This window comes from Magnolia sinica, chromosome 2 (genome assembly GCF_029962835.1).
Source record: "Magnolia sinica isolate HGM2019 chromosome 2, MsV1, whole genome shotgun sequence".
Taxonomy (NCBI): domain Eukaryota; kingdom Viridiplantae; phylum Streptophyta; class Magnoliopsida; order Magnoliales; family Magnoliaceae; genus Magnolia; species Magnolia sinica.
The window spans coordinates 61,867,728-62,011,906 of record NC_080574.1 but is presented as its reverse complement, the minus strand read 5'-3'; the positions used below and the strand labels follow the sequence as shown (position 1 = coordinate 62,011,906).

Sequence of the window (144,179 nt, the reverse complement as noted above, 5' to 3'; positions counted from 1 at the left end):
AATATATCAAGATGTCATCGATAAAGACAATGACGAATCGGAACAATAATGGCGAAAACACTCTGTTCATCAGATCCATGAACACGGCCGGTGCGTTCGTAAGACCGAACGACATCACAAAGAATTCATAGTGACCGAAGCTAGTCCTGAAAGCGGTCTTCTGCACGTCCTCATTCTTGACGCGCAACTGGTGATACCCTGACTGCAGATCAACCTTTGAAAAGTACCGTGCCCCCTTCAATTGATCAAACAGATCATCAATCCTAGGCAAAGGGTACTTATTCTTCACAGTTACCAGATTCAACCTACGATAATCAATACATAATCGCAATGAACCATCTTTCTTCTTCATAAACAAGACAGGTGCTCCCCAAGGAGACACACTAGGCCGAATAAAGCCCAATTCCAACAAACCATCTATCTACTTCCTCAATTCCTCCATTTCACTCGGAGGCATACTATAGGTGGGTAAAGAAATGGGCACCGCACTAGGCATGAGATCGATAGTAAAGTCAATCTTACGCTGAGGAGGTAATCAAGAAATTGACTCAAACATATCTTCAAACTCCCGAACTAAAAGCGTGCTTTCAAACGCTGAAACAGCCATACTCTCCAACAGAGAAGTATAATAATCAAGACGAAAAGGGTAACTGACCTGAACTGAAAAAGTAACTGTCTCGCCCTCAGGTCTATGGATGGTCACCGACCTTACTTCACAATCAATCTCTGCTCGCATCCTCGTGAGCCAATCCATACCTATAATAACATCGTAATGATAAAGAGGTGTGACAAAGAAATCAACACGGATCGATCCACTGCCAAGATCAATCCACATACTCCACCCACACAGCAATCACAGCACAACTTCAAAGATAAACAACATGCATTCCATTTAACAAAATTGTCACAATACAAGTAGTGCAGCATTACATGAATCACGACAGGGAAAGCATGTGAACTACAACATCTAAGACTTCAAACAACAACAAACAACTTCCAACTACAAAAGCCAACAACGGCTACACACAAAAAGAAACAACAAACAAAGCAAAGGACGACCACAACGATAACTACTTGTCGGAATTAGGAGATGGAGGCGAGGCACCCTTATCCTACAAATAACACAGGATAGACTTCAGAGTTCGAGTCACCTTCTTAAACTTATGCTTCACAAGGCCTCGAAGATCCATAATATCCTAGCGTAGAACAGCCTGCCCTTCCTCAAGCCGAGCAATACGGGCATCCCTGGCAGCCTGATCTGTGCCCTGCTCTGGTGCCACAGAAGGAGAGCTCTCACTCGTATCTTGTGCCTCAACATCTTCCTCATCCTGCTCTGTTTCTTCTTCAATCCCAGCTCCACCTTCAGCATAACTCTCATTCTCATCACTCTCTGACTCATCCTCACTCTCTGAGGCTTGTCGACAAGAACTAATTTCCATCTACTTAAGGGTCATCTGATTAATATGACAAACAGGAACCGGCTTCTCTGCTCTAAGCCTATAGCCAAACTCATGCGCAAGCTTACAGATAAGTCAGCCAAAAGGAAGAAATTCGGTCCTCCTAGTCGAACAAGCGATAAGCATAATCTGACGCAAGATGTACGTCGACACACATAACTTCGCTCCTTGACCCACCTGATAAAGAAAATCTACCATCAGGCGCGTACACTCGCTGCGATTGCTCCACCTTGGATATTCATTGAACGTACACATGTGGTGAAGCAAGCGAAAGTCGTCCGTCATGTTGGTAGCTAGAAGACTTCTATTCGGCTGCCATTCGACCAGACGACCACACAAGAGCCGGGTGCGACGATCCCTCTCGCGCATACTGTTCAAATTCTTCTCACTGGCATGCACCTCACCAAGTGGCACATTCAGGAGTTGGGATATCAAAGCAACGTTGACCGTGGCCTCCCGACCGCTACCACAAGGAATCTTGAGCTGCAGAGGCTCCAGCGAAGGATCACGATTGCTGGTATAAAAAGCTCGAACAGTACTTGCATTCGCGTAATACTCACCTTCAAACAAGGGACACAAACCAGCCTCTTCAGGTGCTCCAACAACAGAAATTCACCATACAGCCGCGGATCAACATGAGCCTCAAAAAGGACCCTACGGCCTTCATAGACTCCATGCGATAGCTCCGCCAACAAGGTTCTACCAATTGGAGCTTGAGGATCAAGGTCCCGCTTGGTCTGGAATTCACGGACGGCGGTCGTGCTCACGGCGGCACCTCTCGGCCTCCGTGCACGGGTTGTGCAGCTAGGCCCAACTTCATCCACGAGCGCTCTCTTCTTCCCCATCAAAGAAAGAATGGTAGAGATGGAAAAAATGGCCGTGATAAACTCAAAGAGGGCCATGAGAAATGAGAGAAAGAGAGAAATAGGAAGGATGGTGAAGCTTCCACACACTTGAGATCCCAAAAGAGGATTTGAGAGCCCAAATGAGAAGAAAAGGAGATGTAAATAGTAGAGGGAGGTGAGGTTTTGAGATGGGTTGGTTGGGTGTGCACGAAAATGAAAGAAGAAGAAGATTTGGAAGAGATTTGGAGTTTGGAGAAGAACTTGAAGGAAAGGAGAGCTAGGGAGGCAATATACTCATACTCTAGAGGTTGTGAAGCACGTATATACTTTATATATCTATCTCAGTCTTCCACTTGCTTAATTATATTAACTCTGGAGTATGATATGCTGATTTAGTATAATCCCTCTCATGTTTAATGCACTAATATGGACAACATTTAAACATCATTATCTATGTTGTATAAGTGATGCGTTGGATCTCGGGAGTTGAGTTTTGCTCGACCCTCAAAATTTGGAGCGTTACAAGTTGGTATCAGAGCATGATTTGGATTAAACTGGACTTGGGTTATAGGTAATAGGATGCACTTTGACGCACTTTGACTTAGGTGGGGTTGATAAAATGTAGAAATGATCGTAGGATCCCAAGATTTTACCGACGAGCGAAATTGACCATTGTAATGTAGCCCGTACATGTCTGAGATCATGTGAAATAATCTCAGTCCCTTTTAGGTCATCAATCAATGGGTTTAAGCTATAAGTCGGTGAATCCCAAACTTGAAACACGCTAAAAGGTGTGAATATGCACTTGTTGAACCGAGAAAATGCATCTCACAGGTATAAGAGCCCAAACCATAAAATATAGTGGGACACAATCGGTCCCTCGCATGTGTACGGCACCCCGGGAGGGGGTGGCCACCGCCCCAGGGCGAAGCCACAACCGGCATCCCCAAGGGGGCGTGGCGGCACCGCTCAGACGGTGGCCCACTGCTGGCCTCCCCAGTAGACCACGATGGCCCCGTTGTAGCGGTGGTGCGCCGCCCACCGCCTGGCCATGTGGGCCCTAATTCACGTGTGGGACCACCCCTCTAAAGCCCCTTTTGGGATGTTTAAACCCATTCCACACCCCTCAAACTCTATTGTTACTCCCAAAGCCTCCAAAACTTCCTTTCCTTCTCAGTTCCCTTCTTCCATACATTCAAAACCTTCAAATCTTCTATCTCATTCATCCTTACCTCACTATTCCTCATTTTCATCTCTCCACCTTCCCTATTTCCATCTATTTAAGTACTAAAGCCCTCTTTTGTGTCTCATAACCTTCCAAACCCACAAGCCCATCTCACCCTCATGATTTTTCAACCTAATGGCTCTTTTTGAGCTAGTCACCGCTACTTGTCCCTCTCCATACTCCTTTCCCTTATGAGAAAGAAGAGGGCGGACTCGAATGAAGCTGGGCCTAGACGCCCAACCCGTTCAAGGAAGAAGACGAGCACCGAGGCTAGCACAAGTATCGAGCAAGAGAGAAGATCAAAAAGGATCCCCATCGAAAGATCCCTAGCGCTGGGCGCCAAACTTGGTAAGTTTCGTGACCACAAAGTTATATTTGAGGCTCATGTTGATGAAAAGCTCTTCGGGTTGTATCCAGTAATTGACATGCTCCTGGAAAATGGTTGGGGTCTCATGTTTGAGGAAAATACTCATGCTAATGAAGGCACCATACAAGCCTTCTATGCCTATATACGGAACCCACTATTGGAGCCTCTTCAGTTTACTATCCCTTTGGGGAGGCGGGAAGCCATAGTCAATATGGATGTTATACCTGGTATCATGGGAGTTGAACGTGGACTTGTACACGCCAGCAAGAATAACCTTACTAATGAACGAGAAAGAAAACGCCGCACACGTTTCCTTTGCAGCCAGCTTGAGCGGTGGAGGTGAGAAAATAGCCTTGCATCGACCAAAATGAAAAATGATTTCCGTCTGCTCCACCACATATGTACGTATAACGTATATCCCAGATGGAGTAACCGCACAGAATGTACTCGATTCATGGTTGATTTCTTGTATAGAGCTGGTCAGGGAGACAAGCTGTACCTACTTACTCTCGTCTTGTCTTAGATTATCGGTACTGTACGATCAAACAGGGAGATACCTCAGTTCCGTTTGGTCGACTTATTTGTAAGATCATCCAAAATTTCAGCTTCCGACTCCATATGGATAACCATGCCCCGATCCATATCATTAGTGACATGACACTCAACAACATGGGCATAGGCCCTAGGCAACGACATTGGATGGAAACCTTGAAAGACTTCAAGTTTGAGGTCTCCTACCATCCTAGTAAGGCCAACCTTGTGGCCGATGCATTGAACCGCAAGAAGATAATAGAATTTACAGCTCTGCTGATGATAGAAGAGTGGAATATGGTAGAGTTTATGTGAGACTTCGAACAGAAGCTTACAGTAGATGAGCTGTTCAAGAGCATCGCACATATCAATGTACAACCACTTATTGATGATCAAATCATTGTGGCTCAGAAAGAAGATGAACTGTTGGTAAAGATGAGAGAACGAGCGAGTGACAGTGAGGAATTTGAATGGAGGATTGGCTTAGATGGATGTTTGAGATAGCGTGGCAGTCTATGCGTCCCAAATCTCCATGACTTGAGAAGGAAAGTCCTAGAAGCCGCTCACAATTCAAAGATGGCAATGCATCCTGGTAGTACAAAGATGTATCGAGACACAAAGCATTCATATTGGTGGGACAACATGAAGGCCCACATAACAGATTATGTATCCCGTTGTCTCACATGCTAGCAGGTTAAGGCTGAATATCACCGACCTCCTGGTTTACTTCAGCTGATGCCCATAGCTGAATGGAAATGGAATTTCATATATATGAATTTCATTTCTGGGTTACCGAAGACGAGAAAGGGGCATGACTCCATTTGGGTGATTGTGGACCGATTGACGAAATCAACCCATTTCCTCCCGATCAGAATTTCTAACTCTGTAGATGACTTAACCAAACTATACATCAAGGAGATTGTAAGGCTGCATGGAGTGCCTATGGAGATTGTGTCGGATCTAGACATGTGATTCACGTCCATTTTCTAGACTCGAATCCAGGAAGCAATGGGAGTGAAACTGAAGTTCAGTACTGCGTTCCACCCGCAGACCGATGGGCAGATGGAACGGAACGGGTAAATCAGGTATTAGAAGATATGTTCGAGTGTGTGTGCTTGATTTCAAGGACAGTTGGGATGACTGTCTCCTCTATGTCGAGTTTGCTTATAATAATGGCTTCTAAGCGAGAATTGGCATAGCTCCCTACGAAGCCTTGTACGGGCGCCCATGTTGAGCATCGCATTGTTGGGCAGAAGTTGGCAAGAAGAGTTTGATTGGCCCAGATTAAGTACAGTTGACCTCAGAGAAGATTCATATTATTAGACGTCGACTTCTTACAGCACAGAGTAGATATAAGAGTTACGCCGATATAAGACGGTGACAGCTAGAATTTGAAGTCGGTGACCATGTATTCCTTAAGGTTTCCCCAATGAAGGGAGTCCTTCGATTTAGCAAGAAAGGGAAACTCACGCTGAGATTCATTGGTCCATTCCAGATTCTAGACTGAGTGGGTGTGGTGGCATACCGCCTCGCTTTTCCCACACCACTCGCAGGCGTGCACAACGTATTCCACGTATCAATGTCGAAGAAATATGTTCCTGACTCTTCCCATATTATCAAATGGGAGCAAGTATAGTTGAGTGAAGATGCTACCTATGTACTGCGACCAACACGTATTCTTGATAAGAAGGAACAAGTGCTACGTAGCAAGGTTATCCCGCTTATGAAGGTACAATAGACACACCATACTGAGGAAGAGGCTACTTGGGAAACAGAAACCGAAGTCCGTAAGAACTACCCTCAGATCCTCGAGGAGTATGAAAAGGTCTAATTTCCAGGATGAAATTTTTTTTAAGGGGGGTAGATTGTAACGTCTCGAAAAAATCCATACAAAGGCCCGAGTACCACCTCAGGCAGAAATCCTTAAGGACCGTATTTTATAAAAATTAGATAAAAATTAATTAAGTACTAAATTGAATTAATCGGTGGATTAGCTTGAACCACTATCTATACAAATGGTAAGACCTAAACCCGTCAAAATCATTAACTCAATATACTTAAAAACCTAAGAGAAATCTCAAAAACCGGTTGCTCTCGGGAGCGCGTTGAAACTCTGTATCGGACCTGGACCGCACGTCGAAAGTCAGATGAGCGTGAAACTATAAGGTTATGATCATCTTATTGGGCCTGACAACCATCGTGGGAATCGAGCCCAGATATTATCCAGAAATGCACAACTTGAGCCCTGAGCAAAGTGTGTGAGAAACGTGAATACCTTTGGAAAATGCATTGAAACTTAAGTGAATTGAGCCATTGGCTTGTGGGCGAAATTGAAGATTTTAGATAGTCAGTTTCTGACCGAACTTCACCCATTGATTAAGGAAATTTCCCTGCACATATCTGTATTCTTGTTGCCCTGATCGAGTGACAACGACGATTGATCTGACATGGGTCCTTCATGGTTGATCCGCTAATATGATCATACCAGCATCATAACCTAGCTTAGATCCATTGTAATGTCTCGGAAGAATCCATACAAAGACCCAATTACCACCTCAGGCAGAAATCGCTAAGGATCCACTTATGTGGAAATTAGACGGAAACTAATTAAGTGCTAAACTAAATTAATCGATAGATTACCTTGAATCACTTTCTATATGAACTACAAGACCTAAAACTAGCAGAATCACTAACTCTACATTACCTAAAAACCTAGGGTCAATCTCAAAACCTAGTTGCTCTTGGGAGCATCTTAAAACTCTGTATCAGACCTGGACCGCACGTCAAAAGTTTAATTAATATGAAACTATATAGTTATGACCGCCTTACTAGGCTTAACAACCATCTCAGAAATCAAGTCCAAATGATATCTAGAAACGTACAACTTGAGCCTGGAGCGAAGTGTTTGAGAAACGCAAATATCTTTAGAAAATGAACTCAAACTTAAGTAAATTGGGCCGTTCACTTGCAGGCCAAATATAAGGTTTCAGACTGTCAGATTCTGACCCAACTACACCCTTGGATTAGGAAAATTTCTCTATGGATGTCACTGTACTTGTGGCCCTAATCGAGTAACAATGATTGAATCTAAGTTACCAACTTACCAGTGAAAAAACTATTTAACCTTGGTACCACGATCCATTAAGTCTCATGAGCTGGGCATGGTGGTATGGGACATCGTTGTCGAGCTGTCGGCCCACGCTAGGGTGATGATCCTCCCCGTAGTGACCAATGAGCAAACTAAACTCGTGAACCGAATACGGTAGTATGAGACACTGTATTCAAGCTGTCAGCCTACGATCAGGTGACGAACCACTCGTAGTGACCTCGAGTATACACTAGGACTACGCTAAGGTGACAAGCCTTTCCGTAGTAACCTCGAGTATAAACTAGGCTTGCACTGAGGTGATGAGCCTCTCCATAGTGACCTGGAACTGCCTTTGTATGTGATTAACTATGATTAACAACCCTAGATGGATCATTATTTGGGTCAATGATATAAAGGGAGGTACCTTAGCTTCCCAAACCTGCTGTATGAATAGGTCTAATTAAGAACTTGGCTAATCACGTACATGCACCACATTGCATGTGCTTTTCGCATTAGAGTTGAGCATAGCGGGAGTGTTGTATGCCCAACCGTGAGATGATGTCGCAAAGGGAGTGCAGGCGAGGGCATACATCATTAATACATATCATCCTTACATTAACCAGAGTATTTAGGAATGCTTATTGTATTGCTTTATCATTACTGCTTGACTGAATTGATAACATGTTAACCTTTGCCTTATAGCTCCATTGAGTTGATCACTCACTCTTACTCTGGGATGGTGTTTCAAAACACCAACCAGACTTTGCTGTAGTTCCAGGTGATGTCGAGACTTACGAGGCGGAGCCTGACTTCTATGACGACTAGGAGAAATTCTCTTACTTGCAACTGTCTGGTGGGTCTATGTAGACCTGGAGTTGCGTCACTAGGGCTACAGGGATATGGATTTGATGACATTACACAATCATTTTGTATATTTTGAAACTAAATATGTAATTATATAACCTGGTATTATGTTTATACTCTGGGGACTTACAATCACTTATATGCTCTATATATTTATCAGTCTTCCACTTGCGTAATTTAATCATCTCTAGAGTATGATATGCTATTTTGGTATAATCCCACACATGTTTATTGTACTAATATGGACAACATTTAATCATCATTATCTATGTTGCATAAGTGATGTGTTGGAACTTGGGAGTTGAGCTTTTGCTCGACCCCCAATTTTCAGGGTGTTACAAGTTGGTATCAGAGCATGATTTAGATTAAACTAGACCTAGGTTATGGTCACATGACGCACACTGACGTACTTTGACTTAGGAGGGAGCGTCAAAACATAGAAACAATCGTAGGATTCCCAATTTCACCGACAGGTGAAATTGACCGTTGAAATCGGACCTGTAGGCATCTATAATCATGCGGGATGGCCCTAATCCTTTTCCAGACCTTTAATTGATGGGTTTAAACCATAATTTGATGTTTTACACACTCAAATAACCCGAAGAGCATGAATATGCGTGAGATTGGACCCGAAACGCCTCAAACGGACTTGGGGGCCTAAACGGTGCAAATCGAGGGATCCAAAGTGGACCCAGCACACATACGACACCTCGGGGGGAGGGGGGGGATGCCCTCACCCCTGGGGTGAGCCATCGCCCCCCCGTCCAGTGGATGATGATGCCATCGCCCCATCGGCGAGGCCTCGCGGTCCACAGACAGTGGGCCTGTCGGGCCGACAAGTGTACCCATTAGTGGGGCCCACGAAATCGTGTGAGACCCCTTATATCCATCCCATTTGCTTCATTTACTTCTCTTACTATCACGCCCTAAACTCGAAAACCGGGCTTACAAAATTTTCGATCGCCGAATCCGGTGTTGACAGCCTCCGTAGTACCCCATTCTCAGCTCCCAGCGTGCATGCGCCAGATTTTAATCCTGGGATCCTATAAGGAGGATTTTCAGTATGATTTTTTTTGTATGGAGCGCAACCACAAGTTTACCCAAATCACAAAGGTAACATTATCATCACATATCCACTAATATAATCATTTGAGCACAATGCTGAAAGGGAAATACATAAATCGAAAATCAAGCTCCAGAAGATTGCTGCACGCCTCAAGCTCAACGCTGCTGCAACCTAACGCCACCTGTACGCATCTATCATGCATAAGCTTACAAAAGCTTAGAGGGTGGTGAAAGTGTGCTCAAGATAAGTGCTAAGTATACCATAAAGCCCATAAATCATACATCATCGGAATAAGCGAAAATACTGACAAGACATGAATCATACGATATCAGAGTAAGCAGAAATATACTGGTAAGTCCATGAGTGCTATCAGCCATACCAAGGCTATGAGATGCAAAACATAATAAGATAATAACAGATGCTGAGGATGCAATGCAATATGCAAATCCTGAAGAGCCACGAATAACATCAACTTCATCTAGGCCATATAAGTGCAAAAACATAGTAATCCAAAATATTAAGTACTGCAGATGCAATGTGATATGCGGTGCGAATGAAATAACCATGCTGAATGTGAAGCCAGGATGATAGTACGAAGTATCACAGGTTATGGGGTCCATCACAAGGGACTTCTATCCAAAGCAGTCCCATACCAGTTAGACACAATGTGGTAAACTCCTGATCTCAGGTTAGTCGCGCGCCCAACCGAAATTCTAGCCATGCGATGGTATACGTAACAAATAGTTACGCACCACTAGCCCAAGTGGATAGTGAATGAATGAATGAATGAATATGCAATTCCTACTCAATAAGTCCACATATCAGTACGGTTGCTCTCTAGGAAAATCACCGGGGTCTATTACACTCGACACCGACTACCTCCTCCCTAGCTACACAGCCCAGCGAGCAGAATAGACCTCACTATCCGCCTGACCAGTAGTCTGCCAATAGCTACCCGGGTCGTCGATAGTGGACCCATTTATGAGCTAGTCATACTCAGCCTAGCTTATAGCCCCCTCACTTGGGCGGATAAGGCCACACCCCCTCCCAACCGACCATGACAGTGGGAGACGTGGCCTACTAGTATTCGGCACTCGGGCGCTCATGTTCCACTCGGTCTAGACGTTGGGGCTACACCTAGCCTCGAAGGTTCTGGGATTTTCACCCAAGGACATCCTAAGCGCCCATAGTGCTAGAACCAAATATTTTCGGTGTCCCATCTAGCCATCCACGATGTGCCTGTGGAGGCCACGACCCTGATGTCGCTAGGGCATACAATGATCAAGTCACATATATGCGAGATGTATAAGTCACATCGTACAATCATGTAATAATCCTACACGTACCACGCAATCATGTGGGGCACTCTGCCTCATAAGGAGTCCCATAAATGTTTCAGCCCAATGGCTTATGCTATGATTAACCATTCCTCATATCAAGCATACATATGATGCGTATGGGCATGAATCATGGAGCTATACTAAGCATGTTATAAAGTGATGAATTATCAACAAGTATTAGCCTATCAATGGGCCCTAAGGAGAGTTACAATGTGAACATTTAACCAACATTGCACTTACAATGTGGACGTCAAACCATCATTGTTCCCTAGGCATGGCCTACCATAAATATTATTACCTGCATTATATTGAAATCACACATTTCATCGGGTGCACATTCCTCGCATTGAGCCACATGTACACGACATCGGGCCTAGCCATGTGGGCCACAATACATCAAGATGGGCCTCATCACATGGGCTAAAAATATATCATAATAGGCCACAATATATGAGCTAGAATCACATCATAATGGGCCTTGCCCAATGGGTCGGAAATACATCAATGGACCTCAACCCACGGGCCCTAATACATCACAATGGGCCTCAACCTATGGGCCCCAAATACATCACAATGGGCCTCAACCCATGGGCCCTAAATACATCACAATGGGCCTCAACCCATGGGCCCTAGAATACATCAAAATGGGCCTAATCACATGGTCCTCATATATGTCAAGGTGGCCTCAACAACGCGCCTCATACACATGATGGTGGGCCTCGCTAACGGGCCCTCATACACATCAAGGTGGGCCTCAATAACGGGCCCTCATACACATCAAGGTGGGTCTCAATAACGAGCCCTCGTACACATCAAGGTGGGCCTCAACAACGGGCCATAAACATATCAAAGGTGGGCCTCACAGATGGGCCCTGCACATTCCAAATGAGCCCCATTAGATGGACAATGTGCTTGATATACACATCATGGTGGGGCCTAAGACTTAAAAAATCAAGTCAATCTGTGACTTGTGTGGGCCACACCAGGTACACAGTTAAGAGGTTTAGCCTCCATTAAAACATTCACAAGCATCAGTTGGGCCCACCAAGCTATGGTTCACAAATCCAACCCATTCATAAGTTAACATATTGATAGATAAGGTGACGATAATTATCAGCTTACTGGAAACTACTGTGACCCTTAAAAGTTTTGAATGGTGGACGTCACTGTCCACACTATTTTCAAGGGTGGGGTCTACTTGAACTATAGACCGGTCCCATTCTTTTCTCATGCCATAAAAATGATCTCTCAAAATGATGGACGGATTTGGATGCAACACTTGCATCATGGTGGGTTCCACCAGAGAGGTGGATCTGACTCATTTTAACTCATGCCATGAAATGAACTCTCAAATGGATGGAAGGTTTTAGATGCAACACTTGCATCATGGTGGGTCACATACCTCATGGTAGGGTCCACATGTGTGGCCCACCAGATGGAAGGACGGTTGGATATAACACAGATATGGTGGGGCCTACTGGCCGTCCAGGGACTGCCTGGATGGTATTGATAAAACACATACATGTGGTGTCCACCACCCACTGCCATGGACCGTGCAAATAAAACACTTACATCATTGTGAGTCCCATGTGGGGCTCACCATAATGTTTATATGCCATCCAATCTGTTGGTAAGGTCGCACGAACCCTAATGAATAGGAAAAATAAATTTCATATGATCCAAGACTTCTGTAACCACAAAAAGAAGGTTTCAATGGCAGCCATTCAATCCCACTGTTTCCTATGACGAGGGCCACCTGGGTTCTTAAAACGGCTGATTTTTGGGGTGGGGCCCGCTGTCATAAGGGGCTATCAAATGTATGGTGTTGATGTTCAACACACATCACGTGGGGCCCACGGCTTGGACCATGTCCCTGGCCAGTCCGACCGCAGTGCAGCAACGCCTGTTGCTGCTCTGGACGTCAGCAGCGGCAGGTGGTTGCTGCTTTTTTTTTATGTTTTTGGTAAAAATGAGTTTTTTGATGGTTTTTCACAGGTGGGGCCTGCATCAGGGAAATCCGACCCCGCCATTGGTCTCTACAGACCATAACAAATCCAACAAGTCCAATATTGGGCATCTTTCGGTGTATAGAAAATCCTGAGTGAATTTAAACGGTGAAAATCACTATTTGCTAAGGTACGACCCACCAGTTAGTCGGATCAGTTTCATTTTTCGACTCAACGCCTAATACGGGGTTGGGAATGGAATAGACGGCATGGATTAAACTTATACAACAAGGTGGGGTTTACATGAGTGACCCACTCCAAGGGTTGAACCAAGCCAATATTTTGGTTTTCATTTCACGTCCAGCGTCTCTGGACACTGGACGGCTTGGCCACGACACATGCATTTAAGGTGGGCCCTGCTCAGGTGGGCTTCCAAATGCATGGATGATGTGGATACAACATAAATATAAAGTAGGCCCCACCTACAAATGGCTTGGACCAAACTTTCGCCGATAGAAACTACGGAGCACAAACACAAAGCGATGATAGACCCGTACCCAATTACACTATAGTGGCGACAACGTGCGGTGTGTGACCATAACCCAGGTCCGGTTTAATCCAGATCATGCTCTGATACCAACTTGTAACGCCCTGAAATTCGGGGGTCGAGCATAACTCAGCTCCCGAGTTCCAAAACATCACTTATGCAACATAATTAATGAATGATGTATGTTGACTGTATTAGCACATAAACATGGGATAGATTAAGCCAAAACGCAGATATGATTCAGGGATAAGTGAATAAAGCAAGCGGAAGACTTATAGTAAAATATGTGTACAAGTGTAAGTCCCTGAATTACATATACAACCAGATCGTGTAAAAGTGTTATTTATCAAAATTATAAGTACAAGTTACATCATTTCAGTTCCCAAAATAGTAATCCCATAGATCCGCGCAACGCACGAGGCTCGCTAGAACCCGTCGAAAATTGCATATAGGAGAAGGCGGCCTCGTCGTCATCCAGCTCCTGCTCTGCCTCGGGCGTCGCATCCACATCTGCAACATCGGGGCCTAAGACGAGTCCGGTGGGTGTGTAACACCGCCCCAAAGCGTGGGAGTGAGTGATCAACTCGGTGGAACAATAAGGCACTGGTTAACATGTTATCGATTCAATCAAACAGTAATGATAAAGCAGAACACTTAAATAAAGCCTAAGTACTCTTATTAATGCAGGTATGAATGCAATATGATGCGTGCCCTCACACGTACACCCTCAGCGTCTTCATCTTACGTTACGCATGACATCGCCTCAAAGTGCGCCACATCTACAAAGCACATGCAAATGCGGTGCATGGATATGATTACCAAGTTGTTATTAGTCCAATTCATACAGCAGGATTGGGAAGCTAAGATACCTTCCTCATATCACCATCCAAACAGTGATCCATACTAGGGTCGTCAATCCTAGACATCTCATACGATTTTATATTTAAGGTCGTAGCAAAGGGCTCGTCACCAATCAATGCACGCCTTTCATACCCTTACTACCATAGATCAGCTCGTCACCTCCTTGCGGTATCCAGGTATGCTCGAGGTCACTACAAAGGGCTCGTCACCAATCAATGTAAGCCGACAGCACGAATATAGTGTCCCATACCACCATAATAGGCTCACGAGTTAAGTTGCTCACTGGTCACTACGGGGAGGCTCGTCACCCCAGCGTAGGCCGACAGCTCGACCACGGTGTCCCATACCACCATGTCCGGCTCATGAGTCTTAGCGGATCAGGTACCATGGTTATTAGGATTTCACTGGTAAGTTCGGTACCCTAGATTCAAGCAGTAGCGTCCATACATGGTTAACATACACTGGACAATCGGGTTAGTTGACGAACTCGACTAGCACGAGCGCACGTTGAATTGAACGACATAGAGTGCGCAAACACTCCGCGTGGCCAAACCACTGCCGCCAACTCTAATACGGCTCGGGTTCGTCTAATACGTCCTACGTGGCGAAAGCAATCTCAACCACGATTCATAGGGTCGATTTCCGATTTCCTGGACTAAGGCATAGTCCCAAACATCCTACACTACGACAGATATTCATATGGAATGTAAAACAGTAATGGAACAACCACTCAAATCATGGTGCATACACATCTGAAGAATATCAACTTAACATAAATGTAAGCATAGGAATGCTTGAATTTAAATAACTTGGAATGTAAATGCATAAAGGAAATCATGCGCATCCATAGAAGTATTGAGAACCACTTCTCAATGCCTGCATTTAGTGTAATCAGTTACACTTAGGTCATTCATGCATTTCTACAAACACTTAGCATACATGGAACAACATACATGACGCATGTTGAAATACATGCACTTAGACAATTCCTTTTATCAAGGAGTTGTCATACATGCATCTAGCATACATACATGACCAATAATCATGGCAAGCACAAGTGCGTATTTTATACGTATACGGTACTTTATAAATACACTTAGAATACACAAATCTCAATATAGCACATGCATATCAGAAAGCAATGCAAACATAACATTTGACATGTGAAATCTCATCCATAACAAGAATAAATCACTAACCGGGATTGAAAGCCTTGAAAACCATAACCTATACACTTAAAGTCCGCACCTTAAGCAAAGAAAGAACCGCCGAACTGATTTAGACGAGTTGTCTTCGTCAACGGCGCTAGAATACCCTAAAATAAGGATAGAAATGAGATACAACAACACCAAGTCTAATCTAAGCTCTAACACAGGTTAGGGTTAGGTTAACTTACCCCAAAAGAACTCAGAATCGTCAGAGGAACGATTCAAAGTGAAGGTTCAAAGGTGAAGAAGAACAAGGAAGAATCAAGATGATTCACCAACCAATCTCTCTCACTAACTCTCTCTTTTCCACTCTCTCTCCAAGCTAGGGTTAGAGAAAATTCGTATGGAAATGAGAGCTAGGGTTTAAGGACTATATATAGACCTTAAAATGATGGAAATAACCCCAGGGTCAAGGTATACTTAGGTTATAACCAAAGCACGCCTTTCTCGATCCAACGAAGCACTTCTGGTGGGCCTATAACCACGAAAGGTCGGACTTAAGCTCACTGACCATGGATCTAGGTCGGTGAGTTTACCGACCGGCTCTTCAAATCAACCGTGGCGGACCACACTCAATTCAACGGTCACGAAATCTCGATCGAGTCCACAAGCACTAGGATATGCAGGCCAACCATCCTGATCGGAGGGTGAAATTGGGAGAATCCAACGGTCGAATGCTTAAAATCGTCGCAGCGACACGACTCAGATTTCATAAAAAGCTTATTAAATTCCAACCGTTCTCACACTCTTCACTCCGAACTCAACCAAATCGACCCAGAACATCAGATCGACTTGATTTTTGAGGTGAAGACCAAGCCCAACTCAGTGACCGCAACAGCCTAAGATCATCGCCATCGGACTTTCGACGCGCGGTCTAGGTCCGATCCAGATCTTCCAAAAAATCCCCAGAACAACTGGATTTAGCGATGGATCCCAGATTTCAGAGTAACATAGCGCTCACTAATCTACACGTTTAGAGCCATGCAGATACAATTTAAAGTGATTGATGCGAATTTCACAAGCAATCAAGTAAAGCGCTAATTACCCCAAAAACAACTACTTAAGGAAAGATTAGCACAAAAATTCCAAGGTCGTTACAGAGAGATAGAAAGAGAGAGGGACACGTGTGATGGAGGGCTCCGCCACTATGAGCCCTCCCTTGCAAGAAATCATACATCAAGTGAGTCCCATTACACGTGGGCCCATCAAATCAAGGATCAACGGTGGAGATCCCTTCTCCACCCAAAATGGATGGTCTAGATGACCTCTTTTTATGCAAGGAAAATAAACATCATGATGGGGTCCATGGAGAATGGCCCGATCATGGAATGATCATAAGCATCAAGGTGAGCCATCGGCCACACCTAGGGTCTAAAGTGAGATCCATACCATCAATCGGTAGGCCTCAGTTGGCCCATCATCAAAATATGAAAAATGTAGCCTAATGAGCACCCACCGTTCAATCTTCTCGGTCCGTTGGAACGCCGGTCACCTTATGCTTCACTTTGATGGAGAGGATGAGAAATGAAGGGCTAGGATGATGGATTTTGGGATGGAAAAGTGGGCCATACACATGCACTTTCTCTCTCTTAGAAAACCATGGACGTCCACTCTTTTGCTTGAGATTTTTGTTGCTTGGAATTTGTGTTGAGAAAGAGAGAGAGAATGGGTGGTTGAAAGAGAAGTGATGGGAGATGGGTGATGGATGTGAGTGATGGGTGAGGTGATGGATTGGTTGACTTTGGGTTTGCTTGACTTGTGGAGAAAGAAAGCATGGGTTTCTTTGTACTTGACATGAGGTGATTGATGGGATTGATTTGACATGTTGTAGAGATTCTCTTGGGATTGTAAACGTGCGGCGTTTCTTCCAAATAAACGCCGGCCCGCATCCTCATGCCAGGGTATCGGATCGGTGCATAAGACACGGTGTTGGAACCGTGGCAACGGTGCGGTCGCAATGGTACAAGTTTTAAGTCGAGCCGACTCTGATATACATATAATGACCCAAAAAATTTTATGCCAAGACCCGAGTACTACCTCTATTTTCCTTAGAAGCTTATTACGGTAATTAGCGCTAAACTTGATTGCTTGTGAAATTTACATCAAGCATTTTAAATTGGATCTGCATGACTCAAAATCTGTAGAATAGTTAGCGCTAGGTTACTCTAAAATCTGGGATTCATCGCTAAATCTAGTTGCTCTTAGAAATTTTTGGAAGTTCTGGATCGGACCTGGACCGCACGTCGAAAGTCCGATAGTGATGATCTTAGGCTGTTGCAGTCGCCATGTTGGACTTGACCATCACCTCAAAAATCAAGTCCAGATGATGTTCTGGGTCGATTTCATTGAGTTCAGAGTGAAGAGTGTGAGAACGGTTGGAAATTAAATAAGATTTTATGAAATCTAAGTCGTGTCACTTGCGCGATGATTTTAAGCAATCTGATCGTTGGATTCTGACCTAATTTCACCTTTTGATCAGGGAAGGTGGCCCAGGCATGTCCTTGTGCTTGTGAACCTGATCGAGATTCAGTGACCATTGTTTTGAGTGTGGTCCGCCACGGCTGATTTGAAGATCCGATCGGTACCAAAACTCAGCTTGACCTAGATCCATGGTCAGTGAGCTTAAGTCTAACCTTTCGTGGTATTAGGCCCACCGGAAGTGCTCCGTTGGATCGAGAGAGGCCTGTTTTGGTTATAACCTAAATATACCTTGGCCCTGGGGTTATTTTCATCAATGTTAGGCCTATATATAGACCTTAAAACCCTAGCTCTCTTTTCCATACGAATTTCCTAACCCTAGCTAAGAAAGAGAGAGGAAAAGAGACAAAGTGAGAGAGAAGTTGGTGAATCATCTTAGATTCTTTCCCGTTCTTCTTCATCCTTAAACCTTCACTTTTGAATCGTTATTCCGGCGATTCTGAGTTCATCCTTGGGTAAGTTAACCTAACCCTAATTTGTGTTAGAGCTTAGAATAGTCTTTGTGTTGTTGTAGCTCATTTCTATTCTTGCTTTAGGTTATCTTGTTGCCGTTGACGAAGACATATCGTTTGAAATCAGTTCAGTGTTCTTTTCTGGTTAAGGTGCGGACTTTAATTGTATTGGTTATGGTTTTCAAGGCTTTCAATGCCAGTGAATGGTTTATTCTTGCTATGGATGAGATTTCACATGCCAAATACTATGTTTATTTTGCGTTCCTAATATGCATGTGTTATATTGAGATTTGTGTATTCTATGTATATGTAGGAAGTACCGTATACGCATAAAATATGAATATGTGATTGCCATGATTATTTGTCATGTACTTATGCTAACTGTATGTGCAGCAACTCCTTGGTAAAAGGAATTGTCCAAATGCGTGTATTTCAACATACGTCATGTATGTTGTATTATGTATTCTAAGTGTTTGTAGAAATGCCTGAATGATCTAAAGTGTAATATATTATACTATTTACGGGTGTTGAGAAACGATTCTCAACACTCCTACTGATGTGTAGAATTTACCTCATGCAAGTCATATCCTTGTTGTTTAATTTCAAGTCTTACTTATGTGTAAATTCATGTTAAGTTGATATTCTTCAAATGCTTACACACCATATGATTTGAGTTGTTGTTCCATTACTATTCTGAACTGTTGATATTAATATCTGTCAAAGTGGAATGTGTTTGGGACTAAGAATAGTCCAGGAAATTGGTAATCGGCCTTAAGTTCGTGGCTGAGGTTGCTTTCACCACGTAGGATATGATTAGACGAAACCGAGTCGTATTAGAGTTGTCGGCAGTGGTTTAGCCACGCGGAGTGTTTGCGCACTCTATGTCGTTCAACCCAATGTGTGCTCGTGCTAGTCAAGTTCGTCAAGTAACCCGATTGTCCGATGTATGTTCACCATGTATGGACGCTACTGTTTGAATCTAGGGTACCAAACTTACCGATGAAATCCTATTAACCATTGTACCTTGATCCGCTAAGACTCATGAGCCGAACATGGTGGTATGGGACACCGTGGTCAAGCTGTCGGCCTACGATGGGGTGACGAGCCTCCCCGTAGTGACCAGTGAGCAACCAAACTCATGAGCCGATTATGGTGGTATGGGACACTATATTCGTGCTGTCGACCTGCATTGATTGGTGACGAGCCCTTTGTAGTGACCTCGAGCATGCCTGGATGCCGCATTGAGGTGATGAGCCTTAGTGTAGTAACGAAGGTGTGATAGGCATGCATTGATTGGTGACGAGCCCTTTGCAACGGCCTACAACCATATGATCGTATGAGATGTCTAGGACTGACGACCCTAGAATGGATCACTGTTTGGATGGTGATATGAGAAAGGTACCTTAGCTTCCCAATCCTGCTGTATGAAAAGGACTAATAACAACTTGGTAATCATGTTCATGCACCGCATTTGCATGTGCTTTATAGACGTGGCGCACTTTGAGGCGATGTCATGCGTATCGTAAGATGAAGACGCTGAGGGTGTACGCGCGAGGGCACGCATCATTCTTCATACATCATTGCATTAACAAGAGTACTTAGGACATGTTTGATTGTTCTACTTTATCATTACTGCTTGACTGAACTGATAACATGTTAACCTGTGCTTTATTGTTCCACTGAGTTGATCACTAACTCCCACGTTCTGTGGTGGTGTTAAACACCCACCAGACTCTGTCTTAGTTGCTGATGTTGCAGATGTTGATGCAACCTTTGAGGCAGAGCCGGAGATCGAGGATGATGGGGCTGCATTTTCTTTCATGCAGTTTTCAGACGGGTTCTAGTGAGCCTTGTTCTGTTGCACGGGATGCTGGGATTTCTTTTGGGAATTAAATAATGTAATTTGATACTTGTAATTTTGGTAGTAACACTTGTCAGTACGACCGGTTATGTATATGTACTTCAGGGATTTACACATGTATACATATATTTCTTTAAAGTCTTCCGCTTGCGTTCTTCACTTATCCTTGAATTATATTTACAATTTAGCTTAATCTATTCCATGTTTTATGCACTCATACAGACAACATACATCCACCATTCAATATGTTGCATAAGTGATGTTTTGAAACTCGGGAGCTGAGTTATGCTCGACCCCCAAATTTCAGGGCGTTACAAGTTGGTATCAGAGCATGAATTGGATTAAACCGGACTTGGGTTATGGTCACACACTGCACGCTGTCCCCACTTTTGTGTATTTGGGTGCGAGTTTATCATAGATTGTGTGTTTGTGTTCCGTTGCTTCTATCGGCGAAAGTTTACTGAAAATGATCGCCGAGATCGAGTCTGTGCTCTCTCCTGATCACACACAGCGACCCGAAATCTCTTCTAGACCATCTATTAATGAGTCTAGATGGTTTATAATCCCATTTCAACCCTTCAATCTTTAAGAAATCTCTGTTTGTATTAGATTTCTACCCGAATGGCCCGATAGGCATTGAACCAAGCAAAGGGGCCGATCGGGGCATTTTCAGGGGGACCCAGGGAGGGACCCACCTCATTTAGTGCTTAGGGCCAGGAGGACCTCGTCTAATTGGCGAGCCATCGCCGGACGGTCCAGAGACCGGTGATGTCCTCGCCGATTCGGCGAGCCCTTGCCGATTAGCGGGCCAGGATGGGCGGGTCAGCTCGGGCCGATGAGTATTTGGCCTAGTGTGGCCCACCCTTCCATGGTTTGTTAATTAAAACCCCTCCTAAGCCCTACTTCCTACATAATCCTCGGCTGAATATATACACGTTTTGTTCCAACATATACAAAATGTCAAAATATAAGTGTCTGACTAATCCATATAACCCTATGATCCCATCAAATCAGTACAAGGTCTACATAGACCCGCCTGACAGCTGAACGTAGGAGAATTCCTCCTCCTCGTCTATGAAATCCAAATCAGCGGCATAGACTCTGTCGACACCTGCATTTACAATAGAGTTTGGTTGGTGTTTTAAAACACCGTCCTAGAGTGGGAATGAGTGATCAACTCAGTGGTACTATAAGGCAAAGGTTAACATGTTATCAATTCAGTCAAGCAATAATGATAAAGCAGTACAACAATCATATCCTAAGTACTCTTGTTAATTCAGGGATGGTATGCTATAATGATGCATGCCCTCGCACGAAGCTCCCTCACAAGTGACTCTGTCAACCATTCGCGCATGACAAACTCCCTAAACGTCCCCTTCCACACCAAACTACATGCAATGCGGTGCATGGTCGTGTTAGCCAAGTACTTAATTAGGCTTATTCATACAGCAGATTCGGGAAGCTAAGGTACCTCCCTTTTCATCATTGACCCAAACGGGGATCCATCTAAGGTCATCAATCCTAGTTAATCACATATGATAGGCAAGTTCTAGGGCATCACCCCTGATGAAAGCTGTAGATAGGCAAATTTGAGAGCTTATATTCTAAGTCACTACGGGAGGCTTGTCACCTCAGCGTAGGCCGACAGCTCAAATACAGTGTCTCATACCACCATATTCGGCTCACGAGTCTGGGTTGCTCACTGGTCACTATGGGGAGGCTCGGCACCCCAGCGTAGGCTAACAGTTCAACCACGGTGTCCCATACCACCATGCCCAGCTCATGAGTCTTAGTAGATCATGGTATCATGGTTGAAACGGGTCTTTACATTGGTAAGTGGTACCTTAGATTCAAGTAGTAGTGTCCATACATTGTAAACACACAATAGGCCAATCGGTTCATTAGAAAATTTTGATTGGTACGAGCGCACACTAAATTAATTGATATAGAGCGCATAAGCACTCTACGTGGCCTAAACACTGTCAACAATCATTGTATAACCCGGATTCACGGAACGTGTCCAATGTAGCGAGACTAATTCGGCCACCCAAACCGGAATTGTTACCGCAAGCATATTTGTATTTATCAAACATTCTAAATACAACTCTCATTTGAGCATTTCGTCGAACACATTGAACCTGTTACCAAATATTTGCATTTCATCCATCAATTACATAGTCAAAATTAAGATTTCATCAAGAAAACTGTATATATAGATGAGGTAATTGAGAATCTCATCTCAATACTCTTATTACATACAATTCATCAACAATTTCACATTCAGACTTATTATCAAACACTTAGACTACACATTACTAAATACAAAGACTAGGTTAGTTACGACATGAACTATCGCAATCCATCACACGAAGAGATCCTAATACATGCTACAAACATGATTCCTAGATTTTATAGTCATGACAGGCACAAATCTCAATTTCATATTCATTCAAACATTTAAACAAACACATGGAATGCATCTCATATTCAATATAGTTCACACATGTATGATTTATCAAAAACATCGTAACTAAGATCATATAGCAGCAATCAACTCAGACATAAATCATTACTGACATTGAAAGCCTTAAAAACCATAACCTAAACATTTATAGTCCACACCTTTCGTCGGAACACTCCTTTCAGATACGGTTCGAATCTTACGTTCCCGAATACAGAACAACGGTTACCTAAATATTGAAATAAGTTAGTTATTTCGTCGAGTACTCTATTTGGATTCCTAAATCAAGATTAAGGTTAGGATTTCTTACCTAAATCATAGTTGAAAATGATGGTGCAGCGAAATGGGAGAGGTGATTCAGCCTGTGGAGTAGTGGGAGTGAATCCCAGCAATGATCTCCCTATCTCTCTCTCTTCTCCTCTCTTTTCTCCTCTTTTCTCTCTTCTCTCTCCTAGGGTTAGAGAAATTCGTAGGAAATCAGAATGGGGTGGTTTAACAGCATTATATAGGCCCATAACTGGTGTAAATGGCCCCTAGCCATAGTATACTTAGGTTATAGTCAAAGGGTGCCTGTTTCGGGCAAATGGGACTCATCTGGAGGTCTATTACTCACCTACGGCATGGAACAAGTACTTTGACCATGGATCTAAGCCAGGTTATGATTTTAGTACAATCAGATTAGTAGATCGACCGTGGAAGACCCGTGTCAGATCAACGGTCGTTGTCGCTCGATCAGGGCCACAATAATACAGATATATGTAAGGAAATTTTCCTGATCCATGGGTGAAGTTCAGTCAGAAACTGATGGTCTGAAATCTTCAATTTCGTCCACAAGCCAATAGCCTAATTCATTTAAGTTTCAATGCATTTTCTAAAGGTATTCACGTTTCTCACACACTTTTCTCAGGGCTCAAGTTGTGCGTTTTTGGATACTATCTGGGTTCGATTCCCGCGATGGTTGTCAAGCCCAATAAGACGGTCATAACCTTATAGTTTCACACTCATCAAACTTTTGACGGTCCAAGTCCGATACGGAGTTTCAACGCGCTCCTAGGAGCAACCGACTTTTGAGATTTCTCGTAGGTTTTTAAGTAGCGTTGAGTTAGTGATTTTGACGAGTTTGGGTCTTGCCATTTGTATAGATAGTGGTTCAAGCTAATCCACCGATTAATTCAATTTAGTAATTACTTAATTTTTGTCTAATTTCTACATAATACAGTCCTTAGGGATTTTTTCCTGAGGTGGTACTCGGGCCTTTATACAAATTTTTCTGAGATGTTACACCTATGCCATTACGACTATGTCATCACCACGGTTCCGACGTCGCGTCTTGTGCGCCAATGCGACGCTTAGATTGTGAGATGCGGCCCGCGCTCTATTTTAGCCATGGACCACACATTACAGGACCCACCTATCCCAGATATCATTTTTCCCCAGAGAATCCCATCATTAGGATGATGTCACCCTAGGGGTGACATCACCCTACCCTAGCACCTGCCCAAGCATTTTTGCTAGCATGCCTAACCATTATGAGAGCATGTCACTCTCTTCCCAACAAGTAATGATTGCCCCTAAGCTACTTAGCCCTCTCTCTCTCTCTTATCTCTCTCCCTCTCTCTTTCCTTCCTCATTTCTCCCATTACTAGAGCTTGGACATCCCAAGCTACCCTCCAAGTCCAACCACTCCAAACTCTATTTCCCCCAAATCCAACCCTTTAGATCTCATCTCAACCATAGAAATCTCTCTCTTGGAGCTCTAAGACGCTAAGGTGGAAGGAGGAAGAAATTTGAGGTGGATGCTTCCTAACACTTGTTTCTTTCACTTTATTAGTTAGATCTCATTGTTTTCATGGGGCAAGTGGGACCTACCAATCAATGGTGGGGACCCATCTTGGTCCCTAGGTGTGGCTAATGGCCCACCATATCTTGCATGTATGTATCCATGGTGAGACCATTCTCCATGGATCCCACCATGAAGTTTCTATGTCATGCAACTTGTTATGACCACTTAGGCCCTAATTTATGTGGTGGAAATGGAATTTCCCCACCAGAATTTCTCCCACCAAATCCCCACCAGAATCTCTCTCTCTCTCTCTCTCTCTCTCTCTCTCTCTCTCTCTCTCTCCCTTTCTTTTAATGGTGATGTGTGGCCCACCTGATTATGCATGTATTCCATCCATGGGACATCCACCGTCCAGAATTTTCTAGACATCTAGCAAGTTCCAAATGGGTTAGACGTCTAGATAGTAGAGCCCACCTTGCTGTCCATTTTGAGCCAGCCTGGATGAGGGAAAACACAAATGATGGCCCAAGGCCATGTGGCCCACCCTGATGGACCCTACTGTTATGTATGTATTCTATATCCATGTCATCCGCTTGTGGGCCCACCTTGCTACACTGTCTAGCAAGTGGGCTTGTTACCTGTCCATTTGGACAGGCGTAGATGAAGGAAACCACAAATATCAGATTGATCCAAACTTTGGTGGGCCACCACGTGGACCCACCTTGATGTATATGATGTACATCCACACCGTCCAGCATTCTGAACGGTGGGACCCACCTGTGCATGTATTGTCCACATCGTCTAGTCTAGCATGGGGCGATGCTGGATGCACCATGATGTAAGTGTTTTATCCATGTTGTCTGGATGTGGGACCCCACGTTAATGTTTATATTTTATCCAGCCATCCAGCCCTTGGACGTGAGACCCACCTGCTGTACGTGTGGGGGTCCACCATGATGTATTGATCCAAGTCGTCCAATGGCTGTGGACCCCACTATGATGTATTTAATCCACACCATCCAACAACCTGGGATGGTGGATCCACCATAATGTATGCATTATATATCCCCGCTGGCCATTAGTTGGTGGGGCCCATTGGTGTTGTGTGAGGCCCACCATATGTATGTGTCTCATCCAGACCGTCCATCCGTTTAATGTGTAACAGGGCCAGCAGCAGTGGACTGACCATTCAGCAAGATGGCCCACGTTGTTGTCCTCCCTGTCCAGATTATGGGTCTTATTTTATGATGCATAAGGCCCACCTTGATGTGTGTGTTGTAAGCACACTGTCCAACTATTTTTTTTGGACCATAGGGCTAACCTGTGAGGCCCACCTTGCTGTATATGTTACACACGTTGACTATCTATTTTGCTGGATCATGGGCTACCCTATTAGGCCCACTATGATATATGTGTTGCACACACCATCCTCCCATTGTGCCTAGATCATGGGCTGTTTCATAAGGCCCTTATGTAAGGCCCAATGTGATGTATATGAGGTCCTTGTGTGAGGCCCAATGTGATGTATGAGAGGCCCATTATGATGTATATGAGGCCCATGGTGATGTATATGAGGCCCTTGTGTGAGGCCCATTGTGATGTACATGAGGCCCTTATGTGAGGCCCATTGTGATGTACATGAGGCCCTTGTGTGAGGCCCAATGTGATGTATGTGAGGCCCTTGTATGAGGCCCAATGTGATGTATGTGAGGCCCTTGTATGAGGCCCATTGTGATGTATGTGAGGCCCTTGTGTTATACCCATTGTGATGTACATGAGGCCCTTGTGTGAGGCCCATTGTGATGTGTATAAGGCCCTTGTGATGAGGCTCATTGTGGTGCCTATGAGGCCTATGTGATGAGGCCCAATTGTGATGTGTGATTCCACCATGATGTATGTGATGATGTTTATGATGCCCATCATTTTCCTAGTTAGTATAAAGACCATGGACCCCATTATAGGGTAGGTTCTAAATGGGCCACACCTTGGGGGCAATGGTGGTTAAATTTCCATATTGTAATCCTCCTTAGAGCCCGTTGTTAGGTCCATTCTCATCTCCTCTCAGTGGGCTAACCCCAAATCGTTGGGGCCCCACTGTTATTAGTATGACCCATCTCACTTTATTGGGCTAACCCAAACTGTTGGGCCCCCATTATGGATTATGCTTCCTCCGTGCATTGTAGGGCCCACCTTGTGCTTATCAGGCCCTTTAAGAAACCCAGTTTATTACGGGATGGAGCATGTGAGGAAGCCCATCCCTTGTTGTTAGGCCCATACTTGATATGAGTAGGCCATCTAGGCCCATCCTTGTTTTGAGGAGAGTACATCATCACCATAGATCATGCTTAGTATGACTTCATGATTCATGCCCATGTGCATCATATGTATACTTAATATGAGTGGTTGATCAAAGCATATTTCATGGGGTGGATTATTATGGGACTCCTTGAGAGACGGAGTTGCCCCATATGAGCTTGTGGTATGCGCAGGATTGCTACATGACTGATAGTGTGACTCATGTATCTCACATTTGGTGACATGATTATTGTATGCCCTAATGACATCAGGGTCGTAGCCTCCACAGGCATAGCGTGGATGGCAGGATTAGATACCGAAAATACTTGTTCTAGCACGGGGGTGTCATAGATGTCCTAGGGTGAAATTTCTCAAACCCTTATGGTATCAGAGGATGTGCTAATGTCTAGACCGAGTGGATACATGAGTGCATGAGGGCTGAATACCAGTTGGCCACATCTCCCATTGTGTCGTGGTCAGTTTGAAGGGGGTGTGGCCTTACCCACCCGAGTGAGGGGGAAATGACTAGGCTGAGTTTAACCCAGCTTGAGGAATGGGTCCACTATCGACGATCCGGGCTCGATATTGGTAGGCGGATAGTGAGGTCTCTTCCATTTACCCAGTTGTGAGCTTAGATGGAGCGGCAAGCTGGTGTTGAGTGTAATGTACCCCGGTGATTGTCCAGAGATGAACTGTATTAATATGTGGATTCAGATGAGGACTAGCATGCTTGCGTTGCATCTTGTATTTGATATTTAGCCAGGTAGGCCTTGCATCGCATAGCCTTGGTATGGCTGGTAGCATTCATGGACTTACCAGCATTGTCACATAGCATTCATGGACTTGCCAATATTTTTACATAGCATTCATGGATTTATCAGCATGTTTTCACATTACTTTGATATTGCATTCTTAGCACGCTTATATTGCGCACACACTTACACCACCCTCTAAACTTTCTATAAGCTTATGCACAATAGATGCATGCAGGTGATGCTAGGTCGTAGTTGAGCTAAGGCAGGAGTGTGCAGCTGAGCTTTTGGAGCTTTTGATATCTCTATATTGCATTTCCCTCTATGCCTTGTACTCAAAATTTTGATTATAGTGGATACGGGGTGATGTTATTAGTTGTTGTTTGTGGGTTATGCATATGGTTATGCCTCTTATGAAACAAATTTATGTTGAAAATCCTCCTTGTAGGATCTCAGGATCAGAACCTAGTATATGGGTACCAGGAGCCGAGAATGGGGTAGTATGGAGGCTGTTGGCACCGGATTCAACGATCCAAAATTTCGTGAGCCCGGTTTCCGATTTTAGGGCGTGACACAATGGTCCACCATGGTTTGCGTGTACGTATCCATGATGGGGCCATTTTCCATGGATCCCACCATGATGTTCTTTATTGTGTAACTTGTTATGGCCATCTAGGCCTGAAATTTCATGGTAGGGATAGGGTTTTCGACCTGTTTTCCTGATGTATGGCCTACCTATTTAAGACCCATTTAATGTATATGTGGTATATCCATGAGAGGAGCTCATAGTGGTGGATCTCCTCCCACCACCAACTGTTCTCTCTCCCTCTCCCTCTCTTTTCATTTTTTTATGGCCCACCTTGCTACCCTGGGATAAACACAAATCTCAGCTTGATTCTAAGTTGGTGGGTCACACACGTGGACCCCACCCTGATGAACACTAGACCCACACCCTTTATAAGTAATCCTATTTTTGTACCTGGATAGCAACTTCTAAAAATTGTATAAAATCAATCATGCAAAGATCGGAGTTAAAACTTGGGAATGATATGAACCACAATATGAGCTAACTCTGGACCAAATTTCGTAGCCATCCAACGGTCTAATCATCCAAAGTATCAAGTTTACTTGGCTGTTGTCCAACAGCACGTGTGGGATTTCGATTTACCTAAAATGACCCATTTTTAACTCTTTTAATGAATGTATTAAAAATATATGTTCCATTGGATTCATAGAAATTTGAACTAGCTTTCCAATAGTATATAATAAGCCTCAATCGGAGTTCGAACGGCTGGAATCTTGGCCTTATACAAAAGATGTATTTGGGAGCTTATTATGACCATTCTTGTTTGGGCCATATCCGTGATTCCAACAGTCAAATGTATTTGATATTTGTTCTTAGCTTACTTGAGATAGTTAATAATCATATGTATGGTCCTTATGGTTAAATTCTTTCATAATAAAATTTAAAAAATTCTAGACCGATAAATACTTTTATAAGGATAAATCTTGTATTCTATGTGTGGTCCAGATGGATCCAAGGATCTGTATGGTTGGAAACCTATGAAAGGCCTGAATGACTTGTTCCCAAACCATCTATTGGATCAGATCTTCCAACAGAGAATCTGATCATAGAGATTTCATCAATATATTTCATGTGCTACTTGATGAATATGTTGGATCTATGTTATACATAACAATTATCCTCTCATTGACCCACTTAGGTGTGGGATCACTTGTTATTTATACATTTTAAAATGGACACCCATATATATTGTTATGTGTTCCTTATCTATGCTTCGCTAGCGTGTGAGCCCCACTTGCCATTGGATCTATTTCATTCCCTTTACACTTTCTGTTTGCTGAAAATTTTCTAAGTACTTAACTATATTGCATGTAGGCCTCTTTGACACCTTGGAGGGGACCCCACACTCTGTAGTTAAGGGTCCTACTTTGGGGATGTTTAATTATTATATAAGTGAACTGGGATGTCCCACCCTTTTTGTCAAGATTGATCCCTAAGTGTTTGGAAATTGGGCCCTAAGTTATGACAGACCCCATTGCTGAAAATTATCTAATTATTTGTGTTTTGTACCAATTTTGGGCCTCTGTAGTGGACCACACGCTGGAGATTTGAGTAGGCCACAACTTGGAACATCTAACCTACACTAATGAATAGATAAATAATATTTTAATTGGGCCAAATTAGGCCTCACATGATCAGGGAGTAGATCCCAAAATGGGGCTAGGTATGGTTGTGCAGAAAATTGTGCAGAAAATTAAAGTGCCTATGTTTGGCCCTATACCAAATATTACGTGTGCACAACCAGTTGGTCCCAACTTATAATTTTTAAAGTGCATATATAGTACAACCAAGGGCACCTTACGACACACTGAAATGTGGTCCCTTATGATCATGAGATATACTCAAAATTGGGCCAAAACTAATTTTGTACTATATTTCTTGCATAATTTCTCCAAGTACCATGTTTAGGCCATCACCGTAAATTGTACTCACCTAATCAATGAGGTCTGCCTATAATTTGTAAAGCCCATACATAAAGATACCAGGTGGTTATTTTCTTTCACCATATGTAGGCCCCACGTGATCATGAATCTGACTCTAAAACGACCCAGAACCAACCCTGCGCCAAAAGTCTGTTTTACATAGAATTTATGTGGGGCCACGTCAATAGGGTCTGCCACCTTCCCAAAGCATTTAATGCAACATATAACCTCTGAAAAACAACTTTCAAGTGTTGTTGGGCTAAAAACCTTAAGTGGGCCATCTAGCATAGGCTATCTTGTATGGGCCTTATCTTTCATGTAATGAGGCCCACCCTGATTTATGAATCCTATGCCCAGCCATGGGCTGCCTGAAATTGCGGTAATGACCACTCTAGTAGAAGTAGGAATAGGTCAAAGTGTCCTAGAGGGAGGTGAATAGGACTTTATAAAATTTTATGACAATTTAAAATCCTATTACCATTATCTGGATCTAATATAACAATTATCAAGATATCTTTAATTTAACCCCAATGGCTTCCAAGCCAAATAGAGGATCCAATCACAAGACTATTCAATATCCAAATATGACGGATGCACTGAGTGACTGTGTGTGAGATGTAATACTTATCAGTTCTAAATAATCATGTATCATATAATCATTCAGAGTAAACATAATAAGAGAATATGCAAATAACAATCTCAAACATAGTCATTTTATAGTGGTTCGGCTATATGCCTACTCCACTCCCGGTGGACGCACTCAACCCTTGAGTGTATCGGATTTCACTAACGGAGGTTTTAAATTAGGTTTACCTCAAACTAGTATAACCTACACAAGGCTGACTCTAGGACCTACACAAGGTACCTAACATGCCTACGTAGAGGCACAAATTTATGCCCTACACAAGAGCAAAGGTCAACATAAAGTACTTAGGTTTTATGCCCTACACAAGAGCAAAGGATCCACTCAAGGAACCTACCTTTTAAACCACTCAGGACAAAGATCCACACAAGGAACCTAACTTTTAGACCACATAGGTCAAGGACCTACACAAGGACCTAAGTTTATACCCTAAACAAGAGAAAGGATCAATACAAAGCACCCACACGTACTCTCCCATCAGAGGCCTACTATGAGGGCTTGAAAGGGGTGAGAATCACCTGTGACCTAATCCTACAAAAGGAATGATCAATAGGGTCTCTGGACTCTAATGACTTACAGATAAGTAGGTGAGCCCCATTATGCACGTTGATGAAGATCTCCTCCGTAATGATGAAGATTCTTCAGCTCCCTTTATCCACAACACTTGATGATGGTTCAATAAAGGTGATGGGTTGGGTCAAGGTTATGTTGGAATCCTACACTATTAGATGTTTTCCTATTTTAGAGGAGTGATTCCAAGCATTCAAGCATTCAAGGTATCCTAACTCAATGATTTGCCATTAAGATAGTAGTTGGAGGATCATTGAATGGGGAAGTTCATTCCTCAATCCACTCTATTGAATATCAATGATAATGGTGGATTGAAGGATGAACTTCCATGAGAAAATGAGTTTAAAGTAGGTAGGTAGTATACAAAACTCTCTCAAAACTCTCTCTATTTTTCTCACATTGTAACCAAGAGCAAGCTTCCTATATATAGGCAAAAAGTCCCAACGGTAATAAATAGGTCAAGTCTGACTGAGTTCGATCTCATCGGTCCTGACTTAATGTCATCGAACATATACTTTCAATTCCATTGAGTCAGGGTTTGATGATGCGAACTCAACTGAAGCATATACCCAGAAATTTTTGACTGACGATCGATGACATTGAACATGCATTGATGTTATTAAATTTTGAATTCCAATATCATCGACAATGTTTTCGATTCATTAATCTTTTCAATGAATATTTTAAGAAAGCTTGCAAGACATTTTTTGACCTAATTCGATGATATTGATCACATATCGATTTCATCGATTTTTGAATTACGATCATATCGAGACGATATCGATTCCTCAATCATTCACATAAGATTTTCCTTGTCAAGTTTACTAGAATAGTTTTGTCCTGATTCAATCGTATCAAGTTTATATCGATATCATCGTGATTTAAATTTCAACGATATCTATGTGGGTTTCGACTCCTCGAACATAGATGTTTTTCTTTCAAAAACTTGCTAGACACAACTTCTCCCATTTCGATGTCATCGATATTGTGTTGATATTATCGAGATTTCAATTTCTATGATATCGATTGTCCTTCGATTCCTCGAGCAATATCAAGAATATTTTCCAAGATTTTGTTGGATAAAGCTCTGAGACTTTTTGATATCATCGATTGTCCTTCGATATCATTAATATTTGAAATTCGATGTTACCAAAGGTACTTTCGATTTATCAAATATTTTTTCCAAAATACTTTGTGGTTGCTGGACATAAAGAGGACTCAATTCGATGTTATTGATACCAGTTCAATATCATCGAGACTGAGTGTTCAATTGTATCGACTAAGAATCGATGATATCGAACTTAGCTAAAAACTTAGAGAATTTTCCATTTTGAAACTAGATTTTCAGACTTTCAACACCTATGTTGTTCTAAGTTTTTCTTAATGTTTTTCTTAACCTGGGTGTTTTGGGATTTGGGATGTGAGGCTAAGTTTACCTATGATGAGCTCTGAACACACACCCGATTAAGGCAATGTCTTGAACAATCTTTATATGGGGCCCACTTGACTCATTAACTCAACACTCATGCTAATTGACAAACCAGGGCACTTTCACAACCTTATGAGGCCCATCATCATGTATGCTTTACTTATACGTTGCCTATCCTTTTCCTCAAATAGTATAAGGGCCGTGGGCCCCGTTGTGGTTCAGATTTTAAACCCAAGTAGACCACACACTAGGAGGCAATGGTGGTTAAATGTCCACGTTGTAAACCTCCCTAAGGCCCATAGATAAACCCGTTACCACCCTTACCTTATTGGGCTATCTCAAACTGTTGGGCCCCCATTGATGTTAGTGTACTTAGTCTAGTAAGACACAACAAAAACATACTTAGTATTACATCATGATACATACCCATACGCATCATTGGTATGCCTGTTATGAGGGATGATTAATCATAGCATATGCCATTGGGCTAAAATGTTTATGGGACTCCTTATGAGACGGAGTTACCCCCACATGATCGTGCAATATGCACAGGTTTGATACATGACTAGATGGTATGACTCATGCATCTCACATTTTGTGTGACATAATCGACATATTGAGAACATGCTTAGTACAACATCATGATACATGCTCATACGCATCATTAGTATGCTTGTTATGATGGATGATTGATCATAGCATATGCCATTGGACTGAGATGTTTATGAAACTCCTTATGAGATGGAGTTGCCCCCACATGATCGCGTGATACGCACAAGTTTGATGCATGACTAGATGATATAATTCATACATCTCGCATTTTGTGTGATATGATAGACATACTGAGAACATACCTAATATAATATCATGATACATGCTCATACGCATCATTGGTATGCTTGTTATGAGGGATGATTGATTATAGCATATGTCATTAGGCTGAGATGTTTATGGGACTCCTTGTGAGATGGAGTTGCCCCACATGATCGCGCAATACATGCAAGTTTGATGCATAACTGGATGGTATGACTCATATTTTGTATGACATGATCACTTTGCGCCTTAGCGACATCAGGGTTGCGGCTTCCACAGGTATATCGTGAATAGTTATATGGGACACCGAAAATGTTTGGTTTTCTCACTTGGGCACATGGGAAGTTGTTGGGTGAAAGTCCTTAAACCCCCATGGCCAAGGGATGCTCCAACGTCTAGATCGAGTGAATACATGAGGGCCTGAGTGCCGAATATCAGTAGGTTGCGTCTTCTACTATGTCGAGGTCGGTTGGAAGGGGATGTGACCATATCCTCCCAGTAGGAGGCAAAGCTAAGCTAAGTTTAACCAGCTCAGGGAATGGGTCCGCTATCGATAAGTCGGGTAGATATTAGCAGACTACTAGTCAGGCGGGTAGTGAGGTCTTTTCCACTCGCTGGACTGCACAGACGGGAGGGGCGGTAGCCAATTTGGAGTGTACTAAACTCCAGTGATGATCCCAGATATGTATGTTACTAATATGTGGACTTACTGAGCAAGAGTTACGTACTCAGTATTTGACTCATTCATTCATTCATTCACTATCCACTTGGGCTGATGGTGCGCAACCAAATCATTATGTGTACCTTCACAGTGGCCTAAATTTTGGTTGGGCGGGCGACCAACATGAGATCAGGAGTTTACCACATTGAGTCTAACTATCCAAATTTAGGTATGGGACTAGTTTGGATAAAAGTCCCTTGTGATGAACCCCACAGCTTGCGATACCATGTACTATCATCCCAACTACACACTCCAGCTTTGTCATTTCTTTTGTATTACATACTGCATTACATCCTCTACATATGAGATATTGTGATGCCCCGTCACTACGGTCACATGTGGGCGGAAGCTGATGTGGGCAGGGCCTAACGGGCCTGGGCAAGCTACCAATGGTTGGCAGGCTACTGTGTTGGTAAGTTACTGTGTACACAGTGATAGCAGAACCTTGTCCCACATATTTGTGGACTCGTCAGGATTTACTTATTGCATTACATCCTCAGTATATTACATTTGGCTTACTATGTCTCCACATTGCATAGCCGATCTACATTGCTTCCTTAATATATGACATTGGCTTATTATGTCTTTGCATCGCATAGCCTGGATAAGGCTGATGGTATTTATGGACTTGCCAGTATTTCTACTTACTATGATATTTATATACTTGGCACATGCATTGCACACACATACACCGCTCTCTAAGCTTCTTGTAAGCTTATGCATGACTGTTGCGTGCAGGTGACGTTAGGTTGCAGTAGCATTGAGCCAGGAGCATGTGCTAGAGCTTTGGAGTTTTGTTTCATATACGTATTTCCCTTTTAGCATTGTACTCGAATGATTTTATTAGTGGATATGTGGTGATGATGTTTTTGTGACTTGGTTATGCTGTGGTTATGCTCCTTTATAAAAACAACTGTGCTGAAAATCCTCCTTGTAGGATCCTAGGATCAAAATCCGACTTATGAGTGCCGGGAACCAAGAATGGGGTACTACGAAGGCTGTCGGCACCGGATTCAACGATCAAAAATTTTATGAGCCCGGTTTCCAAGTTTGGGGCGTGACAATGCTTGACACCATGCTGGTACTTGAAGTTAACCGGTGGAGGCCACCATTTGAAGAATTGCCTCAAACTGATGTAGTGCCTCTACCGTTTAACCTCAAGGCACTGAAGCTTGACCTAAAACCTTTGCCCTCTGATTTAAAATATGTCTATTTACGTCAAGATGAGACATACCCGGTGGTGATTTCTTCTCACCTCGAGCAAGAACAAGAGAGTATGCTTGTCTCTGCTCTCATTAAGCACAAGGGAGCCCTTGGATGGTCGATTGCAGACCTCAAGGGAATTGACCCTTCGATTTGTACTCACCATATTTGTCTAGATGATAATACGAAGACCTCTTGGCAACCACAACACAGACTAAATCCAAACATGAAGAAGTGGTTAAGGCCAAAGTTCTAAAGCTATTAGATGTGAGTATCATATACCCTATATCGGATATCCAATGGGTGAGTCCAACTCAGGTGGTGCCCAAGAAGTCCGGAATCACCATAATAGCCAATGTCAGCAATAAACTCGTGCCAACTAGGGTGACTAGCAGTTGGAGAATGTGTATTGACTACCAGAAATTAAAAACCATCACTAGGAAGGACCACTTTCCTTTACCCTTCATCGATCAAATCTTGGAAAGGCTAGCTAGTACTCATACTATTGCTTCCTTAATGGGTATTTGGGTTACAACCAGATAGAGATAGCCCTTGAAGATCAGGAAAAGACCACATTCACATGTCCCTTTAGCACCTTTGTTACCGAAGGATGCCATTCGAACTATGTAATGCCCCCACCACTTTTCAGCGATGCATGTTGAGTATTTTTTCTGACATGGTGGGGCAATATCTAGAGGTCTTCATAGACAACTTCTCTGTCTTTAGTCCATCTTTTAGCGATTGCTTAGAAAATCTTAAACGTATGCTAAAAAGATGTGAAGAAAAGAATTTGGTACTCAATTGGGAGAAGTACCATTTCATGGTTCGTAAGCGAATAGTCCTTAGACATATCATTTCGTCTAAGGGAATTGAGGTAAATAAAGCTAAAATTGATCTTATCTCTACCCTACCCCCACCTAAAAGCATATGAGACGTGCGATCCTTCTTAGGACATGCTGGATTTTACAAAAGATTCATAAAGGACTTTAGTCACCTCTCTCATCCTTTATACAATCTACTTCCAAAGGATATTCCATATGAGTGGATTGAGCAATGCCAAGAAGCTTTTTCTAAGCTCAAGGGCATGTTGACTACCGCACCCATTATACAGCCACCTGATTAGAATGTTCCTTTTGAACTTATGTGTGATGCATCTGACTATGATAGTGGGGCAGTGTTAGGCTAGAGAAGAGAAAAGAAGCTTTATGTTATTCATTATGCAAGTAAGATGCTAAATTCAGCCCAAGTGAATTACTCTATTACGGAAAAAGAACTCTTGGTCGTAGTATTCGCTTTGGACAAGTTTAGATCTTACTTGATCGGATCCAAGCTCATTATCTACACCAATCATGCAGCACTCAAGTATCTTCCTTCAAAGAATGAAGATAAGCCCCTCTTGATAAGATGGATCCTCCTACTCCAAGAATTTGATTTGAAAATAAAAGATAAAAAGGAGTAGAAAATATAGTAGTTGATCACCTTTCGAGGCTTGACCTCCCTGATTCCCTTGAGACGGCACTCATAAATGGCATGTTCCCTGATGAACAATTGTTTAAAATCTCTCACCTTGGTTTGCTGATATTGCTAATTATCTTGCCACAGGTTTCATGTTAACACATTAGACTGCACAAAATAAGAAAAAAAATTTCACCGAGGTACGCAAATTCTTCTAGGATGATCCTTATTTATTTAAATATTGCCCAGATCAAATTTTAAGGAGATGTGTGCCAGACAATGAACACCAAAGTATCATCTCCTTCTGTCACACTCGGACCAATGGTGGTCACTTTTCTACCAAAAAGATCATGGCCAAAATCCTGCAGTGCGGCTTTTATTGGCCCACTATGTTCAAGGACACTCATGAGTTTTGCAAAGCTTATGAGTGTTGTTAAAAATTGGGAGCATTATCCCATTGGAATATGACGTCTCTAAACCTTATTCTCATAATTAAAGCATTTGATTATTGGGGCATCGATTTCATGGGACCATTTCCCCAATCTCATGGGAATTTATACGTTCTATTAGCCGTAGAGTATGTCACTAAATGGGTCGAAGCGATCCCGTGTCTGAACAATGACCATCAGACAGTCATTAAGTTTTTAAAAGAGAACATTCTTTCCAGGTTCGGAATGCCTCATGCCATCATTAGTGATAGAGGCTCACATTTTTGCAATAGGCTATTTACAAATTTAATGAAGAAATATGGCATATCCCACAAGGTGAGCACTCCATACCACCCACAAACTGGTGGGCAAGATAGGATTTCCAATAGGGAGATTAAACAAATTTTAGAGAAAACTGTTAACCCTGACCATAAGGATTGGTCAATCTGATTGACAAATGCTCTATGGGCCTACCGTACTGCATTTAAAACTCCTATTGGAATGTCTCCCTATAGACTTTTTTATGAGAAAGTTTATCACTTACCTGTGAGTTGGAATATAGAGCCTACCGGGCTATTAAGAATCTAAATTTTGATTTAGACAACGCTGGCTCATTGCGCAAGCTACAGTTGAACAAACTAGAGGAGATCTAGAATGATGCATACGAGAACTCAGTAATTTACAAGGACAGGATGAAGGTGTTCCATGATAAGAACATCCTTCAGAAATCATTCTTGACCGCCCAGAAAGTCCTTTTGTACAATTCTCAGTTACATCTTTTTTCGAGAAAGCTCCGATCACGTTGGTCCGACCCTTTCACTATCACAAATGTCTATCCTCATAGGGCTATTGAGATAAAGAATCCGAACAATGGCAATAGGTTTAAAGTGAATGGACATCGTTTAAAGCCATTTGTGGAGAAATTCAATTCAGAGGACATGTCCATACCTCTGACTGATCCTGTATACCAGGATTGACCTCCTAGTTTGATGGATGTATAGGTAAGTTTATCGCTTTCATAGGACTAGGGTAGTTTGCTTTTTATTATTTAGGACAGTTTACTTATACTCTATCAAGTTTCATTTTGTGCTAACCCATTTTATGTTGAGATCCGTAGAAAAGCTTCAAAATTCCTTCTTCCATATACTATCTTTCTAACTTCATCTCCTTTATTTCTGTTGCCTCTTTTGAATCACATGTTTATTTCTTATACATTGAGGACAATGTAGAATTGTTGTGGGGGTGTGGGGGATTAGGAAACCGAATCAGTGTTTTCCTCAGTTTTGGGCAAAAAATTTTGAAAATTTCTCAATATTTTTAGGTTGAAATATGTTTGGGAAGCAATAAATTGTGCACTAAGAATGCTTTGAGTATGATAAGATAGAGATTGAATTTTGAATTGCTGGAGTCTAATCATCTAAGTAGCTTATCACCTAAGTGCTTATGCTCAATTGATTAAGAGGTAGTTTGATTATCATGTTAATTTAAATCACAGGACACATTTAATTTGTCTTCTGTAAGACATGCTAGAAGTTCTGATTGTTAGTATATGAATCATTGATAGATGGTGAGAATCGAGTCTAGAGAATTTTATCCACCTTAAAAGAAGAAAAGAACTAGTTAAAAAATAGAAGATCTACAAAAAGGTCATGAAAAAGAATGAAAAGAATGAAAAATCTTGAAAAGAATGCAAAATTAAAGAATGGATAAAAATTGATCATCAATAAAAAAAATCAAAAATCGGAAAAAGAAGGAGAAAGGGATGAGTTCGGAATCAGTACTTAAGTTCAAACCAATCTTGACGTGAAGACCATGGTTAACATTATGAAACGATAGTATTCGTACGGAAAGTAAGTTGATTTTCATTGAGCACATTGAAAAATATGGTATATAGACTTATACTCTGATTAAAAAAGAACTTACTTGATTGGTTGCCTATGTGATTTAGCTCTAGGGTTTTCAAATCTCACTTTCGTATCTTATCTCTACCCATTCATACTGGAGTAAATAAAAAATTTGTTTTCAGAGAAAGGATTTTGAACTTGAGATTGATGATTATTTATCGCATAGTTTGCTCGGGACTAGCAAAATGCTGGTTGGGAGTTGTGTTGTGGGTCAAATATTGCATATTATCCCCAATTTATTTCTTGGATTTACAAACAAAATATGGCTTAACGGTGTATTTTACATGTGTTTGTGTTGCAAGGTGAATTTAAGAGCTTGGATTGAAAAGAATGCTAAAAGCATGGATTTAGTGCTTAAGAATTGCCAAAGCAAAGAAGGGATCTTTGGAGACCAAGATTGAAGATTTCAAGACTCCAAGATCCATGAAAACCAAGTGAAGAATAAAGGAAGTCGAAAGAACAACTACAGAAATCACAAAGACTGTGTCATCAAGAACCATTCGATGACATTGAAGATCCATTCGATGACATCGAACACTGGTCGATGACATCGAATTTATGAGGGAAAAACGAGTTAGTTGCTAGACATATTGGGTGCTTCTCTCGATCAATTAAAGACATGTTCGATGACTCGAAGAAAGGTGCTCGATGACATCGAAGATTGCTTGATGACATCGAATTTATTGAAGAAATTGAAGCAACTCGCTGAACTGTTTTGGACAAATTCTCGATGACTCAAAGACCTGTTCGATGGATCGAATCTTCGCTCAATGACATCGAAGGACGGTTCGATGATACAAAGACTTACGCAGTGCGAAAGGAGAAAAGGCGCGACTTCCCGATTCAAACCCCTTCGATGACATCGAAGGGTGTTCAATGACATCGAACCAGTTATGTAGTGTTTACGTGGATTGCGTAAATTTGATCTAATTTTACAATTTTGCGGAACTTTACCTATAAATAGGGGTTTCCTAAGTCTTTCGAGGATATCAAGGGTTGGGAGAAGTAGAGCAAAAGGGCAAAGCCGCTTCCCAAGAGTTCTTCTTCCATTCTTCTTAGTTTTTAATGCTTTCTTCTAGGGTTTTAGTTCCAATCATGACTATGGTTGGCTAAACATCTTAGCTAGGGCAAAGAGTTGAAGCTTATAAGAAACATCTTAGCTTGGGATGTCAGCTTTGTTTTGATTCATGTTTTATTGAACTCTCTTGGATTCTAGTTTGATTATAAGGAATATTTTTAGTTGTTAATGGTTTATTGTGACAAATTACAATAGATCTGCAATTGCTTTGAATATCTTCTTTTCCTGAATTGAGTTTGTAAAATTAGTAAGTCCCGTTGTTCACCATCATCCCTTGGACATGGTAGGATGACAGAATCCTTCCTAATCTTCAGAATTCTCTTATGATTGGTTGTGAGATTTGTAAATCTTGTTGTTTGCCTTGTCTCCTGGGCATGGTTAGGTGATGGAATCACTTCCAAATCCTCACAATTTTCATCCATTGATGTTAAATTCATGAGAATTTCAGAGATCTAACAAATCTCTTCTTACCAATTGGATAATATAGGACTCTGATTCTAGTTATGTCCTTAAATCAAGCGAGGTAGCATCCTGAGAACCTACAAGTGGATCCTTGAAAATCTTTGTTCCCACCTTTAATTTCTTAAGTTTCTAAATTCAACATTTCACAATTACTTCCTACTTTCCTGATTTAGGTTAGATCTTCTCCTAATTTTGATTTTAATTACTCTCAGAATAGACACACAAGATTAGTCCCTGTGGATTCGACTTCGGTCTTACCGAGATTATTACTACATCGCAATCCTACACTTGGGGTTGTGAACACAGCTCCTCTTAGCAGATGTAGCTATGCATCCCTGATAATCATACCATGCTCCTCATCAATCTGAACAGGAATATTATTTAAGCCACCTGCACTACCTATACGGTTATATATACGATGAATGAGTGGCTAGCTCAGCGTGAATTCCCCTCAAGATTACACACCGCCACATTAGTCAAGCATAGTTTTAAGCAATACGGTATTCAAAACATTACAAGATGCAGTGTTATTTAAATGCATAAATGCATGAGTGCACATCAACCTGAGGATGCTCATCGAGTCGGAATTTGGGTGAAACACATGCATATGGCCGATCACCAACGCAAGCACATCACATGCATATATCACATACAAGTATAGTGACCAAGCCTAAAGTACATCACGTACATGGGTTGATAGTCAATGGTTTGGGAACTAGCGAAACAATACCATGCTAAGGGCACGTGCTATAGCGTCTAAAATTAGCCACCCTTCATCGCCTGTATGCTATGAATGTATGATTAGCCCATCCTTTATTATTCCGATTACAACCAACCAATTTAAGAAAGCTCAAAGGTCACTGCGAGGGGTTCATCACCTGACGTAGGCCAAGCATAGTGTCTCATACCACCATCCTCGACTCATGAGACTCACATTAGGATGTTTAATGGAACCTCATCAACTAGTAGCCAATTATAGTTCAACACGTGGGACTTACCACCGCATGGTTATATGGGGACGAACCATTAAAGCCACACAGGGCAAATGTCAAATCAAAACGATCCAGAGGACACATAGGATAAATACCAAACTGAAGCGATAAAAGGGTCGTGTGAGGTAAATGCCAAATCGAAGCGATAAGGAGGTCATGTAGGGAAATTTAAATCAGAGCGGTAAAAATGTTATCCCCAAAAGCCATGTAGGCATAACAACCCATGGATGGTAAACCCACATTAATATTCCACCGCCCAAGGTAACCTCCAAGTTTAGGGTCCATCACAAGCAAATTCAATCCCATTACATCCCAAGAATGGGTTTACATATATAAGTGGATCTTACCACTAATAGATGTATTAATTCAAATTTCACGAGCGACTCATAAGCAATCTATAAGCATGAGAAAATGTACTGATACAACATATATGTTTGCATGCAAGATAGATGTTGATAACAAGGTTCAATAACTATCGCAAGTGATTCCAAATCATAGGCATAAGCTTTCAATTGAATTTTAAATGGAAACTAATATGTAAGATTAAATAACAACTGTAAGTGATCATGATTTATGAGCTATCAGTTGTAGTTCAAATGGAAGCTATCCCTTAAGATTTAATAATTAGCACAAGTGACCACAAATTATAAATTACCAGTTGTAATTTAAATGGACACTATCCTTTGGACTAAATTGAAAGTGGAAAGGTCAAGGGGAAGAAATCATCACCTTATATATTGAATCACCTACACTGTCGCTAAGAAGAGCGTGCATGCTTATGATCAAATCATTAGTCGGCTTAGTAGTTCGACCAAACTAGACTTGGTTGATATTGGCTGAACTCAATTGAACTAACCTTGGCCCATCTCGCTGACTCGATAATGAGTCAGGTTTCAACTAGACGAAACACAACTCGATGGAAGGATGACTGAGCTAACTCGTCAGAGGCAGCATGAATGGAATCTTCATATCCTCCTCCTGATGCGACTAACAACCCTGGACTCAACTCAGACTCGATCCAACTTGATTTGACCAGATTGAATCGACTCATCCAATGTTGGACAGGTCAAAAACTAGTTCTCCCTCACCCATCTCTCTCCTCTTCCTTCCTCTTTCTCTTTCCTCATCTTTTCTTCTCTCTCAACTTCTAGAACAGACTAGCAGTGACGTCCACCCACCCTAGACTTTATCAGACTCAGCCTAGACTTGACCAAACTCGGTTTGAGTTCGAACCGAGTCCACTCAGTACCGATATGATGACAACCCCACTCTCACTTCTCTCCTTATTCTCCTTCCTGTTTTTCTTTTCTATCTTTCTTCCTTTCCTAGGATAACCCAGATTAGACTAGGCCTAACCCGACCCCGCTGGACTCAATCTCAGCTGAGTTGACTCGGCAATGACCAAGGCTCAACCTCCCTCTCTCTCTCTTGTTTCTCTTTTTCCCTCTTCTTCTTTCTCTCACTCTCCTATTGGACTAGATGGGGCCAGGGCTCAGCTCAAACCAAACCCAACTTGGCTGGCTTAACCCAACAACTCGATTAATTGCACCAGTGACTCGGTGTGGCCCGAGTTCAAGTCTTACACCTGCCTCTCTCTCTCTCTCTTTATCTTCTCTTTTTCTCAATCTTCTATCTTCCTTTATCTTCTGCCTTTTTCTGCTTTTCTGCTTCTCTGGAGGCCCAGCAGAGCCCCTGGCTCGAGCTAGACTCGATGAAACTCACCTAGCCAACACGGTCTGCACAACCCCACTACTTCTCCTCACATCTGCTTGCTCTCTCTCTCTCTCTCAGACACGATTTTCGTCATTTGGATTGTGATCAAATGGGCCACATGCTTGCAGTTTTAGATCCAATATCAACAACACCACAAGCAGCAGTGGTGGTGCAAGCTCGATGTAAAAGACCACCGATCTCTAATGGCAATTCTTCACCAGCAACCCATTCATTCAAAAGGATGCTTCCAGAGGGTTTTGTTGTGCTTCATGGTACTCGTAGGAGCGACGAAATGAAGCTCTATTAGCAATTTCTCGATGGGTTCGAGCTTGGAAGACGGCAGATGGTTTTTCTCGGGTCTTTGTAAGAGACAGGAGAGAGTTGTTTTCTCTCCCTTCTTATGGGAAAACCTAGCTTTCCTAGGCCGTTGGATGAAGATTTAATGATCGGGATATAATCTGTTGATCGGGGTGTTTACAAACAGTTGGTATAACCAAAACTGGCTGATGCTTGCTTGGGAAACCTAAACCACATAGCTATGAGTGGATGGCTAGGATTTCTCTGGCATAAATGGTTGAGATAGAGGAGGAGGGGCGCACGTGAACTCCCAAGCTGCCAACAACAGAGTGGGATTTCCATTTTTGGAAAGATCCACTACACGCACCTTTGTTTGGGCCCCCGTTTGTGCTCATGCACGTGTGAAGAAACGTGTGGAATGACCTAGGTTTTGATCAAATCCAAGGGCTCTATAATATGGACGGCTTAGATCAATGATCTGATCTCAAGTGGTGGGCCACTTGATGCTCGAACGGACGTTCATCCGTTCATTGGCAAGAAAACAGAAAGGAGAGAAGCTTCCTCCTTTGGTTATAGGTTCAAACTCGATTTGACCAACCTTTTTGTTCGGTGCACAGCGAGTGCACCTCCTCTAGTGCACACACAAAATGACTATTGGGTCCACAGAGATGTTTTTGAGAAATCCACTCCATCCCTAATTCTCTATGAGCCCACCTGGGTCATCTAACTAGAGATGAGGCAAATACAATGCTAAGGTGGGCCATACCAACTAAATCATGATCTTTAACTATCAATTACAATCATTCCGGTGGTCAGATTAATCCCAATCTAAACATCAACGGTTAAATGGCCCTAGGGCCTATTTAAATGAGTCGCAATGGTATATTCAATTACCAGAAGCTGGGTAAGGATGAAATAGTGGGTTGTGAACTTGAGTGTGGTAGGCCTAATAACGATGGATCTAGCGAATTAGATCCAAATTTTAAGATGACTTAAGGTCAAGGCCTTCCATAGCCCTCATTAAACAATTTTAGTGGTTTCTAGGATTGTCTAATTGCAACCTAAAGATTTATTTTATAATCTAACGGTTGGATTAAGGAAATCAGGTATTAAAGCGATCGACAGGACGTTATGGATCTATTGAACGGTGGATTTACTGAGTTGGTTCCCGTGAACTGTCAATTACTAATGAAATTCTTTTATTAGTGTATTATGTGAAATTTTTTCATGATCGGATTCCCATAATCAGGTCCTTTGAGGATTGGCATCGATCCCACTAAGGTGCGATGGTCAGTCTTTAAGATTCATGGATGGATCACTTGATTTAAGGATGATAATTTCTTTCAACAGTACTAAGGGTCCTAAACTAGTCTAAGTGCATCCGAATAGTTAACATTACCATCTAACAGTTAGATTCACACAATTTAGCATTGTAACATTGAACAAGATGTCATAGACTTGATGAACGTTGGATCTTTATATTTAGGTCCGAAAATTGATGATGAATGGTTTAATTGGTTTATCGAAGTGATTGAGATCCTGAAATAGATGTTTCTAAAATCATGATGGATTATTTTAAAAATTAATTGGATGGATGGCTTGTTATACGAATGAAGGTTGTACTAGACGGTTGAGATGGATTATTTGAGAGTCGTTGGATGGTGACGTGTGAGGTAAGTTACGTGCGTTCGCACACATGTGTAAACTAATTTCGATCTCCATGGTGACACCCGAGTACTGAAAAGTACGGGGTGTAACATTAGGCCCTATGCAAAGGACAAGGTCCTACTCCCAAACCTAAGATTTATACCCTACACAAGAGCACGGGTCCTAATCCCAGACCTAACACATTTGCTCCCGCCAGAGGCCTACAAAAGGACTTTGTTTGGTTTCTCCTTAGGCTAACCAAAAACCTTGGTCTAACACAAAAACCACAAAATTTAGACCCTAGAGAAGAGTGAAGGTCCTATGAAAGAACCTAGGTGAATTTGAACACAAACTCTTGCATTCCAACCTATACATGAAAGGAGTACAAACATGGACCTCTACACATGATACTTATCGGCTTGAATCCCTTTGATGCTCCTCTTGGGTTGCTTGATTTTCACTCTCTCGTTCTTCAATCAACTCCCCGATGCTCCCACAATCATATTATTGCTGCTTCGCCAAGGTTTTAGCTCCACGATCAATATCCTTGCATTTGATGCTTCTTCAAGATGACCAAGGTGAATCTCCTACAACTAATGGGTAGATGTTTATCATAGGGGATTCAACTAGATGGGCCTCCTAGAAGATCTGGACAATGATATACCAAGATGCTTAACTCAAATCTCTAGAAAATAGAAGAGTTCAAGCACATCTCCAATGGGGAGGTTGGAATCCTCATTAGAGTTAAAATCACAAAGGAGATTGCTTGAAACTCATAAGAATAGAGGTATGGGATGAAGGATTTGCATATGAGATCACCTTACCTCTGGTTGCTCCAAAAACTCATCCAAATGCCCAAGAGACAATTCTCATTTATAAAAGTCTAAGCTCCAATGGTCAAAAAACAGGCAGAAAGCGGTTTGTCGATGACATCGAATGGGTCTTCGATGCCATCGAAGGGCTCCCCGCTACCATCAAAATTTTCAAACAAAAATGATGCTTGCTTGCTGGACAAATCTAGACCCATTTTTATTGCATTGACCTAACCTTTGATTACATCGAACATCGTCATGCGATGTCATCGAAGTGGCTTCGATGCCATCGAGAGAATCCAGGGAAAAATCCTAAAACCTTGCTAGACAATCTGGATCTCAAATCGATGTCATCGAAGGGTCCTCCTTACCATCGAGAATTCCAGCCAAAATCCAATTTAGTTGCTGGACATTCCTGACTCTCAATCGATGCCATCGGTCAGGTCTTCGATGCCATTGAAGATCATTCGATGGCAGCTCGATGCTATTGAACATTACCTAAAATCTGTTGTTTTGGGCTCTTTTCTACAACAATTTGCACCTCTTCTAGCCTTCTTTATCATATTTTTCTTAGTCTCGTAAGGCTAAGGGATGATCAAATTAATATTCCTATTAGGTCAAAATCATTTATAGGTTATAGGGTTATTTTGGGTCAAGGGTTAGGGTCACCAACGCATCTCTTTTACCTGTATGTGCTCCTTGATGTTTCAGCTTCACTTGTGTCTTCGGTCTTCACTTTCCAAAGGCTCAACCGACTACATGACACAACAACTCACGTGATTGATAAACCAATGTGCAAAAATGAGTGCACTAACAGTTACTTGGGCCAAGATCAACCCTTTATTGCGATTGATCAACGCTTTATAGATTCATCGTAGCCATATTGACCTCAAGGTTAGGCGGGAATGAATTGATATTGATTAACATCGCTTCCTCACCTTTCTTAGAGAACTTTAGCAACCCACGATAGATGTTATCATGAACAACGTTCCTGAACATAACACATTTGTTAGTTAAAGGGGAACAAGTTCCACATCATTTAAAATATTCATTTTTTTTTCAATTCATCAGCCGAGGTTATCTTATGGTTAATAGGGACCTTAATGAACTTCCCAACCAACAGAATTTCAAATATTTGATTAACATGTGTAATATCAAAAGTATACACTTTCTGGGCCATTTGTATGGTCGTCATGGTCAATTCTTCCTTGATTAGCATCGAGTATATTAGCATCTTTTTTTTTACATTACTTTGGCAATTGCAACCTCAAAATTTGGGTCATGATAATATGTCCCAATTGATAAGTTCTTTTACCCGACACCTTCTTGAAGAAGTTCTTCATATTTGTAGACATTCTTAGTTAAGTCATATAGGTCTATGAACTCTGTTTCAATAAATTTCTTATAGAGTTTATATTCAAGGTCGTCTTGTGCAAGCTGCACAAATTCATCCTTAATCATGACAACCTTACACCAGCTCTCACTCTCTTAAACCGAGCAATATAGCTCTCGCAAGTTTTCCTTGGTAACTGTAAAAAATGTGGGAGATCAACTATGGTCATTTCCATATCCTTAGAAAAGAATTTAGTATGGAATTTTTCTTCCACACTTGCCAAGTATGGATTGAGTTTGGTAATAAATTAGAATACCATGTAAAGGTCGTTGCCGTCAGTGAATGATCGAACAATTATAGCTTATGATAGTCATTGTTTGCCAATTCACCACACTACATTATGAATCAACCAACGTGCTTGATGGTTGATTGATCAGTATCACCCGAAAATAGGGTAAAATCTAGTCAATAATTCCTCGACAACAGATGTTGTTGGTCAGTCCATTCAGAATAGGGCTTATGATATACCAGGATGGTATTGTGGCTGAGTACTTGGCCTACTACCTCTTGAACCATCTGCATGATTTGGTCGTGAACCACTCGTCGAGGTTCAACAATAAGTGATAGATCAGGACTTATTCAATTTTGTCCCTCATAGAACAATAAGTTCTTAAGGAATTGCTGGAAAGGTTTTCCTCCTAGTAAACCCTAGTTCTGAGCCTCGGGAACAAAATTTCTATCCTCCCACTTTGGTCGCCTGAACTCAAGGTACTAGGACATTCCTTACATCCTGAATCAGAATCAGTGGTGGGTTCCGCTGCGGGGGAGGCATAGGTGATGGTTGTGTCACGTTACCAATAAAACTTCCCTCAGCATTATACTGTATTGCCGCAGGTGTTCTTCCAGTGATCATGGCCATCAACCTATGCATGGCTTCGTTCTAGCTAGCCATGTATCTGTTACTGTTCTCAATTTGAATACGGAACTACTCGGCCTAGGTATGTGCTAACTCCATTTGAACTCTCACATATTCTTGAAAGTATAGAATACTCAACTATACATCTCAAGGTGCTACTGTTATCTCTTTAGGAGAGGCGGTTCAAGAGGTCAAGGTCGTTTCATTGTTTTCGGTACTAAATATTGGACTACTATTCAAATTTAATGTTTTGGGGGCCGCTTGAACTGGCATGTCCTCGGTCAAAGGAGGTACGGTTGATGTGGAGGGTTCGACCACAACAATCGATTACTCCTATTCATATTTCCAATTAGTAATGTCGCACCAATAAGTTAGAGACAGTATTCCACCGAGTGTGCCAAAAACCTATTGTGGTTTGATTTACAATTTTTGTTACGTGACAAGTGCGTGCATGCCAAAATTGAATATATGACTCAATTCAAACCGAACAACTATGACCCCAAGATCTAAGATAGGCAAAATATACAAAGTATGTGACTGAGAATGAATAAGATCAATCACCTGTTCAACTACTCGCACAGTATGTTAAAACGATCAAGCGATAGTCAGAGGGTAGGGTTCACCCTCTGAGATTGGGTTACACATTTGCCTTCCATATGAAATGACTTTTTCAATATAGATAAAGAAACAAGAAAAGAATTCTTATGATCAGTCGCGGAGAGCAGCTACAAAACACCTTCCTGAATGGAGAACTCTGATTGATGCTCAGACTAAATCCAGCGTATGAACATAAATCTAAATTACAGCTAAAGTTAACAACCACTTGATTAACACAACAAATTACACTAATGAATGTAAACAATAGGCAAAAGTAAAGGATTGCACTACGAAATGTGTTTGACTGGCAAAAAAGTAAAAGGATCACACTAAAGAATGTAAATAGCCTTGACTTGACTATATAGATGCTTCCCACCTTCTAAAGGTTGCTGCAAATGTTTAGCACGACTTAACCCTCTTTACTTCTAAACTTGATATCACTTCCACACAATCACTCTTCACTCGACCCCTTGGTGGATAAGGTAGGGTTGCTCGATGTGCTCTAATTGTATTACCGTATAATCCTTTTTACATATCCCTACTCTGACTTGCTTTTATAGGAATTGGCAATAATATGGATGAACAACCCCCACACACACCTCAATGGTTACTCGAACCCATGACCTCGTGTGTTTTGAAGCTCTTAAGAGTCTACCACAGAGGCATTAGTAAGGAATTGTATTTAGGTTTTTTTTTCTTTTTTTGAAGGCCTATTCCAAAGAGTTACTTTTGTTAAGAAATCATAACCATGGCTTCGAAAAAGGACGGCTATAGACAAAAGGGCCAAATCAAGGATGGATTAGATCATCTGGTCACTGCGCGTTTTGCATGAGAGCGCATGAAATGCGTTCTGGACTTAAAAGACGTTCAGATCAGTGATTGGGCTGTCCAAGAGAACAGATGAAACTAGGAGCACCATAACTTACTGTCATTTCTCTATTTTATTAAAACACACACACACACACACACACACACACACATATATATATATAACACACCCACAGATAATAGCCATACTTTAGCATGCGTACATCAAACGTATGACATGAACAAGCTAAGCCATACTTTTGCATTGACGTCTAACATGGGCAAGCTCCGCCAATTCACATGAATGCGTTCACAACTCTTTAAATTACCGTGGTTGATTAGCTCCAGGATGAGTGCATTAGCTTTAGCCCAATGTCCCTAAAACATGGACTTCTAGCTTCCATAACCCATCCACCTAAGGGTGTCACGTGAAATTTGAAATTTCAGGGAATCCTGCGACAGAATTGAGGTGGACCAGCATAGAACTATGCTCATTTCCACCGGATGGGCAGACACCACATTGCATCACCAACAATGACCATGATAAATAGCCATAGGAATCATCACCATCCATCCATAGAGGAACGGTACCACATTTCCATCTAGGCCTCGATGTTCCCTTTGCTCTATCCAATTGGCTGGAAAAGAATTTTCATCTATCATCACATCCATTGTCAAAAGGCTAACATACGCGCAGAGCCCACAAAACCGGCTGCTGCCCTTCCAAACCATCGATCCATGCCTGCACCAAAACTCATCAACGCACGCCCACATGCACTGGTTAGGTGACGCACTCGCATATAGCCTGCAATCTGGGGCAACTCCTCTCCAATGCAAATACATATACCAGGCGATGCAGCCAAAGAACCTGTTACCCAGTTTTTGGTGGAACCCATGACTGAAGTAACACCTAAACATTACATAAACGAAACTAACATTCTTGTGACAAAAAAAAAAAAAACATACACCTGCTACTAAAAAGTAATCATATAAATAAATCCATACCATCCTAATCTAGCAATGTCATGTCAACCCTCTCATATCAGGGCATTTTATGCAGTTAAAATCTTCAAGTCATGAAGAAAAAGGTATATAATGTAATATTATATTTAACAAAAAAAAAAAAAAACTCATTTAAGAGAGAGAGAGAGAGAGAGAGAGAGAGAGAGAGAGAGGCCAGGGACGTGCAGAAGCCATCCAGCAGAATCTTCCACCCATTTCATTCTTAACTACTCTCGAAAACACTCTCCAAATCTTCCCAAAAATGGAGGCATGTGATGGGAGAAAAGAGGGGATAGCTAGGGATGTCACCTCAAAACTCACTCCCTCCAATCCCAACCATGCCTTGAGTAATCAGCATAAGAAAACCATCATCCCTTCCACACCAAAACCCAACTATACATATCCCAAACATCCTCAAAATAGCTCACTAAATTAGGATTCCCTTTTGTCCTTTTCCTTCTTTTTTTTTTTTTCTTTTCTTTTTTTAATTCTTTTCTTCTTCTACTTCTTCTTTTTTGGTTTTCTGTTTTTTTTTTTTCGTTTTTTTGTTTTTTTGTTTTGTTTTTTGTTTTTTGGTTTTTTTTTCTTTTTTTCTTTTTTTTTTTTAGCACAGAGAAATCAAGTAGCTGACTCTGCAATGCTCAAGTGAGGCAATAAACCATTTTCCTTTTTACAAAAACCCCTGAAAAAACCTTTCCTAACCCTCCCATCCACGGTCATAGAAGCCCCCTGACCCCCTTTTGTCTCGAAATTAGGCTTTAGCACGATTCACCCTTGCTTCAACTTCTCATAGACGTGGGCCGATCAGAACCCACTTGGGCGATGGTTTGTCCCATCCCCTCCCCATTGGAGGTTCCAGTTGGCATGGCCACCTGCGACTGACTATTTGACTCACCAGACGATGACCTAGTTAGGACTCCATCGGGATGAGGGTGCATGGGACCATTCATACTGTTGTTGTTACCTGTCCACTCCTCTAATCCGATATTCTGCATGCCAGTCGCCAGCACATCGTAGTTTGATATTCCTGGGGACAGTGGGCCCGACGATGCAGCAGACTGATTAGTTGGTGGCAGGATCCAAGTCATCCAATCATTGCGCTTCCTTATTTTCTCACCCTGCAAAGGGGTGAAATGTATCCATGTAATGTTTGGATAAAAATAAAAAAATAAAATAAAACTCAAAATATCTACCATAGACCATGGATCAGATATCCAAACTATGGAGTAAAAATGAGATAACCTGAACTTCTACTATGGTTGACATCCGCACTGTGTCCAATATGAACTGGATACTGTTTGTTATCTGCTTAACCTGCAGAATGTAACAATAGAGCAACAAGCTTCTCAGCATGAATATATACTTTAGAAACAACTGGAAAGCTGAACTTGTTTGTGTGCTAATTGTTTCCTGGCCTCGATAAAAGTGTGCTATATGCATTACAATGGACACAGAAATTCACAAAACAGGTCATATCTCATAGCATAACTCATTTACTTAAAACTAAATGGTTGGACGACATGCATTTAAAAAGGTTATGAGCCTTGTGCCCCTTTATGTCATTATTGAGATCATGAGTTTAATCCTAGCAATCCAACACCATCATCATCATCATCATCTTATCCTTCTCCCACAATTTGGAATCGGCATGTAACAAGTAGATTGGGGAAAAGTTTTAAGAACGGCTGCCTACCAGATATAAACCTTCACCCAGGCTCCGTAGAACAGGCCGTGGCAGAGGCTCACGTTAATAACACTCACATGCCAACAAAATCCACAAGAATTTATGCATAAGGGAGAAAATTCTAGTTGTAGATTACATATAAAATTAGTTATACACATCAAAGATGAAACTTTTCCATAGTAAATAGCTTATAATGCAATACACACACACACACACACAATGAAAGAAAGAAACACTGTATGGCATAGCATGTGGTGGCATATAATAGTAACTAAATATTGTATTCTACTATTAAATTAATTATAGTACCAGGATGCAGATAGGATAGAACAAACAACTACAGAATAGAAACCTCCAAAATTTACTACTCATTTCTAAGGCTGCTTCTACTTGCCCTTCATTACAAGCACTGTTTTAAATATTGACGATATCAGCTGATATATCCCACGATATATCTTATATCCCGCTTGCGATACGAAACACAGGTAGTGCGATATATCCCATATGTTTGATCGAGTGAGCATATTTGAATTTCGATCCTTTTATTTTCTGTAAATCATGTTAAATTAGTGTCAAATTGTTACAAATCCATGATTTTTCATGTTTTGCATGAAAAATCATGGATTGGGAGATTCAATTTTGAGATTTGAAGGAGATGGGGCAGAGTTGCAGAAAATTGAAAAAAATCAAAATTTCCCAATTTCTCGTAAATCATTTGCAATCTTGTGTCCAAACATAAAATCAAACATGCATGTAACCTTACCTACTTATTCTTGTTTTGTTTTTGAATGTATTGCTTGTGTTTCCACATGTCTTCTTACATTTATAAATTATATGAATAGATATTAAATATACTTGCATCAATTCAATTAGACAATGCATAGATCTATAACCCCACACAAAGAAAACCTATTATGTGTACTTGTTTTTTGTAATGTTTTGATTTGTAAGTGTGCATTGATGTCTTTTTTAATAATCACTGAAGTTTCATTGAAAAATTCGACCAATTTCCCAATGTTTCCCCATGTTTCCAACAACAACAATACATTACACGATACAACCAATATATCCCATGCAATAACCGATATGTATCCGTATCCCAAGAAAGTGATATGTAACACGATACTGATATTTCGAACACTGATTACAAGCCAGGAAAATCATTTTAGCACTTGACATTGTTATATATATAGACACACACAGACCACATCATCATCGTCGTCACATATCCATGTCGCAGATATTTGGAGTTGGCTACAAATCTCTCTTCCAATCACATTTGAAACAAGAATTCTCCTAATTTCTTCCCAAAAGTTCTATGACTAGCTGCCAATATGACATCAGCACTACTACAGCACTTGGGACCGGCTGGCATGGCTAGCATATTGCTTCCTTGTGGAGTTTGTAGAAACAAACAACTGAAAGCATACATTATCATAGCATAAGGGATGGCGTTTCCATATAGTGCTTTGAAATGTATATACGAATGACATAAGATATGATAATGTTGTGCTTGTACGTATCTAGAACTTTCATAAAGGAGTTTGTAGCCTACTGAGAACTTTTCTGTTTCCACTTTGACTCCCTCATTTCTACTTTGCATTTAACCTTCTCTGAAGCCAACACTTCATTCTCTCCAGGTTTTCTTTTCCCTCTTCCCTAGCCAATGCTGAAGTTACCAATGTTTTTCTGGAAGTTGTCGCGTTCGTGGTGAAGAGATTCAAATGCTATGCTGAAGAGGCATCAAGAAATATCAGGAAATAGATAGGTAAGAGACCATATAACCAAAAACACCACGTCCAACTCCATGCTGAAGTTAATATTTTGTGCATAACTCAGACACTATCAGAGCTGCCTCATCTGATAATCACAATTTTCATTCTTAGAGCCTTCACCAACCAAGAACCCAGACCTCTTGCAGTACCTAACCTTCAAGAAGTGCTGGTGAAGACGTATAAACCGATTTGTTTGAACAAGGAGAATCTAACAAAAGGCCACATTCAAGCTAGACCACTAGAGTTCTGCCATTGAGGCGTGCCATTTCCGGGTTCCACTAATCATGGATAGAGAGACACAAAAAGAGCTCCACCATGGCTTCCAAGGCCATAAGGAATAGCAATCAGATTTCTTCTAATCCTCTCAATTTTCCAGTGAGATGCAATAACACATCTTGAATGGTATACAACAGAGAGTCTGAGGTCATAGAAATTGGGGAGTTTTAAACCTTTTATGATTCCTATTGCATATCGGTTGTGGTCATAGTCGATCTTTTGCACTGATCAAGGTCTTAAAAAATGGTAGCAAAAAATGTATTGGTTGTCCCAAGCAAGTGAGATGCAACGGAGCGTATCAGAGCCGTGTCAAACGATACAAGCCCATATCAGACTTTTTTTCCAAATGAAAAATTTATCAGGAAAATAGGTTTTGAGCAGATAGCTCAATGGTGGACGGGGAGTGTTTCAACATTGAGGTCTAGGGTTTGAGCCCTGCTTGCCTATCAAAAAATTTTATCAGGAAATTTTGTGTGTGTTTCCAGCATGTATTCAATGGGGTTATCAAGCCCTTCTTTGATAAGAAAATTGTATGTCACTTGACCTGCTAAAAAAGTAAACCAAATATGTCCTAATTGAATAAAAATCAAGCACCGTTTAGTAGAAGTGCCAATTATACTAAAATATAACAAAAGGAAGATAAAAAGACCAAAAAAAAAAAGTGACAATTTACCCATTTTTCCCCAAAATAATTCATTCCACTCATTTTGTTAAATCCCATTCAAATCTTGTGTTTTGATCCCAAAAAATAGGCAACATAGTCTAAACTAGTTTTTAAGCTTCCCCCATGGTAGAAGTTAAGAAGTGGAAAAGATGAGGAAAAAATAAAAAATAGAAAAAATAGAAAATAAAGGGGGCCTATATGGCACGTATTTTTATTGGATCGGTTCACCCTCAAATAGCTTAACGGGGGTGGCCGATATGGTTAGTGTGGTCATATTATAACCGCTATTCAAAAACATGTTGATGCATGTAGTGTCAGCTCCTTGTATGAAAAGGAAAGAGAAATTGTGTGACATTGGAAATGGTTAGAAGGAACTTCAGTGGCATGTGATTTCAACATGCCACCGAAATGTTTGTGGAAAGAAATTTCAACCCTTTTTTATAGCTAAAGAGTTTGGAAGGACACCTACCAACAACTAAATAAAACTAAGGGGCTACAAACCACTTAAACAAGAGATCCAACTAGCCCTACAGTGCAACATTTTAGATTTATACTCCCCCACCTACGATATCATAAATGACCATAGGAACTCTTCAAGTCCAAGAATGATTGGCTCTGAAAGAGCTCATCCTAAATTTTCCAGCAAGTCAACAGCTTAATTGGCTTCTTGCTAGATGTTGGTAAGCTTCCAATAGGGCATTGTAGTGCACTGATTTTTGAACCTATTTGTCAATCATGTGCGTCTTTGTGTCAGTGAATCAGTTGAGCCTTTGGAAGCTGAAGACAGAAGACACATGAAGACTTGGAGAATCAAGGACTGAAGAAACAGATAAATTGGTTTACCTTGGTGACCCTAACCTTAGACCCAAACCAACATAACGTCTAGATGATCCTAACCTTAATAGGAAAACCTTTATTTGATCATCCCTTAGCCTTGGGAGCTCCATTTGAACATGCTTAGATAGGTTATAGAGGTCCCGAGATACTGTAAAACAAACTGCCCAAAACAACAGACTCATAGGAGAGCTCGAGCGCAGCTCGATTGATCTCAATCGATCAATTCGATCAATCCAAGTAGAGCTCAATCGATCGATCCTAGCTAAAACCATATTAGGGAGATCTCTGGCCTATCTTGACGACTCTCGATCGATCGACCTGGCAAAACCTGTCCAACAAAGTTTTCTAACCTAAATCGATAAAGTTCGATCGACCAACGGCCCTCGATCGATCAATCGAAGGTGTCAATTTCTGCCCATTTTATGACCGTTGGAACTTAATTCCTTTAAATAGGGCATTTGGGCATTGGGCATTTTGATGACTTTTTGGTGCAAAAGAAGCTTAGAAGATGCCCTACTCATATCCTTCTCCAAAGCCTCTAAACCAAAGATATCTAAGTCATCTTCCTTGTGATTTATCACTTGAATGAACATTCCAAGCTCCCTTTAAAGATGCACTTGATCTCATCTACGTTCTAGATATTAGACCCAAGCTTATAGGCATAGACCTTGTCTAAACCCTCTAGAACATGCATATAGGTAAATCCCCAAAGAAATCAACTATCCATTAGTTGTGGGAGATTCCACCATCCTCCAACCACCTTGGTCACCTCATCAGGGCATCATATGCAAAGTAGTTGATCGTATGAGTTGAAACATCGACATCAACGATCGGGGGAGCACAATGAGAGCTGATTGAAGTACCGGAAAGCATCAATCGAGCAACCCAAGCAAGGCGCTACAAAGGAACTCAATCCGACAAGTGTCAATTGTAGAGTCCATTCACACTACCTGTGTAGGATTGAGTATAAAGTTTCTGACCCAAACTCGAATAAGTTATTATGTAGGACTAGTGTTTTAAATAGCGAATAGCGTATAGCGTAACATTCACCCCTCTGAAGTGTGAGGCGTAAGCTATATAGCGTATAGCATAAGCTACACACTAGTACACTTTTAATCAAGGTTGTGCTTGGTTGCATCGAATTCATGATATTATGCACCAAATTAAGCTAATTAATAATGAAACTTAACAAAAAAAAAAATCATGATATTTGGTGCAATTAAATGCAACATAAACTAATAGGAAAGGGCAATGATTAAGTATAAAGGTAAAGAAAGATCAGCGAAACTAATTTAATATTGTTACTTATGTTATTTTACTAAAAGCATTGAAAAGATTAACTAATTTTTATTAAAAATTTAGAAACGTAACAAAATCATTGAAAACATTACTTGATTTTAAGGTTGTAGTGAAAAATAACTTATAATGTGAGCTATGTAGCATATAACATAGTCTATGTAGCGTGAAGCATATGCAAATTACCATATAGCATAGACAAATTATCGTGTAGCATAGGCTACATACAACTTAAGCTATTTCATGAGCTACATAGCGTTAAGGCTAAGCTACGCTACGTAGCGCAAGCTACACGCTACATAGCGTAGCTATTTAAAACGTTGTGTAGGACCTAGGCTCTTGTGTATGGTGGAATTCACTGGACACAAGTGTGTACACGTTAGTCTCCATGGGGAGCCTCAGGTAGGAGTGTATGTAGGGCATTCGATTAGGACCGCAATCACCGAACACAGGTGCGTATGTGTCAGTCTCTGTGGTAGCCTCCGGCGGGAGCAAAGGGTAAGTTTTTGGATTAGGACCACTGGTGGTTGTTGGTTAGCCAATAAAAAACCAACTTAAGTCTCCGTGGGAACCATTGACACAGGTGGAAACATGTTCCTCCGACACGGGATTATAGGTATAGGTTTTTTGTTAACCTAGGAGAAACCATTGTAAAGGTTAGAGGTAGACCTAATTTAAAACCTCCGATAGTGAATACTGGTACACTCAAGAAGAGTGTGTCCGCCAGGAGTGGAGTAAGGAAACTGAACCACTATACATTCTTGTGTTTGTGATTATCATTTGAGCACAATTTTATTCATACTTATGTGTTTGATTAGTTAGATCATATGGATGCTTGAATTAGAATGTATGTTAGACACTTAACTTACAATGCACACACAAGCTCACTATCTCTTGTAGGGTAGTTGCTTGATTGGTATATCATTTGTAGTCTATGTAATTGGACCCACTTTGACTTGGAAGCCTTGGTATTAGTTTGTCTTGATTAGTTTAATTGGTAAATTAGATTTTACAAGCAATAATTTTAAAGAAGTCATAATCACCCCTCCCCTGGGACTTAGCCATAATCCTATAGCTCCATTAAGCTTCCACACGTATCATGGTAGACAATCCATGCAATTTCAATTGGTATCAAAACAGGTTGCTCTTTGAAGATTTAACTGTCTAGAGTAAGATCCAGAAAGGATTTTTAGAATTATGTCTACCCATGAGGGTGTGCCGTCACACAACCACCTTATTTTGATGGGTCAAACTACGCATATTGGAAAGCTAGAATGAGGGTATTCTTGAGATCCTTTAACCCTATGGTTTGGGCAATTGTCGAACAAGTATGGACTAAGGTCACCGAACAAGTTATGATTGATAGTAGAACCATTAGCACTCCCAGAAAGCAATCCAAATGGAGTGTTATGAGAGAAGTCGGTATACCTATAATGCCAAAGCTTTCGATGTGATTTACGGTGCAGTTTCCCCCACATTTGCACATGTGAAACGGATAAGGAAGTGTAGGACACGTTGGAAACCACACACGAGAGAACTAGCACAATAAAGCGTTCAAAGCTTCAGCTCTTAATGACCCAATTTGAAAATATTAAAATGGAAGAGTCTGAAACGTTTATGGAGTTTTATTCTAAATTAAATGATATTTGCAACTCCATGTGGGGTTTAGTTGAGAAATTCCTAGAGGAACGTATTTGTAGGAAAATACTTAGATCCTTCTAGATAGGTTTACTCACAAGGTAACCTTAATAGAATAATGTAGAAACATAAATGAGATGAAAGTGAGTCCTTACTCTTGCCCGAGTGGTAGACTCTCAGGAGTTTCAACACCCAGTCAAGGGTTCGAGTACCCATAGGTGGTGAAATTCCACTAGCGTGAGTGTGGGGTGTGTGTGCGTGTGTAAAAAATAATAATAATAATAATAATAATAATAATAAATGAGATGAAAGTAGAAGAACTCATAGGTTCCCTACAAACATATAAACTACACTTTAAGACCCCCTCTAGCAAAAAGAAACCATCCATCCTTAAAACTTCACATAGGCATTTGCATAAGCAAAAGATTGTTGAATCTAATAACGAGGATGAGGATGAGGAATTGTCTAGAAAATTTAAGAAATTCCTCAAGTTCAGTAGAGGGAATAGTTGTGACAAGAAGGGCAAAACGGTTAAGAAGCGTACAAGTAGACATGTTAAGCAACCTAAAGTTGTCCGATGTTACAATTGTGATGGTTATGGACATGTTGCCTCCAAATGCACTAGGAAAGTAAGATCTAAAGGCAAGGCTATGACAGCAACATGGGATGATACGGAGGAGTCCAAATCCGATTCAGGAGACTGCTCTAGTGATGAAGACCTTGGACACTTGCGTGTTTTAACGACTTCCACCACGTTTTCCCTCCCTAGACACATGAGATATCATAATACCTTAAATAGGTGACCTTAGAAGGTCCCTATGGGCTTAATAGTAAAATCTAGGGAGTTTAGCCTCATTGAGTGAGCCCTATAGGAAAATCCGAGGATTCATCTTGTACTTAATAGGTAAATTCAAGAATTTTAGCCTCATTTTCTTTTTGATAGTTTAGCTTTAAAGTTATTAATTTTTTTTTAATATGTTTTTTGCTAGACTATCATTGGTCATTGATATTTTAAATGGTATATCCTTTTTAAATGAGCATAATAAGCATGCTCTATGCTTTTAATGATATATGCACCCTATTCCCTTGTTATTATGTGCTTATTCATAAATCCATGACTTCGAGAACTTTCCATTTTCTGGGCTTAATAGTATATCTATGGTATTTTCTCTTTGTCAAGTATTGAGATAGATCAAGTCCCACCAAAATAACTTGAATTCTGTTTTACAGGTTCTGGTTGCTGCAGGGAATTGAGATAAGGGGAGCATTTGTAGGGTAGCAATGCAAGTGTTACATGTCATGTTTAATCAGGTTGTAATTTTTGTTTGGCATGTAATTACTTTTGAGCTGTTTTGGTTTGTCACGGGTATGGACAATGACAAGGTCTAGGTTAAGTTTTTGTCATGTAATTGACAAAAGGGGTGATCGTTAGTGCACTTATTTATCAATCATGTGCGTCTGTGTGTCAATGAATCAGTTAAGCCTTTGAAAGTTGAAGACCAAAGACACATGAAGACTTGGAGCATCAAGGACTGAAGAAACAGGTAAGTTAAGCTACCTTGGTGACCCTAACCTTAGACCCAAAACAACATAACATCTAGATGATCCTAACCTTAATAGGAAAACCTTCATTTGATCATCCTCTAGCCTTAGGAGCTCCATTTGAACAAAAAACCAAACTACCCAAAACAACAAACTCATAGGAGAGCTTGAGGGAAGCTCGATTGATCGTAGTAGAGATCGATCGATCAATCCTGGCTAAAACTATATCGGGAGATCTCTGGCCTATCTCGATGACTCTCGAGCAAAGCTCGATCGATCGACCTGGCCAAAATTGTCCAGCAAAGTTTCCTGGCCTAAATCGATAGAGTTCGATCGATTGACAACCCTCAGTTGATCGATCGAATGTGTCGTTTTCTGCCCGTTTTATGACCATTAGAACTTGATTCATTTATAAAGGGCATTCGGGCATTGGGCACTTTGATGGGTTTTTGGTGCAATAAAAGCCTAAGTGATTCCCCACTCATATCTCTCATCCTAAGCCTCTAAACCAAACAGATCTAAGTCATCTTCCTTGTGATTTATCACTTGAATGAGCATTTCAAGCTCTCTTTAAAGATGCACTTGATCCCATCCATGTTCTAGAGATTAAACCCAAGCTTATAAGCATAATCCTTGTCTAAACCCTCTACAACACCCATCTAGGTGAATCTCCTAAGAAATCTATAATCCATTAGTTATAGGAGATTCCACCATCCTCCCATAACCTTGGTCGCCTCATCGAGGCATCATATGCAAGGTGGTTAATTGTACGAGCTGAAGCATCGGCATCAATGATCGAGAGAGCTGATTAAAGCACGGGAGAGAGCATCGATCAAGCAACCCAAGCAAGGCGCTACGAAGGAGCTCAATTCGACAAATAAGTGTCAATTGTGGAGTTCATTCACAGATTATGATGTGGGATGATAGCATAATGAATATTTTATTATATCCTATTTTTCTAGATTTTATGAATAGAATAATTTTATCATATCCTATTTTTCTAGATTTTATGAATAATATTTCAGATTTTGTTCTATATTTGTGTGAAATACTATAACAAATCTACAATTTTATGATTTCAATTCTCTTATGATTTTATGATCCAATTCAACTTTCAAAACGTTGCAAAAGACATTTATGTCCATGTCCAAGAGAGCATTTTCGCGTCTGGGCATGTCATTTGCCACATGCAAGGGCTTCCATTTGGACAGGATTTTTCAAAGAAATTTGAATATCATGCTGCCCAAGGGGACAAGCTCTAATGCGGCTGACCATGTACAAAGGCTTTCACAAAAAATGCTCTCCGCTTCACATCCCCACTCCAACTATACTCTATTAATGCCTCGGTTTGTCAATAGTGTGTGTTATTGTGTCTTAAGTCGGTTGAGCCCCCATTGGAAGACATTGGAAGATTAAAGACTTGAAGACTTGCAGCATCAAGGCTTGAAAACACATGTTCCAAAACAACCAACCTCTAGACGACACATTCCAAGTAGGAAAACCTTGTTTCTATCATCCCATGCTTTGGGCATTAAATGAACAAGATATGCTAGGCTTGTAAAAGGTTCAAAGCTTCTGATGGTTGGGAATCGACAAAGTTGTTGATTTAATCGACAGTTGGCCATTATGTGTCCGTTGGAGCTTTTTCTCTATAAAAATGGCACACGGACTTTTGCAAAAATGATGGTTTTTGGATGTTTTAGAAGCCCTAGTATATACAAATCTTTTCCTTCACTTCTAAGCATCAATCCAAAGAGATACATGTCATCTTCCTTGTGATTCATCACTCTAATGAGCATTCCAAGCTCCATTTGAATATTTACTTGTTCTCAAGCATTCTCTAGAGGTTAGGCACTAATCCCATAGGTAAACCACTTTGTCCATTACCCTCTAGAATGCCCATCTAGGTGAATCCCTTCTTAGAACCAACTATCTCATTAGTTGTAGGACATTCCACCCACTTTCTCATTACCTTAGCATCTTCATAGGTACATCGTTGCAAGGTAGGCGATCATTGGAGTTAAAGAAGATCCGCATCAAGATTGGGAGAGCAAAAGAGAAGCCGCATCAAGATTGATCGAGCATCTCAAGAAGGCATTATCAACGAGGTTCATCCAAACTAGTAAGAGTTATTTTGAGTCCATAGAGTTTGAAACCCAAACTCAAATAGGTCCTTGTGTAGGATCGCCTCCGACTGAAGTATATGTAGGTCCTTGTGTAAAACCGTCTCCTGTGGGAGTGTACGTAAATTAGTTCTTGCGTGGGACTAATCAAAGGTTATTGGTGAGCCTATAGAAAACCCTTGAGTCTCCGAGGGAGCCTCTGCCAGGAGTGTGCGTGGGTCCTTATGTAGGACCGCATTAGTTCTTAGTTAGCCTAAAAAAAAAAAAACCTTGTAAGTCTTTAAGGGAGCCACTGACATGAGTGCGCACGTGTAGGTCTTTGTGTAGGACCACAAAGGTTTGTAGTGAACCTGTTGAAAACCATTGTAAAGGTTAATGGTGAACCTAAAAAAAACAATGGAGATAGTGAAATCCAGAAAACTCGAATTTAAGTTCTTCATCCAGTAGTGGAGTAAGGATTTGGTCGAACCACTATATATCATTGTGTTTGCAATTCTATTTATGCTTGTGTTGGATTTGTTTATTATGTATTCATAAATAGATTGTATGCTAGGTACTTAGCTTAGTACACACACAATTGATATTCATATCTTACCTCATGGTCTACTTTGCACATATAATTAAATTTTGTGTAATTTATGATTTTGGACCGATTTAAAAGCTCCGTAAGCTTCCGCATGTCATGGTATCATGTTAGCCATGCAATTTCATACTTCGGCAGATGCAACCTAAAAATACATGGCATGGATTTTAGGAGAGCATGTTCACATTTGAGGAGCCACTTATTACAGGGCCCAAATCTCATGCATTTGTGCCACATTGGCACATATGTGACAACTCAGCTCTTGAATATATGCACTCTTGATGTAGGACATGAAATTCAGATATGATGTGCAAGATTTCAGGCTTAAGATCATGTTAGTTCAAAAATAATTACACAAATTCCATATCCCACACAAAAGCTCAACCATTCAATTAAGGGGAATCTATGTGGGTCCAGGCCTACACATGTTAGGGCAGGATCAATAAAAATTATGAACCAAATAATACTTAAAGGGAAATAGAAATCATCCACACGTGCATGACAATCAATATCTAATCCAAGGAATTCACCAATTTCAAATCAAGAAACCCTAAGGTAAAAAAAAAAAAAAAAAATTTAAAAAGGACAAATAAATTAAGGATAATGCAATCTGGGATTAGGGTTTATGGAAATAGGTATAAAAAGAGAAAATAAAAAGGAAAACCTGAACCGATGAAAATCCACGCGTGCGAACAGCGGTAGGGCCTGGCACACGTGCTCACGAACTTGTCTGCACGTGCGAGCGGGGCCCGATTCCCCAAACAGCCTCCTTGGCCCTGGTCGGCCAGGGGAGGTCTTCAAAACCTCCAAGTTTCGTGGCGATCCGAAGTATGGTCTGAGCGCAGTGCTCCGCCGAAGTTTTGGCCCTCCTGCAGAACCAGATTCTGAAAATTGGCTGTAGGGATAAGAACGGCTGCAAAAACTGGTGGATTCAAAGCAAGAATAATTGTAGAAGGTGAGAGATATGGATGGAAGAAGGTAGGGGCTGATTGGGATAGGTGTGGCTTCGCACCATAGTAGCTAGCCCTTCGAAAAAGGAGGGCTTTGCACTCACTTGAATTTTTTCACAACTCAAAACTCAGAGAGTAGAAAAAAACACGCATGAATTTTTTATTTCTTCAATGAATCAAAAGAACTATAAAGGGTGCCTATTTATAAGAAACTCTATATCTCAAACCTTGCGCCATGTGCGCAGCCCATTACTTGGCGATGAAATAAACCAAAATACAAACTAATCAAAGAAATCTAAAGCATTCATGATATTCTAAATAACATAAATAATCAAAACTTAAAATATGAAATCAATCCGACTAGTGGGCCCCGATCATGAGATCCCATGATGGGCTTTATTTGATTATCGGACCCACTCTAATGAACCAAAACTCCGTCTTCTAACTAGGAAGCCCTCCCTGGACTTCGTCATCATGCCAAATCAACGGTGGGGCCCTCTCTCTCCTTGCGTACGTGCGTAGGGGGCAGCGTGCGTGCACGTGTGCGCGTAATGTCCTCATCAATTCTCCCCGGTTGCGAAGATTTCGCCACTGGCGAAATAAAACTCCTAAACCGCTCCAGGATATCAGAATCAAGTCTCTGAAGCTCATCCTCAGTGAACCACGTGTTGTCTGAAGCTGAGTGTGATTTCCATTTAACCAGATACTTCTGAAACCCGCCGTCCAACATTGAAACTATCTGATGGTCCAGAATATCCTTTATTTCCTCTCTGGGTGTATGAAGGCTAGGTATGGGAGGTAGAGGCTGAGAAGAAAGGTTAGGAAGAATAGGTATGAGACGTAGAGGCTGGAAAAATGGGTCGGGAAGGGTAGGTATGGGAGGTAGAGGCTGGGAAAATGGGTCGAGATAAGTAGGTATGGGACGTAGAGGCTAGGAAGATGGGTCGAGAGAAGGCCATGGATCAAGGGAAAAGTCTGGGGAATCAGGATGGTTAGGCGAAAGGCTAGACAATGCATCAATGGCCCCTTGAAATGCAACTAGATCCTCCACATTGAATGTGGAACTAATTCCCATGGAGGGTGGAAGATTTGCCACATACGCATCGAAACTATTTCGTTTTATAATTTTGAAGGGTCCAGCGCTACACGCATGTAACTTACGAACGGCCCCCGGAGGATACCGCTCAAGCCTGATGCGGACCATCACAGTCCCTTGCATTGAATTCTTTGAAACATTTATGTTGGTCTGTATAAAATTTGTAATGTTCATTACTAGTAGTGATCTTTTGCCTGATTTCTTGATGCCATGAATGAATGTGATGCACAAAAGACTCTGCAAGCTCTAACGGCCTATGGGACGGTGACACAGGGACAATATCAATAGGTTTCTCAGGTTTATAACCTGCGGACCTATCAACAGAACTATTAAACGCAAACTCAGTTGTACGTATTACGGTGTCCCATGTTCTGGTGTGCTCTATATCCCTTCTAGGGGGAGACTCATCCGATAGATCATCAGGAAAGACCTCACGAAACTCATCCACTACCGGATGGCCTCAATAGGTAACTCTACACTAGCCTCTAGTGCACTCTCTCTAGCCACAAGGCCGCACATGTTGTACCCCTCAAAATAGTGGTCTTGATGTCCCTCATGGGGTGGGTGCACGGGTGCACACCCATAACTGATTCCTTGGCCAACTCCATTCATTGGTCTATCCTCCTGGCCACTTGCCTGAGATTGAACATCTACCCCAATGGTGAGGTTTGTTCTGGCGAAGGCCTTTAGTTGGGTAATGCGCACATCAAGTTGTTCAAAGCATTGGTCCATATCTAAGAGCTTACCCAAAGACTCAATCTGCTAGGACAGTTTATTTAATGACTCTTGCAATCGTTCCATGTTTAGTGTAGGGTGCAAACCAACCACCACCCGTACGTGGGGGCATACAACTGCTAACTCCCTCTAAGGACTTTCTATGATGACTATATGCAACTAAATGGGACTAAATGATCCTATGGGACTCTATATGAGGGAAACTATGCAGTGTTACTAAAATCCAGCAATATAGTTGTCAAAATAAAGGACTAACAGAAAGTTACAGCAATGTGAATTGCTAACTCCCTGCTAATAGAAATTTCAGCAACTAATATCAGGGACTACAGTCTTCTAACAGCTATATGTGATGAACTGGATGCATGAAGGACACAAACAAACTAACCCTAACATATAATGTATTCCCCTATAAGAACCCTAAGCTCTGATACCAAATTTGATGCAGGACATGAAATTTAGATATGATGTGCAAGATTTCAGGCTTAAGATCACGCTAGCTCAGAAACAATTACACAAATTCCATATCCAACACAAAAGCTCAAGCATTCAATTAAGGGGAATCTGTGGGTCCAGGCCTACACATGTTAGGGCTGGATCAATAAAAATTATAAACCAAACAATACTCAACGGGAAATAGAAATCATCCACATGTGCATGAGAATCAATCCCTAATCCAAGGAATTCACCAATTTCAAATCAAGGAACCTCATGGTTAAAAATTTTAAATAAAAAAAAAAAAAAAAAAAAAAGACATAAATTAAGGATAATGCAATCTAGGGCTAGGGTTTATGGAAATAGGTATAAAAAGAAAGAAAATAAGAAGGAAAACCTGAACCGATGAAAGTCCACGTGTGTGGACAGCGGCAGGGCTTGGCGCACGTGCATGCGAACCTGGCTGCACGTGCGAGCGGGGCCTGATTCCCCAAACAGCCTCCTTGGCCCTGGTCGGCTAGGGGAGGTCTTCAAACCTCCAAGTTTCATGGCAATCCGACATACGGTCTGCCCGCAGTACTCCGCCGAAGTTTCAGCCCTCCTGCAGAGCTAGATTCTGGAAACTGGCTGTAGGGATAAGAACGGCTGCAAAAACTGGTGGATTCAAAGCAAGAATGATTGTAGAAGATGAGAGATAAGAATGGAAGAAGGTAGGGGTGGATTGGGATAGGCGTGGCTTTGCACCACAGTAGTTAGCCCTTCGAAAAGGGAGAGCTTCGCACTCACTTGAATTTTTTCACAACTCAAAACTTAGAGAGTAGAAAAAAACACGCAGGAATTTTTTATTTCTTCAATGAATCAAAAGAACTACAAGAGATGCCTATTTATAAGAAAACTCTATACCCCAAAACTCGCGCCATGTGCGCAACCTATTACTTGGCAATGAAGTAAACAAAAATAAAAACTAATCAAAGAAATCTAAAGCGTTCATGATATTCTAAATAACATAAATAATCAAAATCTAAAATATGAAATCAATCCGACTAGTGGGCCCCTATCATGAGATCCCGTGATGGGCTTTACTTGATTATCAGACCCACTCTAATGAGCCAAAACTCCGTCTTCTAACTAGTAGGCCCTCCCTGGACGTCGTCATCATGCCAAATTGCCGGTGGGGCCCTCCCTCTCCTTGCGTACGTGCGTAGGGGGCGGCGTGCGTGCGCATGTGCGCATGATGTCCCCATCAACTCTTTAAAAGAATTCACTCTCAAGCATGGTTGTCAAAATCCCACAATTTATGATTTAAGTTGAATCTTAGAAAAGCATGTTCACATTTGAGGAGCCACTTATTACAGGGCCCAAATCTCGTGCACTTGTGCCATGTCGACACATGTGGCAATTCAGATCTTGAATATATACACTCTTCAAAAGAAAGAACTCTCAAGCACGATTGTCAAAATCCCACAATTTATGATTTAAGTTTGAATCTTATGCAAAATTATTTGAATTTGTTTTTTGGATGAATACTAAGATTGTACAATTCGTATCCTACAATTTCCATTCAATTCCCGATTTATAATTCAAACTATACTTTTTCTCTACTTTTTTAAACTTGGCTTCCTTTTTATGTTTTCAAATTGGTGGGGGCCTAAAGAATCTTTTGAAAAAGGTTGACTGTTTTATTTTATTCTTTGTAAGAAATTAAATTGTGTATGTTGTTGTTTTTAATGATTTCTTACCTCTTAATTGGTCAAGACACCAAATTGATCTATGACTTGCACTTTTATGGATGGTTGCCATTATGTTGACCTATGTGTATTGTGGTAATTGTGGTTAGAATTTGACTTCGACATAAAGACATACTTAATTTCTTTTTATTTGTTTGTCACATATATTGAATAAAGTGGAGTTTTTCTAGGCTTTCATTTTGTGATTCTTAAGTCAAAGGTTAATTTAATTCTTTATATAATAAAGAAAAAACTTACTAATAAATTTGTCTGTGTGGTTCTCAATAGGAACTCGAAATTTTTGCTTTGATTTTAAAAGATGATAGAATTTATGCATAGAGGGGAACATTATTTTAGAGTCAACGAGTTGGCGACAATACTTCTTTGGAATTATTTGAACTTCATCATGAGTCACAATGACACATACACATTAATACTTCTCTTGTTGCATTTGATGGGAAATGAATCATTGATATGTTTTTTTTAATTGATTTTCTTTTCAGATTGTTTCTGATTTTTTAAGAAAACCAATAAAATCTTACAATTTATGATATGATTTGCAATACGGATTCAACCCCTAGTGAGGTTTTCATATGACAACGATTATGACAACAACAAACTTGGGAGGTGTCATCTAAATGCAAGATATCAACGTCCATACATCCAAATACATCATCTTCATGTGCATGTCCATGATCTAACATCCCTATCCTAAGTGAGTTTCCATGCATCCAAACCACCCCTTGTGGGTTAGAACGCAGGCTTGCTTCCATGTATTTATATGGGTTTTCCCTAATGTCTTGGTAACCCCTCCAAGAGGTGGTGAGTCGCTTCAATATAATTATCCAGGTCTACCATCCAAGACGTGTGAGACCTAGAAATTTGACAAGATGAAGAGAATTAGAGTATTTACATCGAAGGGGAGATCTCTCCACGGGAAGCAGATTAATCTTATTAAAGTAATTATGTATGCATTAGTGTTTTAAATAGTGAATAGAATGTAGTGTAGTGTTCAACCCTCTAAAGCGTGAAGCCTAAGCTATATAGCATGCAACATAAGCTACACTACACGCAAGTGACACGACTTTTAGATTTTTTAGCTCAAGTCGTGCTTGGTTGTGCCAAATGTCATGAAATTTAATAGGCAACCAAACAGAACCTAAAAAAATTGGAAAAATAGGCAAAGATTATGTATAAAGGTAAAGAAAAAGCAACCTAACTGATTCAATGCTATTACTTGCACTATTTTACTAAAATCATTGAAAAGATTAACTTTTACTAAAAAAATGAAAAATGTAACAAATCATTAAAAACATAAATTGGTTTTAATGTTTTACTGCAAAGAATAATAATAATATAACTAGTAGTGTAAGCTACATAGCTTGTATGTGGCGTTAAGCTACGTACCATAGGCTATATAGCGTGTAGCGTATGTAAAATGAACCACTACATACCATAGGCTATATAGCATGTAGCGTGCACAACACATGACTTACGCCATTTTCATGAGCTATGAGGCATTAAGGCTAAGCTACGCTACGTAGAGTAAGCTCCATGCTACAAAGCGAAGCTATTTAAAACATTGCCTGCATTTCCTTTGCACTTTATGCCTCTATAGTTTCCTATTGAGTGTTATTGGAAGAATGAAAAGGGTTACACGGGGATTTCCTATTTTGAGGGGCAAAGCATAAGCATATGAGTTTAATTTATTGGAGTGGAAGGAGGAAAAGCGAGGAGCAAAAGAGAAACATGTAAGTTTCATTTATTAGAGTGGAGGAAGTAAAGCAAATAAAATAGGGAGGGACTTTAGGGGTGCAACTTGGGTTGGCCTCAACTCGAACTCAATTGGCCCAACCCAAACATTAGGTTAGGTTGAGTTTGGGTTGAGCTCAAGCTAAAAGAACTCGATCCGACCCTAGGTTGGGTTGGGCTTGGGTTGAGGCCTCGAGCAACCCGACCCAGCCTAAACAAAACCTTATATGCAATACATATGTGAGTAACGTGAACTAAAAACTTAAAATCATGGCATGCATGGTAAATATAATTCATGATTGGAATTGTCCATTCATGGAAAGTAGGATCCATTTACCTAGGGTCCACATGCTAAGTGGACCAATTGATGTAGAATCATGCAAATCCAACTATGTGACTGAGATTTAATTTAAAATCAAAGAAATATATAAAAATCATCAAGCTAAAGTGTGATGCACATGCAAACAACGTAAAGCCCAAGAGATGACGGGTATGATTCGAGGCCAAATCACAGTCATCAGCCCTTTGACCAAACAAAAAGCTCCTAAAATAGGGCTCAATGAAGATAAAGATCTTCCAACTAGCATAGGAATAATCCGGGTACAATAGGTGAACGCATGAGTTGGGTCCGAAAATAATGGAAGATGGTTGAGGTGGCCCTTAGGATCAAATAAAATAATATCCAAGTGAGGACAATGAAAGATAAAATCTTACCTTTGGATTTGAAGATTCAAAGGGATCTACCACCTACGATCCATCAAGCATGAAGTGGAAGAGGAAGAATCTTAGGGACGAAGAATAGAGTGGCTTCACACCCTCTAAGCTTCTATCCAAAGATCTAGCCTTCACAACAATGACGGAAAAAGAAAGGAACTCCCAAAAGGCCTCCTTAGATTTTTCTCCAAATTCACAATAGGGCTGGATGTCCCCACCCCTCTTGCTTTGTTTTATAGCAAAATTTTGTTAAAATGACAATTATACCCCTTTAATAACAAAAGAAAAATACTCATTATGTCCTAAAAGGTAAAAAGTCTAATCTACCCTACCAAAAAATATCTTATGTAGCAAATAAATGTTCAAAGTCCAATCACAAATTAAAATGTCCAAATCATCAAGTAACATAAAAAAACTAACTGACAAAAAGGTCCAACATAATCCAACCATCGGATGGCCCCATGATGGGACACGACTATCCAATAGATGGACAATTATGTAGACCATGATCAACGGTAAGATGATCTCCAAATATGATTCATGCCATCCATGCTTTTCTAATGCTCGCCAATGACCACTGGTGATCACCATTAGTCGCCCAGCCAAAGTGAAAGTGCCGATGTAGCCTATCGACGCCTACGTCTCTGATATGTATGGAGTGGTGGTGCGATGTCTGCATCATCAATGATCGGAACTGTCCATGTTGCAAACTCCATGCTCTACAGGCTACACTAAGAAAATTAAGTTGAACAGATGATTTTGATCATCGCCATCTTTGGATGAATTTTGAACAATGAAAAGAAATCTTGCTATGGCTTCCATTCAACTCTATGATTCAAAAGCTAGGATCATCGATGAATCATGATTAGGGGATGATAATTTATCTATGGTGGCAACGAGACAATTAATCTGAATTGACGATTTTGACCATCACCATCTTTATATAAATTTTGAATATAAAAATAGAATTTGCAACAGCTTGCATTCAACTCTAAATTTATTTTTTTAAGCATAAAAAAAGACATTTTATTGGAAGACATGTTAGGTCGTTGTTTGTTTCATCTCTAAAATTCAGAGGATAGGAACATCAAGGAATCATGATTATGGGACAATACTTATGTTAGAAACGAGAATATGGATGAATCAAATTATCAAACCATCTCAAGCATGCAAGCACTGGTAAGGGCCGCATACAAAGGCAGAACAAACTCATATTAGACGAGTCTTAGTGATCTAGTGAGGGGCCCTCATCTGAGAGGGCAAAACACATTAAAGATCATGTAAATGGCACACATGTTCTATTTCATGTGTTAGTTTACTAGTTACAAGCAGTGTTTGAAATATCAGTATCGCGTTACGTATCACATCCTTAGGATAGAGATATGTATCAGATATCACAGGGGATATATCGTTTGTATTGGGTAATTTATCGTACTTTTTGGGAAACATGAGGAAACATTGGTAAAATGGTTGAATTTTTCAATGAAACTCCAAGGATTGTTTGAAAAAGACCTTAATAAACGTTTAAATGATAACATATCAAGAAAGAAGTGCACCTAATAGGTTTCCTATGTATAAGGTCTTAAGTTATGCGCTATCTGCCTGAACTAATGCAACTATATTCAAATTGAATGCATAACATTTAGAATGTATGTGATGATCATTTCATTAAACACTCCTACATACTTCGAAATTAGTCTCAATTCACAGTTGGTTGAAGGGAAATTTCTTTTTTTTAAAAAAATTTAATAACTTTTTATTAATTAAAAATTAAAAATTAAAAATTATTTTTATTTTCCAAATATTGATAACAAATCAGTAGATCAACCCTCATACATGCTTGACTTCATGTTTGGAGTGCAACATTGCAAGCAATTTGGGAGAAATTGAGGAAATTTCAAAATTTTCACAATTTTTCCCAAATCGAACTACCTACAATCAAATTCTGAAATTAGAGCGTACATGATGATCATTTTATCAAATATTCCTACATACTTCGAAATTAGTCTCAATTGACAGCTGGTTAAAGGAAAATTTCGAGAAAAAAAATATGGAGAAGAAGAACCAATAGATATCGAAATCAAAGCTCCAACTCCATGATTTTTCTTTTTTCATGCAAAACATGAAGAACCAATGGATTTGTAACCATTTGACACCGATATAACATAATCTCAACAAAAAAAAAAAAAAGGTATTAGAAATTGAAAAATGCTCATCGAATCAAACATGTGGGATATCGGCACTACCTATGTGTTTCGTATCGCGCAAGTGGGATACAAGATATATGGTGGGATATATCGATCAATATCGTCGATATATAAAACATTGGTTACAAGTGTTAACCCTACCGAATCCAATTTAAACCAACCCAACCCTTACAGTGTTAGGGTTGAGTATTAAATACCTCGTGTTGGGCTTGGGTTGGGCCTCAAGCCAACTCTTTTATGGTTGGGTTGTGATTGGGTTGACCCTCAACCCGATCGACCCGCCCAAGTTGCACACCTAGGCACTATATTAAGTCATTGACAATCATGAATCAAAGTCCTATGAGCAAAATAGCCATGGAGGTACAGAAAGGAGGATGGTTCGTTATCCCAAAATATGGTATTTAGGAAGATGGCAAGGCTAGTTTTTTGTTGGGGAAATAGTAAATCAAGAGTGTGGAAATCAATTATCACAATGGACAACATCGCTGGTCAACGACTTGCACCTGATATGATATAGAATCCAACTTGGTCATCAAATTATTGGTGATAGCTAGCGCGGCAACAATATGTTATGCATTGTTTGACATCCTCTCTTTTTTTTTAATTGCAAAATGGAATTTTATTGAAATATAGGCCCAAAGGGCAAAACGAAACAGCACAACTACAAAGGAAGCCAATCATGAGAGATGAATTTGTCCAAAAAGAGAAAGATGGGAAAGACCTTTGGACTAGTGCAGCAACAACATTTTGCACATAGTTTGACATCCTTTATAATTTATCATTGCTTTAAAATGCAACAATTATTGACTAATATGAAAGGGCAGGTAATCAACTTAGTTGGTCCCTAGTTTTCAATAGGAACTGGAGAGCAAGGTATTCCACAACAGTAACGGTGGCTATAACAGCCACCGCCGCTAACATCACAATACGGCTTTTAAATAAATAAAATCAGCCACGTAACATGGCTGTTACGGCCGTTACAAGATCATTGCAAGCCGTTACAGGTCGACTTTTCCACAACGGCTATTAGGATCTCCTAACGCATAACGGTAATCACCGTTACCGTTACGTAATGGCCATTATGTAACCATTTTGGTATACATTGCTTGAGAGGAGGTAAGGAGTAGACTTTTGGGGCTATTAGAGGGCATAATACTCCACAATTCCAAGCAGAAAATTGGGGAAGTATAGTTCTACAAGTTTCTCAATAAAATCCTTAACTGGAAGCTGGAGGGAGGTGGGAGCAACCCTCCAACATGGCTATGGAGAATGAAGCCTTACCCCAAGAGTCATTGTGTGTGCTTAGACGGTTGGTCACCATATAGTGTTATCAATTAATCATCTCAGGAAAAAGGATAAGGTAATTGTAAATGGATGTCCTAAAGGTGCATAAAGCACCTTTTCTCCAATGCCCCTTTGCCTCCAATTCTTGGTGATGGTGTTTTGGTCAGTTTCACGGTCAATGCATGGCTCAATGGTAATGCTTCTAGAGGCATGGGTGTCAAGTAAAGTGATAGAGGATGCACGGCCAAATTTCTATAAAATCTTCGTCTTTTACCAATTCTTTTTTTGTAAGAGAGATAGAGAGATAACAACAATTTTATTAAGAATCACGCCAAAGGTGAGGAAAGAATACAACCCAATGCAACAAGACCCAAAGAAACGACTACCCATCCCAAAACGAGGCCTTTAACTCTTCTAATGACCTCCTCCACAGTCATGTTTTCATTCTGAAAACATTTAAGCATTACGAGCACCCAAAAGAACCCAAACACGGCCATAAAAATTAACCTCCACCTAGCCTTCCCAGATTTTCCTACTCCACCCCCATGCCATGCCCAAAGAAAATCCTCCACCAACTTCGGCATTACCAAGCACCCCCCCCCAAAAAAACAAAAAAAAAAAAAAAAAAAGAAGCTCCCAAATCTTATCAACAAAAGGTAAATGAATAAACAAATGATTGATCATTTCTGCATCTTCCATACACGAGGCAAATATTCGGAAGGATTAAAGATCTCCTTTGAAGGTTGTTGATGGTGGGAATTCGCTTCCTGCTAGCCATACGAAAACCACCATACAGGGAGGGGCTCCATAGACCCAACGATGAAAGGGATGATGGGGACCATGAGTACGAGGAGGCTCACCCATCAAACTAAAATGCAAACGCACTAAGAACTTTCCCAATGGATGCACCTTTTAAATCATCAAATCCGAGTCCTGGCTTGAATGAATTATATCTGAGGCGAATAAGTAACACTGCAAACTCACCAATCTCTCCATCTGTCAAATTCCTTCAAGGAGGAGGATTCCACACTATAGATCTGTCACATAAAGAGAAGCAAACTGCAACCAAAATGAAATGATCCAGAGCGAGGCAGGCCACTCTAGGAAAAAAGATCTTGATGCGCACTATCACCCACAAATCCACCCAAATTAGTATGCAATGACCATTCCCAAGAAAGAAACCAATCCCCCTACAAACTAGATGCTCTATTGCAGCTATCACTTTCCAAATACTAGAAGCTCAGTAAAGAGAGGAGCTCCTAACAAACCACTCACCATCCTTCATTCCGTACTTGCTAGCAATAAATTCCCTCCAAAGTCACCCCACTTTGGATCTAAATCACAAAATCCATTTCCCAAGTAAAGCTAGATTCATAGCACCCAAACTTTTAAGGCCTGTTCTACCCGATTCAATAGGCTTGCACACATCCTCCCATCTAAGAAGAAGAAACTGCCAACCATCCTTGGCACCTTTCCCAAAAAAAAAAAAAAAAATCACCTCAATTTTTCTAATCTTTTCAAAAATGGATTTTGGGCATTAGAAAAGAGGCATGAAATAAACTAGCATGTTAGAAAAAGCCAATTTGATAAGAGTCAAATGACCTCCCAAGGAAAGTTAGTGACATTTCCAACTTGCAAGCTTCCTCTTAATTCTTTCAATAAACTTATCTCAAAAGTACTTTGCCGGCTTTCTAATGCAAAGAGGTAACCCTAAATACGTCAATGTTAACTCCCCTGTCTTACAACCAAAAGTACTAGCAAAAATATTAAGGTTCTCCCAATCAATATGAATTCCCAACATTTCAAACTTGGCCGCATTAATCTTTAAACCCAACACTACCTCGAAGCAAACAATAATTTTCCATAGATTATTCACTAAAACCACATCCGCACCACCAAAAGAAACGAAGAAGAAGAAGAAGAAAAAGAAGAAGAAGAAGAGTATCACATGCATACTGAATATGAGAAAAAGTCACTCCATTTGCCACCTTGAACCCACTAATTAAACCATTCTCCTCCCCTTTGCAAAGCATCTTGCTAAGTGCCCCCACAATGACAACAAATAAATATCAGGACAAAGGATCACTCTTAGCAATACTATGTGGAAAGAAAGGAATAATAGAACTTTTAACTATACAAGTGAATCGACCACTAGGTGTTTGTTAGAGTTACATGCCCCATCCCATCTTGGGCATTGTCATGTTTGGCAGCAATGAGAACTTTGGAAAAGATAAAACTTTTATGGTCTAATTTTTCCCTTTTAAAAGGGGAAAAAAGTATGTCTGCAAATCAATTTCCATTTCCATGGTTTTACTCAAAAAACGTGGACATGGATTTATTTTTTTATTTTTTTTAAAAAGCTACTAAATGTAGATTTCCAAGGTTACAGAAGATGGATCCCGTATTTTAACCCTTGGCCTTTTAACCAAAATAGTAGTACTATTGGATTCATCAATTTTCCATTTATTGGGGATCCCATTGAGTTATTCCACATTTCGCTATTTTCTATCGAACTAGGGCCTTAAAGAAATTCTCAAGACATAAAAGGGAAGTAATAGTTATAGATTGGTTGGATGTCTGATGCAGGGCAATTAACCACTTGCTCTAAAAGCTCGAATTGATAGAGCATGGCTAATTAATCCCTTTATCTCATAGCCCAAGCCCCAAATCCATGGGCTAGGTCCTTGGCCGAACCCTCCTCGTGGGCCCCAAATCCATGGGTTTCGCCCCCTCGTAGGCCCCAAATCCATATGTTCCACCTCACATGGGCCCCAAATCCTTGGGTTCTGCGGGCCACCCACCCCGAGTGTGCCCCTACATCACACAAGCCACCTCACTTGAGCCCGGTGTGAAAATGCCCCCGCATTAATCACCCCCGGTGAGGAGTCTCGAACACAAGACCTCCAGCTCTAATACCAATTTGACGCAGGAAAATTAACCACTTGCTCTAAAAGCTCGAACTGATAGCTAATTAATCCCTTTATCTCATTGCCCAGGCCCCAAATCCATGAGCTAGGTCCTCGGCCAAACCGTCCTCGTGGGCCCCAAATCCATAGGTTCCACCTCACATGGGCCCCAAATCCATAGGTTCCGCCTCACATGGGCCCCAAATCCATGGGTTCTACAGGCCACCCACCCCAAGTGTGCCCTTGCATCCCACATGCCACCCCACTCAAGCCCGGTGTGAAAATGGCCCCGCATTAATGTTACTTGTAATGCCTTTATTACTTCTTCATGTGAGTTATTTTTTAACCTTGATGATGCAACCAAATGGCCACATAAGTTGGTTGATCAAAGATTTGAAGAAGTAACCATTCAAATTGTCTTTAGTGATGATTTGGACCAAATCCATAGTCAAATGATAAATCTAATGAGATCAATAGTCACATAACAGGAGCTAAGGAGATCGATCTAATGGCTCTTAGATTCATAGTATTTATATTTTTCTAGGCTAAATTTTTCGTCATGGCTCATTTAATAACTACCATTTTTGTATTTTTGTAGCTCTTTTTCGGCCACATTTTGGCACCAAATGATGTCAAAATTGCATGAAATTGGTCCCATTTAATAGCCTATATAGTTTTCAAAGTAGTCCAAGATTATGCAATTCCGATGTCATTTGAGTAAGACTTGCCAAATTACATAGGGCCCATAGGGTTGAATGAATTTCAAGGATATTTTAGACTTTCCATAAATTAGGGTTTGTTTCTTTTGACTTAAACGTATATAAGGTTATGCTTGGATGTGTAAAGCATGATGATAGACTGGAAATGCAATTCTTCGAATTTCAAGTATTTCTTTGCTTTGGAAGAAGATTTGAGAGGGAGCTTTGTGATCACAAGAACTTGGCTAGTTTATTTTGTAGGTCCTTCCCTAGTAATCGTCTTTTCTTTTCTTTGATATATTTGCATACCCTTTGGGATTGCATTACTAGAGCTTCATTTATAATATTTTTCTTATTAATTAAAAAAACAATGCTAGGAACAGTCTCTTTTTTTCGAGTTTAGTTAGGAACAACTTGGAATCAAAATGAATGTCACAAATAAATGAAATTTCAAGGTCTAAAGAAAGCAAGGGATATTTTTCATTAGTTCTAGGAAGAGAACCGTTGAAAGGGGGGGGGGGGGAGATGAATTTTACAATACAAAAGAAAATTATGAGAAAAGGAAAGAATCTTACAAAGAGGTTGACCAGACATCAACAAATTAATACAAAGGAGAAGAGTCCCCCAAGAACCCTTGAAAAAAATCCCCAAGTCTATATTAGTAAAGACCTTAGATGACTTGCCCATTAAATAGCCCCGTTTTGTTCTCTGGAAACCAACAACCAACAAACAAAACATCTCCCAAAAGATCCTACCATTGTGTTTGTGTCAAATCAGCCATAAGGTAGCAAGGACAGAAATCCTCTTAACGATAGACTTTAACACTCATTACTACGAGCATGTCAACCTTTGAAAAGCTCACCAATTGATGTCGGCATAGTCCATTCCACAGATGACTTTCCACCAAATCTCTTACATTAATGAGCAATGCAAGACCAAATGGTCCACCATTTCCACACACCTAAGAACGATAGTGCATACATTCGAAATTATCATCTTTCTATTCCCCAAATGATCAATAGTTAGCAAATTGTTCTTGCCAATCAACCATGCAAGTCAAGAATGCAAGGTGGCCTCAAATACTTAAAAAAATGATGAGTGGAATCCAGAGCACTCGATTGTGACAGTGGAAAGCCGAATAGAATGATATACTGGAGAAATAGCCAGATCTGTGGGGGTTCCACACCGACCTATCCTAGTCAAATAGCACGAGCTGAAAGCTTGGAACATATCTAGAAGGCAAGCATGAACATCAATCTCTTCATCCCCTCGATGGTAAGGGGGGAGACATAGTCGAATGGAAGGATCTAACATAGAAAAAGCTCAATTTGCCAAGGTTCCCCACCCACTTATCACAATTAGATAGCAAGATGCCGAAAGCTTGGAGCAGATCCAAAAAGCAAGCAAGCGCATCAATCTCTTTTTCTATAAGACTTCTCCAGAAAGAAGGAGACCAAACCACATCTCCCATTAATGAGACATACTGAGAGATGAGAGCACCTTCCTCCACTACAATACTAAAGAGGTTGAGCAAAGCAACACAGAGGGGTGGACCCCCACATCATCCATCCATCCATAATGGAATCCAAATGTCATCCCAAAAAGGAAGGTGATTTCCCTCGAAAGAGATTCCCAACTCTTAGCACAAACTTCCAGGAGCCCAACGCCCCAGACTGAATGGATTACCAAGGGAACAAACCAACTTCCACCACATATTTACAAAGAATCGAACATTCTCACCAATGTTCATGGTCTCATCGATATTATCTGTATCTCACGTTACTAATATAGATACAAGGTGTAATATAAAATACACTAAAATGGTCGATATTAACAATAATATCGCCACTATCGCAAGGTATCGGCAACCACCCTTTCAAAAAAATACATTGTATTGTCGATACATGCAATGGTGTCAATGATAAATGGATAATATTAACGATATCAATTTTAATACTAACAAAATTCTAGGAAAAAAAAATTTTCTTCTGAAATTTTTAAAGGGGGTCTCTTCCTAGGGGTGTTTTAAATTAGTGCATCAAAATCATAATTATTAATTAATATTGTTGTTCGGTAACACATAGTTTAAGCCCCTATACAATGGAAACCAATTATGCCATAGCTGCTTTATATAATATTTTTGAGTCCTAAATTTGTAGTAATGTGTTTCTCAACATCTCTTGAAGTTTTACCCAAAAAAAAAAAAATCACCTTTTTCCTAATGTTTCCCCATTGTTTTTCTCAAGCAGTGATGTGTTCTCCAGTATCCGCGATTATCAAATATTGATATATGTTTTCATCAATACAGGTAATGATAGCAATACACCAGACACTAATTTCCAGACGACTCAAAGAAGGAAGTAATTTCCCCATACCAAGCTCGAGGAGCTTGCGTCCATACAAGGACTACCTTGATAAGCTTGCAAACAAAATCCTTAAGCCAAACCCTCCAGACCCAAGGTATTCAGTAACGGTAACGGTGGACATAACGGCCACCATTGTTACCTTTACGATACAGGCTGTAATGGCCATTACGGCCCCCATAACGGCTGTTACAATGTCTCTTTTTTTATCTATTGAAAAAACCCGAGAAACCTGAATCGGCCACGTAACGGGCCATTACATCCTTTACGGGAGACGTAACGGGCCGTGACGAGGGCTGTAACGGCCTTTGCGTGTCATTTTATCAGTAACGGCCGTTACGACCTTTACGACCCCATAACGTATAACGGTGATGAGGACATCTCGCGCATACGTGCACGCACGCCGCCTCACCTACGCACGTACGCACGGAGTAAGAGGGCCCCACCATCGATCTATCTCAATGACGACGTCCAGGGAGGGCCTCCTACCTAGAAGACGAAGTTTGGTTCAAAAGATTGGGCCCGATAATCAAGAAAAGCCCATCATGGGATCTCATGATCGTGGCCCACTCGTCGGATTGATTTCATATTTTAGGTTTTGCTTATTGTTATTATTTAGAACATTGTGAACGCTTTAGATTTCTGTTTGGTTTTTATTTTAGTTTACTTCATCGCCATGTAATAGGTTGCACACATGGTGCGAGTTTTGGGGTATAAGATTTTCCCTATAAATAGGCACCCCTTATAGTTCTTTTGATTCATTAAAGTTAATAAAAAAATTCCTGCTTTATTTTTCTGCTTTCTTCGTGAGTTGTGGATGAATTCAAAAGTGATTGTGAAGCCCTTCCTTTTCGAAGGGCTAACTACCGTGGTGCAAAGCCACATCGATCCTGATTCACCCCCATCCTCCATCATCTTTTTTTCCATCTTCCCCCACCATTCATACTTCGAATTCGTCCCTTTTGTTGCATCAGATTTCTTCATTACAGCAGGTTTCCAGATTTTGGCTCGCAGGCGAGCTGAAACTTCGGCGAAACACCACGCACAAACCGTACATCGGATTGAGCTGAGATTTGGGAATTTTGGAGACCATCCCTAGACGACAAAGGCCAAGGTGGCCTTTTTTTGAATAGCGGGCCCCACACACGTGCGGCCGGGATCACACGCTCGTCCGTCTGGCCATTGTTGCTGTCCACACGCGGGATCGTCTTTTAGCTCAGGTTTTTATCCTCTTTTATCCTCTCATAGACGTTTTTTATGAATCCTATCCCTAGATTACGTTTTCCCTAAGTTATTTGCCAATTTTCTTACCCTAAGGTTCCCCGAATTGGAATTTCTGAATCCCTTGGATTAGGAATTGATTACCATGCATGCGTGGATGATTGTTTCTTATCTTTGAGTATTGTTTGGTTCATAATTTTTATTGATCCAGCCCTATCATGTGTAGGCCTGGACCCGCATAGATTCCCCTTAATTGAATGTTTGGACTTTCATGTGGGATATGGAATTTGTGTAATTGTTTCTGAACTAACGTGATCTTAAGCCTGAAATCTTGCATATCATATTTAATTTTCATGTCCTGCATCAAATTTGGTATCAAAGACTAAGGTTCTTGTAGGGGAATTCACCACATATTTAGGGTTTAGTTTGTTTGAGTCATTCATGCATCCAGTCCATCATATGTAGCTGCTAGAAAATGTCCAACATCGATCTGTCTCGATGACGACGTCCAGGGAGGGCTTCCTACCTAGAAGACGAAGTTTGGTCCAAAAGATTGGGCCCAATAATCAAGAAAAGCCCATTATGGGATCTCATGATCGTGGCCCACTCGTCGAATTGATTTCATATTTTAGGTTTTGCTTATTGTTATTATTTAGAACATTGTGAACATTTTAGATTTCTCTGTTTGGTTTCTATTTTAGTTTACTTCATCGCCAAGTAATAGGTTGCACACATGGTGCGAGTTTTGGGGTATAGGATTTTCCCTATAAATAGGTACCCCTTATAGTTCTTTTGATTCATTGAAATTAATAAAAAAAATTCCTGCTTTATTTTTCTACTTTCTTCATGAGTTGTGGAAGAATTCAAAAGTGGGTGCGAAGCCCTCCCTTTTCGAAGGGCTAACTACAGTGGTGCGAAGCCACATCGATACCAATTCACCCCCATCCTCCATCATCTTTTTTTCCATCTTCCCCCACCATCCATACTTCGAATTCGTCCCTTTTGTTGCATCAGATTTCTTCATTACAGCAAGTTTCCAGATTTCGGCCCGCAGGCGAGCTGAAACTTCGGCAAAGCACCACGCACAAACTGTACATCTGATCGAGCTGAGAGTTGGGGGTTTTGGAGACCATCCCTGGCCGACCAGGGCCAAGGTGGCCTTTTTCTGAATAGTGGGCCCCACACACATGTGGCCGGGATCACATGCTCATCCGTCTGGCCATTGTTGTTGTCCACACGCAGGATCGTCTTTTGGCTCAGATTTTTATCCGCTTTTATCCTCTTATAGCAATTTTTTATGAATCCTAACCCTAGATTACGTTTTCCCTAAGTTATTTGCCAATTTTCTTACCCTAGGGTTCCCCGAATTGGAATTTCTGAATCCCTTGGATTAGGAACTGATTACTATGCATGCGTGGATAATTATTTCTTATCTTTAAGTATTGTTTGGTTCATAATTTTTATTGATCCAGCCCTATCATGTGTAGGCCTGGACCCGCATAAATTCCCCTTAATTGAATGTTTGGACTTTCATGTGGGATATGGAATTTGTGTAATTATTTCTAAACTAACATGATCTTAAGCCTGAAATCTCGCATATCATATTTAATTTTCATATCCTGCATCAAACGGTTACCACCTTTACATAATGGCCTTTACAGCACACCATGTCCAGACCCCTTCATCTCAAAAACCTTATTCCAGTTTACCAAACGATACTCGTGTTTACTATTAGCACCTTGCTACAGAAAGTTCATTTAGATTCTTTCCAATCTCTAAATAACACTAGTAGGGCATTAGAACATAAACAACTAGTAAACACGTCCCTTAAGTAGGGAAATGACATCTCAAATTTAGGAGACAAGAAAGCTTAAGAATTGCTGCAAAGAACTAAGTGTTATTTAAGTAAATATAAAAAAGAGAGGTTCTTATCAAATTAGTTGTATATAGGCTTATAATACATAATTTTTTTGGACAAGTGGAACCGTCCAAACATTGATATGAATTGTTGATGTGGACATCAGATTGTACCAACGTTGCCATAGGAGAGCCCCAGGCCCTGGCCCAACCCAGCCCACACTTTATTTGGGTGATCACTACTTGGGCCTGGCCCGTGGGCCACTTTGAAGACCCCATGCGCATAGGATGTGCATCGTGAAGGCCCCAAACTGGGAGGATGCAGATGGGCTGCGTTATTTGGAGTGCCAGGATAGTTTTTGAGAGTTTTTGTTGAGATCCGACCTTTGGATCGCATCCGATGACCATGTGATCAAGTCCTCTTTTAGTTTTTAGTGTCCATTTATGTTTTGTTATTTTTATGCGCATTTTGGTTGGTTTGGATTTCTTAGTGGGCCCCTACTTTGCTAGATTTTAAAAAGGTTAATGTTGGTCATTTTACTTTTAAATGTAAAAACTCTATTTAAGGGGAATGAAGAGTACATGTTTGTTTTCTAAAGAGAAGCCTTTCTTTCCTCCACGAGACTTGGAGCAAGGTGGTGAGATTCCATCTTTTTGTGAGCGTGCGACTCGCTCACGTGTTTATCTTCTACAAGGAATGGTCTTTCCATCTCCTTCTACTCATTTTAAAAAAATAAAAAATTAAAAAAAAATTAAAAAAAATTAAAAAAAAATTAAAAAAAAAAAAAAAAAAAAAAAAAAACCTCTTTGATCCTATCTAGACTAAATCCTTCAATCCATTGCACCCAAAACCTCGACATCCTATGTCCTTGCCTCCCACATAAAACCTACCCTAGACTCCCCAATTTCCTCCCACAACCCTCAATTCCCAAATTATAGATTTATCCCACCCCATTTCCCACATGATCTTCATCTCCTCTAAACATAGTTTATGTGATGAATGAGTATGGTAAATTCTATGTGTGTATGAATCTACCCATGAATATTTTGTTGATATTCTGTGCTAAGGGGTTGTTCTAACAACCTTGACATCCTACAATTTAATCTTAATATGATTGTGTGCATGTGGGGATGATTTCTAATGAAATGACATGAATTTTTGCTTGCTGAAATCAGTATTCCAAATATCGATTCTATCGGCCGATATTATCGTTATCGGCCACCGTCGACATGAAAACCCTCGGAGATACCAAAAATTTCCAGAATTCTTTGTATCGTGCGATATTGCGCATAATATTGCACGATATTTTGCGACATCGCCGATATTAACGTCTTTCTCGTGTTTTATTGGGGGACTTTATCATTTTTCAATGCGTAATTGACCGAAAAAATCGAAAAAATAAAATAAAATAACGAGAAAAGCTTTCAATCCACATAAGAGAGGGGATTTCAGTACCTATAGAAGCGGATTACGTGATCTGAAGTAGACTTCGATGAGCCATGATCAACAGTGGTGCGCCATGAGAAAAAAATATCGAATTCCCCATTTTTTTTCTTCAAATAAATGATATATTGAAATTCCATAGACGATTTTAGCAACAAAATCTCCAAAAAATCTGGAGATGTGGAGTTTGGGTGAGAGATTTTACAGTTTCGAAACCCTCGTTGTTTAAAAAATGGCTTTGGAAGCCCTTTTATGATGAAGTGGATTGGGTATTATCCCCACCACGTCTAGTTAGAGACGGACGGTACTATCGAGGGCTTTGTGGGGCCCACCTTGAGGTATATGTTTTATCCAATCTATCCATCCATTTTGGAAGATCATTTTGGGACATGATTCAAAAAATGAGACATATCAAAGTCTAAAGTGGACCACACCACAAGAAGCAGTGGAGATTGAACGCTTACAGTTGAAACCTTCCCAAGGCCCACTGTGATGTTTATTTGCCATCAAACCTGTTCATAAGGTCAAATAAACGTGGATAAAGGTAAAAACTAAATATCAGTTTGATCCAAAACTTTTGTTGCTGCAAAAAAAAATTCAATGGCATGCGTTCAATCTCAACTGCTTCCTATGGTGTGGTCCACTTGAGTCTTTAACCTGCCTTGTTTTTGAGATCACGCCCTAAAATGACCTGTGAAAATGGATGAATGGCATGGATAAAACATATACAATATGGTGGGCCCCATAGATCTCCTAGCAAGTCCGTCCGTCTCATGCGCGGATGAGGTGTTACCTGGATAAAACGAACTATTACCCTTACGGTGGAGTCCAAGTCCACCTTGCTCATTTAGTTTATATCAAGACCGTGCATCCATTTTTTCAGTCCATTTTAGGATGGGGTCCCAAAAATTAAGTGGATCTAGATCTCAGGAGGACCACACCACATGAAACAGTGGTGATTGAGTGACTCACCATTATAAATTCCAAATGGCCCATTGTAGGGTTTTCATAATTTTTATTTGCAATCCAACCTGTTGATAATGTCAAGAAGATCAGGATGAAGGGAAAATACAAAGATCATCTTGATCCTACACGTTTGCGGCCCAAAAAAAGTTTTTAATGGTCATTCATCTCTATTGCTAGTGGTATGGTCCACTTGAGATTTGGATCTTCTTAAGGTTTGAGATCACGCCATAAAATGAGATGGAAAAACAGATGAACGGCATGGATATACAAAAAATACATAAAGGTGGGACCCACACAGTTAGAGTAACATCCACTAAGTGTTACCCAGGTAAGAGTTAATCCGCTCCCCTTTTACATGTGACTTCCATGCGATCACTCGCAATCGTGAGTCGACATGTTTCGTGGGCCCTATTATGATGTCGTGTGTTTTATCCGCACCGTTCATATATTTTGGATGATTAGTTTGGGGCATGAGAAGAAAATTGAGTTAGATCCACATTTCAGGTGGACCACACTAAAAAAAAAAAAAGTGGTGATTTAACATTTAATATTAAAAACTTCTTTGGCCCACAATAACGTTTATTTACCATCCAACCACTTATTAGGGCCCTCTGATTTATCACATAAGATCCTGGATGAAGAGAAAACCAAATATCAGCTTGATTGAAACTTTTGTGCCCCCAAAAATTTTTTAATGGTGACCATTGAACGACCAATGTTTTGTGTGGTGTGATCCTCCTCATATTTGAATCTGTCTTATTTTTTGGCCCATGCTCTAAAATGATTTGCCAAAATGAATTGACGGTTTAGATGCACCATATTACATTGAGGTGGCCCCACGGTCAGGGTCCTACCCAACGCGATGGTTGGCCACTATTAGAGGAAGCGGATTGCGTAGTGGGCATGGATTTGGGGAAGCAGACTAAACTCTTTAGGGCCTACCTTGATGTATGCATTGCATATCCACGTCGTCCATCTATTTGGGCTGCTTATATTTATGGCATGATCCCGAAAATGAAGCAGATACAAGTTTTAAGTGGACCATACTATAAGAAACATAGGTCAATGATCTCCCACCATTAAAAACTTCCTAGGGTCCACCGTAATGGTCATTAACCATCCAACCTGTCGATAAGTTCATACAGACATGGATGAAAGGGAAAAAAAACAAATATCAGTTTGATCTAAAAAATTTGTGGCCCACAAAAGGTTTTTAATAGTCAATAAGCACTATTTTGTGTGGAGTGGGCTACATCCACCTAAAATTTGTATCTACGTCTTTATTTATTATTTATTTTTATTTTTTTGCTTTTGAATAAATTAATTATGTTTTCATATATGTTTTGATACATTTTTAAATGTTATACATTCAATTTGAATATAGTTGCATTAGTTATGTCAAACAGCACACAACTTATAACCTTATACAAACTAAACCGATTATATGCACTTATTTTTTGAGATGTTATGATTTAAAATTGTATATTAACATATTTATTAACAATCCCTCAAGTTTCATTAAAAATTCAACCATTTTCTCAATGTTTCCCCGTGTTTCCCAAAAGAGCGATAAATTTTGCAATACAAACGATATATCTCGTGCGATAACCAATACGTATCTGTATCCCAACGGTGTGATACATAGTGCGATACTGATATTTCAAACACTAGCTGAAATTACTGTTTGGTGAACTGTTCTGCTGAAGTTATTGTTTAGTGGGCTTGGCCCATAACCCACAGGTCCTAGGATCTGTATGCTTTGAATTGTCCTTTGACTAATCTCCTGTGAAACATGACATCCATACATGTATCCTACATTGTTTTTACCATACTCAGTCACCACATAAACTATGTTTAGAGGAGATGAAGATCACGTGGGATATGGGGTGGGATAAATCTGTAATTTTTGATATCAAAGCCAGGTTTAGCATAAAGTATTTGTGAGTCCCATATAAAGTTAGGGTCTTTTGTGTGCATGCATATAAGTTGAGATTGCATCTCATATAGTGTTTAGGCCACACCATTAGGATAGTAAATCTGAACTAGAGTCTAGGGTTACATTGGGTACACCCCGTGCCCCATCAAATCAGTTTTCGTGTCAGTCCTAGAATTAGTTTCTTCCTTTTGAGTGAGTCCTTACGTTAAAGTTGTCTTAGGTGTGTCGTGGTATGGCAACCGCAAGTAATAGTCGTGATCCCGACCCGTTGTCTCAATAGATCCTAGCACAACTACAAGCCATCACGTCTAGGCTAGATCGTATTGAAACAGCCGTTGAGGAGCAGCGCACAGCAACAGAATCCAATAAGTGTTACCTTACTGACCTTGAGGATCCTGGTGACGAACATGAGTCTCAGGCTGAGGTATTTGAGCGTAGTGCTAGGAGGGATCCGACAACCCTAGTAGAGCCAGTTAGGGCTCCCATAGCACGTCCTACCCCTCAAAGAGAGCCTGTTAGGGATTATGCGAGGGGGCATGGCCCAGTAGTTGCCCGTGCAGGGGTGCGTCCTCAGCCACCCTAGTTTGAGTACCATGACCGACATGATGTTAAAGACCATGTCATGAGAGGTGTGAAAGTCGATGCGCCAAGCTTTGATGGTCAGCTGGACCTCAAAGTCTTTGTTGACTGGCTGGCAGACATAGACCACTGTTTTTAGTGGCATGACATGCCTGACGACTGTCGAATGCGGTTCACCAAGATGAAGCTTGTTAGTCAGGCTCAGTCTTTTTAGTTGAACCATGAGCGCCGACTTGAGAGGTCTAGGCAACCTCCCATCACACTATGGGCCGAGATGAAAGAAGCCCTGAGGGAGAAGTATCTTCCCTTGTCATACCAACAGAAGCTCATGGATCAGTGGCAGTCCCTTCACCAAGGGAACATGTCAGCCACAGATTATATTGCTAAATTTGATGAGCATATGTTGCAGTGTGACATCCAGGAGGACCCCATTGCGACACTCTCCAGATTTAGGATGAGGCTCCGACCTGATCTTCAATACGAGCTACTCACTCGCAATGTTGGCACCTTGGATCATGCCTACCACTTGGTGCTTGAGTTAGAGCGGTATGTAGCACTCCAGCGTTCTCGACGTATGGACTATCGAGATCCCAGTTCTAAGGCTCCATCTCAGGGTATGAGACCTAATTATGGGACTCAGTCCAAACCATCCTCCTCTAGCCGACCCAATCCTAGAGATCAAGGGTAAGGCCATTGAGGGATCTAGCTTAAGAGGAGGTTAGCCTACAGAATGCTACCAATGCGGCAAAACGGGTCATGTCGTATGTGAGTGTCCCCAAAAGGTGCGAGGAAAGGCCCTCCTGATTGAAGATCAAGGGGAAGATCATAATGACCAGGGCGATTATGAAGAAGAAGAGTATCGCCCTCATGTTGGTGCTAGTGATGAAGACGATGAGGAAACTATCCCACTTGCTATAGTCAGACGTATCCTAACTCAGGCTAAGGAGCAGGATGACTGGCGTCATTCTACTATTTTCCATACTTATGCCAAAAGTGGGGAAAAGAATTGCAAAGTCATTGTCAACAATGGAAGTTGTGCAAATGTGGTCTCCGCTAGCACCTTGGATCGTTTGGGCCTGAAGCCCACTCCCCACCCTCAACCCTATAAAGTCTCTTGGGTTAACGACTCTTCCATGCCAGTGTCCCAGTGTTGTCAGGTGCCTTTGGAGTTTGGATCCTATAAAGACACTGTGTTGTGATGTTTTGCCCATGGATGTGGGACACATCATCTTGGGTCGGCCTCGGCTCTTTGATAAGGATGTCAAGATATATGGTCGTTCAAATGCGTGTACATTCTTACACGAAGGCAGAAAGATTATTCTGAAGCCTTTACCTCCCAAGAACACCCAGGCTAAAAGGGGAGACGTCAAGAAGGGTGATGGAAAAGAAGTGAGGAAATCCCAAACTAAGTCTCTTCACATTATTAATGCAAAAGAATTTGAGAAAGATGCTACAGAGAGTTTGGAGGTGTATGCCCTAGTGGCAAGAGAGGTTACACCAGAGGTTAGGGCAAAGAACTTACCAGACGAACTTCCACCCATGGGGGACATCCAGCATGTCATTGACTTAGTCCCTAGGTCTACTCTCCCGAACCTTCCTCACTACCGAATGAACCCGACCGAGCATGCCGAGTTGAAGAGGCAAGTCGATGAGTTGTTAAGAAAAGAGTTCATTCGAGAGAGTTTGAGTCCATGTGTTGTGCCTGCACTCCTCACACCCAAGAAGGATGGCACGTGGCGCATGTGCGTGGACAGCCGAGCAATTAACAAGATCACGGTCAAGTATCGATTTCCTATACCAAGGCTTGATGATATGCTCGACATGATGGCCGGTGCCACAATTTTCTCGAAAATTGACCTCAAGAGTGGGTATCACCAAATTCGCATTCGCCCTGGTGATGAGTAGAAGACGGCATTCAGGACGAAGGATGGGCTGTACGAATAGCTGGTCATGCCCTTTGGGTTGACTAATGCCCCAAGTACTTTCATGCGAGTGATGACCCAGGTGTTAAAGCCCTTCATAGGCAAGTTCCTAGTGGTTTATTTTGATAATATTCTCATTTATAATACCACTAAGGAACAATATCTCCACCATTTGAGGCAGGTCTGTGAGATCCTTAGGACGGAGCAATTATATGCGAACTTGAAGAAGTGTGCTTTTATGTCAGATTGAGTTTTCTTAGGGTTCATAGTGTCGTCCGAGGGTATGCGTGCGGATCCTGAAAAGGTCCAGGCCATAGTGAGTTAGCCAGAACCACGAAACATGCATGAGGTGAGTAACTTCCATGGCTTAGCTACCTTTTATCGTCGGTCCATTAACGACTTTAGTTCCATTATGGCTCCCATTACCGATTGCATCAAAAAGGAGAGTTCCAGTGGACCAATGCAACCTCTAAGGCCTTTAAAGACATAAAGGGCAAGATGGTTGAGGCCTCTGTCATGCGACTTTCAGATTTTTCTAAAGTCTTTGAAGTAGCATATGACACCTCGGGTGTGAGAATAGGGAGAGTACTAAGTCAAGAGGGACACCTAGTTGCCTATTTCAGTGCAAAACTGAATGAGGCAAAACAGAAATACTCCACCTATGACAAGGAATTTTAGGCAGTGGTGCAGTCATTGAGGCATTGGCGCCACTATTTACTCCCGCATGAGCTCGTCTTGTTCTCTAACCACGAGGCCTTGCAATATTTAGGCTCTCAGAAGAAGTTGAACCCTACGCATACCAAATGGGTCAAATTTCTTCAAGAGTACTCGCTTGTTCTAAAGCACAAGGCTAGAGTCGAGAACAAACCCGTGGATGCCCTTGGTCATAGGGTTGTGACTCTCCATTCTCTGAGGGTAGAGGTTACGGTAGTGTTCGAAATATCAATACTATCAGCCGATATTATTGTTATCGCCCCCCAGCGAGACGAAACCCACGCGATAACCCCCAGAAGATACAACAAATCCCAAAATCCAGATATCGCACGATGTATATATGGAGAATAAATTGATAAAAAAAAAAATTGAATTAGAAAAGAGAGAGAAAGAGAGAGAGAGAGAGACCGGAGTACCTATAAACTGTAGCGAAGATTGGTGATCGGAGGTGGGCCATTCGACAAGTAAGTACGATTTCCCTTTCTTGGATGATTTTTCTCGCAATTTTTTTCAATTTCCCTCTTTCTTCGCTGATTGGATAGTATCTGTGGGGATTTCTCGGAGATTCCGGCAAGAAATCAGGCCGGATTGAGGAACCCCTTCCTCCGGAACGAGAATCATCGCTGCCACGAATGTCGGAACTCTTGCGTGCGTGAAGGAGAGGGAAAGTGAAGGAGAAGGGCGCGGATGGGGGTGAAAATGGATTTGGATTGCGTGGTGGGTTACTCAGTACGCTCTTATCGTACTCAGTAAACTCAGTTGGGCGGGCCCACCTTTAATGTATGTGGTCTATCCACGCCATCCATCCATTTTCCCATCTAATTTAAGGGGTTGATCCCAAATTTTAGGAATTTTAAAAGATCATACCACAGGAAACGGTGGTGATACTGATTTCCACCGTTGAAACCTTTCTTGGCCCTGCAATGATGTTTATTGGTCATCCAAACAGTTAATGAGATCATACAGACGTGGATGAAGGGAAAATACAAATATAAGCTTGATCCAATCATCTAAGACTTTTGTGGCCCTCACGAAATTTTCACTATAGATGTTCAATTCAATTGTTTTCTACGGTGTGGCCCATTTGAACATTGTATATGCTTTATTTTTGGGCTAAAGCCCTGAAATTATCTGGTAAAATGGATGGACAGATCGGATAAAATACATAAATCATGGTGGACCGTAATTAGCTTTGGACCGTAATTAGCTTAATCAGTACGGTAAGCGTAGTGAGCTACTTTTGAGTGACATCACCAAGTTCTGTGGGTCCCACTGTAATGTATGTGCCGTATCCACACCGTCCATTCATTTGGAAATATTATTTTAGGGTATAACACAAATATTTAGGCCAATATCATCTTGATCAAAAACTCTTGTGGCCCTCAATAAGTTTGTAATGGTGGGCATCACTCTCTCCACTGTTTTCTGTGGTGAGGTCCACTCGAGCTCTGGATCTGACCCATTTTTTAGTTCATGCCATAAAATTATCTCTTCAAATGTATGGACGGTGTGGATACAAAAAATACATCACGGTGGGACCCACAAAACTTGGTGACGTCGCTTGTGCCCCATTAATGACGGGCTGAGATCGGATTGCGTACTGAGTTACTCACTCAGTACACTCTTATCGTACTGAGCAAACTCTGTTGGGCCCACCGTGATTGCAGGTGGTTTATCTACGCCGCCCATCCGTTTTTACTAATCATTTTAGGTGTTCAGCCCAAAATTGAAACATATCCACAACTCAAGTGGACCATACCACAGGAAACAGTGAAACTATTAATTTCCACCATTGAAACCTTTCTAAGGCCCACGGTGATGTTTATTTGTCATCCAACCTGTCAATAAGATCAATCGGACATGGATGAATGGAAAACACAAATATCATCTTGATCTAAAACTTCCGTAGCCCCCAAGAACCTTTCAACAGTAGAAATTCAATTCACATTGTTTCTGTTGGTGTGGTCCACTTGCTATTTTGATAGACTTCATTTTTGGGCTAAAGCCCCAAAATTATCTGTTAAAATAGATGGATGGAGTGGATAACATGCATGAATGAGGGTCGGCCCCACAGAGTTTACCCAGTGCGCTTTAGGTTACGCAACTAGCGTCCGCGCGAAGGGTCAGCCCCATTGTACAACCTTTTCATACATACAACTCTGGTGGTTGGTGCTCTGTGGGCCCCACCATGATGTATGTGTTTCATCCATGCTGTCCATCTATTTTTATAAATCATTTTATGTTATGAGAGAAAAAATGAGATATATCGAAATATAAAGTGGACCACATTACAGGAAATAATGTTGAATGAACTTTGACCATTAAAAACGTTTTGGGAGCCATAAAAGCTTTGGATCAATCAGATATTTATTTTTTCCCTTCATCTGGGTCTTTATGACCCAATCAACAGATTGGATGTCAAATAAACAGTACAGTGGGCCTTAGGAGGATTTTAACGGTGGATATCCAATCATTATTATTTTCCTGTGGTGTGGTCCACCTGAGATTTATATCCCTATAATTTTTTGTAGCAATCACTAAAATGATTCGTAAAAATGGATGAACGGAATGGATGAAACAAATAAATTATGGTGGGGCCCACAGAGCACCGACCACCAACCACGGGGCTGGTGTCAGGGGGAGTAGTACCCATCATTGATATGTATATTTCTCAAATTTTACTTCTTCAGTTCTTCTTTTGCTTTTCAATGAATTGGTTGTGTTTTCATAAACATCGCATAGCTTAGGACCCTATACAAAGGAAACTTATTATGTGCATACTTTTTTTTTGAGATGTTATGATTTTAAAAGTGTATTAAGGGCTTTTTTAACAATCCCCAATGTTTCATTAAAAAATTCAAACATTTTCCCAATGTTTCCCCATGTTTCCCAAAAAGTGAGATAAATTATGCGATACAAATGATATATCCGGTGTGATAACCGATACGTATCTGTATCCCAAGGGTGCGATACATAGTGCGATACCGATATTTCGAACACTGGTTACGAGTTTTGAGCGGTTAAAAGACAAATATCCTGAGTGTCCGGACTTTGGAGAGAGATGTGTCACTTCTAGAGGATCCCACGAGGACAGACGGTGAGTTTGTCATTCATGAGTACTACCTGTTTCGTAGAGATCAGCTCTGCATTCCTTGCACATCCCTACGAGATTTCCTGATATAGGAGCTACATGCAAGTGGTGTAGCTACCCATTTTGAAAAGGATAAAACGATAACCCTTGTTGAGGACCGATTCTACTGCCCAAGTCTCAAGCGAGATGTGGCTAGAATTGTAGGGCAATGTCATACATTTCAGCTGGCAAAGCAAAAGAAACAAAACATAGGATTGTATACTCCTTTGCCTGTGCAATATGCCCCTTGGGACGATCTTAGTATGGATTTCATGTTGGGGCTTCCCAAGACTATCAAGAAGAATGATTCCATATTTGTCATAGACCGTTTTTCCAAAATGGTCCACTTCATTACGTGCTCTAACACGTCGGACGCCTCACACATTGCTCAGATCTTCTTTGATGAGGTTGTTCGATTGCATGGTTTGCCAAAAACCAGTGTCTGACCGGGATGTCAAGTTTGTGAGCTATTTTTGAAAGACACTATGGCATATTATGGGAACTCATCTGCAGTTTTCTTCGGCATACCATCCTCAAACTAAGGTGGTAAATAGGAGCCTAGACGACTTGTTGAGATGTCTTGCCAACTGCAAAGTTCGCATATAATAGTTCAGTAAATAAGTCTACAGGTAAGAGTCCATTTGAGATTGTTCTTGGTTATAAGCCTAGGAGACCTACATGATTCCCATGTCTGTGTCACATCGTCCTTCTGAGTCTGCTTAGTCCTTTGCACATTACATGCATGATTTACACGGGGAGATTAGACAAAGGATTAATTTAAGTAATATAAATTATAAACTTCAAGCAAACATGCATTGTCGATTCAGGGAATTTCAAGTGGGTGATGAGATCATGGTCCGTATTAGGCCAGAGCAGATACCACATGGTGCCGCTAAGAAATTATATGCCCGCAACGCAAGATCATATAAAATTTTAAACCGTATGGGTCCCAATGCGTATGTTCTCGAGCTTCCACCTACATTGAATATCAGCTCTACATTCAACGTGGAAGATCTCGTGCCATTTAGAGGCCCACCTCATGATCCACACCTTGAGCCTCCCACTGATCAGTCCCCTAACCCATGGCCAATACCTGAGCCCTCCTCTTAGCCTGCACCCCCCATACCATCTGTACACATGAGAGAGAAGATCCAGGACATTCTGGATAAGCAGATAGTGTCTACCCGCCACGGTGGATTCCAGAAGTTTCTCGTCAAGTGGAAGGATCGACCTACATCAGACTGCACGTGAATTACAAAGGCAAAACTACAGCGGCTTGACCCCAATCTACTAGAGTGTTACAGGAGTTTTGTCTCACCAACGGCGAGACTTTCTTAGCCGGGGAGAGTTGATGCGGACATCAGAGTGTACCAGCGTCGCCTTAGGAGAGCCCCAGGCCCTGGCCCAACCCAGCCCACACTTTATTTGGGTGATCACTACTTGGGCCTGGCCCGTGGGCCATTTTAAAGACCCCATGTGCATAGGATGTGCATCATGAAGGCCCCAGAGGATGTGCATCATGAAGGCCCCAGACTGGGAGGATGCACATGGGCTGCGTTATTTGGAGTGTCAGGATAGTTTTTGAGAGTTTTTGTTGAGATCCGACCGTTGGATCGCGTCTGATCACATGGTGGCCCACCATGTGATCAAGTCCTTTTTCAGTTTTTATTATCCATTTATGTTTTGTTATTTTTCTGCACATTTTGGTTGGTTTGGATTTCTTAGTGGGCCCTTTGCTAGATTTTAAAAAGGACATGTTAGTCATTTTACTTTTAAATGTAAAAACTCTATTTAAGGGGGATGAAGAGTACACGTTTGTTTTCAAAAGAGAAGCCTTTCTTTCTTCCATGCGACTTGGAAGAACCCTCCATGAGACTTGGAGCAAGGTGGTGAGATTCCATCTTTTTGTGAGCGTTCGACTCGCTCACGTGTTTATCTTCTGCAAGGTATGGTCTTTCCATCTCCTTCTACTCCTTTTATAAAAAATTTAAAAAATAACATAAAATAAAATAAAATAAAAACCTCTTTCATCCTATCTAGACTAAATCCTTCAATCCATTGCGTCCAAAACCTCGACATCCTATGTCCGTGCCTCCCACATAAAACCTACCCTAGACCCTCTCCCAATTTCCTCCCACAACCCTCAATTCCCAAATTACAGATTTATCACACCCCATATCCCACGTGATCTTCATCTCCTCTAAACATAGTTTATGTGGTGAATGAGTATGGTAAATTCTATGTGTGTATGAATCTGCCCATGAGTATTTTGTTGATATTCTGTGCTAAGGGGTTGTTCTAACAACCTTAACATCCTGCGATTTAATCTTTATATGATTGTGTGCATGTGGGGATGATTTCTAATGAAATGACATGAATTTTTGCTTGCTGAAATTATTGTTTGGTGAACTGTTCTACTGAAATTATTGTTTAGTGGGCTTGGCCCGTAACCCATAGATCCTAGGATCTGTATGCTTTGAATTGTCCTTTGACTAATCTCCTGTGAAACATGACATCCATACATGTATCCTACATCAACTGTGCATTCGTTCTCGCCAGCGTTAGCTAGATGATGATGCAAGAATCACACCTACCAAACAATCCTAACCAATCCAACTAAATTCACGAAAAAATGGATGGTCAAGATCGAGTGGAGAAAAATAGGTCCATTCACCAACTTCAATCATATACTCGATGGGACACGATGGATTGCTTATGGTTCTAAAAAAAGGCCTTGGCCAGATGATGCTATTAAATGAATGGTTATAACATGTGGCTCAGTGGTAAACATTGATTGTTTCCATTGTGAGGTCATGGGTTCGAGAACCCATGTGTGCCTATGGGGGTGTAAGAGTGTGTTATCGCCTTTCATAAAAATGGATGGTTATAACAAATTACCACCATTCAAAGGTGCAGGATAATTTTATCAATGTAATTTTTTGTAGTGGCCTGCCAGTACAAATATTGAAAGGATAGACCATCCAGCTAGGTGTTTGGATGGTCCCCAATGCCTAATACAACTAGTCATATTGTAAGCCTACATCACAATACAAGATATCTTCTGAGATAAAATTGAACTTATTTACCAAATGTGTATATAGAAACTAATAATGTCAAGATTCATGAGTGATCAAACTACAAATACTAAGGGCTTGTTTGATTTTTCATTTCCATGGTAAATGCCTAGGAAATAGGACATTATTACCCGTTGCTCCCATCTGAAAATAGATGGGTATTTCCACCTCAAAAATCTGTCCGAAAGGGTTGACTTAAATTTGTGGGCCCCACTGTGATGTATGTGCAAGGTGTTCTGTAGCGGTAACGGTGAGTTGAGTCGGTGTAACAAGCGCCCTTGTATCAGTTAAAAAAAAAAATGCTCCAAAAAATCTAAAAAATTATAAATGTTCCAAATATGTATTTAATTATAATTTTGAACGTGTTTATGGTAGTGTAACAATCCAATCTTTGATCAGAATGATATATCGAGCTGTCTGATAAATTTATAAACCTGACAACCTGGAATTGACTGTAAACCTTTTAAGGACAATGTGAATAAACCATATACATCACAATGGGCCCACATGAAATTCACATCCCTCCTCAATTTTAAGGTTCAAAAAGCAAAAACATCGACATCTGCATTGGGAGTAGTGTTGGAATTACACTGGTAAATAATTATTACATATTTCCTATGTATTTGCCATGTGAATTAAAAAACAAACACCCCCTAAGATTTAGTCAAAGGTGGTTATGATAGGCTTAAGGTGGCAACAATTGGTAGCAGGAAATTGAAGAGCATGGGACATTTGGGACATGGAAGCAAGAGTAGAACCTTGGATAAAAGATTCTTACAATCAATGTATGGGTACAAGGTTACGGAGACTATAGCAGTTGAAAGACTCTTCTATCGAGGTATCATTGTCGCTTCCTCTCATATTGAATATCCAAAACAATCATTCCTACCACCTAATGCTTTGTATATGCTAATATTTTGAAAGCCTTTGTGATGCGGACATCACACCACCACTCCGTACATATCAGAGACATAGGTGTCGACAGGCTACATCGGCACTTTCACTTTGGCTAGGCGACTAATGGTGAACACCAGTGGTCATCGGCGAGCATTAGAAAAGCATGGATGGCATGGATCATATTTGGAAATCATCTCACTGTTGATCATGGTCTACATGATTGTTTATCCATTAGATCATCTTAGGTCCCATCATGGGACCATCCGATGTTTGGATTATGTTGGACCCTTTTATCAGTTAGTTTTTTTATGTTACTTGATGATTTGGACATTTTAGTTTGTGATTGCACAGTGGATATTTATTTGATACATAAGATATTTTTTGAGATGGTGGATTAGACTTTTTACCTTTTAGGATATAATGGGAATTTTTCTTTTGTTACGAAAGGGGTAGAATTGTCATTTCAACAAATTTTGCTATAAAATACATTCTATCCTTCAGCCCTAATACCCTTCCTCTTCCAATTCATGCTTCATGGATCGTAGATAATAGATCCCTTTGAATCTTCAAATCCAAAGCTAAGATTTTATCTTTCATTGTCCTCACTTGGATCTTATTTTACTTGATCCTAAGGGCCACCTCAACCATCTTCCATTGTTATCGGACTCAACTCATGCATGGATATCAAACTTTCACCTATTGAACCCGGAGTATTCCTATGCTAGTTGGAAGATCTTTATCTTCCTTGGGCCCTATGTTCCGAGCGTTTTGTTTGGTCAAGGGGCTGATGACTGTAATTTCGGCCTCGAATCATACCCGTCATCTCTTGGGCTTCACGTTGTTTACATGTACATCACGCTTTATCTTGGTGATTTTTATATATTCCTTTGATTTTAAATTAAATCTCAGTCACATAGCTGGATTTGCATCATTCTACATCAAATTTTGGTATCAGAGACATTTAGCATAGGAGTCCTTTTCACACATATCACATGCTCGATTATATACATCTAGGATAGGTTGTGTCAGGTTTCATGCATAAACATAAAATTCAGCATATGCATCATATCCAATCGAGTCTTGCATTATAAAATCTGAAGTTAAAGCACTTTATCGGAATTTACTGCGCAAATCTGAATTTTATTGCAATCTAAAAATTTTGTGTAAATTTGAATTCCTGCGCAAATCTGAATCTTATTGCAATCTGAAAATTGTGCAAATCTTAAATCTGGAATCTGATTGTCCGTACATATCTGGAATTTCCCGCCCAATCAGAAATTCAGGTGCGAACTGGAAATTTCCACACGCTGCTGAGTATTTCTGTGTACAACAGAAAATTATGCAATTTGCTGAATTTTCTGTGTATTGCAAAAGATTCTGCACATTGTTGAACTTTCTGCTTGCAGCTGAATTTCTACAGCTTGCAGAATTTTCCTCTGCCTAGTTGCTGATTTTGCGCCGTTTACACAGATCATGCGATTGTGATTTTCAGATTCGTCTCCTCAATTGTTGTCTAGAAGTCGCAGATGTATTCTAGTTCCCTAATCTTATATGCCCACTAGATCCGTCCGTAGGATTGGACTAAACGCGACCATGAGTCTAGAGCAATTGAATGGAACCCTTAAACTGGTTATGGGGCTCCTTGACAAGATCGAAGCCCACAACAAGGCCACAGCAGAGCAGATTATTGCGTTGGCAGGTCGACTCATCGCGGTAGAAGTGCCCCATCAGACAAACCCCAACATTAGGGACGACCCCATTCATAGGCAGGTGATCACGTCGATGCATGCATTGGTCATAATGTGGTTCAGCAAGGTAACAGCAGCGCACATGAGAGGAATGTGGTTTGTCAAGTTCCACTCCCACCCGTGGATCAACGTGACCATCATGAACCAAACGAGCAGATCATGAAGAGGGTGAAAATTGGCCCCTAGCTTCGATGGTCGCCTTGATACAAAAGCCTTCATCGACTGGATGGCGGGCATGGACCACTATTTTGAGTGGTACGATATGTCCAACGATCGGCGGGTGAGATTTGCAAAGATGAAGCAAGAGGGGCAAGCCAAAATGTTCTGGACAATCATGGAGAGGCAGATGGAAAGGGCAGGACAGGCCCCATGACTCAATGGGGAGAGATGAAGGAGATCTTGAAGGAGAAGTATGTACCCTATACATACTGTCGGAGACTGATGGACCAATGGGTTTCCCTACATCAAGGGACTATGTCTGTGGTTGATTACATCACTAAATTTGAGGAGTTGATGACGCGGTGTGAAAGCGAGGAGAACCCGTTGAGCATACTGTCTCGTTTTCAAATGGGCCTCCGATCGGAAATAAGACAAGGTTTCCATCTCCGCCAGATTACTACCCTAGAGGAAGCGTATTAGGCGGCCCAAGAAATTAAGTTGTATTCCCGACGACAGTATGGAGGGAGGTTTGATTCCCGTACTTCTTCTGCCATGACTAATACCCAGGCCAACAAGTCCAATTTCGGGAACCAAACCAAAACCCAGGGGTCTCAGCCTAACCCTAGAGATGTGAAAGGAAAGGGCATAGCTGGTACTAGATCTAGGGGTAACAACTCCATACAGTGTTATAACTGTCAAGGATTCGAGCATTTTGTAAGGCAATGCCCAAAGGGTAAGACCCCTCTCCTTGACGAGTGTGACGAGGCTGGTGATCAGGGTGATCAGGAAGAAGTGGTGTACCAGCCTAAGACAATCCCTAGTGATGAGAATTACGATGAGGGAGAGGACACGCCGTTGGCTGTCATTCGTTGCTCCATAGCATGTCCTAAAGTTAACGATGATTGGCATCAAACTACGATTTTTTTCACCTATGCAACGTGCAAATAAGGCTTGCAAAGTGATAATAGACAGTAGTAGTTGTTCGAATGTTGTCTCCACTAGAACCGTAGAGTGATTGGGGTTGAAGCCCGAATCCCACCCTCAGCCTTTTAAGGTGTCTTGGGTCGATGCGACCTTGGTGGTAGTCACCCAGCAGCGTCTTGTGCCTATTCAATTTGACTTGTACACTGACTCGTTGTGGTGTGACATCATGCCTATGGATATTGAACACATCATTTTGGGCCGACCTTGGCTTTTTGACCGTGATGTTACGATCCGGGATCGGTCAAATGTATGTACCTTTGTCCACCAAGGCAAGAAGGTTGTATTGGTCCCCTTGCCCCCTAAGGGCCGAAGTGGGAAGAAGAATGAAGAACAATCAAATGGGTAAAAGGAGGGCACGAGTTCACAGTCTAAGTCTCTTCACGTTATCACCGCCAAAGAATTTGAGCGGAAGACTACGACTGATTCTGAGGTGTATGCCCTAGTGGCCAGAGAGGCCACCCTATAAGTCGACATAGAGAGGCCACAAGAGGCCAGTCCATTGTTAGATGAGTTCAGGGATGTTTCCCTGAGGATTTACCAGACGCGCTCCCACCAATGCAAGACATTCAACATGCCATTGATCTCATACCGGGGGCCACTTTACCAAACCTTCCCTACTATCGGGTGAACCGAAGAGAACATGCAGAATTAAAGAAGCAAGTAAATGAACTTCTACGAAAGGGTTTCATCTAGGAGAGTATGAGTCCGTGTGCAGTGCCCACGCTCTTCTCACACCAAAGAAAGATGACACTTGGCGCATATGTATGGATAGTCGCACCATCAACAGGATTACCGTTAAGTATTGGTTTCCCATATCGCAGCTTGATGATATGCTTGATATGATGGTTGGCGCTAAAATATTCTCCAAGATTGACCTCAAGAGCGGGTATCACCAAATCCGCATTCCCCCGAGTGATGAGTGGAACAGAGCCTTCAAGACGAAGGACGAGTTGTATGACTGGCTAGTCATGCCTTTTGGCTTAACTAATGCCTTGAGTACATCAATGCGGGTGATGACCCAGGTGTTTGAGACCTTTTATCGGAAAGTTCCTAGTAGTATATCTCGACGATATTCTCATCTATAGTTCTATTAAGGAAATGCATCTCAACCATTTGAGGCAAGTTTGTGGGATTTTAAGGGCTGAGAAGTTGTATGCAAATCTTAAGAAGTGCATGTTCACGTCTGATAGGGTTTGTTGTGTCTAGAGATGGTATGTCCACCGATCCTGAGAAAATCAGGGCGATAGTTGAATGGCCTGAACCATAGAATATTCATGAAGTCTGTAGCTTTCACCGCTTAGCGACTTTTTATAAACGGTTCATTAGGGGATTCAGCTCTATTATGGCTCCCATTACTAACTGCATAAAAAAGGGGAGTTTAAATGGACTAAAACTGCCTCTAGGGCATTCAAGGAGATCAAGAGCAAGATGACAGAGGCTCCTGTCATGCGACTTCTCAACTTTTCTAAAGTCTTTGAAGTTGCATGCGATGCCTTTAGAGTGAGTATAGGTGGTCTCAGTCATGAGGGACATCCCGTTGCATTCTTCAGTGAAAACTTAAATGATGCAAGGCAACGGTATTCCACCTATGACAAAGAGTTTTATACAGTAGTGCAATCCTTGCGGCGACCACAAGGCCTTGTGCTATCTTGGCTCTCAGAAGAAGTTGAACCCCAAGCATGCTAAATGGGTTGAATTTCTTCAAGAGGATACGTTTGTGCTCAAGCACAAGGCAGGAGTCAAGAACAAACCCGCGGATGCCCTTAGTCGAAAGGTGGCGACGCTCCAATCCATACACATAGAGGTTATAGGGTTTGAGCGTATGAGAGAGGAGTACCCATCGTGTCCAAACTTTGGAGCTCTGTACACGTCCCTTGCGGAGGGACAGATTGGGAGCGATCAAAGGTTTGCGTTGAGTGATGTGTATTGGTTTAAAGGCGATAGGCTTTGTATACCTCACACTTCCTTCCGAGATTTTTTAGTTTGGGAGTTACATGCGAGAGGGATCGCAGGTCATTTTGGTCGTGACAAAACCATCGCCCTTGTGGAGGATCGTTTCTATTGGCCAAGTCTCAAGCGAGACGTGGCTAGGATCATTGGGCAGTGTCGTACTTGTCACCTGGCAAAGCAGAAGAAGCAGAACACAAGATTATATACACCTTTGCCAGCACCACATGCTCTGTGGCAGAACCTTAGTATGGATTTTGTGCTTGGATTACCGCAGACTATCAGGAAGCATGACTCCATCTTTGTGGTTGTGGACCGATTTTCAAAGATGGCCCATTTCATTCTATGCTCAAAGACGTCAGACGCCTCTCATGTTACTAGGATTTTTTTTGGCGAGGTCGTTCATTTACGTGGGTTGCCTGCGACCATAGTATCTAACCGGGATGTAAGGTTTATGAGTTATTTTTGGAAGACACTATGACATAGTTTGGAGAATTTGTTGCGGTGTCTGGTAAGTGAGTATACTAGGACATGGGAGGCAGTCTTATCTGTGGCAAAGTTTGCATATAATTCATCAGTCAACAGGTCTATAGGCATGAGTCCATTTGATGTCGTATATGGCTACACCCCTAAGAAGCCTGCAGATCTTATTCCCATGTCAGTATCTCGACGTCCTTCTGAGTCAGCATCATCATTTGCGCATTTCATCCATGAGTTGCATGCTGAGATTAGACGTAGGATCAATGCGAGTAATGAAAATTACAAACTACATGTTGATTCACATCGCAAACAGCGTGAGTTCGATGTCAATGACTATGTGATTATCCGGCTTAGGCCCGAACGGTTTCCTTCAGGTACCATTAAGAAATTACAGGCACGCAGCACAGGACCTTACAAAATCCTTAAGAGAATGGGTCCCGATGCTTACATGATAGATTTTCCATTGGACATAGGCATCAGTTCGACGTTTAATATGGAAGATTTGGTGCCTTGCCCAAATCCTCACTTCAGTTCCCCTATTGACCCTCACCGTGTCCCATATCCCCCCCTATGATTCTGGCCCCATTCTGACCCACGTTCCCAGCCTCTACCACCTATTTCATCAGCACCTAAACGGAAAGAGAAGGTAGAGACGATTTTGGATGAGCAGGTGGTTTCCACTCGCCATGGTGGATATCAGAAGTTTCTAGTCAAATGGAAGAATCGACCTACATCTGACAACACTTGGATTATAGAGACTACTAAGCTACAGCAGACAGATCCAGATATTCTCGAGCAGTACCGGAACTTAGGTTCTTCCCACCTGGGGAGAACTGATGTGGACATCACACCACCACTCTGTACATATCAGAGACGTAGGCATCCACAGGCTACATCGGCACTTTCACTTTTGCTAGGTGACCAATGGTGATCACCAGTGGTCATCGGTGAGCATTAGAAAAGCATGGATGGCATGGATCATATTTGGAGATCATCTCACTGTTGATCATGGTCTACATGATTGTCCATCCGTTGGATCGTCGTGTCCCATCATGGGGCCATCTGATGTTTGAATTATGTTAGACCCTTTTGTCAGTTAGTTCTTTTATGTTACTTGATGATTTAGACATTTTAATTTGTGATTGGACAATGGACATTTATTTGCTACATAAGATATTTTTTGGGAGGGTAGATTAAACTTTGTACCTTTTATGACATAATGGGTATTTTTCTTTTGTTACTAAAGGGGTAGAATTGTCATTTCAATAAATTTTTGCTATAAAATAAAGCAAGAGGGGTAGCGATGTCCAACCCTATTTTGAATTTAGAGAAAAATATGAGGAGGCCTTGTGAGAGTTCCTTTCTTCTTCCTTCGTCATTGTGAAGGCTAGATCTTTGAATAGAAACCTAGAGGGTGAGAAGTCACTTTATCCTTCATCCCTAAGATCCTCCCTCTTCCGCTTCATGCTTGATGGATCGTAGGTGGCAAATCCATTTGAATCTTCAAATCCAAAGGTAAGATTTTATCTTTCATTATCCTCACTTGGATCTTATTTTTCTTGATACTAAGGGCCACCTAAACCATCTTCCATTATTATCGGACCCAACTCATGCGTGGATCTCAAACTTTCACCCATTGAACCCGAATTATTCTTATGCTAGTTGGAAGATATTTATCTTCTTTGGGCCCTATTTTCCGAGCATTTTGTTTGGTCAAAGGGCTGATGACTGTGATTTGGCCTCAAATCATGCCCGTCATCTCTTGGGCTTCACATTGTTTGCATGTGCATCACACTTTAGCTTGGTGAATTTTATATATTCCTTTGATTTTAAATTAAATCTCAGTCACATAGCTGGATTTGCATCATTCTACATAACTTTGCACCCACTTACATTCATCCTTTATGGAACTAAGTTAAATATTTATGGTCAAAATTAGGAGTTGAATTCTACAAGCCAAACCTCAAAAACTAGCAAAAATAATTCAAGTGACAACACAGCCAAAAAAAACCATGAATCAAGGTGCGTCGTAACGGCTGTTACATAACGATAACAGTGCCAACTGTTTCCAAAAAAAAATGACATGTAACAACTGTCATGGAAAAAAATGGCGACCCCCATAACAATCCGTTATGGGGCCAATACAGTTTTAGAGAGAGAGAGAGAGAGAGAGAGAGAGAGAGAGAGAGATTATGGCCACCGTTACCGTTATGAAATACCATGCCATGAACAAACAAGAAACCAACCAAGGAAAAGGATGTACCTCAAGATTTAGTAAAAAATTAATTCTCCTGGCTAAACATAGACCATAACACACACACACACACACACACACACACACACACACACACACACACACCCCATTGGTATTACTAGTTCTCGCCGTCAAATACCCTTATTCCAATATAAATCTTAAACCCTTCCCTTTTGTACTCATATTTAGATATGAAGAAAAACCCAAAAAGGCTCACATTTTCTCCCAAAATTGGTCTCAAAAGAATCATTAAAATGTTACAAAAGCTCGAAAGAAAATTCCCAAAAGATGATCATAAATGAGAAATGGCAACTTCAACCCTTTTTCTTACATACCAAGACCTGAGGGTCCCATTAGTGATGTTGCTGAGAAATCCAATGACAACGAAATGATATCAGATGATCATAAATGAGAAATGGCAACTTCAACCCTTTTTCTTACATACCAAGACCTGAGGGTCCCATTAGTGATGTTGCCAAGAAATCCAATGACAACAAAATGACATCAACCCCCAATTCCCATCATAACCTTATTTATGATTTCATCAACCCCTAATTCTTGTCATAACCTATTGATAATTTGGTTCTGACATGCTTAGCTCTTGTCCAGATTACATGATCTTGAGTCCACTAGAAAGAACACTAGAAAAGATATCCAATACGTGTGATATTTGAACTTCTTTTTTGCATTGAAACCAAGGTTGTAATCTTGAGGGATACACCCAAGAACCATACATAGGATGTAAGCGTTTTGTGGCATTTGTTGTGATCAATGTTTGTCAAAATTGTTAACGTATCACAAATCATAGCAGGGGTTGAATCATATCGAAGCGGAAATTGCATCGTAAATCATAAGATTTTTTACAATTTTCTTAAAATTTTAATATATATATATATATATGAAAAATATAAATAAATCAGAATTGATTTTTTTTTTAACTCATCAATCTTCCTTTTGCCATCAATGTGCACCAAGTAATACTAGTGTTTTAAATAGCATGTAGCGTATAGCATAGTGTTTGACCCTATGTAGCTTGTAGCATAAGCTACATGATACTTTTACTTTTTTAATTAAAATAATTTAAAAGAGGATAAATAATATAAATAAATATAAAAAGAGCAAAGAAAATTAAAGAAAAAAGGCATATGGGTTTAAAAAATTGTCATTTCCAACTTTCTAGAGAAAAAATGGACAAATTAAGAAAGGGCAACAAAAGAGGGAAGAAAAAAAAAAGTCAAAATCTAAGAGATATCAATCATTTTATCATTAAAATTAAAATAAATATAAATAACTAAGGTTAATAGTTGTAAACATACATTTAATATCTTCAAAACCAAACAAATAGAAATCAAAAATTGGAAGGCCCACAACCGCACAGACATAAAATGAGGGATCGCTGATTTCTTCCTTGTTTTTAGTTCAAAGGCTCTGAAATTCCATCCGTACAATCCTTATTTCTAATTTCTTCCTTGTGTTTAGTTCAAAGGCTGTGAAATTCCATTTGTATAATCCTTAGATAGGGCCGATCAAACCCCTATAGTTTTACTACAAAAATATTTGTAGATTGAGAGAATCGATCTCTTAGTTTTTTGGGACCAGGAAGCATTGTTGCAGGAGAAAATTAGGGTTTTTAAAACCCATTTCGAAAGGGCTTTAAGTTATAAAGCCTCTTTAAATTATGTGAGTATGTCACCATTTACAACACAAAGCTTCTCCAACCATAATTTTTTTTATGTCCAAAATCAAATGGTTAGGATAATCAGATGGGCGTCAAAAATATATATATCATCTATCCATGATTAGGAGCACAGTTTGGAATGTCCAGATTGACCATATGGACTGCCACGTCTATTCAATACGAGCCACCACCGTTTTGAAAATATGCATGTGACATAGTAGAGTAAAAAACTTTTTAAAAAATTACATGAGTTTCTAGTAGCGTACGCTACCAATGACACACACTACATGTGTGTAGCATATGCAACATGGTCCGTAGCGTACACCACATGAACCCAACAAACACTGAGTAATACCAAGCCATGACAGTGTTAAAGGATTCTTATTCCTTCATTTCTGTCTTTCAAGAAATTTCCCTTAAAAAAACATGCAAGGGTCCTTTAATAATTTATATTCTTGTTACCTTTCTTGAATGTAGAATCATGGTGGAAAAGTGGTCTTTGATACTGTAGACCAACGGAAAAAAAAAAAGATATCTTGATTTCTAAACATCATTCCATAATGCATATATGTCAACATGATTGTAACCAGCCATAAAAACATTACAAGTCAGACATCAATTTGGTGTTTCAGCCAATTAGGAAGTAAGATATCACAAAAAAAGCTACATGATTTAAGGTTAGAATATATATAATTTAATCTCTTATAAAGAACAAATAAAATAATTTACCTTTTCTAAACGATTCTTAAATCCTCCAATTTAAAAATATAAAATGAAAGGCAACTAAAGAAATAGAAAATAACAAGTATAATTTGAATCGTAAATCTGGATTTGAATCGTAAATGGTAGGATTCAATTCATAGAATCGTAGATTCATAATTTGGATTGAAATCGTTTCCTTAAGATTCAACTAAAATCGTATATTGTAAATAGTAGGATTTTGACAACACTGGTTGTGATTTAAGTCATTAAAAAGCCATGGCACATTGTAAATAGTAGGATTTTGACAACACTGGTTCCCCTTCATGCCAAGATTAAAAAAAACAGCTGCTCTAAAGAACTCGACATAACCCATGGCACATTGAAAGCCAAGAGGATGCTATCAAACACCCCTTTCACAAAAGGGCAAGTGGTGAAAAGATGCATCACTTATTCCCCCTCCGCCATACACAAAAGACAAGCATTAGGGATTACCATCCCTCTCTTTCAAAGCTTGTCCATCGTCAAAATTTTGTTCCTACCCACGAGCCACACAAACGCTACCACCTTCGGTGGGAGAGGTATCACCTTCTTGGCCCCGAGCCCGAATGCAAAACGTAAAAACCCCGGACTTGTCCCTCTGAGGCTCTGACAATAAGGTTCATCTAAGGAGCAAGGTGTTCTATATCCATTACGATACGCCCGTAAAGGCCGATGCGTATAGGTAACGGTCATAACCATTTTGTGATACGGGGGTGAAACGGGGCAGTTGGTTTTTTGCGTCCATATCAACTGTTGCGGTGGCCGTAAAAGCCGTTAACCATTACTCCCGTGATGGTTGAAAAACAACCACTTTTTTCTATTTAAATTTATTTTTCTTCTCATTTTTTTCACTTTTCTCATTCTAAAAACTCTCCTAAATCATTTTACAACAGATTTTGACCACTCTTACGATAGTTTTTAAGATTAAAACCATAGATTAAAGTGATTTGAGCAAATAGAAGTGCCAATGGCTTTTTTTTCAAAATTTTGAAATAGTATTTATGCCCTTTTTTTTTTTCTAATTTCTAGTTATAATGCTTGATTGTGATGTGTGAATATTAGATATGTATAATCATGTTCACAAATTCACTAAATAGCCCGATACAACACTCTCACCAAAGAGTGGACCGTTACACTATCATAAACATGTTCAAACCAAAAAATGAATATACATTTGGAATATTTATATTATTCTAAATTTTCTAGATATTTTTTCAAAATTTTTTGGGCAAAAGAAAATTTCCAACCATTACAGGGGTTGTAACGGTCGTTACGCCCTCGTATCATCCGTTACGGCCAATACGCGTATTGGTAATGGTAGTAACCGTTACGGCCACCGTTACCGATACAGAATAACTTGCTAAGGAGTCCGGGTCATGTCTAACACCTTCAAGAAGGGTCAGCAACCCTGACAACTATTATATTTCTACTTCGGTTAGATTGCGACACAGAATTTAAAAAAGGCAGGAGCCCTGCATATGAGGAAATGTTCCTGGAGATAAAGTACTTTCGGTTCTAGATAAACCCAGGATGTGTGCATGGACAGGTACATGGATCCGGATGGTTCATCTTATTTAGTATTTATGCTATGAGAAAAAGAACAATACCAAGGTTTTTTCTCAATCATGGGAATAGATATTACCTACTTCACATAGCAGTGTATTCTAGACATACAATGAAGACACCAAGCCTATATGAATCACTGTCAAGATCTTAGTAGTGACTGGGTGATCACACCAGGTTTAGAATACTCTCAAGACGTAAGGATTCAATACAATATTTAATGAATTCTTTGCTAGAAGCCACATTCATAACGGAGATAATGCCACTTTCATTTCCCTCATTCTGAAGGAGTGAGCTATGGAAGTAGCGAACTTCTATCTGATTAGGAACTATTTATAAAATCATAGCCAATTTCTTTGGAAAGACTGAAGTAGTTACAAGAAAAATATTCATCTAGTTTCAAGGTGCATTAGTGAAGGACCATCAAATTATGGATAGGATTGTTACAGAGAATGAGCATATTTATTTTAGAAAACGGGATGAAGATTCACCATGGCTTCTTTCATAAATAACTGATGTGGCTTAAGAAGATCTTGTCGGGGCCAGATGGACACATCATGTCTTCTTTCATAAATGATAGGATATGGCTCAGCCATTCAGGTAGATTTCTTCTTGGTGTTTTAATGAATTCTTCACTAGAACACAATCACAAAGGAGTAGTGCCGCTTCATTTACCTCATTCCAAAGGACTTACCGAAGTGTCAAACTTCTGTCCAATTAGGAATTATTTATAAAATCCTAGTCAAAGTTCTTTCTGAAAGACTAAAAGTAGTTACAAATAAAATCTTATTATCGTTTCAAGGTGCATTTGTGAAGGACTGTCAAATTATGGACAGATTGCTATAGCAAATAAGTGTGTTTTATAAAAAAGGAATGAAGATTTGGATATTGCATATGAAATTGACACAGAAAAAGGTTTACAATTGGTCAATTGGTCATTTCTCCAATACCTAGGAAGAATGGGGTTTAGAAAAAATTGGAAAAAGTGGATTAAAATGTGCATATTGATGACTCACTTCTCAATCCTAATCAATGACTCGTGTCAACAATATTTTTGTAGCCAGAGGTCCCCATTAGGGTGACATGTTAACCTTTCCTTCTTTTTTTTTCCATTATAGCAGAATATCTTGAGAAGTCACTTTAAGTGGCAGCAGCTAGCTTGGGTATTCTCAAGTGCTTTACTTGGGAGGCCATGCATTCCTATCTCTCAGTAGTCCCCACTTGGGTTGCACAAACATACCTTTGGGCCTTCCCCTTGCCCATTTAGAGCCTTCAACTCAAACCCACACACTCATAATTGTAGTTCTTGGTCACCGTTGCACATGGCAAAACCATCCAAGTCTGCTTTCTCTCATCTTATTACATATTGGTGCGACTCCTATGTTCCCTCGAAATGTCAATTCATATTTTCAACAAAAAAGTTAGAACCAATAGAAAAGTTGCATTCCACGGAACAAGTAGCCATCATGAATGTTGAAACGTGGGTGTCTCGCATGCTCTCCACAGAGAATGTTGAAATGGGGGTGTCTCGCACGCTTCAAGTCGGCATGCTCAGTGGAATTCATTCGATATGCTGGTAAGTTAGGTAAATTTGCTCTGAGATCTAAATCTATAGCATGTTGAATATCCCACAGTAGAGCCAACTCTTCAAGAAGATCATCGGGGACCAAATTTTGAAAGTAATGCAACATAGATTTGACTTCATCAGGAATAGGCTCATCATGGCAGTAACAGGCTCTTGCACCTGTTTTGTGAATAACTCTCAAGTGCATTCATTTCTAATTCTATCATTCCTCATCTTGCCACTCATCCATTACAACATCCTCATTTCAGCCACACTCACCCTATGAACATGTTACTTAGTTGCCTAACATTGTGTCCCACAAAGCATGGCTGGTCTTATAGCTATCCTATAAAATTTCCAATTTAATTTGACAAGTACACAACAATCACATAAAACTCCAGAGGCACATCTCTAGTTCTTCCGTTCAACTTGCATTCTATGAGCAACATCCTCTTGATCTCTCAACTCCCATGAATTATTGACCCAAGATATCAAAATGGTCATTTTGGGGAATTTGGTTAGCAATCTTAACTAATTCCTCATTTCCACTCCCATTGTCAGAAAATTTACATTCCATGCACTATATTTTTGTTTGACTAATTTTTTTTCTTTTTTTCTTGTTTTGTTTTTCTTTTTCTTTTTCTTCTTCTTTTTTTTTTTTTTTTTTTTTGAAGGATAATAAATTTGACTTTATTGAAAGGCCACCAAGAAAACTCTAGGCAACAAAATATACAACCCAAGCATGAGCAAAACAGTAGAAGCACTTACATTCTTTTACCCCTTGTGGCCATTCTAAAACATCTCTCTTAGCTTTCCATAGAACTTCCCACGAACCTCGCTTGTTGAGAAAGCATCGCCCATTACACTCTTCCCAAATTTTCCTAGCAACACAAGGCGCCAAATTGCTAACTTTTCCTTAGGAAGAATCATACCAAGCCATTCCCAAAATAGAGTTTCCACCGTTATTGGCATTATCCACTACACTTCTAACGAAGCTAGGAGTGCACCGCACACTTGCTAAGCAAAAGAACAATGTATGAAGAGGTGATTGATTGATTCTGCATCACTCATGCACATGAGACAAATATTAGGGAGAATCATAGTCCCTTTCTGAAGATTGTCAATAGTCAAAATTTCTTCCAACTACCCACACAAATGATGCCACCTTGGGAGGTGCACCATAGAACTAGAAGGCGTGAAAGAAGTCCTTTCTTCTCAAATTCGAAGATGTCAAAATCATCTTGTAGAAGGAGTGAACTGAGAACTGCCTAGATGGAGAGGCATTCCACACCAAGGAGTCATTAGAGGCCATGAACAAATGAATGTTGTGGAGCTACTGCAACAAGTTGGGGAAGTCTGCTGCTTTCTGATCAGCTAAAGCCCTATGGCATGGTGGGAACCAAACACCTTTATCCCCAACAATATGACAACAACTACTCCACAAACATCATAACCACAGGACCGCTTCGTGTAAATGCCACGTTAACTCGTCCATTACCAATGCAAGAAGATACAAGTTCAATTTTGCCCCTTGGTGTAAGCCTACAATAATTGGAAATTCATTTGCCGCTCCCTCATGCATATCCTTCTCTAAGTCGATAAAGACCATGTGGAGATCCTCCTCGCTAGTGACAACTTGTAAACACCTCATTAACTGTAAAAAGACATTCAATGCTTTTAAATATTAAAATATGATAAATAATTTATATTGCACCTGACCGAGTTTGCCAAAACTGCCCAAGTCAGACAGTTGAACATTTGGACCAGCAAAGCCTGTCCGACCTGGGAAGGTTGCGATCGAATTTGTGGACACGGAGGGATTGGACCTTTATAGGGCATTCCCAGTCCAAACCAATCAACCAGCCAGTCAAGTCCAGGTTTTAAAATGTTGACCTGCATAGATATAAGCATACTAATGTGTATATACATCTTAGTATTTCCACACATCCATCTCAGCATCCTAATCTCTGCAACACTCAAATCTCTGTTCATGCTGCCTTCTAAGTGTACAACACTCCACCCCATACAGTATAATCAGTTGAATAGTTGTCTAGCAAAAGTTTTATTTATGTTTCATAGGCTTGTGGCAATCGCACAACACTCCAAAGACACATTTCCACTTCATCCATCTAGCTCTAATTCTATTCAAAACATTTCACCAATCGCCCCACTCCTTTTGAATAATAGAGCCAATGTAACAAAACAATAACTTTAAGGGATCTCTTGACCATTGACTTCAACTTGAGCATTGTCTATATTGTTCCTAACAAAGTTGCATTCCAAGATAGTCTAGATATAATGTGTATATTAAAAGCTCAACCAATATGGAGAATTAAGAGATGGTCTCCCATGAATTAGCTATAAACTGTAGCTCAATCATGTTGACAAAATTGAATTAATAAGACCATAAGTATGCCCATAAAGAAATCTGTCAAACTTCATAGCTGAAGTCTATGCGTGGTCATTGACAAGTAAAACAGGAACGACATTCTAATGAGAAACAACTCACTCGATTGAAATTTGCAATTAAAGAAATGGGAACCCAGCCATGCTCATCCATGTTGCGTCGCAAGTAAAGATCCTTACATAAATTTTCAGAACTGCAAAAGATGAATAACAGGCAGAAAAGATAGAGTTGCAATTAGAATAATGAATTAATGAATTAAACAATAATAATTTCAATAAAATCTCTCAAAAAAAAAAAAAAAAAAAACCAATAATAATAGGAAACCAATGTTACAACCCATCCTTTTTTATGCATATTACCCTTTTTCAACTTTTGGTATTAGAATTAGACTGAAAGTATGCTATTCAATCACCAAAAGTAGAAGAAAGGGTTGTGGCATTAAAAAAAAAAAAAAAGAGTGGTATTTTTACTAATAACAAGGTACTAAAATAAATAATGATAACAAGAAAAATAGGGAGATGCAGTGACGAAAGATCAATGAGATAAATTCATTCATCATATGCAGGCAAGCCATGTAAAAGTACCTGAAATAGTAATCTATCTGTTTCACCAGCATAGTCCGTAACTGAGAATCCAGTGGAGGGAAAAATACATGGGCAGGTGGACCCGGATGTGCAACAAACGGTGCCCCCCTAAGGGACTCAGGAGGTGGAACCGGAATATAATATGGTGGAGAAGACAAATCTGAAACAGAGAAATCATAAACCCCAAAACAAAACAACCCAAAAGCTTGAACTCGAAAAGCAATGGTACTTACCAGGGAAACCCATTGGACCACCATAAGGTCGAATGGGCGGAGGACTAGCAAAAGGAGCAGGAGCAGGCGGTGGTGGCCGTATAAAATTCCTCGGCACAACTCTCTGCTGCCGCATGGGTGCATCTCTACCACTAAAACTTTGTGGATGATTCCACTCATAGCTTGGGCGCTCTTGCTCTCGCCGGTTCATATAGTTGCTATGGTAATTTCCATCCCCACCGCCACGCAGCCCACCATTGCCTCTGCGGGATGAGCTACGAGGCTGGTCGGTCCCAATGTGGGGTTGGGGAATGAACGGGCCCCGAGGTCCGGTTTCCCAATTGCTGTTCTTTTGTGGAGGGTCTCTGGGAGAAGAGTCCAGAACCACCTCTGCTGCCACCACTTTATCAGAAGCACTATGAGGCGTTTCTACTGGCGGCGGCATGAAACTGCCATTGTTGGCAGGCCCCATGCCGCCGCCGCCGCCGCTGCCACGCTTTGCAGGTTTATGACGAGCGGGAAATGCATGATTCGGGGTCAAATTAGGATTTGCATTATTAGTAGTTGGCTTATGTGGCGAGGATGCGATCACAGGCCCCTGTGAAAACATAAACCATGCATGTACACATAAATGACAACAGTGACGACGATGATGATGAATTTAAAGATAAGAGAGAAGAGAATGTGAGAATTGAACCGGAGATATGGAGACTGGGACAGATCCATCGGAGGGAGCCTTCAAAGAATCGGAGGACTTAGCCGATGCCCGGGCAGACTCGGAGAGGGCGGGCCAGTTGTCCCCCATGACAGGACCCGCATCGATCACACCGTTAGATGGCCTGTTCCATGCCTGCTTCTTCATTGCCCGTGCCGCATTGCTGCTTCCTTGAGCAGCCTTATCAGAGCTCTCGGTCAGGGCCTCGGCCACGGCGTTTCCAGGCGGTAACGGCTTCTCAGGGGAGTAAGCCGGCTCGGGTGCGGGGTCCGGCAGGGGAATATCAGCGACAGACAGTGATGAAGGAGGAGGGGTGGTGGTGGTGGCAGCGGCAGTGGGCACCGCTTCCCGTTCGTTGATGCTGGTGGTACTACCGCCGCGTACCACGTGTGTCCATGGGGAGGAAAGATTACGAGTGTTGTTGCTGGCCCGATGAGATTGAGGGCTGTTGGGTCCGTCGCGTGGAGTGGGTCCGTCGCGTGGAGAGTGGTTATTACAAGGCAAATCGGCATTGGTTCCCATTAAAAAAAATATGTATAGGGTTTAGCTGGATATGGAGAGAAAAGATGAGTAAAATTGTCAGAAAGATCAAAAATTTTCGGAAGGGAGTGGAAAAGGCGAGGGTTATTGGAGAGGAACTTGAAATTTTCTTAATAATGCATGCTTTTCTTATTGTATGATTGATGATCGGACGGATCCAATATCCGATCGCCGGTAACCGACTGTAAACGATATCTCCCTTCTCTCTTTTCCTCTCTCCTCTCTCTTTTCTCCCTTCTGTATTTGTGTTTTCAGGGCTATGCGGATACCGGCGTTTTGTTGGTGGACAAGCTTCAAATTACGAAACTGACCTCGTGTTTTCACTCATTCGCCGATATTGTTTCGCACTCCTCTCTCGTCAACATGCTACGGCTATTCGTGCGAAGAGAGATTAGTGACTTAAACTGAAGCACGCTTCCGCACTTGAGATATATTTTAGAGATCTGTACCATTCATTTGGTGGGTCCGAGAGTGAATATACCCTCACCCATGAATCACGTCAATCCATTTATTAGATGAATTTCGTTTCTATTAGAAAAATGAACGGTTAGAAAATCACGGTGGAAAATGCCCAGTTCAGGTAATGCACCTCTAAGTTGACTTGTCTCAGGCTCAAACCACATATGGCCAACAATCGGGCCGGGTGGATTTGTCCCAGCGCGGCGAACACGCAGGATGCTCGGCTTCAAGAGGGATGAATCTGTTGCAGTCCAACAGACCGGACAGCCAGCCCAGTTGGCCACCTACCAGCAGCCTGTACTCGACGTAAACCTGCTGATCAGCGGGCCACACATGATTTCGGGACTGGGCACGTACCCATGCATTGCCATCCGGTACAAGGACAGGATTTCTCCCGCGTGTGCCATGATGGCACGTACACCGCGTTTCACCTGCTCGATCTCGTCCCCCGCAAATCGCTTTAGCGTGACCAAACTACCCTCAATCTGCCGTCCGTCGTCTGGCTTTGTGTTCGGCTAGACTACGAGTGCGTCCGCCACAGTTTGTAAAACCGTGGCAACTGTTACACTGTAAAAACAACATACATTCACCCAAATCGAAGCGTTTAGATCATGGACCCATCGGGTATGAATCGTAAGCTCACTTGTTACATGATTGTAATCATCCAAATCGGTGGCTATCAAAGGCTGTTGGCCAGGTACGGTCAATGGTTGGAACGGATGGAGTTGATGTTATCAAGTCAATGCGATTCAGCACTATGGTCCATCCCAAACGAGGCCCAAAATTTGGACGTTCCAGATTCATGCCCATGTACGCCACGCGTATTGTGGAAGAGTTGCCGCGTTTTGTAGACGGTGGGGAAGAACTAGCTTTATAGTGTTTTGTTACGAGGACTCCTAAGTTTTTTGCCAAGGTACGCTGGAAGGAGATTGGAATTACGTGATACATGGAGAAACATGGGCTCCGAGGACAGGGTATGGGGTCATATTTTAATGATCCAAACCGTTGGATCTGGGATCATGTTGTGATGATTCAAAGAGTTGGCCTGACGAAATAGATAACTCTGGTGGGACAGACAAAAATCTTTTAGTGCCATGTAATGCTTAATGAGACCGTACATAAACAAATGATCATAGGGTTGGAATAATCTAATATTAGAGTTATTTACCCATCCCTGGTTAGGCCATCACAAGACTCTTGATCAATAGAATATGAGCCGATATAGAATTGAATTAACGGCTCAATACAAACCAAACAACTATAACCCCAAGTTTTAAGATAGGCAAGATACATAGTACACGACCTATATCAAATGAAATTGGCCACCTGTTCAGCCACTCACTCAGTATGTAAATAAGATCATGCGATATTCAGAAGGTAAGGTTCGTCATCTGATGATGAGTCACACATTTACCTTCCGTAGGAAAGGACTTTTCAATATATATAAAAAACTGAGAAAATAATTCTTACAATCGATCATAGAGAACAACCGCAAAATACATTCATGTGTAGAGAACTAAATAAAGCGTATGAGCATAGAGTCAAATTACAATCAAGATTACCAACTACTCGATTAATGCTACAGATTGCACTATAAAATATAAACTACGGGCAACAAAGTAAATTATTATACTAGGAAATATAATTGACTTGCATAAAAGGTAAATTGATTACACTAAGGAATGTAAATGATGGATAATTGAAAAGATAATTAAAAGATATGTTTGGGTTTGATCGAGTTAGTTTAAGACAAAAAATCTCTGCTGAATTCTTATACTTTTATAGCTTTAACCTGATCATCTAAATGTTTCTCATATTCTGATAGTTGATGTAACTGTTTAACACTACATGACCTTCTTTGCTTTTACTCCCATCATCTATCATGTAACCGTTTATACATGATCGTTCTTCAAACGACCATGTAATAGATGATGTGTCGTTGCTCGATGCGCTTCAACTATACTATCGTAAAATCCACTTTGTATATCCCCACAGATCTCTAAATACACCACATAAATCCATCCAGATCACATAAAACTGACTATGATTGGCTTTCACAGGAATTGGTGAAATTAGAGATGCACATTGTCCCACTTAGACACCCCACCTCAGGCTGATAAGTTGATTGAGTTTGAACTGATAGCTGGTCAACTAAACCTTAGCCCTAGAAGCTTAAACCTTAGCAACCCCAATCACAAACCCTGGACTCAGCCTATTCAACCAAGTCTGCCTAACCCTAAACCTTAGGAACCTGAAACCCTAGAGCCTTGAGTCAGCTCGACGAGTTAACTCACCTACTTAACTCGTTGAATCAACTCACTCGATCAGCTTATTCAATCTATCAACCCAGTCAACTCACCTAGTTAAGTCCAGAAATAATCATAATCGAAAAAATATGCAAAACTTCAAAGCAACAACCTACACATGCTTGGAGGAGGTTGCCCGCCAAAGCAGGGAGTCCAAGTGGGGACCAGCGGTGATCAGGTTATCATTGCCTACGTGGTGTAACATCCCTAAATTTTCGATACCCGAGTGCATACTTGTGCTCGAGAATTCTGAGTATTAATAAAGTAATAATAGATACTTCAAAATCGCACCTTATTTTTTTCCATTTATATCATATCCAGTTACCTTCACGAAGGTACTCATTTATAATAATAAAATTATTTGTACTTCTTATTTCATTAAGATATAAATTTCAGTTAATTGTCTAATGTCCTCTCAAATAGGAACTTATTACATTAATCAAAGGTTGCAGTGAAAAATAAATAAAACTAAATATAAAGTTATCTCCTCCTTTATTCGGAATAATCTTCCGTAAGGAGATCACCATCCGTATATTCAATCTATACATCACCTGCATTATCTGTATGGTTGAAAAGGGTCAATGTCCTACTCATAGTGATGATTATCCTTTAAGATTAACAATAATTTAAGAGATTCATAAGAATAATGTGAGGACTTTAATACGTCTCGTACTTCACCACTACGAGTGGTATTAGTATGCGCAACTAATATATATATATATATATGAATGCATGCATGGCAAAGTGTGTGCAATCCATTATATGTAGTGATCATTACAATGTAAAATATAATTCATAAAAAACTAGACTCACCCCGCATCCCACACTACGAAGATTCGTTGGCGTGTCAAATGCTACGATGGATTTACGTGAACATTTCAAGACAACGCAACACACAGATTGGATGAATTATGTGACACGATTTGTTTATGGAGTGACTATTTGCAACATCTAATCCCGAAAATAATGTAATACACATTGCGAATTAATTACATCGATTGGTGCACCACTACCCAAATTTTATGGAATTACGCGTCGACCAAGAGGGTCACTACCTAGAGTGCATTCGTCCACGATAAAATATATGAACTACTACAATAAAATATATGAACTACTATATATGAGACTTATAACGCATCACTTGCATCAATAGAGCAATAAGTTGAACAATAAGGATTTTAGAATTTGAAGACACATGCACAAGCCATAAAGAGATATAGCACAAGGCTAACCTAATAAAGGAGAAAATTAGTGTTAAGCTATCTCAATAAAAGAGAAGAGTATTAAATATGCTAACTCAATAAGAATAAGGGGAGAGGAGTAAAATGCCAACTCAATATAAAGTGGAAGCACGCATTGCTCTCAAAATTGGCAAATGGCAAGGCTTATATCCATCACCCCACATAAATTCATAAAAAATTACGCATAATTAAAATCATACCTTAACCATAATTTTCAAAAGGATAAATAATTGATAACGGTAAATCAATCAATTGCATAAAAAATCACAATAATATGAAAGTATACAAAAACAAGATAAATCATATCAACTTAAATTAGTGTGAGCTTAAAGAAATTCCTTACCTCAATCTTAGATCTAAACCCTAGGTAGAAATCCTTGTAAGAAAGTTTCTAGATGAATCACGACATCGCTTGAGTAAGAGGGAGACACTACACATGTGGAGAAGAAAGAGGATAATGTGTCTAAGCTTCTCCTTCTCTTTCTCTTTATCCTTATTCCTCTCTCTCTCTCTCTCTCTCTCTCTCTCTCTCTCTCTCCTCCTTAGACTTTGGGAGTGTTGGCGTGTGAGTGGAGAAGGGCACGCACTCCTTTTATAAAGGAGTGGGTGTGGGTATGTTTCACATCTCACTTGGATTGAGTTTCCGTAATTTGTTCTTTTGTAGCGATCTTTCTTTAAATCCAATTCATCTAGTGTGTCGGGGACATCGAATAGGGTCAGGGTATATGTTTTTTTGGTGATTCAAAATTTAGATTGGTCTATCTTAAAAATTCTCCTAATGGGTGGCAAAATGAACTTGATCTCAATTAACGGTCCATACTTAATGATCATAACTCAATTTTGAGAGAAATGTGTAGTAAGGATAGATAAATAGTTGGACAAAATTTGGTGGTTGATCGATGGTTGGAAAAGCCTAAATCTAAAATTTCACTTTTTGTACCAAACGAAATGAACTAGCTTTAATATTCAATGGTGTAGGATTATAGATCGGGGTTTAAATTTTGTATAACCTCGTAGTCATATGAAACCAAAGTGTGGTCCAAATTTGAGTTATGATAGATAGTAAGAAGTGGTTAAATGGAAGATTCAGATTTATAAAGAGTTAGTAAGCCTCGAAAGGATAACTCTGTGCCTAAGGAAAAGCCAACCAATGTGGGGTTTTCATATTTCACACTTGGTGGTCCATATTATGGGTAATACAAGTCGTTTATATGAAGAAAAATATCCTACTACGACTACCCACGGGGTTTCTTCACTCGATGGACACGAAAATCAATGGTTAATGGGCTGATTTATCAATTAGGTCACTTTTACAATGATTTAAGGGCTGAAATTTGTCAAGTATAGTTAATTTATGGTATAAATTTTCATATCAAACGGATCATGAGAACCATGTGATCTAGAATTCAAAGGTCTAGGTTAATGACGTTTTCGTAATTATTGTTGATATGAGAGTTTTAGAAAATCTAATGGTTTTACATGGTTATAGACATGTTTCTAAGTAATTCTTACAAAATAACTTATATATAAATCATTATGAATAAAGAATTATTCACCAAATTAATTAAGGTAATGTACATATCAACCAACATAATGAATTGTCAGATGACATGTTAAAAATAGAAAAACTTGAAGGTTAGTATTCTAATCATGTATATAAGTGGTTGTATGGTCAGTTTTGTAAACGGATGATCACAAGTGGGTTTTTGGAGTGATCAAGAAGCAGAATATGTATACTGTTAGATTCAAGTGACTTGTTCATATGTGTAAGTTTCTTAGATTGTAGTTTTGATGGTAGGTTAAGTATATTCATAAGTGGTCAACAAGATGAACGGATCAGAATCTCAATTTGATATGTGTACAAGTGGTTGCAGATATCAGGTAGTTAGTTTATTATGATCGGGTGGTCTAAACTCAAAGTGGACGGTCAGATATCTTTATCTATCGGTGAATAGTTAACTTGTTCAATTATAATGGACAAGTGGAAATACTTGGACATATGGTGATCTTATCTTAAAATCAACGGTCGGATAACTTAATTTATGGATAAAGATCATTCACAATGGTCAGATTCATGTTAGAGAATAGAGGTAAGGTTAGGATATCTAGATTGGAATCGTACACATATATATACTAAGTTAAATTTCATGGTAACACTCATGAACTTTTAATATTTCGGTATTGAAAAGTTCAGGGTGTTACACGTGGCACTCCTCTTTAGAGTGGCATCACTCAAGCATATGGAATCTCCCTTTCTCAGGTTTTAAGTATGTGGTTGAGGTATATTTACTCTCATGTCCATCTCCTTACCCAAAATTACCCTTTTACCACCTCATCCAACTCATGAGATGATCCCTTATGACGATCTTCAATCTCAACCCTTCAACTACCTTTTGCCCCCAAGATCAATAAGAACTATAAGAAAATCGGGTTTGGAGGCTATAAATAGCCCCCTCCCCTTCTTATTTCAAACATCTACTACATCCAGGAGCATTATAAATTCAGAAGGTGTCCCCCTATTATATCATGTAGGTCCTGATCCATTCCTTCACCATGAAGAGTAAGAGTGAGAGTGAGAGAGGAGTCCAACCCTGGTCTAGCCTAGCCTAGCCAGAGTCCAAGCCTCTTGAGTTACCTAAGTTCAAATCCGAGCCACTCGATCTAGCCTTGCGTTTCTACTGTTTATCCAACCATTAAAGTTTTGATCAATTTCATCGAAACAGAGCATTAGCATTATGAAACATACATTCCCTTTTCAACCCCCTTGTTCCCCATATACATTAACATTAGATTGCATTTCATCATTTTCTCGTATCAAACTGGCGAGCGTATGCTATGAGGCTTCCGATATAGTCAGAGTAGGTCACCAAAAACCTTAACCAGTTAGTTGTTGTTTTATCATAAGCATCAATACAGTATCAAGCATCAATACAGTATCAAGCATCCCATACATCACATTTTTATGTACTTTGCACCTTGCACTTGATCATTTTGAACGCATGATCTGTGGCTTGCCGATATAATTTAATACAACCCATCAGAAATTTGGATTGATCAATCACTATTGCCATTACATCGCATTAACTTTTCTATACATGAGAACTAATCTTATTCCTCATAAAATAGTTAGATCTTGCGAAGTAAAAAACCTCACATTTGTACAGGTAAAGTGGGTGCCTAACACCTTCCCTCTCTGTAACTGCATGTAACGCCCCGAATTTTCGCAACCCAAGAACATACTCATGCCCGAGAATTCCGACTGTTATTGAAATGAATGAATGAATACTTTATAATTACACCTTATTTTTTTCAGATTACATTAATGAAGGTACCCATTCACGAGAACAAAACTAACCATATTATAAATCTTATCCTATTTAAATATAAAAGTTCAACTAATTATTTAATACTCACTCAGGTGGGGAGCTTATTACAAATATCCAAATTTGTAGCATAAAACGTAAATAACGGTAAACTAAAATGAAAGCATCGACAACATAATCCAATGTCACTCGTAGTCTTTCATAGAGAGATCATGCATCACACATATTTTCAATATGTGCATCACCTGCATCATTTATATAATTGGAGAGGGTCAATGCTCTACTCATAGTGATGTCCTTTATGAGTAACACAATTCAAGTAATTCTTCAAAGTAAGACAATATAAAGGTTTTGATACTTTCCGTACTCCAACACTACGAATGGTATCGATATGCGTAACCAATCTACATGAATGCATGCCTAGCATAGTATGTGTGGCTCATCATAGATAGCGACCACCACATTATATAATATAATTCATAAAAATTCGGCTCGCTCCACATTCCATAACTATGAAGATTCGTCGGCATGTCCAACACTACCATGTATTTATATGAATACCTTGAGACAACACAACTCATAAATTTGAAGAATTATATTACACAATTTGCTCATGGAACAATTAATTGTGTCATCTAGTCCCAGGAAAGTAATGTAACACGTGCTCGCGAATTACTTACATCACTTTGTGCACCACAAACCAAATTCAAAAATTTATTCGTCGACCAAGATAGTCACTACCCAAAGTGCATTACGTCTATGATACATATATACAAGTCACTAGCTGTGAGTCCTTCAATATATCACTTACATCAATGGAGAGATAAGTTGAACCATGAGAGTTTTGGAACTCCAAGACACATGCTTAAGTCATAAAATAAGGTAAGCAATATAAAGCTAACCTAATAAAGGAAAAATGTAACAATAAGCTAACTCAATAAAAGATAATAGTAGCATTAGGCTAACTCAATAAAAATAAGGAGAGATGAGCAAAAGCCAACTCAGTATACAGTGGAAATACACGTCAATCTCAAAATTGGTGAAAGGTAAGGCTTGTATCCATCACTCATGAATTCATAAAAAGTTTACTGGTGTTTTCATGGACTAATTAATTTATATTTATAATAAAATAAACCCCAATATGGCAGACAATAATCCATACACTTTCACATGGATTAATAAGTAAAACAACATGATTTTAGGTTAGACGGGTCACTGGTACGTCCAATATATCTCGAAAGTGGATCCCACTGTCTTGAGGCTTAAAAAATAAAATTTAGGTTAGATTAATATAAAAAAATCGTAAAGTTTGCTGATATAACCATTCAATCCATTAGTTGCACAAACTATGCACTTTCGGGATCCGAACGTATGTAATTTCACAATTTAAGGCATAATTTTATGATCCAAGCTTCAAAATATGTTCAACAAGATTAAAATCATATATTAAATATAATTTCAATATGGATAAATAATTCATAATAATCTAATAACTTATTAGCATGTAAGCTTAAATGAATCCCTCACCTTAACCTTAGATGCAAATCTTAGGTAGATCTCGATGTAGGAGAGCTTTTATATTAACCACGACATCATTAGAACGAAAGGAAGGCACCGCATGTGTAGAGAAGGAAGATAATGGATGAGCTTCTAGGCTTCAATGTTTCTCTCTCTCTTAAACATGGGAAGGTGGGTGTACGTGGGTTTTTAAGTGGAGAAAGGGCACACACCCCCTTTTTAAAGGAGTAAGCATGAGTGGGGGTGTGTGGTATACCACTTGAATTAGAATTTACAAATATTTCATTTCGAGCTATCTTTCTTAAAGTCTAATTTGTCCATAATTTTTAAGTTGTTGAATAGATCCGAAATATATAATTCTCTTAGTGATTTAAAACTTAGATTGGTCGATCTTGAAAAATAGCCTAGTCGGTGCCAAAATGGACTTTATCTCTATCTAATGGTCCACGCTTGATGATCAGGGTTTGATTTTGAAGAAAACATGTATTTAAGATAGGCAAAATTTGGTGGTTAATCGATTGTAGAAAATGCCTAAATATAAAATTTCACTTGTGTTGCCAAAATGAAGAAATTGGCTTTAAGGCGGTCATTATTCAAAAGGTGTAGGATCATATATTAAGGTCTAAATTTTGTATGATCTCGTAGTCATATGAGAAAAAAGTATTGTCTAAATTTAAGTGGCGATGGACGGAGGAAAGTATAAGGCCCCGAACTTTTTAATACCTGAGTATTGAAAGTTCTCGATCGTTACCAAGAAATTTACTTGGTATGTGCACATGTACGATACCAATCCAACTATCCTAGCTTGACATCCTCACCCTGATACAAACCTAACCATTGGGAATTACCTCAATTCAATAGATTTAAGCATCTGACAGTTGATTTTAAGATAAGACCATCCATCTCGTGATTAGACGTAAGTACTTTCCCATGAATGATACGACGAATAACTCCCTATCCGTAATGATTTAAATATACATTCTTTTGTAAGAATTTCTTAAAAATGTGCCTATAACCATGTGGAGCCATTGGATTTTTCAAAACTTACATATCAACAATAATTATAAAAATGCCATTGACCTAAACCCATGAATTCTAGATCACATGGTTTCCACAATCCATTCCATGTGAAATTTTGTACCAACCCTTATTATCATAACTTAACCATACACGTCAAATTTCAACTCTTAGATCATAGTAAATTAACTACTTGACCTCTACATTCATTCATAGACTTATCAAATTAAGATTTTGACCTGTCCATCTTGTTCACACCATATGAATATGCTTAGCTCACCATTAGAATTACAATTTGAGGAACTTAGACATGTGAAAAAGTCACTCGAATCTAACGATATACATGTCCTACTCCTAATCACTCCAGAAAACCACCTTGTGTTCGTCTATTTACAAAACTGACAGTATAATCACCCAAATACATGATACCAACCATCAAGTCTTCCTATTTTTAGCATGTCATCTGACCCTCCATTGTATGTGGATCCCTCAAACAGGCTATCCGAATATTAAGATAAATCGGTCATTATGAAGATCTTCGGGTTTAAGTCTAAACTACAGGGTAGCTTGTCAATTAAATATATATAAATGGTATTTTGAATTTTCGGAGTAAGTTAGCCATCGAAAAAGCATTTTGGCCATCCTTGACAAATATGGGCCCAAATTTAACTAGTTGAGAGATCTCGAGAAATAAGAATTGTCGGTAAAGTTTCACTCCTTTTGGACAGTGCAGTAAGGAGAAACGAAATGGCAAATTTGTAAATAAAAGAATTCCATATACATGCACGTTACATGCTTCAACGGTGGGCATTGCCTCATCACTAGTGGATGGTGTGGCCCACCTAGAGCTCAGATCTGCTCCATAATTTGACTAGAGAGTCAACACATTAAGACAACGATGATGAAGGGTGTGGATCCTCCAGAAAATAGCCACATCAGACCCATCGATCACCAGAATTTGGATTGAGGAAAGAAAGGGAATTTGCCAACTATAACAGCGGGTTTGTGACGGAAGGAGTCTTTAACGTAAACCTCACTAGACATGTTGATCGTGTGGCCCACCTAAGAATCAGATATACTTCATATTTTGGCCCATGGCCTAACATTGCCCGACAAAACAACTGAACGGAGAAGATCCAGCAAATGATTGCCACAAGTGGGCCACACCAATTCCAATTTAGAGACCGAAACCAAACCTCTTTCGCAACAAGACATGGACGACGGAAGACGTGCAGAAACAGGGCCCCGCCGCGATGAGTTGGGTGATCAGAGCTTGGATCAACACCATGATCCGCGCTGTCCAGAGTGCTAGGAGGAGAATTTCAACCCTTCCCACGTGGATCAAATAACCAACGTGATCGCAGGGCCGGTTCAAAACTCCTGCTACACGAAACGCGACTGCATAACAACCAATTCCACACTCGGTTGCATAATAGATCCACGTTGGATTTGTGTAGAAGAGTCTAGAGACTCTCTTCGCCTATAAAGGTCTTTCGTCCGACAAGGGGTGAGGGAAAGAGAAGTAAGGAAAGACGTGAGAGAGAGAGGGAGAGAGGATGTGGCCATCCAGGAGCAAAGCAGAGAGAGAAAAAAGAAAAGAAAAAGAAAACGAAGGAAAGAAGGCACCCTCGGTTCCTTCAGCAAGAGAAAACTTTGGCGGAGAAGTGTTGACCCACTTCTTGGTAAGAACAACTTCCTCCCCTTTCCCTAAATTTCATTCTTGTTCTACTTCCACAATTAGATGTGGAGTAACTGTGGAAGCCCCTAGACATATACATTAAGGACCATCTAGTTTCCACGTCATAAAACACATCTAAATCAGACCTTAGCCGAGATCTCCTCCTGGAATCAATCTTACCTAGTATAACAATGGAATCTAACTTATTCTTAATCATATGAACTAGGACACAATTGGGTCTTAAAGTGTGTAACCAGACATATAACCTTGTACAAGGCAATCAGACAACCAAAGGTGAGGGTTTTATCCTTTGAGCTTCCATTAATTTAAGCCGTTAAATTCATTCTGCTTTTATATGTGCCTTCATGAATATGATCTTACCCTTACATGTATTTTATCTGGCCTTTTACATATCACTTTGAATTTTCCATGCTATTATATGTTTCACCATCAATTATGGTCTCTTTCATACCTTTTACGATGTGAATTATCTTGCCTTTTCATACCTTTAACGATGAAAATTATCCTGTCCTCCATGTTTATATTTTTTTGAAAATTATCCTATCAATTGATTTGGTTAATATCATTACAACTATTGGCCCTTTTAGGATTATGACATGATGTCAAATACAAGTGATTTCTCTGAATTTATGTGAGGCCACAGATACAAGCCTTACTCCTGCCTCGTCTCTTTAATTGAGTTAGCCCTGCCACTCACCTATATATTGAGTTGGCCATTGTCACTCTCCTTATTATTGAGTTGACCATTGTCACTCTTCTTTTATTATGTTGGCCATTGCCACTTTTGTTGAGTTGACATTGTTACTCTTCTCTTTATTATGTTAGCCAAGTGCCGTCTATCTTTACAGCTTGGGCTTGTGTCTTGCCATTCTAGAACCTCCATAATTTAGTTGATATTCTTTATGATTCAGATTCAGTTATATTCATTATGATTCAGTTATATTCTGTATAAGTGCAAATGACGTGTAAGATGTATCACGACTAGTGATTCAAATATTCTATCATGAACGTAATGCGCTCTGGGAAGAGACCCCCTTGGGGCATGTAAGTCCTTGAGCCTTCGGGTAGTGGTGCACAAATCAATGTGTATGATTTGCAAATGCAGTGTCACATCACTTCAGGATTAGATGTTGCAAATAGTCGCTCCATGAACAAATTGTTGCACGTAATTCACCGAACCCATGCATTGTGCACCTTAGGGAGTTCTCGTAAATCCACGGTAGCATTGGCCATGCCAGTGAATATCTGTATAGTGAGAGTGCGGGTTGATTCGGTTATCTACAAATTGTATTTCACATTGTGATGATCACTACGTATGATGAGCCCCACACACTTTGTTAGGCATGCATCTCATGTAGGTTGTTTGCGCATGCTGATACCCTTGTATTAGTGGAGCACGGGACGTATCAGACCGTTACTTTACTTGTTATGAATCTTTTGAATTATTGTTAGTCTTAAAGGATAACCTTCACTATGAGTAGGGCATTGACCCTCTCCCAACCGTACAGATTATACAGGTATGTATAGGTGTAAAGACTAAGAGGGTTCGCTTCCTATAGAAGACTACGCTGAAAGAATTTGAAGCTAGAATTATTTAATTAAATTTATACTTCTGCTGTAAACTTGATGAATGTAATAAGCTTCCATTGAGAAGGCCTTGATTATTCATTTTACTTTGATGATATATAATCAATACAGTTAATTTTATTATTATAAATGTTACCTTTATGAATGTATATGGATGTAAACAAACAAAAAAATAGGGTGTGATTTCAGAGCATCCAATTGTACATTATTAACACTCGGTTTCCTTAGGCACGAGTACATACTTTGGCTGTGAAAATTCAGGATGTTACAGAAAGTAAGTAAATCGGAAGGTCCATATTTAGAAAGAGTTGATAAGCCTAAAACGGCTAACTTTGCACCTAAGAAAATGCTTACCAAGGTGGGATTCTTATATTTTACATTCGATCAATATGATCGGAAATTCAAGTCATTCATATGAAGGAAAATATCCTACTATGACTACCTACGAACTTTCCTCACTTGATGGATACCAAAATCAAGGATTAAGGAGATAATTTGTCAATTGGGCCACTTTTACAATGATCTAAGAGCTGAAATTTGACTTGTATGGTTAATTTATAATACATAGGTATAGTATAAATTTTCAAATCAAACGGATCATGATAACCATGTGATCTAGAATTTAAGGGTCTTGGTTAATGGCATTTTTATAATTATTGCGGATCTGAGAGTTTTGGAAAATCTAATGATTCTACATAGTTATACACACATTTTAAAGCAATTCTTACAAAAGAACTCATATTTAAATTATTATAGATAAAGAGTTATTCACTAAATAAGCTAAATTTTTCATTAATTAAGAGAAGATACATTATCAAACAACGGGATGAACCTAATCTAAAATGGTAACATCTGGAATATTACAATCCACCCTCCTTAAAAATAATTTCATCTCTGAAATATAATTACTTTGATTATATATATGAGTGAGGATATATGAACTCACGAGGTCTAAGTTTCCACTATATTCTTTATGAGGTAGATATGTATTTTTAAATATGTACAAGTCTGTATATCCACTACAAGCAAATATGCCTTTACCGACGGCTAAAACCATCGGGAAAAAAAATGTAAAAACTGCCGATACAACTTTTATCGATGGTTAACCACGTGCTGATAAAAGGCGATGTCGCTAAATCATTTACCAGTGGCTATCACCTTTTACTGGTGCGTTATCTTGCCACTGCAATTGATTACAATTTTTTGGCACCCAATAGTATTTACTTGCGCTTCTGTGCTGTCGGTAACTGCTCACTAAATGCTAGAAAATGTATGATGAAGCACTAATAAAGGTCAAATATGCTCCGGTAAAAGGCTGTGAACATAGTTAAAATGAGTGAAACCGTCGATATATGCCATATAAAATGCCGGTAAAACTTCAAATAGGCACTGGTAGAAATTGTTGAATGCTTGTATAGTTATTGATCGTCGGTAAAAGTTTTTTATTTTTTTTATTTTTTATTTTACACATTTGATTGTTTTTATTTCATTTTTATTTATGCCTATCTTTTTTAATATTTAAACCTTAAAGAATTCTATAGTTCTTGTGTAGGACCAAGGTTGTTAGTTAGCCTAAGGAAAAACCAACCAAAGTCCTTTTGTGGGCCTCCGATGGGAGAATACGTATTAAATTCGGGAGTAGAACCTTGCTCTTGTGTAGGGCATAAATCTTAGGTTCAGTAGTAGGACATTGGCCTTTGTGTATAGCCTAAACCAACATGTTCTTGTGTAGGACTTTGAATCTTGTGTAGGGCCTAAATTGTCAGGTTCGGGAGTAGGACCCTTGCTCTTATGTAGGGCATAAAGTTTAGAGTTCTTGTGTATGGCTGTAAAGGTTAGAGGTGAACCTAATTTAAAATCTCCAATAGTGAAATCTGGTACACTCATGGGTTGAGTACGTTCAATGGGAGTGGAGTAGTGTAACATCCCGAATTTTCACGACCAGAGTTTATACTCGTGCCCGAGGAAACCGAGTGTTAATAATGTAAAGTGAGAACGTCTCGAGGACTTACCCTGAGATTTTCTCCATCAACATCACATTCATTTACACTTTTAATGAAAACCAGCCATAAGAATGAAATTAACTGTCTTCCTTATTCCAAAAGGAAATAAATAAACTGTCAAAGGCTCTCACAATGGGAGCATAGCATAAACTCCATTAATAGCAGAAACGTAAATAAAATTAATTCCTATTCTCTATTTTATTCATCGTGTTCTTCCTCGAGTCGGTGATCCTCTAGTTCTTTCATTTGTTCATCACCTGCATCATCTATATGGTTGGGAGAGGGTCAATTGAAAAGGCCTAGCTATATGTCCTTGGGGGAATAAGACTATGCCAAATTAAAACTTTTACAGTAGAATTTAAATGAATAAAGGAAAGATAGCACAAATCACAATACAAAAATGTAAAACAACCTCAAAATTCAAGTCTTGAGAGGTTGATACAAATGTTTTTCTAAGGACAACCTTGTACCATAAAAACCAAGGTTTATGGCAGGACGACCTTATTAGAACGGTCTAAGTATTAACATCTCAAACTAAAGAGGAATAAATGGAAATAGCAAGAAATGAAATTCTAAACTATTACAACATTCCCCACAATGCTTGAAATGTAAATATCACAACATTCACATCCACACATACATCCGACGAACTTGAATGATAAAAGATATAGAAAATAAATCACACATCCATAAAACACAAAGAGTTATAGTGGTTCACCTGTGTGTTCACCAACTGTTAAACAACAGTCACACAGCTTGCTACTCCACTCCTAATATCCTCACACAGGGGATATTAGCGTTCACTATGAAAATAGGTTTCACAGGTTCACCTAAAACCCTCACAATTGTGTCTTTCAAATAGGCTTACACAATCTAAAAACCCCACTTTCTGAGTTTTCTGGCTCTCCTCAGATAACCAACACAATGAAATTTTTCTGGCTCAATCTCAAAAGAAACTAAAACATAAAAGATTAACATAAATGTAAAATACCTGGATTTCTCCTTTTATAGCAGCCTGGAAGAACCAAATCGGAGTAGAAGTTCGAATATAGAAGCTCAATGTCCAATTGATTTTAAATTAAATCAAGTTAGGGCTAGCTCTATTTAATTTTGATTCCAAGAAGTGAAATATCACAATTCCTCTTTCAAATCAGATTGGAATGCAGAAACAAAATCAAATATCAAAAGCTAATAAAAGAGAATATTAAATATGCACAATGTAGCTTAAAAAGAACACAAACTTATCTCTCAGAGTGATGCCTTAATTTTACTTGAATTAGATTATTAAACTCTGAAAATCCTGTTCTATTTATAATTGTAGAAATCACGTCTACGACTGGTCCTATGGACACTATGACTGGTCGTAGGACGAACTGTATTTTAAAATTTTGAGCACTATCGGATAAAACCATTCCACGATTGGTCATAGGCCTTGCACGACCGATCGTGAGTCCTCCACGACTGGTTGTGACTTTCTCGCGACTGGTCCTGAGAAACCGAAATTTGTTGCTGGAGTTTGAGTAGGAGTTGCAGGACTGGTCTTAGACGAGTTGTGCACTATTCACACGACCGGTAGAGTAGAGTCCAGGACTGGTCATGGACGGACAAAAATTTCTGAAACATTGCAACAAAGTTAGCACTGGTCTTGGAATTTCTTGGACTGGTTGAGCCAGTTCTAGGACTAGTCGAACAGGGTCCAGGACTAGTCTTAGAACAGACCAAACACTTATAAAATGATTCAATTGACTTATAGTAATGCCCTGAAATTCGAGGGTCGAGCATAACTCAGCTCCCGAGTTTCAAAACATCACTTATGCAACATATGCAATGATAGATGTATGTTATCTGTATGAGTGCATAAAACATGGAGTAGATTAAGCTAAAGTGCAAACATAATTTAGGGATAAGTGAAAGACGCAAGCAGAAGACTTAAAGAAATATCTGTGTACATGTGCAAGTCCCTGTGATACGTATGCTCTGCCAGGTCATAATTATAAGTGTTTGGTTTCTAAATATAAGTATCAAAATGAAATCATCTATTACAAAGAAAAACCCAGAATCCCCATAGATCAGGACACGACTCACATGAACCCGCCTGAGAACTGTATAAAAGAAAATGCGTCCTCGTCATCCTCATACTCCTGCTCTGCCTTAGGGGTTGCGTTATCATCTGCATCTAAGACAGAGTCTGGTTGGTGTTGAAACACCGTCCCAGAATGTGGGAGTGAGTGATCAACTCAGTGGAACTATACAGTAAAAGTTAATATATTATCAAATCAATCAAGCAGTAATGATAAGGCAATACAATCAAACACATCCTAATTTCTCTTGTTAATGCAAGGATGTATGTAGAAATGATGCATGCCCTTGCCTGCACTCCCTCAGCGTCTTCATCTTACGGTACGCATGACAACCTCCCACAGTGCCAACGACGCCAATGCACATGCAATGCGGTGCATGAACATGATTACCAAGTTTTTATTAGTCTATTTCATACAGCAGGATTGGGAAGCTAAGGTACCTTCCTCATATCAATTTTCAAACGGTGATCCATTCTAGGGTCATCAGTCCTAGACAATCTCATACGATCATATGGTTCTAGGTCGCTGCAAAAGGCTCGTCACCAATCAATGCATGCCTATCATACCTTAGTTACTACCCTAAGGCTCGTCGCCTCAATGTAGTATCAAGGTATGCTCGAGGTCACTACAAAGGGCTCGTCACCAATCAATGTAGGCCGACAGCACGAATATAATGTCCCATACCACCATAATCGGCTCACGAGTCTGGTGTACTCACTGGTCACTACGGGGAGGCTCGTCACCCCAGCGTAGGCCGACAGCTCGACCACGGTGTCTCATACCACCATGCCCAGCTCATGAGTCTTAGCGGATCAAGGTACAATGGTTAACGGGATTACATTGGTAAGTTTGTTACCCTAGATTCAAACAATAGTGTCCATACATGGTATACATCCACTAGGACAATCAGGTTACTTGACGAACTCGACTAGCACGAGCGCACGTTTGAGTTGAACGACATAGAGTTCGCAAACACTCCGTGTGGCCAAACCACTGCCGGCAATCCTAATACGACTCGGGTTCATCAAACACGTCCTACGTGGCGAAAACAACCTCGGCTACGAACTCAAGGTTTGTTACCGATTCCCTGGACTATTTCATAGTCCCAAACATCTTTAATTATAATAGATATTCATACTAACAATTTAGAACAATAATGGAACAACAATTCTAATCATATAGTATATGAGCATTTGATGAATATCAACTTAACATGGATTTACACATAAATAGTGCTTGAATTTAAACCACAAAGAATGTAAATTGCATGCAGGAAATCATACACACCAATAAGATAGTTGAGAATCTCTTCTCAATGCCCGTAAACAGGATAATATATTACACACTTGATCATTCAGACATTTCTACAAACACTTAGACTACATATTCCAACATTTATGATGTATGTTGGCGATAACACCCATTTGGACAATTCCTTTTGCCAAGGAGTTGACACATATAACTAGCACAAATATACGACGATTAATCATGGCAAACACATGTTCATATTCTATACGTATACGATACTTTCTACATATACATAGAATACACAAATCTCAATATATCTCATATATATCGGGAACGTAAAATGAACATCGCATTTGGCATGTGAAATTACACCTACAACAATAATAAACTATTAATTGACATTGAAAGCGTTGAAAACCATAACCTATACGAATATAGTCCGCACCTTAAATCAGGAAATGCGCAACAGATCTGATTCAGACAATAAGTCTTCGTCAACGGCGACTAGAAAACCTAAGGCATGAATAAAATGAACTACATCAACACTTAGACTATTCTAAGCTCCAAAACAAACTAGGGTTTGATTGACTTACCCAAGAATGAACTTAGAATCATTGGAATAATAATTCAGAAGTAATAGTTTAGGGACGCAGAATAACAAGGAAGAATCTCAAGATGATTCACCAACTTCTCTCTCACTTTTTCTCTTTTCCTCTCTCTCTCTTAGCTAAGGTTAGAAAATTCGTATGGAATTGAGAGTGAGGGTTAGGTCTTTATATAGGCCTAACATTGATGAAAATAGCCCCAGGGCCAAGGTATACTTAGGTTATAACCAAATCGGGTCTATATCGATCCAACGGAGCGCTTCTGGTGGTCCATTCTCCACGAGCGGTCGGACATAAGCTCACTGACCATGGATCTAGGTCAGGCTGAGTTTTCGTACCGATCGGATTTACAGATCGCTCATGGCGGACCAATCTCAATTCAACGGTCACCGAAACTCGATCAGGTCCACCGGCACAATGACATGCCTGGGCCATCTTCCCTGATCCGAGGGTAAATTTGGGTCAGAATCCAACGGTCAGATTGCTTAAAATTGGCGCGCAAGCGACACGACTCAGATTTCATAAATACATTTTAATTTCTCACCCTTCTCACACTCTTTACTCCGAACTCAAGCAAATCGTCTCAGGACATCATCTGGCCTTGATTTTTGAGGTGAAGGTCAAGCCCAACAAGGTACTTATAATTGTCTAAGATCATCGCTATCGGACTTTCGACGCGCAGTCCAGGTCCGATACAAAGTTTCCAAGTACTCCCGAGAGCAACTGGATTTAGCGTTGAATCCTAGATTTCAGGGTAACATAGCGCTAACGATTCAACAGGTTTTGAGTCTTGTAGATCAAATTTAAAGTAATTGGTGCTAATTTCACAAGTAATTGAGTTTAGCGCTAATTAACCCACATATAACTTCTAAAGAATTTGAGGTAGTACTCGGGTCTTTGCACGAAATTTTCTGGGTCATTACACTTATATATACAAAATAACCTACCCTAAGGTCAATCTAAGGTTATTCATACCTTGAATGTGAAGTATGGACATTGAGACTTCATTTCTTCAGATGATGGTTGACCTTTGAAGATTATGAAACTTGAGATATCTATACTTGATGTAGCTTGAATATAAGATCTTCTAAAGCTTGAATTATACTTCATCTTGTACTCTACATTGAGTTGTACCTGAACTTTGAAGCTTACAGGAGTGGACATGTACTTGACCTTGCATGTCTTGAAGTAGAGCTTCATTCTCAACTTGAAGCATTGTGATGCAATGCCTTGAACATATATATATATATATATATATATATATATATATATATATATATATATATATATATATATATATATATATATATATATATTCTTATGCTACAAAAGACACAGATAGTGTTTTTGGCACCACAAAATTTGATAAACAAAGGAGCAATCAACATAGCACTTACATCAATGCCCTGCTCATAGTGACAGTTACCCTTTAAGATTAACAATAATTTAAGAGATTCATAAAAAGTAAAATTATGGTGCTAATATTTCTCGTACTCCACTAATGCATGAGATATCAGTATGCACAAGCAACTTACATGAGATGCATGCCTAGTATAGTATGTACGGCTTATCATACGTAGTGATCGTCACAATGTGGAATATAATTCATAGGAAACTCGGTTCGACCTGCATCCCATAACTACAAATATTTACCGGCATGGCCAGCGCTAATGTGGATTTACGTGAACATCTCAAGGTAACGCAACTCGCTGTTGGGGGATTTACGTAACACAATGTGTTCATGGAGTAACTATTTGCGACATCCAATCCTGAAAAGTTGATATAACATGTATGCCGATTTACATATATTGATTGTGCACCATGCCAACCAACCTACGGAATTACGTGCCGACCAAGAGGGTCGCTACCTGTAAGGCCCTGAAAATCGGGGGTTAAGCATCGGCCCAACTCTCGAGTTTGAAATCATCACTTATGCAACATGGATAATGATGATTAAATGTTGTCTGTATTAGTACATTTAACATGAATGAGATTATATCAAAACAACATATCATATTCCGGAGATAGTTACATTATGCAAGCGGAACACTGTGATAAGTATATAAAGTATGTAAGTGATTGTGAGTCTCCCAAGTATGATCATGTTACCAGGTCGAATAGTTACAAGTATTATTTCAAAATACAAAATGTCAAAATGTGGTGGTCCACTATAAAGTATCAGCCCTGAAGCCTCGTCGATTTAGAACAGTCTACTTAAACCCGCCTGAATATTGCATGAATGAGAATGCCTCCTCATTATCCTCAAAGTCTAGCTCCGCCTCACAGGCTGCGCCATCACCTGAAACTACAACAGGATCTACTTGGTGTTTAAAACATTGTCCCATAACGTGAGAGTGAGTGATCAACTCAGTGGAGCTATAAAGTAAAGGTTAACATGTTATCCATTCAATCAAGCAGTAATGATAAAGCAGCACAATCAAACATCCCTAAATACTCTAATTAATGTAAGAATGATATGAAATAATGATGCATGCTCTCGCCTACTCTCCCTCAGCGACTTCATCTCACGATCGCGGCATACAACCCTTCCTCAGTGCTTGACCTGCTACGCCAAACGCACACGTAATGCGGCGTATGAGTATGATTACCAAGTTCCTATTAGTCCTTTTCATACAGTAGGATTGGAAAGCTAAGGTACCTCCCTTATATCAATTCCCAAACAATGATCCATTCTAGGGTCGTCAGTCCTAGCAAATCTCATACGATGTTGCAGTTCTAGGTCACTACAAAGGGCTCGTCACCTGATCAATGTAGGCGTAGTTTATACTCTAATTGCTACAGAAAGACTCGCCGCCTCTATGTAGTCTTAGAGTATGCTCGAGGTCACTACGAATGGCTCGTCACGTAGACGTAGGCCGATAGCTCGAATACAGTGTCCCATACCACTGTATTCGGCTCACGAGTTTGGGTTACTCACTGGTCACTACGGGGAGGCTCTTCACCTCAGCGTAGGCCGACAGCTCAACCACAGTGTCCCATACCACCATGTCCGGCTCATGAGTCTTAACGGATCGAGATACCAAGGTTAAAGGGGTTCTTCCACTGGTGAGTTTGGTACCTTAGATTCAAGCAGTAGTGTCCATACATGGTGAACATACAACGGGTCAATCGGGTTACTTAACGAGCTTGATTGGTATAAGCATATATCGAATTGATCGACATGAAGTGCACGAGCACTCCATGTGGCCTAACCACTTTTAACAACCAAAGTACGGCTTGGACTCATCGAATACGTCCTGTGGGGCAAAAATAACCTCAGCCACCAAATTAGGGCCTGTTACTGATTGCCTGGACTATATAATTGTCCCAAGTGCATTCAACTTCAGCAGATAATCATATGAGAAAATTAATATAGCAATGAATCAATAATTCAATTCATACAATCATTTGAACATATTAGGAAATATAACTTGAATTCACACATATACATTCCATACCTAAACAGACACTATAGCATAAATACATGGAGAAAATCATACACATAATTAAGGTAGTTGAGAATCATATCTCAACCATCATATAAAGTACAATTTACTAACTACTAGTTCATTCGGACATTTTTACAAACACTTAGACGACACTTTTTAACATACACGATATATGTTGGCCATAACATGTATTGGGGCAAATCCTTTCGCCAAGGAGTTGTTACACATGCAACTAGTATAAACACATAATAATTAATCATGTCAAACACATTTTCAAATTCCATACGTATACGACCCTTTCTACAAATACATGGAATACACTAAACTCAATATAGTTCATATATATTTGAAACACGAAACAAACATCATATTTGGCATGTGAAATAGCACCCATGTCAGTAATAAATCGTTAACTGACATTGAAAGCCTTGAAAACCATAACCTATACATTTATAGTCCACACCTTACGCCAGTAAACACGTAACAGATTCGTTTTGGGCACTTAGTCCTTGTCAGCGGCGAATTGACAACCTATAGCATGAATTAGGTTAGCTATTTCATAAGTTACACTATCTGAAACCCTAAAACAGATTAGGATTAGGTTTTCTTACCCAAGTACATTGTCGGAAACGCTAGATTTATGATACAAATAGGGTGGCTAAATGTGTGGAGCAACGGGATTAAATCCCAGGATGAATCTCCAACTCTCTCTCTTTTTCTCTCTTTCCTTTCCTTTTTCTCTCCTATCTTTCTTAGGGTTTAAAATTCGTATGGAATATAAGAGAGAGGGTTTAAGGCCCTTATATAGGCCCAGAACTGATGGGAATGGCCCCAGGGCCATGGTATACTTAGGTTATGTCCAAAGATCGGCTGTTCCAATCCAACGGAGCACTTCTGAAGCCCCATTTTCTACATTCGGTAGGACTTAAGCTCCCTGACATTGGATCTAGGTCAGTCTGAGTTTTCGCTCCGATCGGGTTTACAGATCGACCGTGGCGGATCAGTTTCAGTTCAATGGTCACCGTCACTCGATCAGGACCACAAGTACATTGCCATGTATGAAAAATTTTCCCTGATCTGAGGGTGTATTTGGATCATATTCTTATGGTCTGAATCTTTATATTTGGCCCACAAGCGACACGACTCAATTTACTTAAATTCGGATTTTATTTCTAAAGATATTCACGTTTCTCACACACTTTGCTCCGGGTTCAAGTTGTGGATTTCTAGACACAATTAACACTTAATTTTCGAGGGGGTTGTCAAGTCTAGTAATGCGGTCATAGCTGTATAGTTTTACGGTTATCGGACTCTCAACGTGCAGTCCAGGTCCAATATGGAGTTTCGGTGTGCTCCTAAGAGCAACCGGGTTTAGGGATGGATTCTAGATTTCAGGGTAATATAGCGTCAATGACTCTACACGTTTTGGGTCTTGCAGATCATATTTAAAGTGATTAGTGCTAATTTCACAAGTACTATAGTTTAACACTTACTAATCTTAACATAATTGCTGAAGGTTCTGGTCCTGGGTGATTTCTGCCTGAGGTGGTACTTAGGTCCTTGTACGGATTTTTCCGAGACGTTACACTACCTGTAACGCATTACGTCCATGATAAGATATCTGAATCACTAGTTGTGATACCTCATAATACATCACTTGTACTTATAAAGAATATAAACTGAATCACGGAGGTTCTGGAATAGCAAGACACATGCCCAAGCCTTAAAGATAGACGACAGAAGGCCAATAAAATAAGAGAAGAGTGACAATGGTCAACTCAACAAAAGTAGCAATGGCCAACGTAATAAGAGGAGAGTAACAATGGTCAACTCAATAATAAAGAGAGAGTGGCAATGGCCAACTCAATACAGAGACGAGTGGCAGAGTCAACTCAAATAAAGAGACGAGTGGTAAGACCAACTCAAATAAAAAGACAAGTGGCAGGGCCAACTCAATAAATTTGATAAGGCAAGGGTAAGGCTTGTATCCATGGCCTCACATAAATTCAAAGAATTCACTTGTATTTGATATCATGTCAAAATCCCAAAAGGGCCAATAGTTATAATGATATAAAATAAATCAATTGATAGGATAATTCCCGGAAAACATGTAAACATGAAAGACAGGATAATTCATATCGTAAAAGGCACGAAAGAGGCCAGATGAAATAATAGGAATATAGGTAAAGGGCAGAATAAATAAGTCAACTTAAAGTATTGTAAGCTTAAAGGATAAAACCCTACCTTTCGAGTAGGATTACGCTCTTTAATACTGAATATGTGTTGTAGCACTCAATTCTAGCAATATAAACACGATTCATATGATTAGTCTTCCACATCATGGGGATTGTATGGTTGTTCAATACCTTGCCTACGACGTAGCTTAGAGTAGTTCTATTCTAATTTGAGAATTTCTATCTAAATAATCTTGTCTACTTAGTCCAGCAACCATCCCTATTCCAACAATTTACCAGGTTTAGTGAGTCTCTACGCCGAGTCAACTCAGTGTGACTCAGTAACTGATCAATCTAACCCGACATTGTAGACACCCTACCCAGGCTAACACCTTGAAAAGGTAAGGACAAATCCAAACCCTAACCCAAACCCTGATCCAAACCCTAAACCAAACCCAAAGCCCAAATCCGAACCCTTAGAACCTCATAACCCAACCTAAAATTCCTAACCTAAAACCCATCAGAGTAGATCAACATGAAAACTCACCTATTCGAACCCAAAAGCCTGAAAGAAGACTATCGGACGAACCAGTGCACCAAACGAGGCCCACATGCTCGAGCCCGGCCCGGGTACGAACCAGTGCACCAAACGAGGCCCACATGCTTGAGCCCGGCCTGTACCCGGCCTAAGCAGTAGTTTGACTACCACCGGCGGTACTCCGATTACCTCTGCTCGCGAGACGGGTGTGTCCCTCGAGTAATAGCTGTCTCTGTGCCCGAAAGTCAATTTTCTTTTGAAATTACCCATCTAGCCAGCATTATTTACCATTTTACCAACCCCAATATCCAATAAGAGTGCGCCATGTGGTGTTTCTCTCTCTCCAACCACTCATAGCTTGCCACATCAGCTTTCACCCCTCCTAAATCCCACATGTACCATAAGACCCTTAAAGAAGGCTATAAATAGCCCTCTCCTCTTCACTTTTTCACAATAACACATCCACATCCAAGTGAGAGAGAAAGAGAGAGAGAGAGAGAGGAAAGAAATGGAAGGAGCTCCCAAACCTCTTAAGTTCTGGTCTTTTAGCTACCCCCTAGCCCTCCCTTTTAAGCTTTCTGATCCCTAAGCCTAGCCCAGATTGGTCATGGTTCAGTCCATGTTTTAGCCTATTCAAGTTCAAGCTAAAGAACAAATCATCCCATACAAGCATTCATCATGGCATCTATTCTCTTCTCAACCCCCCTGCTCCTTTAGATTTCTAGTGAACGTATGCTTTGTGACTTACCGTTTATCGGATCCTGTCACATCAGAAATTCCTAGCGATCTAGTCCAATTTTCTTTACCTCTTTGCATCAGCATCATCACATTCACCTTCTAGGCGCACCGTTAGACGTATGCTCTGTGGCTTACCTAAATCTCGGATCTTGCTGCATTAGAAATCCTCATGTGTGCCTAGTCCCATCTCATCCACAACGTACACCATCCCTTGAGATTATTTTACCACACCAAGTAGATACCATATATTTATACGAGCAAAGAGGGTACCTAACACCTTCCCTTTTTGTAACCAAGGTCCCTTACCTAGAATCCCGGATCGTAGACCAGGAGTCAATCTAAGATAGGAGAGTCTTCGGATTTCCCCAACTTTACACATTTCGCGGGTTCTAGCCGACTGTGAGATTCTGAGATTAATTGGCTAGTGGCAACTCCAACATTCACAAATCAGCCTACTAATTCCCACCTTTCATACTACCTAAAACATGCCAACCTACGTGGGTACCGATTTCCAGCGTTCACAGACATAAAATCCGACGCATGATCTAAACTAAAAAGGAGGTTCGCATGGAAATTTTACCCGATAAGAAGGATGGCTGAGGCCTCTACCACCAGCTCAACTCACTCTTAGACTCCGTGATTTCGCTGAGTCAACCCATAACCTTCTCTCTCTCTCTCTTCGTTCTTCTTATCTTTCAGTTTCTGTCTTTCTTCTCTTCTTTTCATGCTTCCTCCAGTCGCTGGAAAACACGCCCTTTTATAGGGTGGGGGTGCTTGTTCCAGATTCTTCCAGCCAAACCTTTCACAGGTCGCTTCTTTATGCAACTTTGATCTTGCGCCGCGAATAGACCTACGTTTGATCCGTGTTTGGCGTGGATGACCTACTAATCTAACTAATTTGACTTCATGGGGACGGTTAAAACTCCCTTTCCCATCGTTTGGAGTATCTGGATCATCATCTTGATTCCAGATTCGTTCCTGCTCCTCGCCGGTTCATCCGGGATGCTCGGACGTAAGTTCTTGTGCATAAGGAAGGTTATGGTGGGGTCTGTGTGGTCTGTACCCCTTAGTGTTTATGAAATCCATGCCCTCCATTAGCTTCACGATGAAATTTTGGTCTGGGTTTGACCACTTTGATTTGCATTTGGCGTGGTCCACCTGATAGACTGTGCGGAAATCGCTCCATCATCCGGCAAGATGGAGGATGATCCTTGCCATGCTTCTGACCAAGATTACCAAGGTCCTGGTCAAATTCATCATTCATTCGAATGGACGGTCCAGATAGGGCGTTTGATTAGATAGGGTGGCCCACCAGAACCGTTTGTGGTTCCCTTGTTTGAATTTTTGCAGCGGGAAGCCTTCTGGAGCAGGAACTCTCTCTCTTCGTGAGAACTTGCTTTGATTGGCCTCCCAGTTGCTGTACAATGCGGGAGCATGTGTGCCGTGCACATGCACCTTGCATGTGGAGTCCATGGTGATGTTTCGAAGGAATCCACACCATCCAGTCGTTCTTCCATCAACTTTTAAGGGCTAAGCCCAAGTTTCAGTTCCATCCAAGGATCGGGTGGCTCCGTTTTAATTGAACATTTGTTTTAACACTAACCATGCTAATTCGACGGCTGATCTTCATCATGTATGGTTCATTCATGATGTTTTGGCATGATATTGAGTTTCATGCCAAGAGGATTGTGGGAATCATGTGATCTTGAATTCAGGGCTTGGTTTAGTGGCGTTTTTGTAATTATTGTGGATATAGGAGTTTTTTGAAATCTTAACAGTTCCACATGGTTGTGGTCACATTTCTAATTATTCCTTATGAAAAAACTTATATCTAAATCCTTATGTATGCAGGATCATACATCGATTTTTCTTAAGGGAATGTACATGCACTAATTCCCATGATCAATGGTTGGATGATCTAATTTATGAATGAGGATCATTCCTAATGGTTATATTCATAAGTCTGGGTTGTTGGATTGGCGTAAGATACTCCATATGTTTTACGTTGAATTCTAGGGTAATGTTGAAACTTTCCTTATTAAGATGGTGGAAAGTTCGGGGCGTTACAAGTAGGTAAGTAGCTAAACCATTATATATGCTTGTTTTGGAATTGTCATTTGCGTAATTGTTTAATTATACATATGTATTTGAGTGTTTAATTATACATGTATGATTACATGAATACTTAATGATTAAATATGTAGCACATCCCACACACATATATACACTATGTAAGTGCTATATTGTATAAAGCACACCTTTGTTTGTCAAATCTCGTTTAGATAGAACAGCTTATGAAGTGGTCTATCTAATGTGGATCAAGATGGAAAGTTCAAGACTTTACTTCAAGTCAAGTAGTGGATCAAAATGGAAAGTTTAAGACTCTACTGAAATTTAAGATGATTGAGTTCAAGTTTTACTAAAGTTCTAGTAGAAGATCAAGATCTGTCAACAACTACAAGCTCTATTGAAGAATTAAGAAGAAGAAAAAGTTCCATGAAATTCAAGAATCCAATCTACTTCAAAGTTCAGTCTTTTCAGGTATAGCAAACCCTAGAAAGACCCTAGGCTTAGGTACTTTCAAAACATAATTTAAATGAGTTTTTATACTTATATTAGGCTTAAGTTCGACTAGTCTAAGCTCTGCCGCGACTAGTCTAAGGAAATTTTGACCAGTCCTAGTTTAAAATGTAGAAAAACAGATTTTTCTGTTACTTCCCCAGTCGAAGATGGACCTTCGACCAGTTGAGGGTTGCTCACCTCGAAGTCCAGCAACTGAATCAGTTCAGATTTTTGGTACCCTCGACCAGTCGAAGACCATGCTTGACCAATCAAACA

The 144,179-nt window shown here is 40.3% G+C and overlaps 1 protein-coding gene across 1 annotated transcript; it reads right to left on the bottom strand.

Annotated features, from left to right (window-relative positions):
* Window positions 1–50,726: 50,726 nt before the first annotated feature.
* Window positions 50,727–115,614, bottom strand: LOC131237151 (la-related protein 1C-like). The gene is made up of 6 exons (XM_058234823.1): window positions 114,798–115,614; window positions 114,122–114,698; window positions 113,889–114,048; window positions 113,407–113,497; window positions 52,000–52,071; window positions 50,727–51,875 (listed from the first exon to the last, which is right to left on the bottom strand). The coding sequence occupies exons 1-6, from the start codon at window positions 115,335–115,337 to the stop codon at window positions 51,537–51,539; spliced, it is 1,779 nt and encodes a 592-aa protein (XP_058090806.1). The 5' UTR covers window positions 115,338–115,614; the 3' UTR covers window positions 50,727–51,536.
* Between the last annotated feature and the right edge of the window lie 28,565 nt (window positions 115,615–144,179).

Bases quoted from the DNA above. Each gene is read 5' to 3' on its own strand.
- LOC131237151 (XM_058234823.1), bottom strand. From the start codon at position 115,337: ATGGGAACCAATGCCGATTTGCCTTGTAATAACCACTCTCCACGCGAC. The intron at 113,498-113,888 runs GTACTTTTACAT...CATCTTTTGCAG, and splicing joins CAGATAGATTACTATTTCAG to TTCTGAAAATTTATGTAAGG. The intron at 52,072-113,406 runs GTGAGTTGTTTC...TACATTCTGCAG, and splicing joins TAATTGCAAATTTCAATCGA to GTTAAGCAGATAACAAACAG.